Consider the following 144,179-nt stretch of genomic DNA (forward strand, 5'->3'; position numbering starts at 1 on the left):
GGAGGAATTGCAGCGGCACCAGAAAATAGACTACTTTAAAGTTAGTTTTGCCTCCATATTATGGATGATGGAACCGCCAGGCTTCTTCTGCATCACTTAAGCAGTTTCTCATTTTCTAGACTTTTTTCATTTTGCAAATGCAAGAAACTTTGGCTGGGCACAACTTTTTGAGAATGAACACAAAAGGCTGAGTCATCAAATTAAACCTGACTCATCAATTTATTGAACAGGCGGCATGCCTCAGACAAAAGCTGGACTGTATACTAATAAACATTCGGCTACGGCAGGAACATAAAGCTTAGCTGTTCACAGGGTGGAGAACAAAGAGCCAGGTATATACATATATATAATGGGTGAGTCAGGCTCAGTTTGACGACTCCTCCATTTGTGGTTGTTCACAGAAAGTTGCGCCCACCCAAGTTTCTTGCATTTGCCTCCCATAGTCTGGCATACTTCTGAGACGGCGGCACTTTCTGACACAGTTCTTTGGCATAATAACCATCCTGTTTCCGCCACATCGCTCCGGGTCACCACAATTTTAGAATCGGGGAGCTCTGCTGTCTCATCTATCTTCTACACTTTTCTCATTTAGGGTGTAACCCAACACCCGGGGATAGTACAGCCCACTGCGCTTGTAACAGTCAGCGGAACAGGCTGGGGTCTCTCATCCTCCACCGGGGAGGGTCGGTTCACATCGGAGATCGGTATCATAGTGGCCTTGTCTACCAGTGGGAGCACCAAATTCTGATGGCCGGGATAGGGCCATACCAAATCTTGTTTGGACAGACAACACACTTTGTGGAAGTGGGATTGTGGCACTGCTGTGTACCTTGGGCTTCTTGGGTATGTAATAAATGGGTGTAGCTTGCTCATTATGAAGAAACATTACAACTGGACAACCCCTTCCAACTATTGATGGTCTATAATCAGGATAGGTCATCAATAGTAGATCAACAGGGCTTCAATGCCAGGGACCCCCACCAATCAGCTGTTTGCTGAAACTTGGCCCACTTAAGGTTATTGACAGGAATTCAGCCTTGATTTAGGTAACGTCCGAATGTAGGTCAGACTCTGCATCAAAAGTCCTGGCTGGTGACCGAGAGCCCCTCTAGATACCAAACCACAGGACTTCTGGACACACAGTCTGACCTAGATTCGGACATTACCTAAATCCAGGCTGAATTCCTATCAGTAGCCTTAAGTGGTCCAAGATTCAGCATATGCAGACCTTATGAGCATTTAGAAAAGCCTTAGTGTGTTCTGTCCAACTGTTTACTTCTAATACCCATAGTCTGGGATGGAGGGACTTGGACATTGCACCACATCCGATTTGCATGAGGCAGTGCTACCAAATGCAGTTCTATCAATCAGCTGTTCGCTGGGCCTGTGTGCACTGAACTAATTACTGCAGGAAGTAGACAACTCCATTCCCACTGCAGTGGCCAGGCTTAGTATTGCAGGCCCAGGTCGCATTGTAGTGAATGGGAACTTGGCCTGCAATACCAAGCCTGGCCAATGGAGTGAAAATGGAGCCATCTGCTTCCTGCAGAAATTAACTCATTGCATGAATGCACCAACCCAGCAAACAGCTAATTGGTGAGTGTTCCCAGGTGGCAGATCCCCACTGATGGTCTGTCCTGCTGATAGGCCATCAGTAGTTTAAAACTGGACAACCCCTTTAATGCAGAAACCAGAACAAGTTAATCAGTGTAAGGCCAAGTTTGGGCCAAAATAGTCTAGAAATCAGTCCAGGGTAGCGTGTGCACTCAGATAGCCACACGCCAAGACACCCTCGGCCACCCACTCTTAAAGACACAAGAAATATATAGAGCATGAGACAAGACAAAGTAAAATACAATAACATTAACCACATGGCATCACCGTGTACCTCCCTTACACACTAATACTAGTTTGGGAAGTGGATAGTATGGCCACTGTGGAGTGGGACATCAGCCACCCGAAATATCATCCCCAGTCCTAGTCGTCACAATAGAGTTTAAAAAGATGCTGTATTTGCCATTTTCTTACTAATGTATATAGCTTAGGGCTCCTGCCCACGGCCAGATATTTGCTGCAGAATCCACGGCGGGCGTCTGCACGGCGGATCTGCAGCAAATAGCATGCTATGGGAAATCGATTCTTCCTGCACACTTGCAGAAACCAATTGCAATTTCCACAAGTGGAGGAAAATAATAAAGATAGAAAAATGCAGCTTGTTACATTTTTCCGCAGATTCCACGCAGACGGCTTCCATTGAAGTCAATGGTAGCAGTCTGACCAACGGCCTGTCTAAAATGAACATTGCGGACGGGCCGCGGATTCCACGTCATCAGCTAGCGACGGCACGGGCAAAAATAAATTGAAAAAAAAAATCTGTCCTGCGTATGTGCGACGGCGAGCCACCGTGACCATCCGCAGTACAGAAAATAAGCTGACAGAGCAGGTATGTGTGGACAGAGTCAGATTCCTCTGTCCTACAGTCCAAAATTGAGCTTCAAATTTAACCCCTTAGTGACTAAGCCTGTTTGTGCCCTAATGACCAGGCCAAATTTTGGAAATCTGACATGTGTCACTTAACATGGAATAACCCCGTAAAGGTTTTGCATATCCAAGTGATTCTGACATTGTTTTGTCACATATTGTTTGTCATTTAGGTGGTACAAATAGACCAATAGAATGTGTGTATATTTATTAAATGCACCAAAATTGGGAAAATTTTGAAGACATTATTATTTTTTCACATTTTCAGCTGTACAAATTTGTGATGAGGTATATATTTCCATATGTGTATTTTGTTCTGGAAGCACATTTGACAAACTTTAGGTTTTTATTAGAGATGCGAGCGTGCTTGTTTAAGGTTGCTGCTCGAGCGAGTAGCAGCGGGGGCCAACGGGGGGTGGGGAAGAGAGTTACTCGATAAGACTGATACTCCCTTGAGCTGCAGCCCTAAACAAGCACGCTTGCTCATCTCTAGTTTTTAACCATTTAGGAGAAAAACCATATTAAAATTTGGAGGAACACTTTGTTTTCCTGCACCAAGCCAAGATTGGAAAGGCTCATAGGTGTCAGAATGATAGATACCCCCACAATGACCCTATTTTAAAAATATAAACTCCTTGATGTGTATTTTGACCCCACCGTTTTTTTCAGGAGTTTATGCAATTTAGAAGAGAAAAAGTAAGAAACAATCATATTTTTGCAAATATGTAATTTTAAAAGACAATTTCTTTCTATAGTGCAGATGAAAATGAGGATTTGCACCCCTAAATGGATCCCCCTGTTTGTCCTGTGTTCAGAAACATATCCATTGTGGCCCTAATCTTATGTCTGTATGAACAACGGGCCCAAAATGAAAGCAGCAGCCGATAGCTTTCAGAAGAGAAATTTAGCTTGAAGGTGTGTAGTGTATAGGAGTGTACAATCTTTAATGACAATGTGTATGCTTCATTGATATGTCACTTCAAGAATGTTAAAGGGGTTGTCTCGCGCCGAAACGGGTTTTTTTTTTTATTAAACCCCCCCCCCCCCCCCCCCGTTCGGCGCGAGACAACCCCGATGCAGGGGTTAAAAAAACAACCCGCACAGCGCTTACCTGAATCCCGGCGGTCCGGCGTCTTCATACTTACCTGCTGAAGATGGCCGCCGGGATCCTCTGTCTCCGTGGACCGCAGGGCTTCTGTGCGGTCCATTGCCGATTCCAGCCTCCTGATTGGCTGGAATCGGCACGTGACGGGGCGGAGCTACACGGAGCCGGCATTCTACACGAGCGGCCTCATAGAAGACTGCAGAAGACCCGGACTGCGCAAGCGCGGCTAATTTGGCCATCGGAGGCCGAAAATTAGTCGGCACCATGGAGACAAGGACGCCAGCAACGGAGCAGGTAAGTATAAAACTTTTTATAACTTCTGTATGGCTCATAATTAATGCACAATGTACATTACAAAGTGCATTATTATGGCCATACAGAAGTGTATAGACCCACTTGCTGCCGCGGGACAACCCCTTTAAATTTTACTATTGGTCTACCACACTTTGCCTGAGAAAACACAACCGAAGTTAGGGGTATGGGTCAGATAGTCAGGAGATAGGCAGCCGGTAATTGGTAGGTAGGTTCTCCCCACGAGTCTGCTGAGAGTAATTGGTATAAAAGAGAAGGGTGTGGTAATCTAGAACAGTCTACAGGAGAGTTCAGAGTTCTACAGTTCCGAGAGTCTACAGAGGAGTGAGGATGGGAGAAGCCTGTGCGGTGGGAAGGAGAAAAAGTGCGAGTACCCAAGTTATAAAATGTCTGAAGGGAAATAAATGATAGAAAGCAGGATTTTCAGTAAGAAAGCAGGATTTTCAGTAAGAGAAGGAAGATAGATATAGGAAACACATCAAGAAAAGCATGGGACGGCCTAAAAGTGTCGGTGACTAACAAAAAGTAAAGCTTCCTAACTAAAGAAATAAAGGCAAAGAGAGAGAGAGAGAGAAAAGCAGGAAGGCATAGAGGACAGAAAGGATTCCTGTGTTTATTTACTGTTAAAAAGCCCACCAGTGTTCAGATAGGAGGTCTGCACTTCATGCCTGCACTTGTTCAAATTGATGTAACTGAATTGCCTGAAGTAAAGTCTACCATAAGATAAAGTAATGCGAATGAAGTAAGGAAAATCTTTCTAACCAGAATAAAATGTCTCTGGATTTCACCATTCATCCTGCCTCCTGGAGTCCCTTCCCACCACCGCAACATCTGCACTGAGGTGCCGCACTACATTTCAGGGGAAAGGGAAATTGTCATTTTATTTTTCCCATTTTTATTATTATTTTGTCAGGCACAGGTTTCAGCGTCTATATGGACTGGCGTCACAGCTTAACATCTTGCTCAATTCCGCGGATAGCACCAAAAGCACAAACATAAATTATTATTTTTCCGACTCTATACCGCCTTCTGCTAATTGGAAAAAGCAGCGGAGCCACAGTGACCACCATCACAACTGCCCACCTCACAGGGGTCTGACTGGTTGCAGGCGTTTCAGGCCCCATTGCACACTTGCTGCAAACCCAACACTTTTTGGGGGGTATTTCTTGACATCAGTGCCAGGGACGGGGTGTAAAAATGGCGCTCTGTGAACCTTTGCACCTCCTCAGACTCTTTAGCTTGCTGAGGTGTGGTGGTCTCAAACAGAAGGTGCTCAACAAGGTGTTTCTGGAACTACAGGTAAGTGAGCGTTCCCGGGGACTTCTTGTAGAGGATGTAGGTATTACAGGTAGCAATCTGAATAAGGTAGATTTCTACCTTTTTATTCCATTGAATAACAGTGATCATGTGACCAGCGACTGCTCACCGGGCCCTCTGGTCACTGCTCCAGGCTCTCTGCTACCTTTGGTTTCAAGGAGATTTTAATTTTCCCAGGCCCTCCATGGCTTCTGTGCTTGCGTCCACCATTTTGCCAGCAAGCACATGCGCAGAAGCCGGGGAAGGTCCCTGGTGGAGGATTGCATTGGGGGCCTTCAGTAAGAAGTTCCATCTCCTCCCACGGATTGTATTGGTGGGGGAAGATGAAACTAACTTTTCATTTTTTTTACTTTTATGTGGATAATGGTGATCATGTGACTGGAGACCACTCGCCACAGCTGGCGGTGACATCTCAAAGCTCTCGGCTACCTTCGGTACCCAGGAGCAAGGAAGATTTTAAATTTGCCGGGCAATTTCCAGCTTCAGCACATCCATCTGCCATTTTGCCGACGGGTGCATATGTTGAATTCGGGAAAAGGTCCGTGGATAAAGATCCCTTTGGGTGACATTGTCGAAGGCCTTAGGTAAGTACTTTCATCTCCCCTCACAAATCCAATCTGTGAGGGGAGATGAAAAACTTTTAAAATTTTCTTTTTACTTTTATGTGATCACATTTACCCATTGGATAACAGCGATCATGTGATGGGCACCGCACACCGCAGTCCCCAGTGATAGCTCCAAGCTGTTGGCTACCTCCAGTAGCCTATAGAAGGGAGCGGTTGCACTTCCAGACCTCGGGGCTTTATTCGACAGGGTCGGCGTGCTCTCACGGCCCTGTAGAATAGAGCCCAGACACCCAGAATGTGAAAACACATATGGGTGGTCACTTAGGGGTTAAATTGCATTTGTATTGTAATTGAGTCTCCGGTTTTTAGGGGGGGAAAAAAAAAAAAAAAGTATCTTCGAGGACTGGTCATCACTTTTCTTCCGAATCTTCTGGCTCTGGAACACACTCTAAATATTTTACAGACCTTACAGTAATCCTCATGTCTAATACCGCCACCCCACCCCCATACTCTCCAATCTCGCAAACCCTGGACATCAAAGAAATGAGCGATCATTTTTGACAAAAACAAAGCCTTAAGGCTCATCACTCTCTCCATCTGGGTAAATATATAAAAAGGTCAAGCCTAATGAGAGATTAAATCTCCCCTCCACACATTATGAGCATCAACCCTGGCCGGTTGAGCAGAAGAGCTGAGTGACCTTTTAACAATATCAAGTTGTAGTTTACCATCTCAGGATATTATATTAACTTTTTCTTTTTAGATCCCATTTCTACCTTCCCATAATTCCGATAGCTAGGAAATCTCAGCACTAACAAAGGAAGGAATAAATCGGTTCCTCATGGGTGGGGCTAAGTGCTCCTTCAATCAAGATCAGCCTGTCATTGCAGCTCACAACCAGAAGAGGTCCTCACTATTTTTGCCGCCAAGTGAGCAGTACAAGTCAGATGAGTCTCAGGATAGAGATTATACGGGAAAATGAGTCAATTAAGGACATGAAGTTAGAAATCCTTGAGGCCATAATCAGCGATTAGTAATTACAAAGGCTGGAAGGGTGTAATAAAGCAATCACTGAAAAGGTCGACCAAAGATTTAGGACCTAACGACCTCAATAAATTTCATCATATCAATAGATTCTTTGCATTTAGTCAATATGAACATTACTAAATCGCTCACATTGTCCCATTTGTCTGATCTGCCCCATCTCTGATCTTCAGAAGACTATACAAAGGCCGACTGCTCCTGGGCTGGTTAGTCCTAACAGACGGGTTATCTGACCCGTCACCCACAGATGTTGGACAGTTAAAGTGACCCTTTATGTGTTAGTAGCTGCACCGAGTTTGTATGTTCCCCCCATGTTTCTGGTGGTTTCCTCCCACACTCCGAAAACCTGCAGACAGGTGAACATAGATTGTGAACCTCAATGGGGACAAAACCCAAAGTATCAAGTGGTGTAAAGTTCTGCGTAATAAGTATCCTCTGTATAAGTATGGGGGCGCGTGGCGGTCTGAAAAGAGTCCGGTTTTCAGACTGTGCGCATCGACAGATATACAAGGATAGGAGGGCTTGTTTTACCCATGACAACTTTTATTTTTTAATGGCAACACACTCGGGCCCGCACAATGTGTCAGATAACGTATTAATCTTTTTAGGGGGGGGGGGGGGGGGGGGGACTTTTTTTTTTTTTTTTAAATTTCATTTTAACAGCATTCAGTGTGCAAAATAAGTCCCGTGACGCCATCCTCCGGCGCAGCGTGATTCCGGCAATAACGCGTTTATAACGCTTTTTTTATGCTCTGCCATTTTGTACACACAAAAACCCCACTTCTCTCTTCCAAAGATTCGCTTCTGTGTCGCCGCCGTCCAAGAGACAGAACATTTTTATTTTTCCATCGCCGGAGTTGTTTCTTGCGGGATGAACGCCGGTCTTCATTTATGCCATTTTTGGGACATAAGATTGTGATTGCTTTTTATTCCAATTTTTCTAGAGGAAAAATTAGTAAAATCCTCAATTCGGGTGTGAAAAGTTTATAAATGTATACAGGTGTGCTTCGGTTTTCAACTTTTCACACTCAAAAAAAAAAAAAAAATTATATATATATATTTTTGTCAACAGTGCTGTGTAAGCGGTTTTTGTTAGGGGGGAGGAGTTATACTTTTAACGGCACCATTTTTTGTTCAATTTGACATTTTGATCACATTCTCTTTTGCTTTGTAAAATTCGCTATTTTTGTTGCGCTTTTAATTTATTTTTTCATGATGTGATCTGTGCGAGTAAAACAATACACTAACCTCCCGTGTCGTTACCAATGAGCAATAGGTGTGATTTTATTTTTTGTTACTTAGTAAAGGGGAAGTGCAGTTTAGATGTAGGAATAAATGTTTGGATTTATTTTTTTATACGTTGTCTTTATTTTTATCCCACGAGGGGCCCCGATTATCACCAGATGTTACAATTCTTCTAATAAACCGTTATACTTCAGTATTGTGGTGTATTAGAAAGGCTGAGCCTCATAGGCCACCATAGCTGGCAGACCCGGAGGGCAAAGTCAAGCCCCCGGGTGCCACACCAATCCATTGGGACCCCAAGATCACAATGTGGGGGTACAATAGGTGAGAGAGGTAGCCCCCCTCTGTCATTGCTTTATATGCCTCGGTCGCACTGACCACAGCATGTAAAGGCCTAAACAGCAGGGATCAGAGGTTTCTTTGGTCTCTGCTGTTAGAGCAGGTGTCAGGCTGTCATCATGCTGGCACCAACTGTTAATGCAACGCCGTCTTTTGACGGCGCATCAGAATACAGCCCCTTAATGGCCCCCGTCAAAAGATGCATGGGTGGTCGTTAAGGGGTTAAATAGTACCATTAAAAAATACAACTCACCCTGCAAAAACAAGTCCTCAGAGGGTTACATTGACAGAAAAATAAAAGTTATTAATTTTTTGAAAGTGGGAGCAACCCTTTTCTGACCCCCCCCCCCCCCCCAAAAAAAAAGGGGTCTGCATCATTAAGGAGTTAAAAAGAGCTGTACTAGCTGTTTAGCTACAGGAAGCAGACAGCTCTGGACATTGTGCAGTGGCCGGGGTTGGTACTGCAGGCTGAGTCCCTTTTACTGGCTGCAGCAAAACAGCTAGAATTGGGCCAACCCCTTTAAGGGAATGTGTCATTAGAAAATGACCAGTTATATAAATTACATTTTTGTGTTAACCATATTTTTGAAGAATATTCGGCGATTGTATTTTTAAATTTTCGTCACTATATATTAAAAAGATCCTAAAATCCTGCATTTTCATACTGAGCGCAGGGCCTAAGAAAAGTCTGACACTTCCTGTTTTGTATATCCAAAACGTCTCAGCCGTCATCTCAGTATCATTACAGGCTGGAATACACCGAGAGGCGACACCTGTATGTAGAGGATACAGGATCCGCCATTCACAGTAGATGCCACAGCTCACCTCCTCCCTGCATAATCACAGGTCATGGAGCATGCCTAGAACAGTCCCCCCCGGACTCTGCGGGTCGCCTACCATCAGTCCATAAGCTCATAGGGCCAATAGTAGGCGACAGAGCTCCTCTAAGGTGTTGGGAAGCTTCTGCTCACAGACTTCCAAGAGCCGCGGCCGCCTCAATAACGCATCAGAAGATATTTTTCATGGATGCATTCCCCTTTAAGAATGTCTTCCGTTTCTCGCTCCCGCCTAATCATTTTTTTTCTTCGGCTCTAAAAGTAACGAAGCGTCCTAGATGAGTTTTAGAAAGTTCTCCTGGAGTTATCTGAGGCACATTAATACCCAATAATGAGTTTACTGACCCTCTAAATACATAACGGTAATGACTCCAGATTCATCTCCCTAATCCTCTTCATCTCATTTTGCACTAAATGCATTAAAAAAAAGAAGCCAGAAAAGGTGACGGCGGCGTCTCCGGGTGGCCTGAAATACATTCTATTTCAGGAGTGGAATAATGGGGATTAATGAGCGGACCTGCCGCGTTACCTCCCGCCATTATAATTGAGTAAACCAGATTTAATTACACAGGATCCCCGGTGGAGCCACCAAGTAGAAGTTCATTAAGGAAGCAGATAGGGAAGGTCGCGACCCGCTCCGTTAAATTAAATTTACTTGGAAAATAGAGAATCTCCTGATAAAACAATCAGAATGAACATTCATAATTGTATTAAAGCGGCTGCACAGAAATGAGCGATACGAGAGTCACCTGCGTACAATGGACCAACATAGAAACCTTCAGGTGGTCCATGGTAGACCAGCAGACTCTTCTCAGACTGCAGGAGTGTCTTGATCGAAAGGGGAAAGGACACCCAAGAGAGGGCATCTAGAAGATATATGGACCATATAGACTACGGCTATGTGGCCCAGTGAAGGGGAAACCAGTGATAATAGGTGAGAACCCCATGAGCAGTGTAGTTCCAAAAAGTTTGCAAATAGTTGAAGGGACATTTGGCCCATGGCTCATACATACTTGAAAGAGAAGGAAGTAGTGCCTACAAATGTACAGTAGGGTATAATCATGCAGGAAGCTGCTACGGGCCCTAAGAATAAAGCTCCAATGACATAGTCTCCATTATCAAAAGGGGTCAGAGGTGGATGTCAAAAGCAGCTGAATACAATGTAGGAGCTCCATATTCGAATCCCTAATTCGACGTTCCTTAGCACGGATGGTGTAACAGTGGATGACCAATTCCAGCGCCATTGTGTCTAAGAGAAACAGAAAGACAAGACTCCAGCGGGCAAAAGAGTGCAAAAAACTTGTATCACTGAGCAGCGGGAAAACCTCTCCTGGTCAGATGGGTCCAGATTTCTATTGCTGATGGGAGGTCAGAATTTGGCGCAAGCAGCATGAATCGCTGACCCCTTCCTGTCAGCCGGTCAGAACATGTCAGCACCGCCATCTAATCTGCAACAACTACAAGAAGCTTCCTGTCCGCAGGGGCCGATATTCCTGCAGAACCATTAGGAGTCCGGCGCTATTAGATGGGGGGGGGGGGTCTAAAAAAATGGGAATCCTAAAAAGCCACAAACACTCACAATTAGTAGAAAGGGTCAGGGAGGCCGATATGTAGAAGCACATAATATCTGTAGATGTGAATCCCTCCTAGCGCAGCTCCATGTGATGCCGCAGCGTGCCTGCGCCTCTCGCTCACGTGCGCGCCTCCTCCATATTCACACCGTTACACTAATCAATGGAAATAAATGATGTGAATTACGCGGTTTGCGCTTTATTTAGATGTCCCGGTTGCAGGACCCGCGGACGGACATTGATGGATGAAGTACTTTGTAAAGTCCAAATAAGTCACAGCTAATGAGCCGTACGGCTTCATTAACTCCCCCTGTGGAGGAGAGCGCTGCGGCGGGCGGTAGGAATATACGGGGCCGGCATTAGTGCTGCAGCATTAGGGAAATATAGGGCAATTATTATAGTGCAATTATATCCCGCTGATGTCTTACAGGAGACGCCATCTGAGCAACACGGAGAGATTCACCGGCCGCTTACTCATCCCATCTAATAATTAGGCAGAGTCTTAAACTGCGCCAAATTTATCACAATGGATAATAAATCGGTCAAATCTTTGGATCGTCCGCCTCGCCGCTTTCTGCGCCGGTTAGTCGGATTAGTTTACTCCAAAAATTGCGCTGTAATATTCATGAATTTTTATTTTTTGTACACAATGTCTCACTTAGACCACGCCCACTTTCATGTAAAGCCACACCCCTTTGTGAAGTGTGGGGAAGGGGGAGTGTCCAAAAGTTTACTAAAAGCATTATAAAATGTGTAAAGTATATCAGGCGGGTTTTTTTGGAGCAATTTGCGTCAATAAACTATGAAATTCTCAAAAGTAAATCTGCCCCTCTGTGTCCCAAAATACTGAACTGAGCGGGGGCAATGACACGGGCGAGAAAACCGTGAGGGTTTTGCGAGTGGCAAGACGCACGAAAATACAACCCATTATGTGTAATGGATGTATTTAGGTGGGGGGATCCCAAGCGGCGCCCCCCCACTGATCTCAAGGACAGCTGGCCGATATCTCAGCCCTAGAAAACCCCTTTAAACAGACATCCCACACTACACGGCACACGGGCCTCATTTATCAGACCGGTCTAACGGTATGACTGTCCTTGTTGCCCATAGCAACCAGCCTTAGTGTTAGTCGGATTTCACACGGGCGAGTACTGTACCGGGCCGTGGATCATGACTCAATATCAAGGCGTTTTTGTATCACTTCGGGGGAGTAGGGATCCTCTGGTGCGGTTGACATCCCCGACAGAGGATCACGGAGTGTCTCCCTTTGTTTTCCACAGGGGCACCTTGCATCGCACTCATGTGGACCTAACACACCGTGTGATCCTGGCGCGGGCTCCACTGAAAACAATGCCCAAAAGATAGGACGTGCCACGATGTGGGTAAAAGGAGAAAAGCCGCGCTGATGTGTATGACTCCATTCACAGGATAGGGTTCATATTCATTGGAAATTCGTGAGGCTCGCAATGCACAAATCTTGCGTGGGAATCTCAGCCTTGTGAAACCAGCCTTAGCTGGATGTCGCACGCGGTACTGTCCCCACTAACAGCACAGGAGAGGACGTGCCGCCGGGGAATCTGCGTCTCATACTCACCCCAACCCCAGCGGTGTCCCCTGGCAGAGTCAGCGCACACAGCAAGTGCGACTCTTCATCTCTATGGGACTGCCTACGCAGCCTCCTGAGTCATGGCTGTGCCCGCACCAACTACACCAGGAGAGAAGGAGGGTATTGTTGTATCTTGTCTCCACCACAGTTATAGGCGGAGACATGGGCAGTGCAGTGGGAGCTAGAGGGAATGCCCCCAGCTCCGGATTGGCTGCTGGAGACACAGACCTCTCCGGCCCCCTGCTCCCGCTGTGGCCAACTGTCTCCAGCTGCTAGGTGCTGGCCGGCTGGGAGATGTACAGGTTCCGCTCCTGAGGTGCCCCCCCCTCCCTCCCCGATGCAGTACGGGTGCTGTCAGCGATCCCTGCATACTTCTCCTATCAGTAATCCCCACCCCCCGCTGCTCCCCCTTCTCCCCTCCTGGCTCCAGTGCTGTGTCTCTCTAGCGGCCTACACTGTCTGTCATCCAGTGCTCATCCTCAAAAGCCGGCCCTGCTCTTAGCATGACGGCAGGGGCGCTACTCGGGTTGCCCGCTTTCACTCTCGACCGCCCGCTGTCACAAGCAGTCTTCTGCCAGCGTGCAGCTAGCCAATCAGCAGCTGTGGGTGGAACCTAAGACTCCATCTGCACATACCCATGTCTCCACCCATTATTTCCGGTGGAGACAAGATACAAAAATACCGAGTAGGAGAAGAGGCTCCCCAGACGCCACGTCACCTAAGCTATAAGCACCAGAACCTCAATTCCCTTTAATTCTTTATTACATGTGGGTCGGTGGGGAACTGTTTATCCTTGTGGAGAGCATCGGTGTAAGGAGACATATAGGCTGTGCAATGCTGCCTGGGAAATTTGGTATGCAAATACGAGATGGTACAATGCCTCTGCAGTGCCACCTATTGGAAAGCAACTTCCCTACAGGTGAATGTCAGACCTAACAGACTTTGTAGTATAATCTAAGGCCCCTCTCACACAAGCGTACGATCACAGTGTATTATGTATTACGCAGTACCAATCGCCCATAGACTAACACACAGGGCACAAGAAATGCGCAAGCAAAAAAAAAAAAAAAGAGCGTGGCATGCATTATCTTCACGCGTATTTCATGCACGTAGACGCCAAGATAGAGTATGGGGATTGTCAGCGTGCAGCACACATCATTGTGTACTTGCTGTGGACTCATGAGCGAGAGATATGCATGCGGCGCGCAGCAACTTAGGCCCGCGTGAGAGAGCCCTAGGGATATAGGCCAGAACAGAGTCTCCAACCAGAAACTTATTACACGTTGTAATACGAGTCCCGGTAAGAGTCCCCTGAAGTCCCTTACAGGAATCAATATGCAAACAGATCAGAAATGTAACGGACGCCATTTTGGCGATTATATCCCTTTAAGAGGCAGAAAAATGCTTCAATAAGACAAAAGGAGAAAGAAATCCGGTCCGATGGTTTCCATATCGTTAATGAGCGCCGGGTCACGTTATTGGGAGAGCGAACAGTTCCGCTACACTGTATCCCAAAACTCTCTTCACCATCAGCGCGCTCATATGTGTACCACAGAGAAGACGCGATACTGTCCTGGGAAATGTCTCTATAGCTACCGCTCTGATCTCTTCACTGTGCGGCGCACGCACACGGGCGGATGTCGCCTGCGCAATACACAGTGCTAAAAGCCCATTGATTTCTATTGGCCGTCCGTGAAAAATCCCAACATGGCCTATTTATGTGGGAAATACAGACTGTGGGGATTTAGCAGACGCAGCAAATACGCCCGTCACCTGCAGGACACATACAGCTGTGTGAGCGAGCCCTTATTTAACCCTTTCCAGTCCAATTTATATTCTGGTTTTCCTAGGGGGCTTATTCTTTTTCTGCCGTTATATAACAGCGCTATCTGCTGGCTAAAGCCAGTACTGCATGAGGTGACACGTTGGATAGGCCCCAACAGCAGAGAGGCTGGCAGTATACAGTAAGAGAACCCCGACAGACGTCTTCCAACATCGGAGCTGTACAACCTTAAATCATAATGTCTTCAGGGGTCAGACAGTGGATTGGAAAGGGTTAATGCAGAATGAAACAGATACAGCGTATTCGATGTACGGAGCGATCAACGGAAATTACGGGAGCTTCTATTCCAGGTGTCACATACCTGCGTCTATCACCGCGCACATTGTACATGAGGCACGTGTCATATTCCAGGGGACGGGGAGGCCGCGCACGCGCCTGCACGTTGGGCGCTGCATACTATACCCCTGAGTAAAGTGCTGCAGAATAGATTTGCGTGGTACGAATACGAAAATAAACACTAACATAATTTTTTGGGGGTTTTAAAGTGCACTTTAACCCTTTCCAATCCACTGTCTGATGTGTGAAGACATTCTGATTGAAGGCTGTACAGCTCCAATGTTGGAAGACGTCCGGCAGGGTATTCTTACTGTATATTACTGGCCGCTCTGTTGTCGGGGGCCTTTTCTGCATGTCCCATACCGCAGTACTGGCTCTAGCCAGCAGATGGCGCCATTGTATAATGGCAGAAAGAGAAGGCCTCCTAGGAATTGCTGAATCCAAAATTGGATTGCAAAGGGTTAACCTCTTAGAGCCAAAATACGCTGCATTACGATCACGTCTACTTATCAAAAGCCACTTCTTTTTCCATCAACACGGCCGTATGAGGGGTGTTTGTGTGCGACGAGCTGCAGTTGTTATTGGTACCATTTTGGGGTAATTACGGCTAATGTGATCACATTTATTGCATTGTTTGAGGACGTTAAATGAACAAAAATAAAGCATTCTGACTCCACGTTTTTATTAATAGCGTTTGCCGTGCAGAATAAAAAGTGTGTTAAAGTTATTGTACAAGTCGTTACGGATGCGACGATACTAAAAAAAAAAAAATCCCGATATTATGTTATTTTTTTAAGGTGTAAGTGCACAAAATGAGGTTTTGTGTTTGTTTTTTTACCATTTTATTTTTTATGCCCCTGGAGGGTCTTGAACCAGTGATGCAATGATTGCACTGATAATATACTGCAGTGATCTTTCACTGCATTGCATTACTGGTTTTCATAGTGATCATAGACCACAGCATGGCGGGAGGCCGACGACATCACAGAGCAAGAACCCTCCCTCTATGAGCCCTTCACATGCTGCAATCAACATTGATCGCGGCATATAAGGGGTTACCAGCGGGGGGCTGCTCTCAGTCGGAGCCAACTGCACCTACGGATGCCTTGAGCTCAGCTTGTGATCCTGCACCATCTGTAGGACATACATGTATGTCCATGTGTGGGAAGTACCTCCCAGCCAGGGAGCTCATTTACATCTGAGGCAGGAAGGGGTTAAATGTACGGTCACACATGAACTTAAAACAGTTGCTAATATTGGTGAAACTTTATTTTGTGTAACCTATAGGGGATCATGATAAATATTCCTTCTAGGTGAGTTTCATTTGCATATTTTTCCCACTGTGCACTGCTTCTGTGTCTCCCTGAGAATAAACAGTATTGCAGATGAAGAAGGAGAAACAATAATCAGCCGCGCCGTATAATAGAATAATATTCCGCTACATGGCTGGAAACCAGTAAATGAAGAGCCGGCAGGAGCGGACGGCTCCCTGATCACAGGGGGCAGCTGGCCCACCCTGGCAGGCAGCGCAGGGAGCTGCTCCTCGTTCTGTTAGGTCTACATCATCCAACCCTTTTGATGTGTGACCTCTGCTGGGTCAATGGGATGCATTTACTCTCCCAGCAGAAGTCAAGTCACCGCTTCCCCCAGGTAGCCGCATCCTCCGATCGTCTCATAACCTTCAAATGGATAGTCTGCTCCGACCTTGGACGCAGTCGGAAGCCCCATCTTTATCCCATCCAAGAAACAGCATTGCAGCCCGGCAGTCAGCATGAGATGCTGGAGTTCTATCCCCGTCACGTGCGACAACGCTTGTGAGGACCGTAATTTACTCTCCTAGAATATGGTCTTTACAGGGAGCGCCGCGGCACGCCGGGGGCGCGGCGGGATAACAGAGGTTTACTGCTGCTCAGATTGGTGTAATAATCCATAATCTGCCAGCTGCCAAAAGTCACAGAGCTGCAGACCGGAAACTGGAAACATGAAGATTTACTATATATCAGAGAAGGGAAGCTGATCTACCCAGAGCAGCATCCAAATACACCGGGGAACGGGGAGCTAGAGGCGGCTGAATACTCACACATGGGAGGGGAGAAGCACAATGCTTCTATATTCAGTGATATAGTAGTTGTATTCTTGTACATAGGAGGCAGTATTATAGTAGTTATATTCTTGTACATAGGAGGCAGTATTATAGCAGTTATATTCTTGTACATAGGAGGCAGTATTATAGTAGTTATATTCTTGTACATAGGGGGCAGTATTATAGTAGTTATATTCTTGTACATAGGGGGCAGTATTATAGTAGTTATATTCTTGTACATAGGGGGCAGTATTATAGTAGGTATATTCTTGTACATAGGGGCAGTATTATAGTAGGTATATTCTTGTACATAGGGGGCAGTATTATAGTGGTTATATTCCTGTACATAGGAGGCAGTATTATAGTAGTTATATTCTTGTACATAGGGGGCAGTATTACAGTAGTTATATTCTTGTACATAGGGGGCAGTATTATAGTAGTTATATTCTTGTACATAGGGGGCAGTATTATAGTAGTTATATTCTTGTACACGGGGCAGTATTATAGTAGTTATATTCTTGTACATAGGGGGCAGTATTATAGTAGTTGTATTCTTGTACATAGGAGGCAGTATTATAGTAGTTATATTCTTGTACATAGGGGGCAGTATTATAGTAGTTGTATTCTTGTACATAGGGGCAGTATTATAGTAGTTATATTCTTGTACACGGGGGGCAGTATTATAGTAGTTATATTCTTGTACATAGGAGGCAGTATTATAGTAGTTATATTCTTGTATATAGGAGGCAGTATTATAGTAGTTATATTCTTGTATATAGGGGCAGTATTATAGTAGTTATATTCTTGTACATAGGAGCCGTATTATAGTAGTTATATTCTTGTACATAGGGGGCAGTATTATAGTAGTTATATTCTTGTACATAGGAGGCAGTATTATAGTAGTTATATTCTTGTACATAGGAGCAGTATTATAGTAGTTATATTCTTGTACATAGGGGGCAGTATTATAGTAGTTATATTCTTGTACATAGGGGGCAGTATTATAGTAGTTATATTCTTGTACATAGGGGGCAGTATTATAGTAGTTATATTCTTGTACATAGGGGGCAGTATTATAGTAGTTATATTCTTGTACATAGGGGGCAGTATTATAGTAGTTATATTCTTGTACATAGGGGGCAGTATTATAGTAGTTATATTCTTGTACATAGGGGGCAGTATTATAGTAGTTATATTCTTGTACATAGGGGGCAGTATTATAGTAGTTATATTCTTGTACATAGGGGGCAGTATTATAGTAGTTATATTCTTGTACATAGGGGGCAGTATTATAGTAGTTATATTCTTGTACATAGGAGGCAGTATTATAGTAGTTATATTCTTGTACATAGGAGCAGCATTATAGTAGTTATATTCTTGTACATAGGGGGCAGTATTATAGTAGTTATATTCTGGTACATAGGGAGCAGTATTATACTAGTTATATTCTTGTACATAGGAGCAGCATTATAGTAGTTATATTCTTGTACATAGGGGGCAGTATTATAGTAGTTATATTCTGGTACATAGGGAGCAGTATTATAGTAGTTATATTCTTGTACATAGGGGGCAGTATTATAGTAGTTATATTCTTGTACCTACAGGGCAGTATTATAGTAGTTATATTCTTGTACATAGGGGCAGTATTATAGTAGTTATATTCTTGTACATAGGGGCAGTATTATAGTAGTTATATTCTTGTACATACAGGGCAGTATTATAGTAGTTATATTCTTGTACATAGGGGACAGTATTATAGTAGTTCTATTCTTGTACATAGGAGGCAGTATTATAGTAGTTATATTCTTGTACATAGGGGGCAGTATTATAGTAGTTATATTCTTGTACATAGGAGGCAGTATTATAGTAGTTATATTCTTGTACATAGGGGGCAGTATTATAGTAGTTATATTCTTGTACATAGGGGCAGTATTATAGTAGTTATATTCTTGTACATAGGGGACAGTATTATAGTAGTTATATTCTTGTACATAGGGAGCAGTATTATAGTAGTTATATTCTTGTACATAGGGGCAGTATTATAGTAGTTATATTCTTGTACATAGGGGCAGTATTATAGTAGTTATATTCTTGTACATAGGGGCAGTATTATAGTAGTTATATTCTTGTACATAGGGGGCAGTATTATAGTAGTTATATTCTTGTACATAGGGGGCAGTATTATAGTAGTTATATTCTTGTACATAGGGGGCAGTATTATAGTAGCTTTCTATGAGTTGACAAAATCTTGAAGGATTTTCACTCAAATTTTCTTTAGCTGCTGAATGTTATAACTAACTCGTAAGGTCACTTTCACGCAAGCAATATGTTTGCTCAAGTTTCATGTGATGCGCACAAAAGTTGCAGAAATATGAAATTCATTCTCGTGAATAGATTTATTTACATAAGCAACTTTTTTCTCTCAACATTGCTATGAGGAGAGAGAATAAAAAAATCTCAGCGTGTCCCGTCTGCTCCTAGTTTTCCATGGGACCTTGATAGACATCGCATGGTGCTTACACTGCGTGCGATGAAATGAGATGCTTCCCATTAATGTCAATGGGAAACATTTGCAATGCTTTCAGATGTGCGAAGATTACAATTTTTAATAATTAACAATTCTCAATCGGTGTGTGTGTGTGTGTGTGGGGGGGGGGGGAATAAAAAATAAAAATCACACGTTGGCAAATGCAACTTCGTTTCTCGGCCGTATGAATGTAGGGTGACCGTGTCCGAGTGACATCAGGCTTGCGCCCCAGTAAACTTCCAGCTGTGTCTTTTATAAAAGTACTGCTAACTCATATGGGAAAGGACACTTCCGGTTTGGGGCAGCAGTACCCTCTTCACCCCCGTTGCGGCTCCCTTGGTCATTACTCCTTTTACTGTATACACCTGCATGATATATGCATATTGGCGATCGCTCTGATTTTGCGCTCCGGTAGAGAACATTTCAGTCCTCGTTTGCTGGATTTCAGCTTTATGCCTCGGATACGAATGTAGGAAGATATTTGTGTGCGCTCAGACCGACTTCCATCACCGTCCCAGAGAGACTTCATTATCACTAACAAAGCTGCGTCTCCGTGTTTACCATCCAAGTCAATATTTCACGCGTGCGCTATGAATCTGGAAGGTGCGCTCGCGGATAACACAGCTCTGCATATGAGATAACAATGGTTGAGTGATACTATTGTGACAGCAAAAGGAGCACAAATAAGTCACCATTTAAATCCTATTATTCCAGGCGACAGTGTATTAACCTCCAGCCAACTGCGAGAAATTTATAGCAGCGCTGCCAGAATACGATCTGCAATGTCATTTCGCTTCCAGTAGATTGAGTAGAACCGCAGCGCCCAACTTCTGAGGAATGCAAAGAGGGACAATGCCTGCGGTTCGCGTAACGGAGGGTTTTTTCCATGCTAAGCCACGCCCCTTACCCACGCGATTCAACGCAGGCAGTTTAGTCACTCAGACACTTTTAGACCTTACAGCGCACAAGTGTATTTGTGGCCGAGTGCTGTAAGGGTTAATTCACGGGTAGCACATGGCCTCATTATAGCCTATGGGGCTATAACGCAGATTGATGCTCTTTCACACAAACCGCAGGGCTGGGCAAATAAAAAAAAACTTTAAAAAAACTTATCCTGTCCGGTTTATGGATAAGAAATAGGCCATGCTTATGCGCTGTTCCCCCCAACAGTAGGATGTCCCCCATAGAAAGATGCCTTCTTAGTGCCCCTAATGATGCCCCCACCTGAATACAGATGCCCTCTTAGAGCTCGCACAGCAGTGTGATGTCTACACAGCAAGATGCCCTTTAGTGCTCCCTCACAAACCAACTGCCCCTAGTACTGTAGTACCCCAGAGGTAGGTACTCCAGCACTTTTGGGGTTAACTGTATTCTTTCAATCAGATCCTAATGTGATGAATAACAGGTGGAAGAAGTCATATTTATTGTGTGTATCTGCATACGTTTCCACTTGTCATGTGTGTTCTGGCAAGTTTCTCCGGTCCCCGATTAGTAAAAAGTGGGGTTCCAATGGTCATTTCTGAGGGGGCTGTTTTGTGCAATCCAGCCTTGTAACACTTACTGGGGGGGGGGGGGGGGTGATTTATGGGTGTAGAACACTGTATTACACCACTGTTTATTTAGCCACACTCAGCTGGTACGGAGAGCGCCGAGGTTGGCTTGCTTTAAGTAGGGGGGAGAACTGCAGTACCCCAGAGTTGGGCACTCCAGCACTTTTGGTGGTCCCTGTATTCTTTCAATCAGGTCCTAATATGATGTATAACAGATGTCAAAAGTCATAAGTTTATTGTGTGTATCTGCATACATTGCCACTGTTAATGTGTGTTCTGGCAGGTTTCTCTGGTCCTTGGTTAATACAGTTTACCTAGCAACAGTCAGGGGGGTGGTTAAGCAGGTACAGTTGGCCTGTTATTGGTGGTTATCACATGAGGGCTCAGCCAGAGTAACAGTACAAAAGGAGCGAGTGGGTGAAGTTTAATCAGTGTAGACCAGGCGTGGAGGGAGTCTGGTCCAGAGAGAGAGCCTGAGATCAATGGCAGCCAGTGCAGTGGGAAGCTAAATGTCCTAAGTATGAGTACTAATAGGCAGAGTTTATTCTGGAGGGTTAGCAGAGGAGAGATATAGAGAGAGAAAGGAGAAGAAAAGGAAAGCAAAGAAATCAAGTCAGTAAGTCAAAGAGAGGCAGAAAAGCTGGAAATTCAGAATTGCTATGTCTTGTGTCATTCCCCTGAGAAAAGTACGGAGTTTATTAATGTTTGCAACTGTAATGCAAGTTCATCATCTGCTCAAGTAAATGTGATCTAATATGTGTCACTGCTGCAAGTCCAGCAGTGCTCTCTCTACATGCAATAAAGAGTTAAAAGTTGTTTCACCATCTAAAGTCTGTTGCCTGGAGTCTCTTCCCATCATCAACATACTGCACTGAGGTACCACACTAAAGCTCTAGGAGCAAGGACTACTGCCCCCTTTTTATAGTTTATTATTTTTGTCTGGAATGGGTCCCTACTAGAGATGAGCGAACGTACTCGTTTCGAGTACTTACGCACCCGAGTACCGCCATTTTCGAGTACTTCAGTACTCGGGTGAAAAGATTCGGGGGGCGCCGGGGGGGCGGCGTGGCGGTGCGGGGGGTAGCAGCGGGGAACAGGGGGGAGCCCTCTCTCTCTCCCTCTCCCCCCCACTCCCCACTGCTGCACCCCGTGCCGCCACGGCGCCCCCCGAATTTTTTCGCCCGAGTACGGAAGTACTCGGAAATCGCGGTAGTCGGGCGAAAAAGGGGCGTGGCCGAGCACATTCGCTCATCTCTAGTCCCTACCCATATCTGGGCTGGCATCATGACAAACTAACATCTTCCTCTACCCGACTCCGCGAGCAGCAGGCCATAAACGCTGCCTATTTTGCTTATTTATTTTTACCACTGGTGTAGTCCAGCCCAATAGACTACCCTTTTTACCATCTGCCAGGATGAGTAGTAGAGCCACATTAACCACCATCTCATTTTCTGCCCCGCTGCTTAAACGTCTCCTAGGTCTGGGTCACTGCAATACTCCCTGAACGACTGTAATGCCCCCGACATAGACATGCCCTATTAATGCCCCTTAAACCAAAATGCACACACACCTAGCCCTGTTCCTATTGTGGAGATCACTGCAGGTCTTGGCTGGTGCAATGGCGTCACGATGCTGTAGCTGCCGGTGGCAGGTCACTAGGTGCTCCACCACTGTATCCTATTCCGTCCCACCAGAATCCATGCAGCTCAAATAGGGACACTACACAAACGTCCTGGGACAGCGCCGAAAATTGGGATTGCAATTAAGGCCGGTGAGAGTTAAGTAATGAACCTTCCCCAGATCCTGTGTTATCGACATTCAGGGGTCTGGGAAAGATGGGTGAAACCCCCTGTAAGGGCCATAATGGCAGTCAATTCTTCTCACCCAATGTCCTGAGAGGCTGGTTTGGCCTTCATGGTTTAAAAAAGCTCAGCATTACAATATACACTGAATGCACCTTTATTAGAGCCCTCAGCCCTCTCATGATTGGTGGCCCCTGTATGGAAATGATCCCCCCGTGAGGAAAAAATGTCAGCATGTTCTAACTTCTTGCGTTTCTTGGATTTCGATGGGAGCTTTATTGCCTCTAATCGCTCTCGGATGCCGTGTGATGTGCATGCGAGTGTGAGGCAAGGATTCACATTGATAGAGGGAAACACTTCCGATCCTCAAGAGGATTACACCGATGCCTGAAAGACGCCTCGCATCTGCGGGTACCTGCACATTCACAAGTGCGGTATCAGCCCAAGTTTCAAGGCCCGATATTGCGCTCACCTGTGTGTAAGGAGCCCAATGGTGTGGAGAGTATGCAGAGAGAGGCAAGCAAAAGAATATTGTGGATAGAAAGGGGTCGGAGGAGGATGTCAGGAATCGTTCTGACCAACAGGCTGCATAGTCAGCTGAATACAACGCTGGAGCTCCAACTAACGTGTCCGAACGCACAACCCGCCGTTCCTCCGCACGGATGGTATAACAGCAGGCGACCAGTTCCAGCGCCATTGTGTCCAAGAGAAACAGAAAGACTCCAGCGAGCAAAAGAGCGCAAAACTTGTATCACTGAGCAGCGGAAAAATATCTCCTGGTCAGATGGGTCCAGATTTATGTTGCTGATGGGAGGTCAGAATTTGGCACAAGCAGCATGGATCACTGACCCCTTCCTGTCAGAACATGTCAGCACCTCCATCTAATCTGCAGCGACTACAAGAAGCTTCCTGTCCACAGGGGCCGATATACCTGCAGGGCGATTTCATCATTGAGTGGGATCTACAACATGACGAATTACTGCGGGTCCGAAGGCCAAAGGAGTCCGACGCTACTAGACGGGGGGGGGGGGGGGGGGGGTAATAAAGGGGCGGCCGGCGCATCTCTTTGCATATTTTCATTGCTACAGATGAGTAAATGTGAACAGGAAAAAAAAAACAAAAAAAACCTAAAAAGCACAATATTCCCCAGAGACGCCTGCAGGGCGATCAGAAGGCCACACGATCCATATAATAGAAGGCTCCTTAATGAGTTCTCAATAGCAATCACCAAAGACAAGAAGTAGATTTGGCGCGGAATCACACGGACATGACGCTCATCATCCACTGCTGCCGCTCTGCGCTGGGTGATGCCCGCGCCGCGCCGTGTTAGTTCTATAAAGTGATGGGAATAACACGGACATGACACTCATCATCCACTACTGCCGGTCTGCGCTGGGTGATGCCCGCGCCGTGTTAGTTCTATAAAGTGATGGGAATAACACGGACATGGCGCTCATCATCCACAGCTCTGCCGCTCTGCGCTGGGTGATGCCCGCGCCGTGTTAGTTCTATAAAGTGATGGGAATCACACGGACATGGCGCTCATCATCCACTACTGCCGGTCTGCGCTGGGTGATGCCCGCGCCGCGCCGTGTTAGTTCTATAAAGTGATGGGAATAACACGGACATGGCGCTCATCATCCACAGCTCTGCCGCTCTGCGCTGGGTGATGCCTGCGCCGCGCCGTGTTAGTTCTATAAAGTGATGGGAATCACACGGACATGGCGCTCATCATCCACTACTGCCGGTCTGCGCTGGGTGATGCCCGCGCCGCGCCGTGTTAGTTCTATAAAGTGATGGGAATCACACGGACATGGCGCTCATCATCCACAGCTCTGCCGCTCTGCGCTGGGTGATGCCCGCGCCGTGTTAGTTCTATAAAGTGATGGGAATCACACGGACATGGCGCTCATCATCCACTACTGCCGGTCTGCGCTGGGTGATGCCCGCGCCGCGCCGTGTTAGTTCTATAAAGTGATGGGAATCACACGGACATGGCGCTCATCATCCACAGCTCTGCCGCTCTGCGCTGGGTGATGCCTGCGCCGCGCCGTGTTAGTTCTATAAAGTGATGGGAATCACACGGACATGGCGCTCATCATCCACTACTGCCGGTCTGCGCTGGGTGATGCCCGCGCCGCGCCGTGTTAGTTCTATAAAGTGATGGGAATCACACGGACATGGCGCTCATCATCCACTGCTGCCGCTCTGCGCTGGGTGATGCCCGCGCCGTGTTAGTTCTATAAAGTGATGGGAATTAGCCGGTAATGATAAACTTAATACACATCCATCGGGTATCACAGAGGAGGGGCGCCGCCTCCGTACGCCGAGATTAAGAGGCATTAAACCCATTACTGACAAGATGAGGCGATCGGCAGAGACTCTCGACGTGCCGAGTCCATTAGGGTTGGATGAACAATTCACATAATGCTTGGACCAGCCACTTGGATAATTGTTTGGATAATGACGGCCATCTTGAAGCACTTTATTAGGAGCCGAATGAATAAAACATCAAAATGAATTCTCCTTGAATGAAGGTTTTTCAAGGCTAAAATTTCAGACCAGAATAAAATATGCAGATGAGGCGCCAAAACCAGCCGGACTGAGGAGGGTAGGAGATGGCGCCTGATGCAGTCTGTAATATACTTGACCAGGTCATACCAGCATGCTCCATCACTATATACAGGAGATCCCCAGGTTATACCAGCTGTACATATATAATAATATACAGGAGATCCCCAGGTTATACCAGCATGCTCCATATCCCTATATACAGGAGATCCCCAGGTTATACCAGCATGCTCCATATCCCTATATACAGGAGATACCCAGGTTATACCAGCATGCTCCATATCCCTATATACAGGAGATACCCAAGTTATACCAGCATGCTCCATATCCCTATATACAGGAGATACCCAGGTTATACCAGCATGCTCCATATCCCTATATACAGGAGATACCCAGGTTATACCAGCATGCTCCATATCCCTATATACAGGAGATACCCAGGTTATACCAGCATGCTCCATATCCCTATATACAGGAGATACCCAAGTTATACCAGCATGCTCCATATCCCTATATACAGGAGATACCCAGGTTATACCAGCATGCTCCATATCCCTATATACAGGAGATACCCAGGTTATACCAGCATGCTCCATATCCCTATATACAGGAGATACCCAGGTTATACCAGCATGCTCCATATCCCTATATACAGGAGATACCCAGGTTATACCAGCATGCTCCATATCCCTATATACAGGAGATACCCAGGTTATACCAGCATGCTCCATATCCCTATATACAGGAGATACCCAGGTTATACCAGCATGCTCCATATCCCTATATACAGGAGATACCCAGGTTATACCAGCATGCTCCATATCCCTATATACAGGAGATACCCAGGTTATACCAGCATGCTCCATATCCCTATATACAGGAGATACCCAGGTTATACCAGCATGCTCCATATCCCTATATACAGGAGATACCCAGGTTATACAAGCATGCTCCATATCCCTATATACAGGAGATACCCAGGTTATACCAGCATGCTCCATATCCCTATATACAGGAGATACCCAGGTTATACCAGCATGCTCCATATCCCTATATACAGGAGATACCCAGGTAATACCAGCATGCTCCATATCCCTATATACAGGAGATACCCAGGTTATACAAGCATGCTCCATATCCCTATATACAGGAGATACCCAGGTTATACCAGCATGCTCCATATCCCTATATACAGGAGATACCCAGGTTATACCAGCATGCTCCATATCCCTATATACAGGAGATACCCAGGTAATACCAGCATGCTCCATATCCCTATATACAGGAGATGTATAACTTATACCAGCTGTACATATATAATTATATACAGGAGATACCCAGGTTATACCAGCATGCTCCATATCCCTATATACAGGAGATCTCCAGGTTATACCAGCATGCTCCATATCCCTATATACAGGAGATGTATAACTTATACCAGCTATACATATATAATTATATACAGGATATCCCCAGGTTATACCAGCATGCTCCATATCACTATATACAGGAGATGTATAACGTATACCAGATGTGTGATATATATATATATATTACATGGAACAGGTGAGGTTCAGGATTTGCACACTCCGGATTATCCACATGACAATCTACAGTTAGTCTGTTCTGCTGTTAATAAGACCAAATAGAAACAGGTTTTCCGTAAGGCGGCGGACACGCGGCGCGGTCAGGATGCGGTTGACCACATACAGTTCGTGTCTTCAGGTTGTTGGCGCGGTCGTGATGCAGTTTTTTAACCGGTACGGCGTACATTACCCGGATCCTGACAGTTACAGTGGGATTGCATCGGCTTCCTGCTGAAAACAACAGATCACGCCACGAACATGTATGAGCACACGGCAGCAACATATGCAGCGCATGTTACAGCAACATGCCGTCCGGCCGCGAGAAACCTCCGGCCAAACACCTCGGCCGCCCTCACAGAGGCAGGAAACGCTGCGGCACCCTCGCCGTCTGCAGTGCAAGGCAAGGGGAGGGATTTTTCTGCTGTGGAAAGGCATGAAGTTTGATGACGCTGCGGACGTCTGCAGCAGAAACGGCGCCGACCTGCTGCGAACCGTTCTGCATAGCAGTCAATGGGAAGCAAAAGCCACAAATACGGAAATGTAACAATTTTTGCTGCTTTCCCGCTGCAGTAACGCACCGAAACTAACGTTTGTGGAGGTTGTAAAATAAAGCTTGGCAGTGCGCCCTCATGGCGGGCACTACCAGATCACAAAACTGCCACACGTTCCGCCGCTGAAAACCCAAGTATGACGCCCACAACCAAAAACTCAGCAAATTCCACGAAGCAACGGGGATACAATCTGCAGCTCAGACGCCGTGTGGCCAGCGCCGCGTATACTCAGATGGCGCGGTCCGTGTAAACTGCGAACATTTTTGCTGTGGCTTTTACTGCAGCGGCATCAGAAGCTAACAAATCATGGTAAGACCACATGAGCGGACCACCTGCAGACCCCTCAGCGGAGATCTGTCTGCGCTGCAAATCAGAATTACTATAGAAAACCAAATAGATAAAAAATGGCCGTGATGCGACCGCCGCCACATTACGTCTGCATCCTGACCGCTCCGTGTGTCCTTACCCTGATGGCAGCATTTGTAAACCAAAACCAGGAGCGACTTACCAGTGCCGGATGGGGCCGCAGAGAGGAACTGACCCTGAAGTGTCCCAAGGCGACTGACCGGTGCCAGATGGGGGTCACAGAGAGGAACAGACCCTGAACGTGTCCCGAGGCGACTGACCGGTGCCAGATGGGGGTCACAGAGAGGAACAGACCCTGAACATGTCCCGTTGGTTTTGCTACAATTATCCACATGCAAGGTTCAGGTGCAAAACCTCCACACACTACTAAACCTGAGGAGCAAAGTGCACAAGAGACCCTCCAGCAGGGGGCAGCAGCGACCTGAGCAGCAATTAACTAAATCCCCTAAGGCTGCGTTCACACAGGGCGGATTTGCCGTGGAAATTCCGCGTGGAATTTCACCGCGGCAAATCCGCCTGCGGCCGCTAATCTCGGGATTAGCCAGCCATGTGGACGAAATTTCTCAGAAATCTCGTCCACACGGGACGGCCAATCCGCTGCGGTAAGTCAGGCTGGAACCGCAGCCGCGGCTTCAGAAGATGCAGCATGTCTATTTATCTTTTCTTTTCGCCGCGGCCGCGCTCTCCTCTATAGGAGCGCTGGCCGCAGCGGAAGAGCGAGCGGCCGGGCTGCTTCAAAGCCGCCGCAGGTTTTTCCGCGGCGGTTCTCCCGGCGAAAATCTCACGGTTTTTGCTGCGGCCAAACTGCGGGATTTCCGCCAGGAATACGCCCAGTGTGAACCCAAATAATGGGGAATAACTCAAGAGCTCGCAGCGGCCATTAGTGTTTGCAGATTCCCGATCATTGCCAGGCTGTGGGTTTTTTAACACACCCATATACTTTAATACGCAAATTTGGTCTGTGCGTCTCGCAATGCACAAAACGTGCCCATGTGGACGCACGCTTATTCTGCAAACACAGGGGGCTCTTTGGTGCTGCTGTAGCAATCAGATGAGAGCTGGTAGGGCAGCAGGCTAATTGACGTGAGTGGATGTTTGGTCTATGCCATTCAATGCGATGGGTGTGATTGGTTCATTGAGCACTCCTGTGATTGGCTCAGCCGCAACACTTGAGAACCAATTAGAGCCAGCGCTTGTTGGAGGCGGGAATATTTGAATCCGCTGACTTGGCAGCGGTGCCTGAAGACCACAAACCAGTGCAGCGGAGCAGAGGCCCGTCTGGTAATGCATTTTTAAAATTATTTTAGGGACAAACAGAAGGACTTCCTACTGTAAAAGTTGCATCTCACCGCACGAAAAACGCGATTTTGTGCGATGCAATACAAAGGAAAGCCCCATAGAGGAAACGTGGGCTGCATAACATCACAAATGGCTGCTGGATAGAGCGTGCCGCCATTGTTTTTCTCTTGCAATGTAGCAGCGTACAAAACATCGCTAATGAGGAGGAAAGCATAGGCGTCACATACATACGATCTATAGCGCTGTCACATTGCAAGAAAATCAGCCGAAGGTTTCTTTCACACGAGCGCATATCGGCCGAACGTTTTCACAGCTGGCCAATATACGCTACGTTGGGAGTGTTAAATCTGCGGAACGGGCGCAAAAATCAAACATTTGTGTGCCTGTTCATATGGCCTGGTGGCACAAATGCTCCGAGCTCACCGGGCCATCGCCCATTTCCCCTCTCTTCCCATCGCAGGCTCACCTCTCGTTTCACTCCGCTCTTTCTGTGTAATGAGAGGGAGCGGGGGGGAGCTAAGCATCGGTCCGCCCTGCCTCCCCCCATTGATAGCTATAGACAAGGTGAGAGGGCGGACACTTAGCTCCACCCCCGCCTCGCCCCTTGTCCATAGCCATCAATGGGAGGAGATGGGGCGGACCAGTGCTTAGCCCCGCCTTACCCCCTCTCATTGCAGAGTATTCCGGCCCAAAAGATAGTTCCAGGACTATCTTTTGGGCCCGATGTAAAAAAACGTCCAGCGCTATATTGATCTGGCCGCGGCTTTTATATCTCAGAAATACAGCCATGTGATCTGATGCATTGGAATCAAATGAATCAGATCACAGCGCATATCAGCCAGCTGTGGAAACGGCCGGCTGATATGCGCTCGTGTGAAGGAAGCCTTCAGAAGAGGATCACACAGGAGATTGCAGGACAGAAACCAACAGGTGCCACCAGGTGTAAAGCTGACAACAGGGTCTGGTGGAGGGATGTCACCAGGTGTAAAGCTGACAACAGGGTCTGGTGGTGGGATGTCACCAGGTGTAAAGCTGACAACAGGGTCTGGTGGTGGGATGTCACCAGGTGTAAAGCTGACAACAGGGTCTGGTGGAGGGATGTCACCAGGTGTTGAGCTGACAACGGGGTCTGGTGGGGGGATGTCACCAAGTGTAGAGCTGACAATGAGGTCTGGTGGGGGGATGTCACCAGGTGTAGAGCTGACAACGGGGTCTGGTGGCAGGATGTCCCCAGGTGTAGAGCTGACAACGGGGTCTAGTGGTGGGATGTCACCAGGTGTAGAGCTGACAACGGGGTCTAGTGGTGGGATGTCACCAGGTGTTGAGATGACAACGGGGTCTGGTGGGTAGATGTCAACAGGTGTAGAGTGGACAACCGGGTCTGGTGGGGGAATGTCACTACGTGTAAAGCTGAGAAAGGGGTATGGTGGGGGGATGTCACCAGGTGTAGAGCTGACAACGAGGTCTGGTGGGCGGATGTCACCAGGTGTAGAGCAGACAATGGGCTCTTGCGGGGGGGATGTCACCAGGTGTAGAGCTGACAACGAGGTCTGGTGGGGGGATGCCACCAGGTGTAGAGCAGACAATGGGCGCTTGAGGGGGGGATGTCACCAGGTGTAGAGCTGACAACGAGGTCTGGTGAGGGGATGTCACCAGGTGTAGAGCTGACAAGGAGGTCTGGTGGTGGGATGTTACCAGGTGTAGAGCTAACAATGAGGTCTGGTGGGGGTGAATGTCACCAGGTGTAGAGCTGACAATGGGGTCTGGTAGGGGGATGTCACCAGGTGTAGAGATGACAACGGGGTCTGGCGGGGGGATGTCACCAGGTGTAGAGCTGACAACGAGGTCTGGTGGGGGGATGTCATGAGATGTAGAGCTGACAACGGGGTCTGGTGGGGGGATGTCACCAGGTGTAGAGCCGACAACAGGGTCTGGTGGTGGGATGTCACCAGGTGTTGAGCTGACAATGGGATCTGGTGGTGGGATGTCACCAGGTGTAGAGCTGACAAGGAGGTCTAGTGGGGGGATGTCACCAGGTGTAGAGCTTACAACGGGGTTTCTACGTGACGGCATCGACTCAACAGTGAAGGTTGGAGGAGATTCTGTTATGGTGTGTATTTGTGTGTGTGTGTGTGGGGGGGGGCGGTTTCTGCTGAAAGGACTAGCGCCATTGGTTATGGTGAAGTCTACCCTCAACGCCAATGGGTACAGAGACATCACGTACAATGTGGCATCACCTGTCCTGTGGTAATACTCTGGTACAGCTCTGTGCCTCGACCAACATGACCGAGCGCTACGTCATATGGCATGCAGTGTGGAGGAGCATAACGTCTACAAACTTCATTGTCCAGCCCAAAGTCCGGATCTCAATCCCATCGAGCATCTTTGGGTTGAACTAAACGCTGTATCCATGTACGCCCATCATCCCCACATGACTATCTGAGGATCCTTGAGGAATAGAGGCAAATCCCTCCACACATCCATAGTATTTGTTAGAAAGCGACCGCGGAGGGTTACTGCAATCATTGAGGCCAAAGGCGGCCAACACCGGACTGGGAATACCATTAAATTTCATCACTTTCTTTGTGCATCCCAATACTTGTTTCAACATAGTGTAAGTGTTGTAAACTAGTAGCAACCGGTCATTTTTCCTTTCTCTAGTACCCAAGGACTAAGAAATTCTCTTCTCTTGTACAGCCCATTTTCTGCTTTGCGGACATTTCCTTTAAATCCATCAGACTTCTATCAAGGTTCCCATAGCCACGCCCATTTGATCTTAAATTTCCAAAGAAGTTACTGTTTTCATTAAGATTCCATATCTGATGAGCAAAGATGAATGAATTACTCACCAGTTGGGTCAAGAACCCATCGGTGAAAAGGCAAATCGGATTAGTTTGACTTTCGCCGTTGCCTACACAGAGCAATCATCACTTAATTAATCCTCTTCTCCTTGATTCACCTTTCCCACTGCCGTTACATTCCATTTCTACACTTCATATAAGGTGGATTCAGAGCGTGACCGTGAAATTTCCTTCTCCTCAGCCACTACCTCGGTGTTAACGCAATTAGATTACTGGCAGCCATCATCATAACGGAGAGTGATTGTCATTGGCGGCTAGTTAAAAAGCGTTTGGTAACCCTCCCATGCGAGAGGATCTACCCTGTTTAACAAGAATGGCACCATACATCTTGCAGCCTATTAATAGTCATTGAGTTCTTACCTGACAGGAACTACAGCCAGGAAGTTAATCAACTTGTTAATAATCGTAAATTCGCAGCCAAGTATTCCAATCTAGACCTGAATTTGGTCTTTGTCTCTCCTTTTTATTCCTGCCCATAGACTTAAGTAGACTATATTAAATGTGGTCGAGGAACGATATCTCATTCTTTTTGAGGACACCATTACCCCAAAGTATTCATGGTACATCGCCCACGTCAGCACATGGCAATCAACATAACTGCTCCTGTTGAGCCTCATTGCCTCTAAGTAATCTTCTGACTTAATTTGGTCTTTTCTTGCCGTATTACTCCCCAGGGAGGCGCTTACACTGACTGAGACTTTTAAAGCAGAACTTTTAACTCTTCGTCTCAGGAGCTTATTAGGACGAATTTATGAAGGAAAGGGAGAAGAAGGGTCATGTGATAATTGGTAGAGGACTACAACCATGCAAGGTATATGGGGGGAATTTGGGCTTTAGTGAATATGCAAGAAGAGAAAATCCAGTCTCCAAATTCAACTGTACAAGAGTTAATTTGTCATTAGGATGCAATGGACTGTTCAAAAGGGAGTAGTTGACCCAATGATTTGACCCTAGGATATTATAGAAGGAAATCTGGGCCATCACATTGCAAGTTTAGTGTTTAAGTTCCACAGCTAAATTGCCAACAAGGTCAATATCCTACTTCGTACTTTGCTAATGTTGGGTTGTCTGTGGAGTAGATGGACCCGTTACTTAAAGTACGGGGTCAATTTAAGCTGAATTTCAAAACCTTAGTGTCTCCCTCCAAAATTATAGTGTCCCTCAATGACCCCTTACAGTAATAGTGCCCATCAGCATTCCCCTCACAGTAATAGTACACCTCAGTGACTGGCAATAGTGCCCCTTAGTGCCCGCCTGAAAGTAATAGTTTCCCTCAGTGATCCTCGCACAGTAATAGTACCTATCAGTAACCCCCTGATAGTAAAAATGCCCCTCAGCGACCCCCCCTCAAAATAATAGCACACCTCAATGACTCCCTCACAGTAACAGCATCCCTCAGTGATCTTCTCATATGAATACTACCTCTCGGTGTCCTACTCGCAGTAATAGTGTCCTTTAGTGACACCCTCACAGTAATAGTTCCCCTCCGTGACTTTTCACAATAACAATTGCTTCTCGGTGACCTCCTCACAATAATAGTGCCTCTCAATAACCCTCTATGGTAATAGTGTCCCTCAATGATCACCTTAGCAGTAATAATCCCTCTCAGCACCCCTCTCGCAGTAATATTGCTCCTCCGTGATTTATTCACAGTAATAGTGGCCCTCACTGACCACCTCACGGTAATAGTACAATTCAATGACCCCTCACAGTAGTAGTGCCCCTCAGTCATCCCCTCACAGTAATAGTGCCTCTCAGTAACCCTCACTGACTGCCCCACAGTAATAGTCGCCCTCAGTAATCCCCTACACAGTGATAGTGCTTCTTATTGACCATCTTACAGTAACAGTGCCCCTCAGTGACCTCCTCACATTAATAGTGCCCCTCGGTAACTTCCTCACAGTAATAGTGCCCCTCAGTGACCCCCTCACAGTAATAGTGCCCCTCAGTGACCCCCTCATGGTAATAGTGCCCCTCAGTGACCTCCTCACAGTAATTGTGCCCCTCAGTGACCCCCTCACAGTAATAGTGCCCCTCGGTAACTTCCTCACAGTAATAGTGCCCCTCAGTGACCCCCTCACAGTAATAGTGCCCCTCGGTGACCCCCTCACAGTAATAGTGCCCCTCGGTGACCCCCTCACAGTAATAGTGTCTCTCAATAACCCTCTCATGGTAATAGTGACCCTCAATGATTACCTCAGCAGTAATAGTCCCTCTCAGCACCCCGCTCACAGTAATAGTGCTCCTCCATTATTTATTCACAGTAATAGTGCCCCTCAGTGACCCCCCTCACAGTAATAGTGCCCCTCAGTGACCCCCCTCACAGTAATAGTGCCCCTCAGTGACCCCCTCACAGTAATAGTGCCCCTCAGTGACCCCCCTCACAGTAATAGTGCCCCTCAGTGACCCCCCTCACAGTAATAGTGCCCCTCAGTGACCCCCCTCACAGTAATAGTGTCCCTCAGTGACCCCCCTCACAGTAATAGTGCCGCTCAGTGACTCACCAAAGTAATAGTGCCTCTCACTGATGCCTCACAGTAATATTGCCCCTCAGTGGCACCTCACAGTTATTGTGCTCCTCAGTGTTCTCCTCACAGTAATAGTGTATCTCTGTGACCCTCTCACAGTAATAGTGCTCCTCAGTGACTCCCTCATAGTAACAGTGCTCCTCAGTGACCCCCTCACAGTAGTAGTGCCCCTCAGTGGCCCCCTCACAGTAGTAGTGCCCCTCAGTGGCCCCCTCACAGTAGTAGTGCCCCTCAGTGGCCCCCTCACAGTAGTAGTGCCCCTCAGTGGCCCCCTCACAGTAGTAGTGCCCCTCAGTGGCCCCCTCACAGTAGTAGTGCCCCTCAGTGACCCCCTCACAGTAATAGAGCCCCTTAGTGACCTCCTCTCAGTAATAGTGCCTCTCAGTAACCTTCACTGACTGCCCCACAGTAATAGTGGCCCTTGGTAATCCACTACACAGTGATAGTGCTCCTTAGTGACACCCTCACAATAATAGTGCCCTTCAGTGACCCTCTTACAGTAATAGTGACTCTCTCACAATAAAGGGGCCCTCAGTGACCTCCTCACAGTAATAGTGCCTCTCAGTGACCTCCCCACAGTAATAGTGCCTCTCAGTGACCTCCCCATAGTAACAGTGCCCCTCAGTGACCTCCCCACAGTAACGGTGCCCCTCAGTGACCTCCCCACAGTAACGGTGCCCCTCAGTGACCTCCCCACAGTAACGGTGCCCCTCAGTGTCCTCCCCACAGTAACGGTGCCCCTCAGTGTCCTCCCCACAGTAACGGTGCCCCTCAGTGACCTCCCCATAGTAACGGTGACCCTCAGTGATCTCCCCACAGTAACGGTGACCCTCAGTGACCCTCTTACAGTAATAGTGCCCCTCTCACAGTAATAGTGCCTCTCATCGACCGCTCACAGTAATATTGCCCCTCAGTGAGCCCCCCCAGTTATTGTGCTCCTCAGTGATCCCCTTACAGTAATAGTGCCTCTCACTAACCCCCACTAACTGCCCCACTGTAAAAGTGCTCCTTAGTGACCTATGACAGTTATAGTACCTCACTGTGACATCCTCACAGTAATCATGCCCCTCATTGCCCCTCATTGACCCCCCTCACAGTAACATTGCCCCTCATTGACCTCTGATAGTTATAGTGCCCCTCATTGACCTCTGATAGTTATAGTGCCCCTCAGTGACCCCTCACAGTAATAGTGGCCCTCAGTGACCCCCTCACAGTAATAGTGGCCCTCAGTGATCCCCTTACAGTAATAGTGTCCATCAGTGATCCCCTTACAGTAATAGTGCATCTCACTAACCATTACTAACTGACCCACTGGAATAGTGCTCCTCAGTGACCCATGACAGTTATAGTACCTCACTGTGACACCCTCACAGTAATAGTGCCCCTCATTAATCTCCTCACAGTAATACTGTCCTCAGTGACCCCCCCCCCAAAGTAAGTGTCCCTCTGTGATCCTCTTGCAGTAATAGTACCCATTAGTTACACATGCACAGTAATAATGCCCCTGCATGCCCCTCTCAGTAAAAATGCCCCCTTGTATGCAATTTAAAAAGCAGCCTAGTCTTCTTTTGCTCCTTCCACCACTCAAGTTTGCAAAGCTCCAGCCAGATGATGGAGGAATAATGTGGAACCGTGGGAAAAGTGGAAAGGGTGAGTATAAGCTGTTTTATATTTTATTCCATTCCCAGCCGCCCCTACTGGACATGTTCCTTTCCTTCTGCAATAGTGGGACAGTTGCATAAGGTGGTGAGAACTTCAAAGGGCATTGTCAAGGATTAGAAAACCATGGCGACTTTCTTCCAAATACAGCACCACTCCTGATCACAGGTGTGGTATCGCAGGTCAGCCACATTGATTTCAATGAAACTGACCTGTAATACTAGGAATTGACCTGAAAAGCCAAGCGTGGTGCTGTTTTTAAAATAAAAATTGCCATATTTTTCAGATTCTTCAATGGTGATTGACCGCCCATGGATCTTTAGATTTATTTTCTGCACAAGGAATAGAGAATAAATGTTACAATCGTCATTAGTCCATGACTGCACAAAGCAGAAATCTAGTTAATTAAATTACCTGGCTAATTATAACTAATGATGGCAGCCCTTTAAATAAAGCGTGCGAAGATCAGGTGATGAAGATGCAACACGGAGATAATTAGGGTGCAGGTGCTAATGTCAGGAATTTACAGAGAGCGGAAGAAACAGGCAACTAACTGTGAGCTGAGCAGCGAATGAATAGTGTGACAGTGCGCAGGCGCTATATAGATGATACCCAAGGGAGACAGAGGGATACATAGATATCAGATTGGTAGATAGATAGATAGACAGACAGACAGTGATGAAAAGGTAACATGACTGTATACATTTGTGTATATTTGGTGTCCACAAAGTTAACACAGGTTTCATCCTGTGAACTCTTTGAACTGTAGGAAGGAGCTCTGGGAAGCATTGCCATTCCTTGTAGATGTGTCATATTTGCAATGTAAGCCTGGGTTCTGCAGGAAGGGCAGATGGACACTATCTAAATTAATCACCCTCCATTCCCTTATAGTTAGGGTTCCCAGGACAACGGGCAGTTGAATATTCATACTACTTCCCCCCTTATTACTATCCAGTCCTAATCTGGGGATTTACCTAATGAAGTAATGGGCAATTGTGAACCCGAGACCGAAACAATTGGAGAGGGTAGCCAGTTGCTTGATGTGCAACTTTTCTTCTTTTTGGCCACTGAGAAACAAAGATTTTAATGACTTGCTGTATGTTTTAGGTCCTCTGTGTTTTCTTCCTTTTTATATAACTGTTTCCTTGTATTGGGAATTTTATTTTGTCTTTTAATCTTTTTGTAAGTGCAGCATACTATTGAATTAAAGCTCAAAACTTTAATAAGCTTACTCCTTGTTATAAACCTATAACATCGATAGTGTTAACTTTTTGACTGCTGGAGAGCATTAAGTTAGTTTATTTGGGACTTCTGGCTCTTAAAGAAGTGGTGACAGCAAATATTTGTGGGTGTATAGGCTGTTTGGGGGTGCGATTTATGCTATATTTTCAACCTGAGTGGAAAGTGAGTGCAACACTGAGTGTAGAAAAATTGCCCCTGTTCAATCTCACTCACATCAAATTTTGGAAAGTGCATACATGATAGATAGATAGATAGATAGATAGTCAGCTTTATTGACTAATCACATAAATTTACTCTTGAGATTTCTCACTGCACTAAATTCTATGCACATTAATATCTCTGTCTCTTAAAGGTTCAAAGGAATGTCTATAAAAGCTCAGACTGAGTCTTATCCAGCTGTTGAGGATAAAGGGTGAATAAACAATTCCCAATATCCAATTGTCAAAGAAATAAAAGTTAATATTTAGTCCTCGGAAACCTCATTGACTGCGCAGGGTCTCGTATACCGGGAACACCATCAGTCAAAGCCGGAATCTTATTCAAAACCCATAAACCTAAATATTTATTCCTGTGTTGATTTTATGGCCTCTTTGTGGACCTGTGAAGCATTATATGTACAAGGAACAAGTGATAAACGCGAAGAGATATTAAACCAGTGGGACAAAATGTAGAGATCGTATTGGAAGAATTATATTTCCAATTTCACTTTTTCCATAAATAAATTCTATGGGTTGTCACAACATACATTGTACGAAAGCAACCAAAACCATAGTCAAACCGCCAGGTGAAATAAGGCTGTTTTGTGTATTACAATGTATTTATCTCATGTCTATCTATCTCAAACTTCTTATCTTCTATGGACTAGAAAGCAAAACAATATAACTATTATATTACTACCTCCTATATACAGGAAGATTACTACTACAATACTGCCCCCTATGTACAATAATATAACTACTATAATACTGCCCCCTATGTACAAGAATATAACTACTATAATACTGCCTCCTATGTACAAGAATATAACTACTATAATACTGCCCCCTATGTACAAGAATATAACTACTATAATACTGTCCCCTATGTACAAGAATATAACTACTATAATACTACCCCCTATGTACAAGAATATAACTACTATAATACTGCCCCCTGTGTACAAGAATATAACTACTATAATACTGCCCCCTGTGTACAAGAATATAACTACTATAATACTGCCCCCTATGTACAAGAATATAACTACTATAATACTGCCCCCTATGTACAAGAATATAACTACTATAATACTGCCTCCTATGTACAAGAACATAACTACTATAATACTGCCCCCTATGTACAAGAATATAACTATTATAATACTGCCTCCTATGTACAAGAATATAACTACTATAATACTGCCCCCTATGTACAAGAATATAACTACTATAATACTGCCCCTTATGTACAAGAATATAACTACTATAATACTGCCCCTATATACAAGAATATAACTACTATAATACTGCTCCTATGTACAAGAATATAACTACTACAATACTGCCTCCTATGTACAAGAATATAACTACTATAATACTGCCCCCTATGTACAAGAATATAACTACTATAATACTGCCTCCTATGTACAAGAATATAACTACTATAATACTGCCTCCTATGTACAAGAATATAACTACTATAATACTGCCTCCTATGTACAAGAATATAACTACTATAATACTGCCCCTATATACAAGAATATAACTACTATAATACTGCTCCTATGTACAAGAATATAACTACTACAATACTGCCCCCTATGTACAAGAATATAACTACCATAATACTGCTCCCTATGTACAGGAATATAACTACTATAATACTGCCCCCTATGTACAAGAATATAACTACTATAATACTGCCCCTATATACAAGAATATAACTACTATAATACTACCTCCTATGTACAAGAATATAACTACTATAATACTGCTCCCTATGTGCAAGAATATAACTACTATAATACTGCCCCCTATGTACAAGAATATAACTACTATAATACTGCCCCCTATGTACAAGAATATAACTACTATAATACTGCCCCCTATGTACAAGAATATAACTACTATAATACTGCCCCCTATGTACAAGAATATAACTACTATAATACTGCTCCTATGTACAAGAATATAACTCCTATAATACTGCCTCCTATGTACAAGAATATAACTACTATAATACTGCCCCCTATGTACAAGAATATAACTACTATAATACTGCCTCCTATGTACAAGAATATAACTACTATAATACTCCCCCTATGTACAAGAATATAACTAGTATAATACTGCCCCCTATGTACAAGAATATAACTACAATAATACTGCTCCCCTATGTATAAGAATATAACTACTATAATACTGCTCCTATGTACAAGAATATAACTACTATAATACTGCTTCCTATGTACAAGAATATAACTACTATAATACTGCTCCTATGTACAAGAATATAACTACTATAATACTGCCCTCTATGTACAAGAATATAACTACTATAATACTGCCCCCTATGTACAAGAATATAACTACTATAATACTGCCTCCTATGTACAAGAATATAACTACTATAATACTGCCCCCTATGTACAAGAATATAACTACTATAATACTGCCTCCTATGTACAAGAATATAACTACTATAATACCGCCCCCTATGTACAAGAATATATCTACTATAATACTGCCTCCTATGTACAAGAATATAACTACAATAATACTGCTCCCCTATGTACAAGAATATAACTACTATAATACTGCCTCCTATGTACAAGAATATAACTACTATAATACTGCCCCCGCAGAGAAGACTATGGACCTGAGTTCATCTGGCATTGATGGCTGTTGATAACATGAATGTAACCATTGTACCTTATAACTCCTCGGTTTCGGACCTGTCATATACAACTGCTGTGTGTAGATTTGTGTAGAGCTAACATTTTATTCTCTGGGCGGTCATTCGAAGTAAAGCGAGGTGTGTTTATCGAGTATAGGGGGAGCTGCTCCATCAATATTAATGTTCCCTCAGCTTAATATTTTCTGGCTGGAGATATCTTCCTGATATTTAAGCTGTAATGCGGCCGATAACTCATCTGTTACATGTAATAACATTTTAGGGCCATTGTAAATTAAAGGGAGCTCATTGTCACCACACATTATTACCAAGGACAGATACAGCTCTGCCGGCCCCGACCATCTGTTCTGCAGGTAAATAGGAGAATTCTTCACAGGCTAGTAATGTATATAATAATGTTTACTGTTGAATTTGCCAATGTAACAATGCAGCTGCGCCCTCCATAAAGGCTTGTAATGGTGGAGCGGCGATAGGTGGGCTGCCAAGTCCTGCTCTACTACAGAACAGCGCCAGTCTGCTATAATGCGCTGGGAATTCCTCGGAATTAGCTTCTTTCCACTGTTGCTTTTTACAAAATATCTGACCTGTAACTGACGTGACAATGTAATTTGCTAAAGAGGGGCAATCGCATTATGGACACACTTATTTGCCTATCAGTGATGTGGTCTTTCTACTAGTGAAGTATTTTTGAGCTTATCGCCTCTGGCATCATAAACAAACCTGGGAAACTGGAACTTATAGAACTTACAGAAACAGAATGCACAGAGGGCTATTCAAGGTGTAAGCCCCACCCCTGAGGATCCTGGAAGAGAGCCGTCAAGGAATGCTTCAGGTCTAAGGGTCCAAGTTATAGCGCATGCTTTGCAACCACTAAAGCTACACCTTTAGCAAACTGCTAAAAGCACGTCCAGCAAAAAATCTAATTAAAGGGGTTGTCTCGCGGCAGCAAGTGGGGTTATACACTTCTGTATGGCCATATTAATGCACTTTGTAATGTACATCGTGCATTAAATATGAGCCATACAGAAGTTATTCACTTACCTGCTCCGTTGCTGGCGTCCCCGTCTCCATGGCTCCGTCTAATTCTGATGTCTTCTGGCGTTTTTAGATGCGCTTGCGCTGTGCGGTCTTCTGCCTGGTGAATGGGGCCGCTCGTGCCGGAGAGCTGGTCACCGCATCGTCATCGTAGCTCCGCCCCATCACGTGTGCCGATTTCAGCCAATCAGGAGGCTGGAATCGGCAATGGACTGCACAGAGCCCATGGTGCACCATGGGGAGAAGACCCGCAGTGCATCCCTGGGAAAGGACCGGCGGCCATCTTAGGGAGAAGATTTTTATAACTTCATATTTCGTCAGATCGGTGAGTAGCAAGCGATTTAACCTTTCCTTCTAAGCCACTTTTGGCCGTCCACTTAAAGAGGGGACTACATAAAAGAGAAATACAAAATATCAAAAGTTGCTGTCATCGCTTTCCATCACCCTTGGGTCAATACCCCATTCCTACCACTTCAATTCTTCATGGTGTAGATGCAAGTAGGTGTATATTATTCTGCAGGACTATTGGCCCTGTGGACAGGAAGCTTCATGTAGTTGCCACTGATTAGATAGAAGTGTTGTCATGTTCTGACCAGCTGACAAGAAGAGGATAGCAATTTATGTTGCCTCGGCAAAACTGTAACCCCCCCCCCCCCCGCCCCCCCCCTCCCCCCATCAACATGGTGCAAGAACAATGTGTATCCATCTGACCAGGCAATGTGTAACGATCGGGCACTGGTTCGGAGTCCCGTGTTGTGACCTCAGCAGACAGAAGGCGTGGTCAGTAAAGCCAGGGTTCCATAGTGTTAGGTATCTGTTGCAGTACAAAGGAGCAGGCAAGTTGTATAGTCTGAGGAATGCCAGGGGTCAATAACGATATGTATCAGTTCGGTTGCAGAGGAACAGGCAGGTAGTGGAGCATGACCATGACTGTGAGGCACAATAATCTTGCTATGCTGCAGTGGAAGGGGCCAGGCTTATACAGGAAGTCTAATTAGGAGTAGGGCGTAGCCAAGACAGGGAACTGGATCAGGGATATGGGAACCATTCTAACGTCCACTAAGGAAGCTGTCAAGAAGGCTCGATACCTCAGCTGGAAGAGCCACTGCTTGGGGCACAGGAGTTTCTATGTTTGAGCTCTCTCAGTAGCAACCGTCTTGTAGGATGGCCTCCGGACATCCCAGAGGCTGGTTTTCCCGGATACCACCTGTGGAACTCTCCACCATGAGCCTCGGAGCATGCATATTCTGGTCCGGCTCCCAAGAATTCTCTTCTGGCCCGTACCACTTCCACTGAACAAGATATTGCAGGCAAGATATTTAGCTCTATATTCTCAAAACCAGGATTTATTTCACTATAAGATCTTCTTCCCCTTGGATCCTCATGGGTGGAGGAGATGGTTGGCTTCTTTGTGGTATCAACAAATGGTTTCAGCAGTGTCACGTGAAATACTGGATGTATCTTCAGCCCACTAGCAAGATCCAAGTAGAAGGCAACCTGGTCTATTTTTGCAGAAACCTAAAAAGGCCCGATAAACTTTTGGCCCAGTTTGGGAGAAAGCAAATGCATCTTCAGTTTCTGGTGGATAGCCAAACCCGATCATCGACCTGGAGGGTAGTGGGAGCTTTGCAGTGTCTATCTGCTGCCCCTTTATAATGTTCCTGGGCTTTATGTAGGATCTACTTCAGTTTCTCCTGGGTTTCCCATAACATTGTTAGCCTGAGAGTAACCATAGAAGTGGTAACGTTCAAAGGAAGATCGAGAATGAACACCGAATGTAGACCAGAGTTTGCAAAAAAGGGACTCTGAGATATAGAACTATGATTAGCAAATTCTGCTGTTGACATGTAGTCCACCCAATCATCCTGGAGGTAGGAAATGAAACAGCGGAGGTTTTATTCAGGAATCTGGTTGGTCCTTTCCGTCTGACCATTGGACTGGGGATGGAACGCGAAAGGCAGATTTGATAGTAGTCTCTAAGACAGTACTGAAGCTCTTCCAAAATCCTGAGGTGAACTGCACCCCCCTATCAGAAATTACATCATCAGGAATGCCGTGTCGTCTAAATATCTCCTTGATCATCAATTCCGCTGTTTGTTCAGCAGGGAATCTCTGTGGTGGGAATAAAATGGGCCATTTTTGTGAGTCGGCCCACCACAACAAGGATGGTAGTCATTTCTTTCAAGGGGAAAGACCTAAAATAAAATCCATTGATCTTGATCCCTGAGGCCTGGATGGGACTGGGGTTGAAGTCCTACGGGAGAAGATCGTGGTGTCTTGATTAGTGCGCGTGTTACACAGGAGGCATTATATTTTTTCACATCGTTCTTACAATTAAGCCACCAGAAAAAAAACGAAGTAATAGTTCAAGAGTCTTTGTGACTCCAAGATGGCCTGCAAGTTTAGAATCATGGACAAGTTTAAGGACTTCAAGTTGAGTAGAATCAGGGACATAGTCTGTTTTCCTGCATCCAAAATCCCTCCTTAAAAGAGAAATCCACGTCCTTAGAATGATTGAGAAAAATGTCATTTTGGTATCCATCTTTGAATCTTGTGAAAAAATTCCTTTGACTCAAGTATTCCCAGGAAATTCTTGTGGTACAATCTGTATGAGACCCTTCCTCCGGCTCAGCCAGGATCCCGGATAAGGCGTTGGCCTTGCCGTTTCTTGAACCAGGCCGATAAGAGATGGTAAAATTAAATCTGGAGAAAAATAAGGCCCATCGTGCTTGTCCTGCTGACAGTCTTTTAGCTGCGCTGATAAATTTTTGATTTTTGTGGTCAGTAATGACTACTACAGGATAATTAGTGCCTTCCAAAAGATGTCTCCATTCAGAGAGGGCAACTTTAATGGCTAACAGTTCTTTATTTCCAATGTCCCTTTCAGCGGGTGACATGCTATGAGACAAACCCATATGGATGCAATTGCATCTTATTTCCAATTCGTTGAGACCAGACAGCTCCCACCGCAGCATCGGAGGAGTCCACTTCCACAACAAAGGGTAGTTCCAGATTTGGATGAACCAGGACTGGTGCAGAAGTGAACAGAACTTTTAGTTTTTCAACGTGCCCTGTGCCTCTGCAGACCAGGAATATGTTTTGGCTTTCTTGTTGAGCGAAGTGATTAGTAAGATCATTTCTGAGAAGTCTTTTATGAATCTCTGGTGAGCAAATCCTATGAAACATTAATGTCTTTTAGATTTTTTGGAGTGGGCCAGTCAACTACAGCTTTAATTTTGCTAGGGTCCATACTCAGACCATATCAAGAGCGTATTTAAAGTCCATGAAATTTCCTCCAGCTCCAGAATCTAACATAGTGGAGGAAATTTTTTGTCCTAATTAGGACTTGTATGGGCATGACGAAGTGAAAAGATGGGGAATGTATCTCATCTTTATCTTGAGTTACCGATGAGATGGCTTGTGACTAGAGATAAGCGAGCATACTTGATAAGGCAAACTACTGGAGCGAATAGTGCCTTATTCGAGTACCTGCCCGCTCGTCTCTCAGGATTCGGCGGCCGGCGCAGGTGACAGGTGAGTTGTGGGGATGAGCGGGGGGAAGGGGGGGGGGAGAGGGAGAGAGAGATCTCACCTCCGTTCCTCCCCGCTCTCCCCACCGCTCCCCGCTGGCACCTGAATCTTTAGAGACGAGTACTGAAGGCATTGAGACTGTCGTGGAGATTACTGTTGGTCTCCACATACAGTGAAGCCTTTGGAAGCGCCTCATCTCTGAGGAGGTTGATGATGAATAATACCTTCTTCCTGTCGCTGGTAAACAGAGTGCGTTGCATCTGGAAGTAGATACGGCATTGGTTGAGCAATCCTTGGTATTGGCGATGATCTCCACTCAATTTCGCTGGCAGTAACACCGTTTCTCTATATCAAGTGGCTCCATGCAGCAGGCAGTCTCCATTTTCCCCAGTCCAGAGCCTTCTGCTTCTCCTTCACAACTCTCTGCAGTCTCTGACAGTTTTCCGTCTGCAGGCGCTCGCCTCTCTCATGGCAGCTCCTCTGCAGACTGTTGCACCCTACAGTCCCTGAGCTCTATCTTGTGATGCAGCTCAAGATCTCTTTTTATATGGCGCATAGAGGGCCATATATTGGAGGCCATATAGCAGAGAATGTTTGGGCTCGGGGGACGGGGCTTACTCTAGCGCTTCACTGCCATGTGCATGGTTTCTGGCTTGGTTTAATATTCCCAATCATTAAGGACTTATTATAAGGTCACTTTGAATTGAAAGAATGCTGCCATCCAATAGATGGCGCTGTAGAGGTATTTTTCCATCTTTCTTATTTGCATAAATTTCCCAGAGGAGCATTGCCTTAGAAGTCTCCTTACTTAGCTTTTGGATGTCCCCACACCTTTCTGGGTGCTCTTCTTGGAAACAGACTATACCATCTCCTGATCCATTCACCCCCTAGGTGTCTCCACACGCTTTTTGGGTGCTCTCCTTAAGCAGACAACACTGTTTCTGACCTAAATGTGGTGCATGACAATTTCTCTTCCTCCACTCCTTGTTGCCTTGTCTGTCAGGGAGGCGGAGCCTAGTGTGGCCAAAGTGGACAGTCCTCAGAGAAGCTGAGAGTTGCTACAGTGTAGGAGGGGAGCAAGGTATCACTTTCCCCTCTTGCCCAGCAACGGTAGAGTAGCACACCAATTAACAGTTTAACCCTTTCCAATCCACTGTCTGACGTCTAAAGACATTATGATTTAAGGCTGTACAGCTCGGATGTTGGAAGACGTCCATCAGGGTTCTCTTACTGTATATTGCCAGCCTCTCTGCTGTTGGTGCCTATACAACTTGTCACCTCATGCAGTACTGGTTTTATCCAGCAGATAGCGCCGTTGTGTAACGGCAGAAAAAGAGTAAGCCGCCTAGGAAAATCTGGATACAACTTGGATTGGAAAGGGTTAATGGTACCGGGTCCATACCTTAGCTCACTAATTTTTGTGGGTTAGACAGAAAGGGGTTAAGCCAGGCTCTCCTCATGGATAGAGCGCTAGCGATTTACGGCAGTCACTCGCAGAGCAGGTTGTTCTCTCCCTGGTATTAATATTTTAGATTTATAATATGAAAAACCGCTTCAGCCAATAATCCAAACTCAATTTTCGAGTCACAGAAATGTTTGTGCGTTGTCACCTCCTCTCCCAGCGTCTCCTCCGGCCGCCTTCTCTATTCATTTTCTCCAAAACCTAAATTATCCCCCTTTTATTTGAGAACCGGCATCTCGCAGCACCTTTATGAGCCACAAAAGTACAAAATCTGTATGTAAATTAAATAACTTTTATTTCACTTCTCCGGCTGAGGGCCGCCTGATGAATGGCGCTCTACACAGAGACATTCCAGCCGACAAATCAGAGCTTTTCAGCTCCCGTGAATAAAGCGCTATCCATTCTTCGCACTAATAAATTGCTCTGATTTAGGGACTTCAGCCCAATGTTTTTCCATCTCGCTGTAGGGAATTAGTTTTTTTTTTTGTATTTCGGGAATTGAAAAAACAAAAACATCCAAAACTTTTATTACATTTTAAGAATAATTTCGAGTTAAATTTTTTTTTTTTCAAAGACATTCTTATTAAAGGGGAAGCGTCACGAAGACGACCACAGACCTGGGCAAGGGGTCAGTTTGGGCCTGTGGACATCTCCTGGTCAGATGGATCCAGATTTCTGTTGACCCGTGCTGATGGGAGGTCAGAATTTGGCGCAAGCAGCATGAATCGCTGACCCCTTCCTGTCAGCTGGTCCGAATATGTCAGCACCGCCATCTAATGTGCTGCAGCTACAAGAAGCTTCCCGTCCGCAGGGGCCGATATTCCTGCAGAACGATTTTGTCACCTAGTAGAACCTACGTCCCCATAAATTGCTGCAGTTCTGAGGAGGTCCAGTGTACTATTATGGCTGCTGGTCATGACCAGTGGCGCCCCCTAGCTGCTCCTGCACAGTGTCCCTTATGTTGTCTCTTGCTCAGTTCCTGTAGAGTGCAAGCAAGCACCCAGTCGACCTGTTAGGGCTCAATCACACGGGCATGTACAGCTTTGGTGCTAGAAGATCGCACCGTTTTCACTGCATATTTACACAAATACCATCTGCATTCACTGCATTTTTCACGCTAAAGAAACACAAAAAGGCCAAATTGATATCAGCTTTTTTTCACACTGTCTCCTAGCAACATGCGCAAAATGCAACATTTACACATAATACATCCACATTCACTGCACGTTTTCAGGGCTCCAATAGACTTGAATGCGTGATTTTGGTCCATAAATACGAACCAAAATAGAACATCCCGCAATGTTCTTCACACACGTAAAATATGCATCTCTGAATGCACCAATGCAACGTAATGCAATGTATTCTGTCCATATGACATCTGCAAAAATATGGAAGTAATATGGACAGAAAATACACCCATGTGAATGAGGCCTTTAAAGGCCACCACGTGCAACCAGCTTCCAAGTCCACAAGCAATCCTGACTGGTCCTGGGCTACTTAAGGCTACTCCGTACATCAGCAGGTAACTGAGTAGTCAGTCTCCACATTGTGAGAAGGTGCGAGGTTGTTTCTGTCTGACCTCTTGGTATTTGATCCAATCTTGAACCACACAGCTTTCCTGACTCCTCCAATCCTGACCTTTGCTCGTTATTTGACTACGCTTTCCTTGTATGCTTCCTGCCCTGACCCTTGGCCTGATGTACGGTGTGAAAGTATTCCTTCTGTCCTCATTCCAGCTCTGTCGTTCAACTACGTCTCTTCTGCATCCTTTGGTACCATATTATGGAAAACGTGACCAAGTGCATTAGTGTCTCTGGGGTCCCTGTAGTTAAGACTAGATCCTAATTGATGGCGTGAAAGTTGAAAACAAGGAAATCCCAAGTGCTGACCCTGGATCTAGCCCTGAGTCAAATCAGTTCTGAGGCAGAGCAGATCCAAATCTGCAGCCGTGACATTCGTTACTAGATGGGTGTCTAGATGGTATCTCTGTCCATCCTCCAGCCTTTCTTGTATCCATCCTTTTCTGGTACTGATTTCTTTTAGCAACCATCACATGTTACCACCTTAGAGAGTTTTAGGATCACAACTTGGAGATCACCCTGTTAAAAAGTCCAGAAAAGGTTCATGATGGATACAAGGCTTCAATATTGACGGTTCATGATGGATACAGGCACTACCATAAACGGTATACCCCCAACTTTTGCCAACGATGAGTGTCATAGCCACCTAACAAGCCTGGATGGTTGACTAGCTTCAGGTGAGCAGTGCCATAAGTGGTGGCTCCATTGGATCTCCATTGCTGCTGGTGCGTATTAGAACATGTTTCTGCCCTCGGTATCTCAGTATTTTTCTTTGTACATAGTATTTCACCAATTCTCCGGCTCCCCTCATCCCACCCACCTGTTCAAAACCCAACTCATAAAGTTCACAAAGTTCCTCCCTTAATATGAAGCTTTTGATATTTGTCATGTCTCAGCTCCTGCTTGGTAGCTGACTAAGACGGATAGAGAATATACACCCCGCTTCCCGATGTGACTATTTAACTGCTTTGTGTTTGTACATTCTGACTTTGGACAGTTACACACAGCTGAAGGCAATTCTGGTTGCCGTAATCCCTGCTGTCTCATAATCCATCTCCACATCTGCATCTTGAGGGCACATGAGACAGATATTAGATGGTCCAGGTGTGTGCGAAGATGAGTCCATGATACAAAAACACAGCGGGCGGCAAATGTTCAAAGTCATCACATAACATTTTATTTAGGAGGAAATGATAATTACGGTGCAAAAAAGATCTAGAATACATCTATGCAGAAAAGTTCGGTAACTTTAAACTGCACCTGCCGATGAGCGGAGCCTTCAGGCTGGGGATTGAACTACTTTAGCATAAAAAATGTCAGCTCGGGTTCTAATGGCCTATTTGTAATTCCCTGTTATAGCTGTTTGTTTTTACATGATACACTGTTGCTATTGAGAAACCATCTGCAAGTATGTTGGTTTATGGTGGGAAGCAGGGGGGCCGCAAGCCTTTATGCTGCTTGAGGTGAAGTATGAACTTCCCCTTCCCCAGGCAAAGCCGCCCACTAATTTTAAAGGCATTGAAGGCGCCAATAAACAAGATACCCAACATGTATGTGAAGCTTTGAGTAATAGTGACCCCATTAGTGGCCTCAATAGCGACCTTCTTAGTGGTCCTTAGTGAGAGCAGAAAATATCACCTGGTCAGGTGGACCCAGATTCTGTTGCTCCTTACTGATGAAAGGTCAGAATTTGGCACAAGCAGCATGAATCGCTGACCCCTTCCTGTCGGCTGGTCAGAACATGTCAGCACCGCCATCTAATCTGCTGCAACTACACGAAGCTTCCTGTCCGCAGGGGCCGATATTCCTGCAGAACGTTTTCATCACCAAGTGGAATCTACACCAAAACGAACTGCTGCGGATCTGAAGGCCAAAGGATTTCAATGCTACTAGATGGGGTTAATAAAGGGGCCATTCAATGTCTGTACAGAAGAAAACTTTTTGCCCCCCATCCTCAGGAATAGCTGCTCCAAATGTTCTCCCATCATGCCTTATGTAGATGGATATTTCTATGGTTTGTTTCCTCAATACGTTTTTTTTTTGTCCACAAGGTTAACTTATCCAAGAAGGAGAGAATACAAATCCTAAATCCAATTACTTCTCTACAAAATAAGTCTTAATACATAAAACCGCTCATCAGGATTCCCATTATGCACTTTATCGCAGGTGGTAATAATGAACCTCATTGAGTTGTCGCCAAGATACGGGAAGCTCAGCGCCATTCATACCAGCCTCTGAATACCCATACACAATCTGGAAAGCTTTCAATTTTTCATGGGTTAATTATCCTTTAGATGGAAGACTTACGACTGCGAGGAGGAAAGACATTGATCTGAGGCTGCGCTCCCTTTAATTAGATCAGTCATCGCCCAATAAACACTTCCAATCCGGCATGTTATCAGGCACTTTGTATCCCTCGCCGTGCTCCAGCCTCCTCTCTTGTGACAAATCCTTCCTGCGCAAAATGCATTAAATGCCCAAATAAACATCAGCGGAAGGTTCTCTGCATCAATTATAATTCTTAGTAGTGAAGATTCTTGTAAGACTCTGAATATGAAGGAGAAGAAAATAATCCGCTGCCCTGGCAGGAAGAAGACCTCTCCGGGAGTGCGGCTGATTCTCCTAGTTGTCAGTGGTGAGCATCGACTTCTTTCCTCGTGGTATATGGTAATTTATTGAAATTACCGAGTTGATGAGGACTTTGCATAATCTTGCGGTTGGTACATTGCTGTTTATGGATTTGCACATTTTAAATGGATATCTCCGTTCTTTGACCATTCGGGGACCGCAGGATCCTTTGTAATGCTAAATATGCAGCAACAAAAACAAAAACTTGAAACATTGTCTCATTTTGTTGCATTTTCATTGATTTGCTGTTGCCAAATAGCAGGAATGTATAATGAAGTTCTGTATGCAAAATGTAATTACTCACTTTTCTCTAGGAGCAGGACTGGATTAAACATGGTGCATATGGAGCATCGTCCCCAGGCCCTGTGGTCCCCTATGTGTAGGGGCGCACTTGGCTGCCTGCTCTTCAAACACTGCTGCTCACTCATTTGGCAGATCCGTTGAGAAGCAGCTAGGCCCAATTTTGTGGTGCTTTAAAAAAAACGGAAAAAAAACCCACAGGTGAATACTCCCCTCTCACACAGCGCTCCCCTATGCCATTCCAGACCGGTCGTCTTCTCTGTCTTCCGAGACATATGACCAATGCCAACGCTGATCACATAACTGCACTGACCCTGGAGGGCCTGAAAGAGAGAAAAGAAGACGGGGGTGGCTTGGGGGAGCGCTGTGTGAGAGGGGAGTGTACACCTGTGGGGTTTTTTTGTTTATTTTTTAAACTACCCGAAATAGTGGAAGAAAGGAGAGCATTATTTATTATTGGGGCTGCGGGCACTAAAAGCAGGACTTACTGCATGGGGCCTAATTACTATCAGGGCCTCTATGGATTGTGTACAGGTGTGTGCAGCGTGCCGTAGGGTGACCCCAGACACAAGGCACACGTTGAGGAGCTGGGAGGGTGGAATGGTCACTTGTCATAGTGGCACTTACCAGGCTCCCTCCTAGAGGGACACACGTAGCCTCGGCCAGAGCAGCGCTGGGCCTCTTCCAGACAACCCTAGGAGAGGGATGCCCAATAAACTGGAGGACAGGGATAGCAGATGTCACGGGTGACATCTCCATTCCACTACCCACCAGTATGACCCTCGACGGTAAATAAATGGAACCGCAGACAGAAGAAACGTACCTCAGGTTCCTGGGAACAGACAGGGCCTGGCAAAACTTTACTGGAACAACTTCTTGTATACAAGGCACAAATGACAATAATTTGCAGTGCAGATATTAGACAAACTTGAGAGTACCTCCACCCGGTGATCCCAGACTTCAGGACGGCCGAGTGTTAAAAACAAATTGGTGTACCTCTACATGGTGATCCCATATTCAGGACGACTGTGTAGGAAAAGATGAATAAAGAGTACCTCTGCACTAAGCCTTGAAAGTGTCACCTGCTTCTTGCTCGCGCTATCTCTCTCTCTTCAATTGGGGCTCACTCCTCTCTCATCTCTGGAACATCCAATGAAAATTTGCTGCGTTCAACTATCAGATATCGATAATCTATCCTAAGGAGTCACAGAAAGCTTCTTTAAATTCATAGAATCATAGACTGGTAAAGTTGGAAGGGACCTCCAGGGTCATCGGGTCCAACCCCCTGCTCAATGCAGGAGCACTAAATCATCCCAGAGAGATGTCTGTCCAGCCTTTGTTTGAACACTTCCATTGACGGAGAACTCACCACCTCCCATATTAACCTGTTCCACTCGTTGATCCCCCTCACTGTCTAATATCTAATCTGTGTCACCTCCCTTTCATTTTCATCCCATTGCTTCTAGTCTTTCCTTGTGCAGATGAGAATCGCACCAAGAGCTAGGTGCACATGATGCATTGTGAGGTCTCCCTTTGAAAACGATGGAAGAAAGTCTGCGATCCTCTGAGGCTCTTTGCACATGACAATACCTCAGTGCAGATGAGAATAGGGCTGATCCCTCTGCAGTGTGACAGCCCTTCAGATATTTGTAGATGGCTATTAAGCCTCCTCTCAGCCTTCTCTTCTGCAAGCTAAACATTCCCAGATCCTATAATGTACCTCATAGGACATGATTTGCAGACCGCTCACCATCTTGGTAACTCTTCTCTGAACTTGCTCCAGTCTGTCTACGTCTTTTATAAAGTGGGGAGCCCAGAACTGGACCCAGTATTCCAGATGAGGTCTGACTAAGGAAGAGTAGAGGGGATAATGACCTCACGTGATCTAGACTCTATGCTTCTCTTAAAGGGGTTGTCCGGCCACACAGGGTAAAAATTTTTATAATGCTGCTGCTTCCCTTTCAGTAAGAATAGTAACAGACAGCATACAGGGGCTCAAACCGGCCAGCAGATCAGCTGCAATGTCAGTTTCTTACCTTAGATTCTGATCTTCACTGCAGCTTTCAAAGATGGCGCCTCTGTGCTGCTTTCCCACAGTCTCTCCCCGCCCAGGCCCCGCCCCCTGCTGCATACTATAATCAGAGGGGTTGTGGCCAGGGGAGACTGTCATGGTTCACGATAAAATCCTACCATGAGTGTAAACAGACACCACGTACACACACACACATCACTGCACCCCCCCCCCTGCACACATCCATCCATCCATCCATCTCTCCCTCTCCACCCCCCCCCCTTCCCCCGGGACTTCTGACAGCCGGGTCTCCAGACACCATGAACACACACATCACTGCACCCCCCCCCCCTGCACACATCCATCCATCCATCTCTCCCTCTCCACCCACCCCCCCTTCCCCCGGGACTTCTGACAGCCGGGTCTCCAGACACCACGAACACACACACACATCACTGCACCCCCCCCCCTGCACACATCCATCCATCCATCCATCTCTCCCTCTCCACCCCCCCCCACCCCCACCCCCGCGAGAGCCCGCCCCTCCACTCATTCTTACCTTGGAGATGAAGAGCCAGCAGCCACGCCTCCCCTGAGCTTCCCAGCGGCTGAAGTTCTTCTGCACATGCGCAGAGCTGTGCTGGAGAAGCTTGTCCCCGTCGTTCCGACAAGAAGAGGAGAAGAGACTTGTCGGAACCCATGGCAACTGAGGAGCAACACAGGGGGGGCAGCCAAGAGGTAAGTGAATAACTTCTGTTTGCCTAATTTACAATGCACAATGTATATTACAAAGTGCATTGTATTGGGCAAACAGAAGTAATGAGACCTAATGTTTATGGACGGACAACCCCTTTAATACATCCCAGAATTGTGTTTGCCTTTTTGGCTGCTACATCACATTGTTGGCTCATGTTCAGTCTATGATCTATCAGTATACCCAAGTCTTTTTCACATGTGCTGCTGCTTAGCCCAATTCCTCCCATTCTGTATGCGCTTTCTTCATTTTTCTTGCCCAGATGTAGGACTTTGCATTTCTCCTTGTTAAATACCATTCTGTTGGTTGCTGACCACTGTGCAAGCTTTTCTAGATCTTTTTGAATACTCTCTCTTCCCTAGTGTTAGCTATCCCTCCTAGCTTTGTTTTGTCTGTAAATTTGATCAGTTTCCCATCAATTCCCTCCTCCAGATCATTTATAACAATGTTGAACATCACTGGGCCCAGGATAGAGCCTTGTGGTCCCCACTTGATACATTTTAAAGACACAATAAAGATACAATTAAAGACTGCAGTGCTAAAGAACCAGCCAAGATCGTTCCAAGAAATCTGAAAAACCTGAAACCTTCACTACTGGGCTCCAGCGCCCTTCATATCAGGGATATCTCGAGCTTCTAATGACCAATGAACAATGTCTCAACCTTTCCTGGAAGACCAGTTGTATTCCGAGCCATATCTGATATGTATGACCCTGTGATTGACTCTTCTACTTTGTTTGTAAGTTTGATATTTCCAAATTAACTCTCTCTCTCTTTGTCTAAAAAAAGGCCGTTTCCCCAGCAGACAAATGTGTCTTGTCTGGAGCACAAACAAGTGTTGTGGTGAATGCTCAGCAATTATGTATATTCATGAATAGTCTCAACTACGCCTGAAATCACTATGTGGGTATTTAGCAATCAGCATCTACTTTTCACCTCGATTTCTTTAGTTTTTAGTACTTCATAATCAATGATAATTACACCTTTTTCAGTTAACGAGTGTTTCAGTGGAATCATCAGGAAAATCAGAATTTGTACATGAGGCCGTACTGAACAAAAGTGCGACAGGAGGAAACAATAGATGGCTCAATGCTGAAAAGATTCACAGGTTTCTAATGGAGAACATTATTTTTCCCCATTGTCTCTTGATGTGGAGAATGATCCAAGTGGCACTCCATCACAATGGAGACTTTGACTTGTTAACATCTCTGGATTTCCTGGAGGAGACGAATCCCAATTACAATGCATCTCAATGTAGCAATTTAAGGTGGGAATAGAAGGAGTTTCCTGGCATCAGCTATAGCTGCCAGCCCTTGATGAAGCCTCTTCAGGGGTGTGACAACAGCCTCAAAGGGCATTTCCAGCAATTCTGGGTTGATGTCATTGGGTCTACAATAATATAAATCCCTTAATCCCTTGTTTTAGACATTTTCCATTCTCATGCAGTCATCTCAACATAAACTATACCTGAATTGACTTCTGAGACAGGAGCAGCCCAAGTTCTCTCCGCTGTGTGGGCCTGGATGACATCCACAGCCGAGCGCTAGGGTAAGTCGAGCGAGTGCCTGTGTGTGGGAGGAAGAAGAGCTGTTGGCTGCAGATGTGACAGCAGCTGAGATGACCAGATTGCAGACTGGGCCTATGATGACAGTGATGAACCTCCAGTTAGAGAGATGGGTACAGAGACTCTTCGTCTGGTCGGTGAGACAGGTAGATTCTGCCTAAGCCTCCCTGTAGGCTACACTAAACTTCAATGGTTTGCTGACCGAAAGTAAAAACAACTCCAGTCAGCACAGCATTGGAGCAATTGAAGTGGTCACATGATGAACCAGCAGCCGGGATTGGAGCCGTGTACTCAATAAACTGCCATGTAAGACGGAGCCAGTGCTACTCATCATGGGGAACAAGCCCGACCTCATGAAAAAGAAAATCCAGGGCCTAAAGGGGTTGTCCAGTCACCCAATGCATGGGATCCCTAGCGATCACCTGATCACATGGCCAGCTGTAAGTGCAGCCGCCCTGACGTGCGTCCCAGTAGACAGCAGCAGAAGTGGCCTAGTTGGCTTCCCTCCATTGAAATCAATAAGAGCTAAAGCTTCCTATTACAGTTCCACGGCCGACCCCGGTGTCAGAGGCAGAAGTGTCCGAAGTGTAATAGCTGATTGATTTCAATGTGAGTTAAGCCAGCTATGCCACTTCTGGTGCCGTCTATTATCACGCACATGCGGTGCGCTGCACTGACAGCCAGCTGGGTGAACACATTGATCTCGTGCGGTGGGTTCCCGGCAATTACCTAATGCTGATCTATCCTGAGGATAGGTCATCAATAGTTCTTGCCCAGAAATCTCCTTTAAACTGAATGGTGAATGTATGTTCATTCATCCCACATATCGGCCTGTACAAAAGACCAGCTATACAAGCGTCATTCTCAATGATCAACCAATAATGACTCATGTGAAAGGCCCTAAGGTTCCTGGTCTCTCCTCTGTATCCTAAAAGCTCTAGTCCTTCTAATTCATGAAATCAGTGCTGCGTCATAGACATTGGGAGAAGCCAAGATGAATAACCAATATGTTTCACGTGTTACATAATCCTGATGCATAGAGTTGGCTGAATGTCAAGTATCTCATGGGTCGTCCTAAACAATTATGAATGACCCCCCCCCCCCCCCCCCTCCTGGTGAGGCAGGAGGGCTGCGAACACCCTGGAATAGAGGTATTGCGAGGAATAATCGGAGATGGATTTGCACTACACTCGAGGTCGGGGATAATCCTGCAGGCACACAGGCATGACTACAGGAGATGGCGGTCATATGGCATATTCCATATGTTCACAGCGTTACATGAACGACCTTATCTCTGGGAAGCGGTTGGAAAAAACACGACCCTTTATACAGAGAGGTTTTGATCATTTCTCCCAGCAAGGATGTAGATCACACACTGGATTCAGTATCTGAATTGATTTGCTTCTTAGTATCAACCTCATATCTGAAGGTCGGAGCTTTACTGCTGAGGTCGCCGCTCACTCGTGTTAAATATATGAAAATGTAGTCGTCTTCTGGTATCCAGTTGTTTGCTTTACTGATAGAAGCGGGAATGAGATAATTGTACTGTCTGCGCTCCTTCTGACGGCGACTCCTCAACTTTCTCATAAATGAAGAACTGAATGCTTCCAATCTAAAAAAAGAAGCTAACTCAAAGGTTGGGGGAGTATCTGTAACTGTACCCTTAATGGCCCCTTTATTATCCCCATCTAGTAGCGTTGGACTCCTTTGATCTTTAGAACTGTAGCAATTGGTCGCAGTGTAGATCCCACTCGGTGATGAAATCATTCTGCAGGAATATCGGCCCCCGCGGACAGGAAGCCTCTTGTAGTTGCTGCAGACTAGATGGAGGTGCTGACATGTTCTTTGCCTTTTTGCTCGCTGGATTCTCAGTTTTCAGTTTCTGTTAGACACATTGGCGCTGGAACTGGTCGTCTGCTGTTACAGTCCATCTGTGCGGAGGAACGGCGAGTTGTGCGCTCGGACACGTTATTTGGAGCTCCTACATTGTATTCAGCTGACTGTGCAGCCTGTTGGTCAGAACGATTCCTGACATCCTCCTCCGACCCCTTTCAGCAATGAGTTATTTCCATCCACAGGATCCCTTTTCTTCTTCTGATAGCTACTTAAAGCAAACAACAGAGCGACTGTTGGTGTGTGACGATGTGTGCTTGATTTCAAGTGTGGTTGTTTTAAGTGTGTGTGATATCTACAATCAAGTGGCTTTAAAGTCGGGGGACTTTAGAAGGGAGTCAGTAATATATATTTACTGTTATTTTTTGCTTGTATAAATTACTTGTTTTTTATCTGTATGATCCCCATGTAGAATGAGCGCCATGATTGACAGTGCCATCCTGTGTACATCTTGTGATATGCATGCAGTTATTGAGCAGCCGGGTACATACTGCTGTATGAGATGTGAGCGTGTTGCACATTTGGAAGCCCCTATCCTGGATCTGAATGAGCAGCTTGCAACGCTGAGATCCATTGGCGACATGGAAAGGAGTTTGCTGCTCACTGAGCGCTCGCTGTTGTAAGAGAAAAATGGCACATGTAAATAGACTAATTGAAAATGGGGTCTATTTCAGTTTGAGTTTTGAGCATCTCGTAACACACAAAACCCAAGGAGAAAACTCACTTTTGTGAATTCACCCTTAGAAAGAGGAGTAGAGGGAAAAGATCCAGGGAGGCTAGTCCTGAACGGGCACACCCCAAAAAGTTTGCAAAGTTGGCAGATGAGGGGAATGCCATTAGAGGATTGGAACTGTTGCAGCACGACATGACCACCAGGGGAATGACTGCTCCAGTAAAAATTGGAAGGGGAGCACAGCGCAGGCTAGACAGTTCCTGGTAGTGGAAGACTCACTTATTAGTGGGACAGACAGCCCAATCTGCCACAGAGACCGAGAACTGTGTGTTGTCTTTCTGGTGCTCAAGTGCGACACATCGCGGATCAGGTGGACAGATTGCTTGGAGGGACTGGTAAGGATCCAGCGGTCATGGTACACACTTGCACCAATGAGAAGTTAGAGGTAGATGGAAGATCCTTAAAAATGATTTCATGGACCAAGAATGTAAGCATAAGATAGTGACCTCCAAAGTAGTGTCTTCTGAAATACTACCTGTACGACGAGCCACACCAAAAAGGCAGCTGGAGATTAGGGAGGTAAACAAGTGGCCCCAGAGTTGGTGTAGGAAGGAGAGGTTTGGGTTCCTGGCTACAGGCTCTACCGTAGGAACTGGCTGCATCTCAATGGGGAGAGAGCAGCTGTACTGGGATTGAAGATGGCTAGAAGGTTGGAGTTGTGTTTAAAACTGGAGGGGAGGGCAACGAGAGAGATAAAGCGGAAGCCAGTGTAGACAGTGACCTAGCACTAAGTAATGTGAATGGGGGTGGAGCGCTGGGATGGGTTAATAAAATGAAAACTGGCAGAATAGTTAGTGGGGATTCATTTAATATAAAAAACAAAAGCCTTCTAAATTGTATGTAAACTAATGCTAGAAGTCTGACCAATAAGGAGACTAATGCTGGAAGTCTGACCAATAAGGTGACTAATGCTGGAAGTTTGACCAATAAGGCTGATGAACTAGAAGTAGTAATGTCCAAAGAAAACTACGAAATAGTGGGAATAACTGAGACCTGGGGAGTGGTTTGTCTTTATGTAAAATCCTGTTTAAAGCCTACATTATGGGAAAATATATGGGAGGGAGATGAACATGTGGAATCTCTATGACTAGAGAGATACATGGAGGGAAAAACAATAATAAAATCCTCATTGCGGTTTTCTACAGGCAACCAAATATAACAGAAGCCACTAAAAATCTATTACCAAGGCAAATAGAAGAAGCAGCAAATCACAATGAGGTAATTATTTTGGGGGACTTTAACTAAACTGGGAAGCTGAAACCTGCGGATCTCATAAAGGTAACAAGTTTCTGTCAATAACTAAAAATATTTACCTTACCCAACTTTTACAGGACCCGACTAAAGGGACGGCCCTTTTGGACTTCATATTAACCAACAGACCTGACACAATAAGAGGGGTGCAGGTCGGGGGGCACCTGGAAAATAGTTACTAAGTTTCCATTTGTCTTTCACTAGAAGGTCCTATCAGGGGACCACAAAAATACAAAACTTTAGGAAGGCAGTATTGTGCGATCAGCTTAGAGATGCCCTTAACCTTATCAACTGGCATAATGTCCACAGAAATAACAGTGCAGACAATGAATGGAGAATAAAAGGTTAGGAATAGGAGGAAACCAATGTGGCTTAATAGGAATGTACAGGTGGCAATGAAAAGCAAAAAGAAAGCGTTCAAACCACTGAAACAAGAAGGCAGCACAAAAGCGTAAGGAGAAAAATAAATAGTGTAAAAAGCAAATAAAAGCAGCAAAGGTGGAGACCGAGAGACTTATTACCAAAGAGAGTAAAACTAACCCTTAACTGTTCAACTATATAAATAATAAGGTTAATACTGAAAGTGTTGGCCCTTTAAAAAATAATAAGGGAAAAATTGTAGAGGGCGATGAGAAGAAAGCAAATCTGTTAAATAGTTTTTTTTGTGAATGTATTCAATCAGGAAAATAAAATATCAGATGAAATGCAGAGTGATAAAGTAAACTCTCTATTTAATGTCACCAGTTTAAACCAGGAAAAACTGCATACACCCCCAGATTCTAAGGTAAAAAAGCAATGTGACTGTTGGTTCTTATATTTAAGGAATCTATAGTGATGGGGTCTGCTCCACTGGCTTGGCACATTGCCAATGTGGCTCTGATATTCAAAAATAGATCGAAAAGCGATTCTGGAAACTACCGGCCTGTACGTTTTTCATCTATCATTGGTAAAATGTTTGAGGGGTTTCTAAGAGATGACCTGGAGGACCTCAACTTATTCAAAACGTATTATTTTTACCTCTATCGTTATAAAAAGGACAGGGCTGTGGAGCGCTGGGCAGGCTATTAATATACATTATATTTAAAATTAACATGCTGCGGAATTAAATCCTGCACCACATGTCAATATCTGCATGGGTTTTTCTGCAGATTTTCTCCACAGTGTGTGTATGAGATACATTTTGCTGCTAAAACTAGTGTAAATTCTGTAGCAAATCTGCCCCATGTAGTACTAGTAACCCCCTATATTGGTGTCTCCAGTAGTAATAGTGACCCCCCCTATATTGGCCCCAGTAGTAATAGCATCCCCTATGCTGGCCCCAGTAGTAATAGCATCCCTTATATTGGCCTCAGTAGTAATAGTGCCCCCACAGTAGCCTCAGTAGCAATGCTGACCCCAATAGTAGGTCCAGTAGTAATAGCATCCCCTATATTATCCTCAGTAGTAAAAGTGATACCAATAGGGGCTCCAGTAGTAATAGCGTCCCCTATATTGGACCCAGTAGTAATAGTGACCCCTATTGCAGCCTCATTATTAATAGCATTCCCCACAGTGGCCCCAGTAGTAATAGTGACCCCCCACAGTAGCCTCAGTAGTAATAGTGTTCCCCACAGTGGCCCCAGTAGTAATAGTGACCCCCCACAGTAGCCTCAGTAGTAATAGTGTTCCCCACAGTAGCCTCAGTAGTAATAGTGTTCCCCACAGTAGCTTCAGTAGTAATAGTGTCCCCCACAGTGGCCCCAGTAGTAATAGTGACCGCCCACAGTAGCCTCAGTAGTAATAGTGTTCCCCACAGTGGCCCCAGTAGTAATAGTGACCGCCCACAGTAGCCTCAGTAGTAATAGTGTTCCCCACAGTGGCCTCATTAGTAATAGTGACCCCCCATAGTAGCCTCAGTAGTAATAGTGTTCCCCACAGTGGCCCCAGTAGTAATAGTGACACCCCCCCACAGTAGCCTCAGTAGTAATAGTGTTCCCCACAGTGGCTTCAGTAGTAAATGTCCAGCACATGGATCTGTACAGGTGAAGCAATATCTCTGCATTAGATCATACACTTTCCAGTTGGAGACTTTCTCTCTCTGTATCTCAATTTATGTCTCTGAATCTCTTATGAGAAAGAAATGTGGAAATCAGGTGCTGCTGATATTAATTTACATTATTTAAGCCCCGGATATCTCTACATGATGTGCACCATCGAGACATGTGTAATAACTTACCGCCAGCTAAAGAGCAACATAACGCTGATAAATTTCCCAGAATGCGCTGGTAGGATTGGAAATAAATAGCGGTTATACGCTTCTCCTGGTGTAGAATGGATACCTGAGACGTTGATGGATGGGGCATTATATACGGGATAATGTACTCTTCTCAGTATATTCAGAGAGGATTGAAGGCGTCCGGGATAAATGGGGAGAAGAATCAGATGAAAACTGCAAAAATAACCAAATACAGACAGATATTGTATCTAATGCATCCTGAGGAGAAGGAAACAATGTATCTACATATTAAAGTAATCAAACGATCTGTGATACAGAACACGTTACAGGGGGATCCCACCTGAACCCAATCTCCACCTTTTATCATCACTATGTTTTTAGATATGACATCATGAGCTCATTCATTTCTTATTATATTACAGATCTGCTTTAAAACTGGCTCAAGAAAACGATTTAACCCACATTTTCTGTTGTCACTGATTTCCTCTTAGGAGGAATGAGGGAAAGAACTTGTCCTTGTAAAGTTATACGACACACCTCCATTATGGTGGCCCACATTCATTGACCACTTAGAGGGGTAGTCTGGGCTCTTTTTACTGATGACCTATTCTTTGGATAGGCCATCAGTAGTTGATGGACGAGGGTCCTGCCACTTGGGACCCCTGTTCATCAGCTGATCATTTGGCCCGCTGCCAGTGTTGCAGGCTGGACATTGTCATCGGCGGACAGGGAAGGTATGGGGAGCACCACGCTGCTATTCCACGTCTTGCCCAGGATCGGATGTCAGCAGCAGAAAGTGCAGCAACAGCGTAGTGCTCCCACTGATTTACAAGTGAGTGTAACTGGCTCCCAAAACCACCCGGAGCAGGGCAAGAGGTGAAGTAAACACAAATTTGGCAGGAAAGTTCTCAGCCAAGTAAAGGTCAAAAAGGCAGCTCAGTGCTAATGATTATAATCCGATGTATTTCATATGGAGTTTCCATATTTTTGTCCACCCCCTGTACGTCATGGGAGAGAATTGGTTCCTGCGAAATCCCAAACATATACACATGTAGATGGTACGGGCTCTTGGTTCTTGTAGGCTTCATTTTTTTTTTCCAGTAGGGTAACACTGAGGTTATAGACATGATGCTAAGTAGTTACAATGTAATATATTGGCAGAACCTGACTTCACCTTTAGCACTTTAGCACCAGATGGTCTGATATGAAGCACATATAAATAAAAGACATATGATAATTGAGACTACCATTAGATAACAGTGGCAGAAGATGATAGTAACTGGCTGATGAGAATGATAATGATGATGATGCTGGCAGTGGAGACTGGAACAGATGGCATGGAACTGAAATAACCAGAAAAATCCTATCCCTAATGCTAGTGTCACGTTGTGCTCCTCGACCTGTAGTACCACGGGTTTCCAGGAGCACACTCCTGCAGGTGAAGCTGATTAGACTGGCCGATTGTGTGGAGTTTTCCAACCAGCCAATCGCCATGCATCTGTGTATGTATGTATGTATATATATATATATATATATATATATATATATATATATATATATATATATATATATATATACATACACACACATACATATATATATATATATATATATATATACACACACACACCAGTCCCTCTTGCTGGAAGTTGCTGGTCATTATCCATTCTCATCCTCCCTTTGGAGAACCCTTCTCGTTGAAGTCATGCATGCTGTAAGGCTTGTTTTAGTCCTTCTCCTACTCACTCCCTGAAGATGGTCTGGACACCTGAATACCCTGAGTCTGTAGGTCTGCAGAAACCTGGTATGAACAATGACTCTTCAGCGTCTGTCTGTAGGTGTGTAGATGCCTGTTGTGTGTTATGTCCTTGTTTGGTGTTCCTGTCTAGTTCTATCTACGTCGAGACAGGTGGTCCCTAGGTTCCAGCGTGGGGCCGTCCTTACTGGGGTGATCACCCCACTTGTAGGCAGGGTTCGCTTTCCTGGGTTTAGTTGTCTTGTTAGTGTAGAGACTCACAAGACAACGAGGACCCTTGACATGGGCTTGTGAACTTATGTACTTTGGCCAAAATACTAACTAATACCTTGTACTTATTTATATTTCCATCTGTTTTGCTGTGTAGGTACATTTGGTAAGTACTTGGCTGGCTGCTGTGGTGTAGGGTCCCTGTATTTTCTTTGTTGCTTGCATGTTCAGTTTATGTATGGTGTCAATGGTTTCTGATCGTGTGTATATCCTATATCCTTTGCCTTCAGCCTTAAAGGGGTTTTGTCATTAGAAAAAAAAATCTATACTTACCTATATGCCCTCCTCGACAGCCTTCTTACCGCATCTTCACCTCACAGATCTTCTCCTGGCTCCTCCAGTCCCCTGGGTCACCTAAGCTCCAGCAGGACAGATCCTCTTCTTCCTGTTTTGGAGTGTCCATTAGCTGCAGTTGACTTCCTGCAGGGCAGTGAACGCTACGAGTGACGTAGCGTCCACTGCCTACCATGGAATGCTGAATCCTTGTCAGTCTGCTTTAGCGCACATATGCGATATCTCGACGCTGATGTTTCATATAGTATAGAGTATACAGACATGCTAAAGCAGGCTACCAAGCATTTGGCATTCCCTGCTAGGCAGTGAATGCTACATCAGTAATGACTGGGTACACTGCCTTGCAGGAAGCAGGATGCCGGCAATGTACACTTCGTCACAGGAAGAAGAGGATCCGGCCGGCTGGAGGTGAGGTAACCTGGGGGGGGGGGGGGGGGACTGGAGGAGCCAGGAGAAAATCAGTGAGGTGAAGATCTGGTACAAAAACTGCCTGGGGAGGAATAGGTAAGTATAGAATTTTTTTTCAACGACAGAACCCCTTTAAGTATATTGCATTTGTTTAAGCAAGGTGATTAAGACCTGCACACAAACATAACAGCTAGCTCTCCAAGCCTTTCCATAATCTCTACCTGGTACTGACCCCAACACCAGACACCACTGTCCTTGAAGGGGTTGTCAGGTTGTAAACTAGTGGTGGCCAATCTTCAGGATAAGTTATCAATAGTAGATTGGCGAGGATTCATTGTCGATCATCTGTTTTAAGGCCATGATGCTTGTGCACTGAGCTCATTTCTGCAGGAAGCAAACAACTCCAATCTTACCGTAGAGGTCAGTATAGGTATTGCAGGCAAAGTTCCCTATCATTTCAGTGGGCACTTGGCCTGCAATACCCTACTGGCGAGAGAATCTGAAATAGTGTTCCTGAGACCATCAGAGCACTGGGACCCAGAAATGGGCCTAACAATGAAGCAAGGTTAGACAAATATAAACAAGGAACTAGCAGATAAAGTCAAAGGCTAGAAAAGATAGAGAACCATATGACCAAGACTGCACCAACAAGAACAAACTTGACTAGAACATGGTACTAGAACTTGGACGAGGAATACTGGCTAAAACGCACATTATCAGTGCTATCCCCAGCAACCACACTGCAGAAGCCAGGGATATGTAAATGGAGGCTAGGCAGTGAGAAACTCCTCAGTAAACAAGGTTGGCTTAGCAATGAGGTCAGCTGACCCACTCCAATGGATTTGCTGTGTAAATCTATCTATCTATCTATAAAGGTGAAAGCCCTCACTGACTGACTCTCTCACTCACTGACTCGCCAATAATTCTCTAACTTCCCAATGTCATACAAACGTGAGATTTGGTAGGAGCATTCCTTAGGTCCTAAATAGGAAAAGTAAAAGGGTCACAACCTCATTATTCAACGCTAATTGCAAAAGAATTGGCACCCCTATGTAATGTACCTAATCTAATTTTCTAACTTCCCTGTGTCGAACAAGCGTGACATTTTTTGGCATGAGCATTCTTTACATCCTAAGTAGGAAAAGTAAAGGGGTTGCAACTCCATTATTCAATGCTAATTGCAAAGTTAGTGCACCCCTATGTAATGTAACTTGCCAGTGTCGTACAAGCATGAAATTTGGCGAGAGCATTCTTTAGGTCTTCAGTGAGGAAAGTGGAAAGGGTCGTACGTTCTGCAGAGGGACATCAGTACATGCAGCCTGAGGAGAATCTAACGCTCCTCTATGTGTATATATATCTTATTCCTCGGTTCCTCTAAAGTAACCTTGACTTCATAAAATTTTCCGTGCAAACAACACATAGACACCTGTATCCCATTAGCTCGGCCGAAGCTGGGTATATCCGCTAGTAATTACATAATGATTGCCCCAACAATAGGTTAGAAGGCAGGAGATAGCAATACCACAGGAGAAATCCTACTGGTAGTAACAGGAAGACAGTCTTGGGGTGTAGCTATGCTGACAGACCAGGCCACAGCTGCCATGTATTGTGTGTCTGCTGCCCCCTGGGGTGTGAATTTGGTATTGACCATTGCTATATTCTGTGCTCCTACTTGCCGTATGCCCTGACTGCCCACCTTTATGGTGATAGACTGCATCATTTCTTCAGGATAGTGGCGGCGCTTTACACTCATTTACTCCAAAAGGAAATTCTGTTCTGCATGAATTTGCGGCTATAATGTACAGCTATAATGCGAGTATATATAAGTGCGCCATGCGTTGAGGATTCCAACTGACAAGAAGTGGCAATAAAATGAATGTCAAAGGGTCAATTAAACAGTAATACCGCCGGCCTCCAAATTCGCAGAGAAAATGAATCGTCTTTCACTTGCCGCTAACCTCTCATCCTACCAAAATGCGCCCAGATTATTATTCTTAAATTATCCTGCGAGACATTAAGATGGGAGGAAGATTTATCTTGTATCGGATGCTCCAGAAATGAGAGATCATTTAGAAAACCGACGCACAGAACACAATGAAATGGCCACTCTCCTAAAATGAAGCTGCAAATCAATCCCGTCATACTGAACGCATCACCCAGCGAGAATAGTCTACACGCCGCACACAAACTTATTATATCTCCTAAGTGCGAGGCTCAGCTTCACATGCATATTAAGTTTTGATTAGCTCTTTAAAAGTTTGTCAAAGCTGTAATGACTCTGCTTGGGTTTATCAGAGTGTAACCCAGTCCAACAAGGAAAAAGGGAGAGATCGGGGGAGGGGGTGGCGGGGGGGGGGGGGGGGGGACTTACTGCAATTGACTGAAAGAGTCGGTGTACAAATATATAGAAATACAATTTCTAACTTACAGGGCTGTATTATAGTAGTTATATTCTTGTACATAGGGGGCAGCATTATAGTAGCTATATTCTTGTACATAGGGGGCAGTATTATAGTAGTTATATTCTTGTACATAGGGGGCAGTATTATAGTAGTTATATTCTTGTACATAGGAGGCAGTATTATAGTAGTTATATTCTTGTACATAGGGGGCAGTATTATAGTAGTTATATTCTTGTACATAGGGGGCAGTATTATAGTAGTTATATTCTTGTACATAGGGGGCAGTATTATAGTAGTTATATTCTTGTACATAGGAGTAGTATTATAGTAGTTATATTCTTGTACATAGGGGGCAGTATTATAGTAGTTATATTCTTGTACATAGGGGGCAGTATTATAGTAGTTATATTCTTGTACATAGGAGTAGTATTATAGTAGTTATATTCTTGTACATAGGGGGCAGTATTATAGTAGTTATATTCTTGTACATAGGGGGCAGTATTATAGTAGTTATATTCTTGTACATAGGGGGCAGTATTATAGTAGTTATATTCTTGTACATAGGGGGCAGTATTATAGTAGTTATATTCTTGTACATAGGGGGCAGTATTATAGTAGTTATATTCTTGTACATAGGGGGCAGTATTATAGTAGTTATATTCTTGTACATAGGGGGCAGTATTATAGTAGTTATATTCTTGTACATAGGGGGCAGTATTATAGTAGTTATATTCTTGTACATAGGGAGCAGTATTATAGTAGTTATATTCTTGTACATAGGGAGCAGTATTATAGTAGTTATATTCTTGTACATAGGAGGCAGTATTATAGTAGTTATATTCTTGTACATAGGGGGCAGTATTATAGTAGTTATATTCTTGTACATAGGAGGCAGTATTATAGTAGTTATATTCTTGTACATAGGGAGCAGTATTATAGTAGTTATATTCTTGTACATAGGGGGCAGTATTATAGTAGTTATATTCTTGTACATAGGGGCAGTATTATAGTAGTTATATTCTTGTACTTAGGGGGCAGTATTATAGTAGTTATATTCTTGTACATAGGGGGGCAGTATTATAGTAGTTATATTCTTGTACATAGGGGGCTGTATTATAGTAGTTATATTCTTGTACATAGGGGGCAGTATTATAGTAGTTATATTCTTGTACATAGGAGGCAGTATTATAGTAGTTATATTCTTGTACATAGGAGCAGTATTATAGTAGTTATATTCTTGTACATAGGGGGTAGTATTATAGTAGTTATATTCTTGTACATAGGGAGCAGTATTATAGTAGTTATATTCTTGTACATAGAGGGCAGTATTATAGTAGTTATATTCTTGTACATAGGGAGCAGTATTATAGTAGTTATATTCTTGTACATAGGGGTAGTATTATAGTAGTTATATTCTTGTACATAGGGGGCAGTATTATAGTAGTTATATTCTTGTACATAGGAGGCAGTATTATAGTAGTTATATTCTTGTACATAGGGGGCAGTATTATAGTAGTTATATTCTTGTACATAGGAGCAGTATTATAGTAGTTATATTCTTGTACATAGGGGGCAGTATTATAGTAGTTATATTCTTGTACATAGGGAGCAGTATTATAGTAGTTATATTCTTGTACATAGGGAGCAGTATTATAGTAGTTATATTCTTGTACATAGGAGGCAGTATTATAGTAGTTATATTCTTGTACATAGGGGGCAGTATTATAGTAGTTATATTCTTGTACATAGGAGGCAGTATTATAGTAGTTATATTCTTGTACATAGGGAGCAGTATTATAGTAGCTATATTCTTGTACACAGGGGCAGTATTATAGTAGTTATATTCTTGTACATAGGAGGCAGTATTATAGTAGTTATATTCTTGTACATAGGGAGCAGTATTATAGTAGCTATATTCTTGTACACAGGGGCAGTATTATAGTAGTTATATTCTTGTACATAGGGGGCAGTATTATAGTAGTTATATTCTTGTACATAGGGGGCAGTATTATAGTAGTTATATTCTTGTACATAGGGGGCAGTATTATAGTAGTTATATTCTTGTACATAGGAGGCAATTTTTATTGGTAAAAAAACATACAAGAAATAAACAATACATTTCTTCCAGAAATATTAACACAAAGAATTATGTAACAATATACATGCCTATAAAAAAAGGAAACGAAACGGAACAAACAAAAAAAAAACACTTTAAACAACTTTAACTTAGTTAGAGTCCATTGCTGTTAAGGGGATAGAGAAAGAATAAATTAAATGTAGTTTCCAAACATAACACAAGGTTGCCTACATACAACTATCCCACATTAATAAATATGTATATTTCGCCACAATTCAGAGTTTTTAGTGTTTTTGTAAACTTCTAAGTTTTTCACCCAAGTCAATTCGGACAGAATAAGGTTCACTGCTGACATGTGATCAAATGACTCATTATGGATGGACACTCTTGTTCTGGTGTGCCACTGGTAATATTTGATGATGGTAATAATTATATACATGGTCTCTTGGTTGATGCCATTTACATTTGATGGTACTCCGTAGATAATATCTGGGTATTTTAGAGACTGCAGCCTGGGTAATCTTAGCTTGCTGGATATTTTCTCCCATATTTGTTTCCCTCCCCAGCACTCAGATATAAAGTGTGCCATTGTCTCCTCCTGCAGACAACCCAAAGGACACTTCCTATCTGATACGCTCAAGCATTTTAGGTTCCCTCTGACATAGAGCTTCCCGTGAAATGACAGCCAAGCAATATCAAAAAACTTAGCAGGGAGTCTCACTCCATTGAGAAATCTCAAACTCTTCTGCATGGTTGCAGTCGTACAGTCTTTTAGAATTGGATATAAGCAAAAAAAAGACCTGCATACACTGAAATATAAGTCCTTCCTGCTCTTACTCGTTATAAAGGACTTGGCTATACCCCATTTTTTCAGACACCTAAGTCCATAGCCTAGATACTGGGGAAGGTAGTCACGAGTCCATCTCCCCCTCTTGAGACTGCCGCCTCGCATCCAAGATTCTGCAAAAGGCAATATCCAATCCCTGATACTGTTTACCCACGTGGAACTATCGTTTGAGTCCAGATTTCCAAAATTTACTTTTAAAAACATGGAGTCAAAGAACACTCTTGGATTTAACATATCCAGCCCACCCTCTCTCCGCCGTAGGTAGGTTATCCCTCTTTTTATTGGATTCAACCTGTTCCCCCAAAGGAGCTGAAAAAACAGGCTAAAGAGTCTAGCCGAGAAGGATTCTGGCAAGGGAAAAACAACCGAAATGTACAAGAAGACAGGCACCAGGTAAGTCTTCAACATTTTAACCCTTTCTCTATAGGTCAGCTTCCAGTTTTTCCATCGCTGAACCTTTGCATTTCCGGTTTCCAACTTCTCCTCCCAATTTAGTTTGGCACTATCCTCCCTCCCAAACTTAACCCCTAAGATTTTAATATAGGTGGAGGCTTTCACAAACTGTGGCAGATCAAAATCAGGATCACTATTCAATGTCCAAAGAGCTTGACTCTTTTCAAGGTTGACCAGAGACCCTGAGGCCTCTGAGAAACTTCTGATTGCAACCGATAACATCTGTACCTCTTGAGGCCCAGATATCACCACTGTTACATCATCCGCATAGGCGACAACTCTCAGAGGCAAGCAGCGGGGGACTGGTACCCCCCGAAAATCACACCTCTGCAGTGACCTCAGGAACGGGTCGATGGCAAAAACATACAGCAGTGGACTCAAGGGACAACCTTGCCTCACCCCCGCCTCAACTCCAAAAGTGTCACCCTGCCAACCGTTGATCAGAGGAAAGCTCTCCGCCTCACGATATAAAGTTTTCAGCCAATCAACAAATTGTCCAGGAATACCATACTTTGACAAAGTGGCCCATAGGTACTCATGATCTACTCTGTCGAAGGCTTTAGCCTGGTCAAGACTCACAATGTATCTCCCACACCCAAGAGCTTTACATCTCTCAAACATTTCCCTTATGGAGATAACTGCTCCAGAGATGTTCCGCCCTTTTACTGTGCCGAACTGACAGCCTGCCAACAGTGCCGGGGACAAACAGACTAATCTACAAAACATAATCTTTGCCAGAATCTTCCTGTCAACATTCAAGAGGGCAATCGGCCTCCAATTCTTGATGTCGCTAGGCTCCTTACCTTTGGACAGCAGAATCAATGAGGAGACTCTCATGGATGGAGGCAGCAGGTGATTTTCTAGACAAGTTTTGTATACATCCACAAGGATTGGAGCCAGGAGGTCTCTAAACTTCTTATAAAATTCTGCTGTTATACCATCAGGACCTGGTGCCTTCTTTAGATGTAACTTATTAATAGCCTCCTTAACCTCCTCCACCGTTAATTCTGCTGTCAAAGGAAAAAAGTCCAGATCATCAGTATCAGGGATTGGAGTTGCCTCCAAGAATTGAGTCATCTTCTCTTTATCCAAAACCTTCCTCTGAAACAAGTCAGCATAGTAAGATCTCACCACACCCTGGATTCCCTCCCGAGATTTCTGCAGAATGCCCTGGGAGTCAGTGAGACCTGCAACCACCTTGTTTGCCACTCGCTCCCGGCAGTTCTCAAAGGGATCAGGTGCCCCTAAGGACCCATAATCCCGTTCAAGAACCAAGGATGTATACCGGTTGTACTGATACTGCCTTATCTCAGATTTCAGTTGGTTGATCTTTTGTTGGTCATCCTCACCCGCCGAATAAAGTGACTCTAATTCTTTACGCAGCTTGAGATACTGGCTATACTTACTCTTCCCTTTCTTTACTGACAGTCTCCGTAATAGGGATCTGATCTCCTCCTTGACGTCCTCCCACCAGTCTGCCATGTTGTCATAAAAGTCCACTCTCTCTAGTTGGTTCTGAATAAGAGAGTGTACCATATTCTGAACATGAACATCATCCAATAGACTAGAATTAACTTTCCATAATCCTCGACCAACATCAGGACGCTCAGTGACTCCTAAGCAGAAACACAAGGCTCTATGGTCTGAGTAAGGGACGGTTTTCTCACCTATCCCGCTAACTGTTTCAGTAGGATTCACAAAGGCAAAATCTATCCTACTTCTTCTGTCAGCACAGGAATATGTGAACTGTGGCTTCCGACCACCCTGTGTGAACACATCACTCAAGCCGGCCTGCAAAACTATTTTGTTTAAGACCTTGGAGTCTCTAGTCACTGTTCGCCCTGAGGATCTGTCAGCTGATGTCCTGGCAACATTAAAATCCCCAGCCATTATCACGGGTACCGAGGTAAAGAGATATTGCTTCACTTCTTCAAACAACTGAATTCTGTCTGTCACTGTCTGTGGGCCATAGATATTAATGAGCCGGAGCCTTCTACCATGGATGGTTACTTCCAGAACCAAGCATCTTCCCATAGTCACCTCCGTTAACCTATGGACAGTCACATTATTAGTGTTAAATAGTATCGCTACTCCGGCATAAGGCTCCACAGCCAGTGACCAGAAAGAAGGACCAGACCGCCATTCTCTCTCAGCCTCACGTATGAGCCCTAATGTGGTCAGATGTGTCTCCTGTAAGAAGTAGACATCTGCATCTAGATATCTGAGATGGTCATATACAGCATGTCTCGTTCTCTTTACTTTAATGCTATTCACATTGCTTGATGTAATTTTTAATGTGAAGCCCGCCATCATAATGCAACACCAAAAGAGCAGAAAAATAGATGCCATCATCACATGTCTGTATCTGAGCCATCCTGTGCACCGCCGGTCTCCATATCAGACTCTACATTACAGAGTTTCCTTTTTGGTGGAGGATGGTCCTCCGTGTCCCCATCACACTCTTTGTCTATTCTTTTAAGCTCTTGCTCATAATCACCATCTGATTCTGATAGAACGTCATATCTATTACATAGCACCATAACACCAGTGTCATTACTGCCCGTTTTCTTGGCCTTTTGGTCACTGTTATAGTCTCTCTCTGGCTTACGGGAGGACTTGTTTTTTTTCCTCTTGCTCTGTGTATTTTGACGTTCTTCAGATACAGATGGTGGCATAGAAGTCGCCTGTGGCTGCTGCTGGCCCTGATGGACAACCTCTACATCCTCCTGAACCCTCACTGAGGGCTGCGGTTCTGTTGCTGCATTACTCACTGAGGGCTGCGGTTCTGTTGCTGCATTACCCGACCCCTGCTGGACCTCTTGCCTTGTAAGTATTGCCCCTGACATCAGAGCCTCCTCCTCTTCTTCAGCATCTGCCCCCCCCACAAGCTCCTCCTCAGGAAGCTCCTTGCAGATGTTGTGCCAGGCGTCTGGGCAATCTCTATGAGAATGGCCGACATTTCCACACAGATTGCATCGGATATTGTGGCAGTCTGCACTTACATGGCCGACCTCACCGCATAGATTACACTTTACCACCGTGCAGATACTCGCCACATGACCCACCTTGCCACATTTAAAACACTTACGAGGCTGGCCAGGATAAAAGCAGACACCCCTCTCCCTGCCAATAAAGAAGGAGTTGGGCAAATGCAGTGTAATGTTGTTATGTTGGCGCAGTTTGACGAGAGCCTTCCATCCACCAGTCCAGATGCCATCAGAGTCCCTGTTCTTGATCAGGTCAGACACCAGGTCACAGTGCCTCCGGAGCCACACCACAATGTCTTGGGGGGGAACAGACTCATTCCAGAAGATGACATTAACGGTTACTGTATCTGGCTTGGAAATTGGAATGAATATGAATTTATTCCACCCGTCTGTGTCCCTGAACTTGGGGAAGTGGGCCCAGAACCTATCCAGGTTGGACATGAGCTTAAAGCTTATATCATATCCCTGCCGGTCTGGTAGATTAATCACTGCCAAGATGTCTGCTGGCACAAACCCCATCTGGTGGCACAGGAGTTCCCGGATCACAAACCTCCTATCTGGAAGGTCTTCTTTAGCGCCTCTGTGCTTGAACCTCACCACATTCCTCCTCTTAAATGCCTGACCAGTATAATTAGCACTAGAGGTGAAAGATGGCGCACCGCGGCTCCAGGCATTCCTGGGAGGGTCCCGCCGGGTTTCACTGCCCGGGTTTACAGGGTGAGTGACTGCTGATGGGGGAACCGTCACACCTTGTGTAGGTAGAGGGGGAAAATTCTGGACATTATTCTGCACATTATTCTCAGACCAGTCCACCTGTATGTCATCTCCTGACTGTTCTATGTTCCACACAGACTGGGAGCTCCCAGCAGGTACATCAGGATGACTATCCCCAGTTGGTTCCCCTGCAGTAGAGCTCTGCTGTGTTACCTTATCGTCCAGCTGCTCAGCCGTGCTCTCTGGGACTTGTGGTACTTCCGCTGACTCCTGAGGCCCATGCTCCTGCCCAGGGATAGCTGCAGACATATTGCCCTGCTGCTCGGCCATGCTTTCTGGGACTTGTGGTACCTCTGCTGACTCCTGAGGCCCATGCCCCTGCTCAGGGGTAGCTGCAGACTCTTGAGGCTGTTCCTGTATTTTAGCAGGCTTGTATATCTCTTTTCCTTGGAATGAGAAGCTTGCTGGATTTAGTATGGGTCTTGTCACCTGCTGGTGGTCAATTGTGGAGGTAGGTGAATGATACAGAGATTCTGAGGACTTGGATGGCGGTTCACAAATGCGCTTTTGCGCCATAAATCGTTCTTGGTTCCTGTATGTTTCCGCCAGTGGTCCCATTCTCTGCAGGATACAGTCCATCTCTGTGACCACGGTGGCGAGGTCCAGGCCGAGTGCATGAAGGTTCTGCACATAGCGGGCCTCATCGTCTGGATTCACAGTTTTCATCTTGTAGATACAATCTATCTCCAGCTGCAGTAACTGCTTTTGTTTCAGTAACTTCTCCATCTTCCTCACCAGATCTGGGATCTCCTCTGCCAGCAGCAGCTCAGGTGCCGTCTCTCTTGCTTGCTGTCTTGGCTGAGGGGGCTTCTCAGGCTGTTTGCTGTAAGCAGACCCCGTCTGTTTTCCCATTCCTGTTCTCAGGGATCCTCCACCGGCTGCAGTCTGACTGTCAGGTGCTGCACTTGCATTGTACCCTCCAACCATTTTGGGAATAATGGGGGATTTTACTGCAGACTTTGTTTGCATCACATCCACAGACTTCCCAGCACTTTTACTGCTCCCGCTGCCATACTGCGATCTTGTGCGGCCTGGGCACGCCATGCTGGTGACCACTTCATCCTGCTGCAGGTTTTCCTGCAATGTTTGCCTCTCCAGGGATGTTCTACGCTGTCTGTGGGCTGGAGGGGTCAGCTGCACACCTGCTGCATGTGCTGCACTCTGCCTTCCCGCTGTGGAACCTGCTGCATGTGCTGCACTTTGTTTTCCTGCTGGGCCACCTGCTGCATGTGCTGCACTCTGCCTTCCTGCTGGGACACCTGCTGCATGTGCTGCACTCGGCCTTCCTGCTGGGACACCTTGTTGGCTCTGCTTTACACCTTTCATATTTGCAATAAAGGTAACTTTTTCTGCGTCACTTACTTGTGCAGGAAGCTGTGTGCAGCGGCCGGCAGACTGTATAGCTCCACTCTTCTTAGCTGCTCCTGGTGTTTCTTTTACATTACTCACTTCCAATTCTCCATCTTCCTTCTTTGTACTTGTAGTACATCCATTCTCCCCTTCTCTTTGCTCAAACACCTTTCTTGGGCTTGTATCCATGCTTGAAAGTACTGTGGCATTGTCTCGCACCACCGGCCTGGAAGCCTGGGCCTTGCTTGGGGAGCTTCCCCGCCCAGGGAGGCCCCTCCCTGGGCTAGCTCCAGACATCAGGAGAACCACCAACACACAACCTCTCAGCTAGGAGGCAGGATTATAGTAGTTATATTCTTGTACATAGGAGGCAGTATTATAGTAGTTATATTCTTGTACATAGGAGGCAGTATTATAGTAATTATATTCTTGTACATAGGGGGCAGTATTATAGTAGTTATATTCTTGTACATAGGAGGCAGTATTATAGTAGTTATATTCTTGTACATAGGGGGCAATAATATAGTAGTTATATTCTTGTACATAGGGGGCAGTATTATAGTAGTTATATTCTTGCACATAGGGGGCAATAATATAGTAGTTATATTCTTGTACATAGGGGGCAGTATTATAGTAGTTATATTCTTGTACATAGGGGGCAGTCTTATAGTATTTATATTCTTGTACATAGAGGGCGGTATTATAGTAGTTATATTCTTGTACATAGGGGGCAGTCTTATAGTATTTATATTCTTGTACATAGGGGGCGGTATTATAGTAGTTATATTCTTGTACATAGGGGGCAATAATATAGTAGTTATATTCTTGTACATAGGGGGCAGTATTATGGTAGTTATATTCTTGTACATAGGGGGCAGTCTTATAGTATTTATATTCTTGTACATAGGAGGCAGTATTATAGTAGTTATATTCTTGTACATAGGAGGCAGTATTATAGTAGTTATATTCTTGTACATAGGGGCAGTATTATAGTAGTTATATTCTTGTACATAGGGGGCAGTATTATAGTAGTTATATTCTTGTACATAGGGGGCAGTATTATAGTAGGTACATTCTTGTACATTGGAGGCAGTATTATAGTAGGTATATTCTTGTACAAAGGAGGCAGTATTATAGTAGTTATATTCTTGTACATAGGGGCAGTATTATAGTAGTTATATTCTTGTACATAGGAGGCAGTATTATAGTAATTATATTCTTGTACATAGGGGGCAGTATTATAGTAGTTATATTCTTGTATATAGGAGGCAGTATTATAGTAGTTCTATTCTTGTACATATGGAGCAGTATTATAGTCGTTATATTCTTGTACATAGGGGGCAGTATTATAGTAGTTATATTCTTGTACAAAGGAGGCAGTATTATAGTAGTTATATTCTTGTACATAGGGGCAGTATTATAGTAGTTATATTCTTGTACATAGGAGGCAGTATTATAGTAATTATATTCTTGTACATAGGGGGCAGTATTATAGTAGTTATATTCTTGTACATAGGAGGCAGTATTATAGTAGTTATATTCTTGTACATAGGGGGCAATAATATAGTAGTTATATTCTTGTACATAGGGGGCAGTATTATAGTAGTTATATTCTTGCACATAGGGGGCAATAATATAGTAGTTATATTCTTGTACATAGGGGGCAGTATTATAGTAGTTATATTCTTGTACATAGAGGGCGGTATTATAGTAGTTATATTCTTGTACATAGGGGGCAGTCTTATAGTATTTATATTCTTGTACATAGAGGGCGGTATTATAGTAGTTATATTCTTGTACATAGGGGGCAGTCTTATAGTAGGTACATTCTTGTACATTGGAGGCAGTATTATAGTAGGTATATTCTTGTACATAGGGGGCAGTATTATAGCAAGTATATTCTTGTACATAGGGGGGCAGTAAAATTGTAGTTATATTCTTGTACATAGGGAGCAGTATTGTAGTAGTTATATTCTTGTACATAGGGGGTAGTATTATAGTAGTTATATTCTTGTACATAGGGGGCGGTATTATAGTAGTTATATTCTTGTACATAGGGGGCAGTATTATGGTAGTTATATTCTTGTACATAGGGGGCAGTCTTATAGTATTTATATTCTTGTACATAGGGGGCAGTATTATAGTAGGTACATTCTTGTACATTGGAGGCAGTATTATAGTAGGTACATTCTTGTACATTGGAGGCAGTATTATAGTAGGTATATTCTTGTACATAGGGGGCAGTATTATAGCAAGTATATTCTTGTACATAGGGGGGCAGTAAAATTGTAGTTATATTCTTGTACATAGGGAGCAGTATTGTAGTAGTTATATTCTTGTACATAGGGGGTAGTATTATAGCAGTTATATTCTTGTACAAGGGGGCAGTATTATGGTAGTTATATTCTTGTACGTAGGAGGCAGTATAATAGTAGTTATATTCTTGTACATAGGAGGCAGTATTGTAGTAGTAATATTCTTGTACATAGGAGACACTTTTATAGTAGCTCTATTATTGTACATAGTGGGCAGTATTATATTAGTTTTATTCTTGTACATAGGGGGCAGTATTATAGTAGTTATATTCTTGTATATAGGAGGCAGTATTATAGTAGTTATATTCTTGTACATAGGGGCAGTATTATAGTAGCTATATTCTTGTACATAGGGGGCAGTATTATAGTAGTTCTATTCTTGTACATAGGAGGCAGTATTATAGTAGTTATATTCTTGTACATAGGGGGCAGTATTATAGTAGTTCTATTCTTGTACATATGGAGCAGTATTATAGTCGTTATATTCTTGTACATAGGAGGCAGTATTATAGTAGTTCTATTCTTGTACATATGGAGCAGTATTATAGTCGTTATATTCTTGTACATAGGGGGCAGTATTATAGTAGTTATATTCTTGTACATAGGGGCAGTATTATAGTAGCTATAGTCTTGTACATAGGGGGCAGTATTATGTTAGTTATATTCTTGTACATAGGAGGCAGTATTATAGTAGTTATATTCTTGTACATAGGGGGCAGTATTATAGTAGTTCTATTCTTGTACATATGGAGCAGTATTATAGTCGTTATATTCTTGTACATAGGAGGCAGTATTATAGTAGTTCTATTCTTGTACATATGGAGCAGTATTATAGTCGTTATATTCTTGTACATAGGGGGCAGTATTATAGTAGTTATATTCTTGTACAAAGGAGGCAGTATTATAGTAGTTATATTCTTGTACATAGAAGGCAGTATTATAGTAGTTATATTCTTGTACATAGGAGGCAGTATTATAGTAGTTATATTCTTGTACATAGGGGGCAGTATTATTGTAGTTATATTCTTGTCCATTGGAGCAGTATTATAGTAGTTATATTCTTGTACATAGGAGGCAGTATTATAGTAGTTATATTCTTGTCCATAGGAGGCAGTATTATATTAGTTATATTCTTGTACATAGGGGCAGTATTATAGTAGTTATATTCTGGTATATAGGCGGCAGTATTATAGTAGTTATATTCTTGTACATAGTAGCAGTATTATAGTAGTTATATTCTTGTACATAAGGAGCAGTATTATAGTAGTTATATTCTTGTACATAGGGGGCAGTATTATAGTAGTTATATTCTTGTACGTAGGCGGCAGTTTTATAGTAGTTATATTCTTGTACATAGGGGCAGTATTATAGTAGTTATATTCTTGTACATAGGGCGCAATATTATAGTAGTTATATTCTTGTACATAGGAGGCAGTATTATAGTAGTTATATTCTTGTACATAGGGCGCAATATTATAGTAGTTATATTCTTGTACATAGGGGCAGTATTATAGTAGTTATATTCTTGTACATAGGCGGCAGTTTTATAGTAGTTATATTCTTGTACGTAGGCGGCAGTTTTATAGTAATTATATTCTTGTACATAGGGGCAGTATTATAGTAGTTATATTCTTGTACATAGGAGGCAGTATTATAGTAGTTATTATCTTGTACATAGAGGGCAGTATTATAGTAGTTATATTCTTGTACATAGGGGACAGTATTATAATAGTTATATTCTTGTACATAGGGGACAGTATTATAATAGTTATATTCTTGTACATAGGGGGTAGTATTATAGTAGTTATATTTTTGTACATAGGGGGCAGTATTTTTGTAGTTATATTCTTGTACATAGGAGGCAGTATTATAGTAGTTATATTCTTGTACATAGGGGGCAGTATTATAGTAGTTATATTCTTGTACATAGGGGGCAGTATTATAGTAGTTATATTCTTGTACGTAGTAGGCAGTATTATAGTAGTTATATTCTTGTACATAGGAGACAGTATTATAGTAGTTATATTCTTGTACATAGGAGGCAGTATTATAGTAGTTATATTCTTGTACATAGGAGACAGTATTATAGTAGTTATATTCTTGTACATAGGGGGCAGTATTATAGTAGTTATATTCTTGTACATAGGGGGCAGTATTATAGTAGTTATACTCTTGTACATAGGAGGCAGTATTATAGTAGTTCTATTCTTGTACATAGAGGGCAGTATTATAGTAGTTATATTCTTGTACATAGGAGGCAGTATTATAGTAGTTATATTCTTGTACATAGGGGGCAGTATTATAGTAGTTATATTCTTGTACATAGGGGGCAGTATTATAGTATTTATATTCTTGTACATAGGAGGCAGAATTATAGTAGTTATATTCTTGCACATAGGGAGCAGTATTATAGTAGTTATATTCTTGTACATAGGAGGCAGTATTATAGTAGTTATATTCTTGTACATAGGGGGCAGTATTATAGTAGTTATATTCTTGTACATAGGGGGCAGTATTATAGTAGTTATATTCTTGTACATAGGGGGCAGTATTATAGTAGTTGTATTCTTGTACATAGGAGGCAGTATTATAGTAGTTATATTCTTGTACATAGGGGGCAGTATTATAGTAGTTATATTCTTGTACATAGGGGGCAGTATTATAGTAGTTATATTCTTGCACATAGGGGGCAGTATTATAGTAGTTATATTCTTATATATTCATTACATACATGTTAATTATAATAGTGTCATCTCCTTCAAGAAGTGACATCTGTTGTTGTTTGCATTTTATGACAAAGAAAGGAATAGAGGCATATGAAGAGCCTTCGCTCTGATGTGAGCTCATGAATAGTTCCCCGGGGACCGCTAAGAACAAAGCCGCTGATATTAAGGCTATTTCTAGAATAAATGCTTCCCATTCCATCATAACAGCCCAGTGTGACACAGTGCAACAGAGAGACAACAGGACACTCAATTATGGCGGAGATTAGCCGGAGACGTATACAGTCACTTTCAGAGTATATATCATACTGCTTGAGAAGATGAAAGCGCAGATACATCTTCATTTACTGGTTTCCCTGTCAATCAAAAATGTTGTAATTACAGACAGTGATAAGCGCCCCCTCACGCAGAGAAACGACTCCATTACATTTCTTCACAATGCCAAAAGCGCTTTTTGAATAGTTGTTCCGGCGGCGCCAGATGTAGCGCCACATTTGTGTAATCCTGTTTAATAAACACAGAACAGCTGTGGGGGAAAATTACCATTAGTTTTCAGTGTCAGTTAAGGAAGAGAATCCGACCAGGATTTACTCGTCAAACAATGTGGCTGTATGCGGAGCGAGGGGATGGAGCGTGGAGACGGCGAGGATCTTACTGCCAGCAGAAGACAAAACCACGGGCACTCAAAAGGAAAAACAAAACAAAGCTGTAAAATCAATGCATTGAACCCGCGGAAAGACCTGCAGATAAACTGCTGATAGATTGCATGCCCACCCTGCTTTCAGATTTAAAGGGATATGAACATCCAAAACGCTTTGCAGCGGGTTGTTAAAGGGGTATTCCCAAATTTGGGGTTTTATCACTTACAGTATCCATATGATAGGGGATAAAAGTCTGATCGGTGGAGTACTCACTGCTCAGACCCCAACAATCCCAAGAAGAGGGGTCCCCTTGTCCTCCTACCATAACTAAGGGCTCACAGCACCTCCGCAGTGAAAAGGAGTTTGAATGAGGCAGCAGTTGAGAATCCATGGCGCTCTTCCATTCATCTTTACTAGGACTGCCGATGACAACTGAGCACTTGTACTCGGCTATTTCCGTCAACCCCATTGAAATAAATTGAGCATCACTGCAGATGCGCGACCGCAGCTCCATTCAATCTCTTCCTCACTACGGCAGTGGGTGTTGTGAGCCTGCAGTGAGGAGGGGAGAAGGTTATGGGACCCCTGTACTCAGGATCAGTGGGGGTCTCAGGGGTGAGAATGACACAGATCAAATTTCTGTTACCTATCCTATGGATAGGTGAAAAAAAGTCAATTTTGGAAATAACCCCTTTAACAGATATTCCCCTTTAAGAGATGTTAAAGGGGTTGTCCCGCGAAAGCAAGTGGGGGTATACACTTCTGTATGGCCATATTAATGCACTTTGTAATATACATCGTGCATTAAATATCAGCCATACAGAAGTTATTCACTTACCTGTTCCGTTGCTGGCGTCCCCGTCTCCATGGTGCCGTCTAATTTCAGTGTCTAATCGCCCGATTAGACGCGCTTGCGCAGTCCGGTCTTCTCCCTTCTGAATGGGGCCGCTCGTGCCGGAGAGCGGCTCCTCGTAGCTCCGCCCCGTCACGTGTGCCGATTCCAGCCAATCAGGAGGCCACGGTGCACCATGGGAGAAGACCTGCGGTCTACCGTGGGTGAAGATCCCGGCGGCCATCTTCGCAAGGTAAGTAAGAAGTCACCGGAGCGCGGGGATTCGGGTAAGTACTATCCTTTTTTTTTTTTAACCCCTGCATCGGGTTTGTCTCGCGCCGAACGAGGGGGCTATTAAAAAAAAACAAACCCGTTTCGGCGCGGGACAACCCCTTTAACAGATAAATGGTTACAAATTACTTACAAGTCAAGGTGTAAACAAGGGAGGCGTCTGCTCTCTTGGTGTTCAAGGTAAGTTGGGGATGCAATGTTTCTCCTTGGGGAGAGCATCACAAGGGTGCAGGGCGTCTTACAGACCATGAGGGTGCTGGTTGTGGGGGATTCCCTATTGAGAGGAGCAGTTTGCTGTCTTCCAGGGGCACAAATCACAGATGTGTCTGACAGGCTGTCAAGACTCCTCAGTCCTCCAGAACACCACCCATTCCTACTAATACATGTAGGGACAAATGACACTGCAAAAAGAACCTTGCAACTATCTGCAGAGACTTTGAAGACCTCGGAAAGAAGGTGAAGGAACTAGGAGCTCAGGTGGTCTTCTCATCCATCCTCCCAGTGGATGGCCATGGAATAAGATGGAACAGGATTCTAGAGGTGAACAACTGGCTACATTGATGGTGCTGCCAGCAAAGATTTGGATTCCTAGACCATGGAGTGAATTACCTCAATGATGGACTCCTTGCTAGAGATGGGCTGCACCTTACAAAAACAGGTAAGCATATATTTGATGGGCACCTTGCTTCACTCATCAGGAGAGCTTTAAACTAGAACAATATGGGAAGGGAAGTGAAATGTAAAAATATGCAGCTAATTAATACATTTGAAAACCTCGCTATCAGCAGTGGAAAGAAAGAACAAAGACAAAAAATTCAGATGGAAAGTAGAGGAGTAAGAGACCCCGATCACAAACTAACATGTTCTTACAGAAATGCACAGAGCATGGGAAACAAACAAGGAGAATTGGAGCTCCTAACACAGGAAGAGAAATATGAGGTCATCTGCATCACGGAAACTTGGTGGGATGATACACATGATTGGAATACAAGGCTTGAAGGATACAACTTATAAGACACAGACCGCTCTGCTGCATATGCATGTCACACACAATACATACAACTCTGCTACATGTGTGTCACACAGCACACACAGCTCTGCTGCATATGTGCGTCAAACACGCAGCTCGGTTACATATCCGCGTCACACACACCACACATATAGCTCTGCTACATACAGGCTTCATCGGCCGGTTTAGCATCTGTAATGATGTCACCATCATGTGTCAGGGGCGGAGCTTAGAGCCAGTGATGGATCACAGGACAGTGACATCACCACAGGTCCTGTGAGCACACGGCTGCTGTCCGGCTCTGCAAGTTTTTAATAAAGTGAAGCACCTGTGATGACGTCAACGTGATCAGGGAGGTCAGAGCCCAGGTGACTGATCACCTGATGGTATCATCATCACAGGTCCTGTGAGTCAGAAACTCTCCTTAGGGAGAGCACCTAGACAGTGAGTGAGGAGACTCAAAAGGCCATTCATGCTCCTCTGGGTAATATGCAAATAAGGGAGATGGAATAATACCTCCACAATGCCACCTATTGCAAGGCAGCATTCCTTCAAGCCAAAGTCAGACTCTTTATACAAGCCTTGTAACAATGACTGGGAATTAAAAAGCAAAGCCAGACTTCATGCACGTACAGCTGTTTCAGGGTATTTGCCCTTAATCAGTGTACAGTAGGGGTTTGGCTTTGCTAGTGAGAGGCCTGGGACGGGGGTCAGAAACGCTATCTTTTCTCCTGTGAGCACATGGTTGCTGTCAGGCTCTGCATGCTTTATGCTGTAGGACCTGCAATGATGTCACCGTCATGTGATCAGGGGCGGAGCATGAGAAGCACTCACACACACACGGACTCATGGACAAGTGGTCGTTATCACTTTGATAAATGCTGTTTGCTGTACTGTGGTGACAAAGCAGGAAGGGGCCGATGAGCTGGATCAAATAGAGAGTGAAAGTCAAATAGCAATAAGCCGGACCACACACGTAAGCCTAGGAAATTATCCTAATAACTAGCACTGAGCCAAGTGCACTGCCATATTGAACACACCCATCCTATCCTCTGTGTAGCCAAGCGGACGTGTGTTGTGCTGCATTGTATCCGTGTCACCCCTGCCACAAGGCTCGTTTATTGATACACATGGTCTAATTTGTTCGATCGAGGTCTTTGATCCGCCTGTAGCACAATTCAGTCACTATTATTGCAATGATAGAGTTAAGTCCGACATCCCAAGGAATCGTGCGCCCAGTGCCAAGCCCTAATTGTGTTCTAGGGATATGATAACAATTAATAATAACTAATGATTGTGTTCACTTCATAGCAATTATATCTATAGTGACAAGTGCGTCTCATTAGTGAGCGGACAGACAATACGTGTAATTACAGCCCCGGCTCCGACGACTGATGGGGAAAAGTATGGAGCCAGCAGAAAAGCATGAAATGCGCTGTTGATTTGCATTGTTGGCATCTTATCAAGTTCTCGGCGCCAGTTGTAGGGGCTGGAAATTGAACTGATACAAGTCATATTTAAACTATTATTGAATGTGAGATTTATTGTATTGCAGGATCCCGCACACTGTGTGATTACCCAGAGAGACATCGCCATTGCCAAATAACAATTGATTCGCTCGCTGCAGAGGGCATTACGGGAAAATACAGATTTATTTCTGCCTAAGAAACCCAGATAAGGCGCCGTGTCTGTCAACGGAAGGGAACTAGACTTATTTCTGACAGCTTTAACGTGGGCACATTTCAGGGTCTGAACTTACCACAAAACCAGATGCATACCACCCAGCTTCTGAACAAGGAAAAGAGGGGCAACTGTAGCGGAGCATGTAGCAAATTGTTATGACAGACCGCACCCTTTTATGCCAAGCCATGCCCTCTGTATCTCATAATTGTGCTGTTCAGTGCCCCTTCAATAGTAATAGTGCCCCTCAGCACCCCTTGAATAGTAAAAGTGCCTCTCATTAACCCTTCAATACTAATAGTGCCCCTTCAAGAGTAAAAGTGTTCCTCATTGCCCATTAAATAGTAATAGTGCTCCTTGGTGCCCCTTTAATGCTAGTAGTTACCCTTCAATAGTAAAAGTGCCCCTCATTGCCCGTTCAATACTAATAGTGCTCCTTCAATAGTAGTAGTACCCAGGGGTGTAACTTGAAGCTTTTGGGCCCCAATGCAAAACCAATAACAGGGCCCCCAACTATAATACTTTATTCATAGTATTAGGCTTCCTATATGGAGAAGAGAGGCCTTATGGGCCCCCTAAGGCTCCTGGGCCTGGGTGCAACCGCATCCTCTGCATCCCCGATAGATAAGCCAGTGGTAGTGCCCCTCAATGCCAATAATGCCCCTTCTATAGTAATAGTGCCCCTCAGTACCCCTTTAATAGTAATAGTGGCCCTTTAACAGTAATATGGCTCCTCAGTGCCTCTTTCCCATTAATGGCACCTCATTAATGTGTGCTCTGCTACATAGCCAGAAAACTGCTTGGCACGGACATACCACTGCCTGTGCCTAGTTCTGCTACACCATTGCTAATTCTTGTCCGCTCATCTGTGCTGCCCTGCTACTCTGTGATTACCAGTCAGATTGTGTCTTTTACGATCCGCCTATAGTAGGTGTCAATACAATAAGTTATACTCACAGGTTAGATGTTCCCATTAATCTTACTCTGGTGTCCCCGTCCCTGCCGCTGTGGTCTGGGAAGAAGCTGCAGAGGTCACACGCCATGCATTGTACATGCGAATGACTGTCTTCACTGGTGATGCCACCATGATTGGCGTGTGACCACTGCAGCTTCTTCTGGGACTGGACTAGAGGAGGGCATTGGGGGTGTGCGGCACCTAACCAGTGGGTATGGCTTATGTATTATTCCTGCCCATTCCCTGCCCTTGCAATTGGTTTACACTCTGAAAACTGCATTAACATTATTGCCATATGAAGCGGAACAGAGGATTTGGAGTCGTGTAACAGCAACTATCAGGGTACTCTAGGAAATTAACCAATAGGAAAAAAGAAAATCGAGCTTCATAGATAAAGAAAAAAATCCATCTACTGGAAGCCCCAATGCAGAAGCAGTTTTGCACAGAATGTGACCATCCCAACCAATGTTCCACTCATTGATCCCCCTCACTGTCTAATATCTAATCTGTGTCTCCTCCCTTTCAGTTTCATCCCATTGCTTCTAGTCTTTCCTTGTGCAGATGAGAATAGGGCTGATCCCTCTGCACTGTGACAGCCCTTCAGATATTTGTAGATGGCTATTAAGTCTCCTCTCAGCCTTCTCTTCTGCTAAACATTCCCAGATCCTTTAACCGTTCCTCATAGGACATGATTTGCAGACCGCTCACCATCTTGGTAACTCTTCTCTGAACTTGCTCCAGTTTGTCTGTCTTTTTTAAAGTGGGGTGCCCAGAACTGGACCCAGTATTCCAGATGAGGTCTGACTGATGAAGAGTAGAGGGGATAATGACCTCACGTGATCTAGACTCTATGCTTCTCTTAATACATCCCAGAATTGTGTTTGCCTTTTTGGCTGCTGCATCACATTGTTGACTCATGTTTTGAAGCAGACCGCTTAAAGGGGTTGTCTGGTTACTTTTTGAAAACTTAATGGAAGGTGCACATGTGTGAAATTAAAGGGTTTGTCTAGTTGTAAACTATTGATGGCCTGTCCTGAGGATATGTCATGAATAGTACATTAGTGGGGTTCGCTGCCTGGGCCCCCTGATGATTGGCTGTTCCCAGTGCACTCAGGTACTGAACTGAATTCTACAGGAAGCAGACAGCTCCGTCCTTAGGGCTTTCATGGGTATATGTGTCCTGCTAATAAACGTGTAAAATATGCAGTACACAGCAAATACGCAGGTACAGTACATATGTATTTGCTGTGTTTGTTAAATCACCATAGTCCATATCGGACAGCCCCTTTAACAAATCAAGCAGTACTTACCCACCTTCAGCCCTGGCAATCCAGCGTTGCAACCCCTCTGCTGACAGCAATGGAGACAAAGTAACCACTGCTGGCCAATCAGAGGCCGCAGCGTCACGATTTAAAACCCCCTGGCATCTTGGCACCCAGGATGTAGGCACTGATGCCAAGAGTTCTGAATGCAAACGCTGCGGCCTCTGATTGGCCGGCAGAAGTCACTTACTGATAAGGCCAAGGAATCAACAGGTGAAAAAGCAGAACAGGCTCACCTAGTGTAGGCAGCCAAGCCTTAGAAAAAGGCAAGCTGCTCCACCTGTAGTCCTTGCATGCTGTAAAGAGTACCACTTCTTATGTCCAAGAAGGACATCCCCAGATAGGGGAGAGCGTCTGCGAGGAGCTGGCCAATTCATGGCTGGCCAATATATGCTACCATCCAATGCATTGGTTTCTAATGCCTCAGTTCAGATGGCCGTTTTTGCAGGGCGTAAAAACGGTCAGCCGGAAAAGATAGCGCATACAGTGCGCATTCTGGTTGGCCATTTTACACCGGCCCGAAAAGATAGTTCTAGAACTATCTTCTAGCCGGAGTACGGAAGCCAGTCTCATAGACTACTATGGGAGCTGCCAAAAAAAGGGAAGTGGGAGGGAGTTTAGCAGTGTATCTGCTAAACTCCCTCCCCCTCTCCGCCCCTCGCCGGCTGTTGGCAAAGAGAGGGGGCAGGACATGGTGGGAGATTAGCTCATTAGCTCCTGCCCAGTTCTGCCCCCTCTCATTGCAGTTAGCTGGCAAGGGGAGGAGAGGGGGAGAGGGGGAGGGGGGAGAGGGGGAGGGAGGAGAGGGGGAGAGGGGGAGGGAGGAGAGGAGGAGAGGGGGAGGGAGGAGAGGGGGAGAGGGGGAGGGAGGAGAGGGGGAGAGGGGGAGGGAGTTTAGCAGAGCTGAACTCTCTCCCTCCGCCTGACGGTATTCCAGGTGCAGCGATGGGAAACGCCATCATCAGATCAAGACATCAAGCCGTCTGCATGGCCTCATATTAATTAGAACTTCTACATATACTGAACAGTTTGGGTTTCTACTCTCTGAATTAGTATTTTACCCTCATACAACTTTGTTGCTAATGAAATAGCAAATTCTCAAAGAACCAACTAAAAACTTCCAAACAAATAACTTAGAAGTAGAGAATAGTAATAGAATCCCCCCAGAGGAGTGCGGTGGCAAGAAGCTTCTCCTCGGGAACTCTCCATACTCAAGGTCTCTCCATCAGACCCTTGTGTACAAGCATGGCGCATAATTGTCCGCATGGACGTGATTCCAATCTTCAAGTAACACGTATTATTCAGATATCTTTGGCCTGAGTGACTAACATGCCTGGAAATGGGATTATGTTTGCATCTAATTACGTATTTCTATCTGGAGGATAAACGGCATCATGTTTCCCTGTGAAATAGACAATACTGAAGCTTCTCCTTTGCTCGAGGCTTGTGTTGCTCTGGATTGCCGTTGCCAAGGCTCTCAGCCAACCTCCTTATTAAAGGATTGCAAATGTGCTTATTAAATTAGGTGTTATCAGAGCATGTTGGAATACATTAGTGGTAAACTAGACCTGCCTGTAATATAGAGGGGCGCTGAGAAATAAGAGGGCTAGGACAGTAAACAAGGAGGGTTCAGCAGGAAGACAGCAAGTCTGGGAAATAGCAATAGAATGAAGTATGTGAACCCATCGCAAAGGGGGGATTCCAGATTTTACTAACCTTGGACCTCTTCATCAATCCTGGAGGTATAAGGGGGTCAACATGTGTCATGGAGATAAAAAACTGAGTGTCTACACTGTAACGAACATGTAACAGTCATAGAAGGAAGACAGAATGTTACAATGTTAGAATATTAGGTCATTCTTAGTGCATTCAGTTTATATACACTGACCGGACCCGTTATTAGACCCCGGCTCTGTCATGATGGCGCTTCCCTGGATGGTAATTCTCCCTGTGACCCAGGAGCATAAAATCACATGACTAGTTCTCCGTGGATCCGTTTCAGCGTAAATCCACATTAGATGGGAAAACCCAGCGATCAGAGCGACTTCCAACGAGGCCGGGTCATCAGTGCTAGACTAGCCGGGGGCTCACTGCCAACCGCGGGGGCAGGGTTCTCGTGTAACAGTGTGGAGAGTATACAGAGAATGGCGCGATCGAGGGAAACATCCAGTGAAAGGGGATCCTGTGGATGGAAATAACTCATCACTGAAAGGGGTCGGAGGAGGATGTCAGGAATCGTTCTGACCAACAGGCTGCACAGTCAGCTGAATACAACGCTGGAGCTCCAACTAACGTGTCCGAGTGTACAGCTCACCGTTCCTCCGCACGGATGGTATAACAGCAGGCGACCAGCTCCAGCGCCATTGTGTCTAAGAGAGACAGAAAGACTCCAGCGGGCAAAAGAGCGCAAAACTTGTATCACTGAGCAGCGGGAAAACATCTCCTGGTCAGATGGGTCCAGATTTCTATTGCTGATGGGAGGTTAGAATTTGACGCAAGCAGCATGAATCGCTGACCCCTTCCTGTCAGAACATGTCAGCACCGCCATCTAATCTGCAGCAACTACAAGAAGCTTCCTGTCCACCGGGGCCGATATTCCTGCAGAATATGTCAGCACCGCCATCTAATCTGTGGCAACTACAAGAAGCTTCCTGCAGAATGAGTTCATCATCGAGTGGGATCTATGCCGGGATGAACTGCTGCCATTCTGAAGGCCAAAGGAGTCCAATGCTATGAGATTGCAGGAATACAGGGGCGGTCAGCGTACAGCACTCACCCACAGACAGACATGGAGTATCAGGCATTCTTCTACAAAGGGCATCTGGATGTTATGGTGCAGCAATCACTCACGGGATTTGTCAGTAATCGATACGGATTTATGACAACTGGTAACCTGTTGATGGAGAACGGCTTTCCCGGGCGTCTGACCTTGTTATTGACTCTTCTTCCTCCCGCTCGGATTTTAGGAAATAAATGGCGTGTCAACGTTCTCTGTACAAAAGAAAAGCAATTGTCAGATCCGCAGCCGCTAACACAAGCTTGTTTATGCTAATACATTTTGCCTCGACACATTGTAAATTCTTCCTAATGCATTAATTATGACTCCACGCAGACCAATAATTATTTCAGATATGCTAATTAGAAGCCATTTTCTCCTGTCTGACACACATATCAGTAAACAAGTGGAATTAATTCCCTCAGGATATGATAAAAAAGATAATGATTTCCTCTTGACTGCAGCTTAGAGAATTTGGCCCCCAATCAAGGAGTAATTATAGATGAGAATGGAGAGTAAGCCGTTGGCGCAGGTGTGAGGGGCGAGCTGCGCACCTTGTTGTTGCATCGTTTAAGAAAATGTTAGATTGGGAAGGAATATGTTCGGAGCTAATGGAATTCATCAGGCTGATTACGGGTTGCGGTGGTTTTCCATTACCGGATCACATGGGGCGTTTTAGGAGGGTTTTTTTTTTTAATGTTTTTTGCAGTTCATAAGCAAACTGTGAAGTCCACCAGGGGCGAGCGGAGTACAGGCTGCAGGAGTAAACACACGGGAGACAGTAGGCGTAAACAATGCACTTCTTTACTGATCACCACGGCCTGCTGACCGCACTCATACAACCAGTTGTGAAACTGCACAAATTCTTGCCGGTCACTCAATGCATCAATACGGAGCACAGTGGTTATGTGATGGCCACCGGCTGCGACCAATAGCGCCTCCTCTCAACGCCCTCTTGTTGCTGTTGCCGGTGTCCTCTGCCTTCGTGTCTGCTGTACGGCCAGCGCCACATTATTTCTCCTGCTGCTGGGTAGACTCATATGGCCTGTGTGCATGCTCAGTTTGTCTTTCAAAGGGCCAGGACCTGCACTGTGTTTTTTGTCCCCAGCCTATCCTAATCCTTCCCAGGCTATTTAAGACACCTTCCCTCCCCTCAATGGACAGTGTCTGAGCAATAAAGTTCTTAGTGTTCCAAGCAAATGGTTTCTGTGTCCTGTCTGCCTGCTGGTTTTGACACTGTCTGTATGCCCAGCTTTCCCAAACTCTGCATCTCCTGGCCTTCACTTGTTTTCTGACTATGTCTTGCCAACCTTCTGCCTGATTACTGCATTGCACGAACTGCACCTGTCCTGACCTCCGCCTGTTATCTGAGTTTTCTTGTTACCATGCTTTGGCGCCTTTTCATTAGGACCCTGAGAGCTTGGAAAGCTCGCTATAACAATGCATTTTTGTTGGCCATTAAAAGGTATCATATCTACAAAATGACTTGGTTTCTCTTGCTGGGAACAATCACATTTTGGTGCCCCTTGACTCATCTGGTTCAGCTCTCACTGTACTGAGACGTCTCCTAAAATAATTTCCAGGAGGATCCCTGCAGTGAAGACCAGATCCCCAAAAAAGAGCCTTAAGGGGAAAAAACTAGCATACCCTATTGAACAGCCCTCAGGAGTGGGCTAAAGTCAGATTAGTTAGGGGGTCCACAACCTCAATGTTTTATATTAGACTGCACACAAAACTGGTTGTTGTAATAGATCATGTCAGGCCATCTAAAATGTGGTTGTTCTCAGCAAGAGAAACCAAGTAATCCTGTAGATATGATACCTTTTAATGGCTAACAAAAATACATGATGTTACAGCGAGCTTTCCAACCTCTTGGGTTCTTCGTCAGGCTAAAATAGAATAGATCCGAAGAGGCGTGAATATTTATACACACTTATGACAAGGCACAAACATGGATGGGATTGGTTTGCACTTAAAAGGAATACTGCAACAGAAACAAACTTTGTTGACTAGGCACTGATAAGGGAGTGAAAGTTTTATGGTCCCTGAGTTACTGTTGGGGGGGTCACCAGGCCAGTAATTCTGCAACAGGTACACAAACATTTTTAACTAGCCACTAATGAGAGTAAAACTTTATGGTCCTTGAATTACTGTTGGTGGGGCCCACCAGGCCAGCAGCCTTATCTGTGCTATAGATGTCTCACACCTCCCATTTACCCATAATTCTCGTGAATAATTTAACCCACTGGTCAGCGTGTCAAAGGTTGTTATAAATTTATATTCCCAAATTGTGCCTTGAAACCACCCTTCAATATCATAACTCTCATATCTTCTATGTTATGTCCATGGTTAGAAAAGTGCTCGGCCGCAGGTAATTGTGCCTTTCTCTGATTAATTGTGTGGCGATGAGATCTCATCCCCGCTTTCAGTCTTGGCGCTGTTTCCCCAACATAAAGGCCCTCAACAGGACATTTACTGCACAACATCAGACGTGGAACATGTGAATGTCCCGGGACCTTATAGTCCTGCTGTGTGTTGGGGTTATGTATCCTGTCTGCGGTCCGTACATGTCAGTGGGTCTTACAGCTCCTTACATTACAGGGATCTTATAGTCCTGCTGTGTGTTGGGGATCTGTATCCTGTCTGCGGTCCGTACATGTCAGCTGGTCTTACAGCTCCTTATATTACAGGGATCTTATAGTCCTGCTGTGTGTTGGGGTTATGTATCCTGTCTGCGGTCCGTACATGTCAGCAGGTCTTACAGCTCCTTACATTACAGGGATCTTATAGTCCTGCTGTGTGTTGGGGTTATGTATCCTGTCTGCGGTCCGTACATGTCAGCAGGTCTTACAGCTCCTTACATTACAGGGATCTTATAGTCCTGCTGTGTGTTGGGGTTATGTATCCTGTCCGCAGTCAGTATATGTGAGCAGGTCTTACAGCTCCTTACATTACAGCGATCTTATAGTCCTGCTGTGTGTTGGAGTTACGTATCCTGTCGGCAGTCCGTACATGTCAGCAGGTCTTACAGCTCCTTACATTACAGGGATCTTATAGCCCTGCTGTATGTTGGGGTTATGTATCCTGTCTGCGGTCCGTACATGTCAGCAGGTCTTACAGCTCCTTACATTACAACGATCTTATAGTCCTGCTGTGTGTTGGGGATTTGTATCCTGTCCGCGGTCCGTACATGTCAGCAGGTCTTACAGCTCCTTACATTACAGGGATCTTATAGTCCTGCTGTGTGTTGGGGTTATGTATCCTGTCTGCGGTCCGTACATGTCAGCAGGTCTTACAGCTCCTTACATTACAACGATCTTATAGTCCTGCTGTGTGTTGGGGTTATGTATCCTGTCGGCGGTCCGTACATGTCAGCAGGTCTTACAGCTCCTTACATTACAGGTATCTTATAGTCCTGCTGTGTGTTGGGGTTATGTATCCTGTTTGCGGTCCGTACATGTCAGCAGGTCTTACAGCTCCTTACATTACAGGGATGTTATAGTCCTGCTGTGTGTTGGGGTTATGTATCCTGTCTGCGGTCCGTACATGTCAGCAGGTCTTACAGCTCCTTACATTACAGGGATCTTATAGTCCTGCTGTGTGTTGGGGTTATGTATCCTGTCCGCGGTCCATACATGTCAGCAGGTCTTACAGCTCCTTACATTACAGGGATCTTATAGTCCTGCTGTGTGTTGGGGTTATGTATCCTGTCCGCGGTCCGTACATGTCAGCAGGTCTTACAGCTCCTTACATTACAGGGAAAAGTTCCTTTTTGTGTGTCAGAGAGCAATGCACTCCTGATTATAAGGTTCCACAAATTTGGAGGTTGCCTGTATCACACAAGGGTAGGGTCCGGGAATATGGTGGTCAGACGGTTGTCCTTGTGTAGGTATGATGGAGTTTCTTTGCGGTTTTCCTTAGTACCTCTAGCTGTGAATTGTAGGTCACTACTAGAAGCACACGATTGTTCCTTTCCTTTTCCTTGTATTGGAGCAGTTGATTTCTGGGTATCCTGGTGGCTCTGGTGATTCCTGGCTATCCTAGTGGCTCTGGTGATTTCTGGGTATCCTGGTGGCTCTGGTGATTTGGTCATCATTTGAGATGGGACGGTAGCCCAGATTTATAAATGTCCTTTTCAGATGGTATAGATGTTCCTCTCTGTCTGCTGGGTTGGAGCAGATCCGGTTATATCTGATGGCCTGGCTGTAGACAATGGACTTTTTGATGTGCTTAGGGTGGAAGCTGTCCCATCTCAGGTATGTGGGCCGATCAATCGGTTTACGCAATAGGGATGTCTGTATCGAGTTGTTTGAAATTTTTATGGTATCCAAAAAGTTGATTTCTGTATTTGAGTAGCTTAATGTCAGGTTTATGGTGGGGTGGAATGCATTGAGTCTGTCATGGAATTTTATCAATTCTTGTTCGGTGTTGGTCCAGATGATTATGATGTCATCAATGCAATGGAAGTAGGCCAATGGTTTGCTGGTGCAGGAGAACAAAAAGTCACTTTCCAGTTTTGCCATGAAAAGGTTGGCATATTGCGGTTCCATTTTACTACCCATAGCGGTTCTGGTGAGTTGCATCAATATCTCTTTGCCAAAGAAGTAATAATTATGTGTGCGGATGAATCTAGTGAGTTGTAACACGGATTTAGAGGCAACCCCATTGGCCTCAAGCTGTGCCTGGCAGGCGGTCAGTCCATCTTTGTGTGGATTCCACATCCGTGGTAGCAAGGATAGTGCCATTGGGGAGGGGACCTATGGTTGGCAGTTTTTTCAGTAGGTGCGTGGTGTCCTGCAAGTAGCTGGTTGTGTTTCTCACCAGTGGTTTGAGGGATGCCTTCCACCCATCCTGAGATTCCTTCAGTAAGGGTTCCCACACCTGAGATAATCGGCCTCCCTGGGTTGCCAGTTTTGTGTAGTTTTGGAAGCATATAGAATGTTCTAACCCTGGGGTTCTCCGGTATGAAGTCCAGAAGTTTTGTGGAGCCCACAAACAGGCTTCTGATGACCCTCTCAATTCCCTCATATATTTTTTGAGTCGGGTCTTGATCCAGTTTGGTGTAGTATCTGGTGTCTGTCAGCTGTCTGTCTGCTTCTTTCTTGCAGTCCGATGTATTTGTGAGGACTATAGCACCACCCTTATCTGTATGTCTATTCGTGATCTCCTTGTTGCTATTAAGTTTATAGATGGACCTTCTTTCCTGCATATTGATATTAAATGTTTCCCTTCCATGCTTGTCCAATATAGTAGATTACACCATATTTCTAAAGGAGTCTATATATTTATCCAAAGTTGGGTTGCGGTCAACAGACAGAGAAGAACATCTACACCATCTTAAAAGGACATTTTTAAATCAGGGCTACCATCCCACCTCAATTGATGACCAAATCACCAGAGCCACCAGGATACCCAGGAGTCACCAGAGCCACCAGGATACCCAGAAATCACCAGAGCCACCAGGATACCCAGAAGTCACCAGAGCCACCAGGATACCGAGGAATCACCAGAGCCACCAGGATACCGAGGAATCACCAGAGCCACCAGGATACCCAGGAATCACCAGAGCCACCAGGATACCCAGGAATCACCAGAGCCACCAGGATACCCAGGAATCACCAGAGCCACCAGGATACCCAGCAGTCACCAGAGCCACCAGGATACCCAGGAGTCACCAGAGCCACCAGGATACCCAGGAGTCACCAGAGCCACCAGGATACCCAAGAGTCACCAGAGCCACCAGGATACCCAGGAGTCACCAGAGCCACCAGGATACCCAGGAGTCACCAGAGCCACCAGGATACCCAGGAATCACCAGAGCCACCAGGATACCCAGGAATCACCAGAGCCACCAGGATATCCAGGAATCATCAGAGCCGCCAGGATACCCAGGAATCATCAGAGCCGCCAGGATACCCAGGAATCATCGGAGCCACCAGGATACCCAGGAATCACCAGAGCCACCAGGATACCCAAGAATCACCAGAGTCACCAGGATACCCAGAAATCTCCAGACCCACCAGGATACATAGGAATCACCAGAACCACCAGGATACCCAGGAATCACCAGAGCCACCAGGATACCCAGGAATCACCAGAGCCACCAGGATACCCAGGAATCACCAGAGCCACCAGGATACCCAGGAATCACCAGAGCCACCAGGATACATAGGAATCAATTACTCCAATACAAGGAGAAGGAAAGAAACAATCGTGTGCCTCTAGTAGTGACCTACAATTCCCAGCTAGAGGAAAACCGCAAAGAAACTCCATCATACCTACACAAGGATAACCGTCTAACCAACATATTCCTGGTCCCTCCCCTTCTGTGTTACAGGCAACTTCTAAATTTGAAGAACCTTATAATCAGGAGTGCATTGTCCTCAGACACACAAAAAGGATCCTTGATCCCCTGACCATGTGATCAAGGTTCTGACGAGAACTGAAACGCGTCCTTGTTTTAGCTGGATATGTAAAGGCACATCTTGAATAAAGCAAGACTTTGTTTCTTACTGTGATGTGAGGACTGGGCTGATGAATCCCATGGCTCACCATTACTGGTGGATGGTTATGAGATATACCGGGGGGCCTATATAAGGACACCATACGGCACGCTCTGCTCTGCTTCCACTAAGTGGGATTTTGGAGGGGAGATAAATAGTAGGTGAATGAGGTTGACTGCTAGCAGAGACCCCCGGCCTCCAGCCGGTTCATTATTACTGTATCATTGGGGGCTGCAGCGGCTGAACCGAGCTTCACCAATGTGCATGGCCTCATCGCTGCGCGCAGTTGGGTTTTCACGTCAACCATTTTTGTAATTCCTTGTCTTTTTGGTGATTGCCGGGATGGTCTAATTGGCATGAATTACTTTTGCAGAGCGGCGAATGGAAGAGGAAAAGGGAGAAGTTTTAGGTCCGACGTACAAATGACGGCTTCGTTTTTTATTTGAGAATTTACCCTGATATTAACATCAATCATGTTTATAAAAAGTCACCTTGAAGCGAGCGGCTGTCAGCGCCAGAACTTCGGCAAATATAGAGTACAAAGTAGAAAGGATTTTTTTCACTCTTTTTGTATTTTAGCTCTCAGAAGATCTGCAGGATAAACTCCGAGCCCGGCGGAACATTAACCCTAATGCTACCAATCATCCTAAAGTCAGGACTGGTAGGACTATGGGCAGCTTTAGGGCAGAGTTGGGCCTTATTCACATGACCATACGTGTTTATACGTTCGCCCGTTTGAGCCTTATAATCGCATGAATGAAGATTTGCCGCGATCGAGTCTCGATCTTAATTAGCGTATTTCATGCCATTCACACGGGGAGCTAAAATACGCTGCAGCGTGGAACACCAGAGATCGGCAGGAATCCTGAAAAGGACTAATAATGCCAAGAGGCAGCGCTGTACGCAGGAAGACGCCCTCCCCCTCCCTTTCTTCTGCTTCCATTGAAGTCTATGGAAGTTTGCTGCATAGACCTATCTTTTGACGCAGCGTATAAAATCAGCGACCAATGTGCTATTTTTCTTGGGGCAATTTTCTTATGCAGCCAAAAATCGTTCATCTGAATGAATACATTGAAACCCAATATTTTGCGCGGTCGCAATTTTTTTAACGCAGCTAAATCCCTGCATAAATACAATTGTGTAAATAAGGCCATAGAGTTAATAAAAATTTTTAAAAAATTGCTTATTTGCAGATTAGCATACAAACAGATCTCCTTTGTAGACGCCAAATCCTCCTTTAAATCAATGGAGGCTAACACGCAATCCATATTTTAATCTCTATTGTATTAATAGGCCATCAATATTTGATCAACGGGCTTCGACTCCCAGCCTCCCTACTAGTCAGCTGCTTGGATAAGCCGCAGAGTTTGGGTGAAGGCTGCAGCCTCTTCACTCTATACCAGGTACAGCGCTGTACCTTTTTTCAGTGGTGGTGCCCGGTATAGCAGCTCAATACCACTCATTTGAATGAGTCTGAGCTGCACATAGCCCACAAGACTGATTAACATGATGACACAAGCCAAGGAAAGAGGCCGCAGCATTGCCTGAGCCCCATCAAACCGCTGACTGGCATTGATTGATCCAATATTGAGACCTGTCCTAAGGGCAGAACATAAATATTTCAGTTTCTGAAAACCCCGTCAACCAATCGAGACTTCACTTTGCCTATTTAAATTTGGAGTTTGCTAACTCATGACTTAACAGAACAATGAAAGAAAGAGGAAAAACTAACAGCAAATGGATCAGTAACGACAAGCGTAACACTGATGCCATCTACTTCTTATACTCACAGTGAGCAGGGCCGCTTCCCGATGGAGAACGTTCTCCTTTGACAATAAGTACAAAGCTGAATTGTGTGCTCATTGCTGAAGAGTCCCCATCAACAGTGCCTCCTCCTGGTGTCCGTCGCTCTCAGAGGTGACCTATGATGGAGCCTTTGGAGATTGAGGCTGGCCCAGCCGGTTGCTGAACCATGAAGTTCCCCCTGATTGATAGTGGCTGTATGGAATTCATCTCAAGTGGGCCAGAGATGTCAGGGCTGTATATAAACTATAAACATCAAAACTAAAGTAGTCAAAGTACGAGTCCTCCTTAATAGGTAACCGGTCTTGAGGCTCATCTGGTCGGTGCACGGTGGTCACCCATTCACCTCTTGGACCCCTTACCCGCATGCAAAAAATGGTTTCACCCACCTCCAAGCCATGGAATGGTCCAGCAAATCCTTCCAAACAAAGAGATCGTCTCCCCAATAAAAGTCTTTGACCAACTTACCTCTGTAGAGGATCAAAATTTACCATGTTCTCATAGCAAAGCGGTGCTCCTCCACAGTCTAACTTTTAATTTAGTTGTTTCCTCCATTTCTACCACTATACACCAGGCCTTTGAATCCAACATGGAGCAGAGCTGCTATTCTACTTCCAATAAAGACAATACTAGACTCACATACCGAAACACTGGAGGTTTTTCTATCCCAGATAACTCGGTAAGTTCTTTCAGCACCACAGCTGCCCTTGTTTCCATTTCTGCCTTGACTGATTCAACTTTTTAGTAAAGTGGATGTAATTCTCCCCTCCTCGGCGTCCATCCTGCGGCCTACACCAAGATGCAAGGTCTCTATAGCAGGGCAGGCCTTTGGCAGGTACTTCCCTGGACTCATCGAGGTAGACCATGGAGGTGACCAGCTTTCCCATCCACAGCACCATTGGGAATTGAGAGAATGCCCGGTCACAAGCCTGCCTTGGCAAAATGAGGTAGATTGGCACATAGCTCCAGACCTACCTCATCATCTCTTGCTGAATCTATTGTCATAATTTTGACATCACACTCGTAAATCCGTTGTTTAATTTGCCCGGTGTTGGGCAGTGTTTGCAGATCATGTAGGGTTACTGTCTCCATTATTGCAGCTCGGTAAAATATTTCTTTCAGTAAAATTGCTGTATTCAGCAGTACTTGGCCACAGCTACATATGGCAGCATGCGGGACTCTGTCTGTCCCTTCTGCCCAACAAAATTATTACATCATATGTTTCCATTTCTCTGCAGAGCTTATATAAACTGGGGGTTGCCATAGTTTATGGCGGTATCACCCCTAAGTTATGTCCTTGCATGATCACACCGCTCCCGCCAAGCTTGTAGCCAGCTTAAAGAAATAGATACATAACATTACTGTCAGCACTCAAACCCACAACCGTGGCTCTCCCTGTTGAGCCATCCAGGCCTTTGGACAAATTCCCCTGCATACCCTAGTTTCATGATCCTGTTTACCTACTTCCTGCCTCCCTGTCCTAGATCTACCCTGCTCCTGATTAAGCCCTCTATAAAAACCTGACCCTATCCTTTCATGCATTGTGTGATTATTGGGCTTCAAGCCGTGATCAAGCTCTACTTCTGCCTGCTCCTCTGCGATCAAACTGATACCTTTTGTTGCTGACCCCTGGCTTCCCTTCTGTCTACTCTACCTGCCTCATCCATTGGAACTGCAAACTGGGGCCTCCCACTGCTGACTCCTGGCTTTCCTTCTGACCACGCTACCCACCTCATCATTCTGCACTGCAAACTCAGACCACCCATTGCTCAGTCCTAGCTCTTCCCTGACTACTCTCCAGACCTGCGGCTATTACACCTGAGGCTCCACCCTAGTGCCGGAAACTGCTACAATTACGGTTCATAAAAGGAAATATAAACATTATCACAACTCAAGTTGTAAACCCCACTATACACACATGTATATATTTTTTATTCTTAAATTAAAGTTATTATCTTAAATAACCGCCCAGTACACAGCACCCCCCCCCCTCCACTGTCCTCCGGAGCTATAGCTGAGGCACCACTAGTTCTATTGATTACCTGTCTGCTGTGACTGACACAAATTGTAATATTTGTTGTTCTTTATTCATGGACGACCTTTATTACTGGGAAGGAAAACAATCCTCCGTATGAGTGAAAACAGCAACGTAAATAAGTGTTTAGAATTCCAAACCGAGTTATCAGGTGTTTAAATTGGGTTAAACAGCGACGGAGAGAATGACTGTCTAAGGAGAGAAATAAAACCGTATCTGGTAATAATGCACGGAAATTACGTGATATTCAGGATTCAGTGGCTGAGATTGTAGAGGTTCAGTATAGTGGATGTTTGTATTTTACGTCGGAGTCATGATTATCCGGAGACTCCCTGCAGTCACTGTGTGACCTCTAGATGGAGGGAAATGCTTCAATATAAAAAGCCAAAAAACTGAGGATGAAAGTACCGTATATACTCGAGTATTAGCCGACCCAGTATAAGCCGAGGCACCCAATTTTACCACAATAAACTGAGAAAATTAGGTGCCTCGATTAGAAGCCTAGCTAGACTAGGTAAATAAAAACAAAATGCAATACTCAACTCGCAGTCGGCGTCTGTGTCCCCCGCGCGATGGTCTCCCCGGTGGTGCGGCAAGCTTCTCTGTAATTCTCCCCACTGTCAGCTCTCTTTGCTAAACCTGGCTTTGAATGTCCCCACCGTCAGTAAGTAGGGATTGCTGGTGCTCGATCATTCACAGCCATTCAGTGAATGAGACCATTGAATGGCTGTGATTGGCTGGCACTCGATCCAATCACAGCACTTACTTGCTGACGGCAGGAAAATTCAAAGCCCCGTTTATCAGAGTCAGTTGACAGTTAGGAAAATTACAGACCAGCTTGCCGCATCACCGGGAAGACCATGCCGGCTGCGAGGTGAGTATTGGTTTTCTTTTTCTTTATCTAGATCACTCGAGTATGAGCCGAGGGGTGCTTTTTCAGCATAACAAATGTATTGAAAAATTCCGCTTCTACTCAAGTATATATGGTAATACAGGAAATACAATAGTTCTATTCTTGTACATAGGGGCAGTATTATAGTAGTTATATTTTTGTACATAGGAGGCAGTATTATAGTAGTTATATTCTTGTACATAGGGGGCAGTATTATAGTAGTTATATTCTTGTACATAGGAGGCAGTATTATAGTAGTTATATTCTTGTACATAGGGGGCAGTATTATAGTAGTTATATTCTTGTACATAGGGGCAGTATTATAGTAGTTATATTCTTGTACATAGGGGACAGTATTATAGTGGTTATAGTCTTATACATAGGGGGCAGTATTATAGTAGTTGTAGTCTTTTACATAGGGGGTAGTATTATAGTAGGTATGTTCTTGTACATAGGAGCAGTATTATAGTAGTTATATTCTTGTACATGCGGGGCAGTATTATAGTAGTTATATTCTTGTACATAGGGGGCAGTATTATAGTAGTTACATTCTTGTACATAGGGGCAGTATTATAGTGGTTATATGCTTGTACATAGGGGGCAGTATTATAGTAGTTATATTCTTGTACATAGGGGGCAGTATTATAGTAGGTATATTCTTGTACATAGGAGCAGTATTATAGTAGTTATATTCTTGTACATAGGGGGCAGTATTATAGTAGTTATATTCTTGTACATAGGGGGCAGTATTATAGTAGTTATATTCTTGTACATAGGGAGCACTATTATAGTAGTTATATTCTTATACATAGGGGGCAGTGTTATAGTAGTTATATTCTTGTACATAGGAGGCAGTATTATAGTAGTTATATTCTTGTACATATGAGCAGTATTATAGTAGGTATATTCTTGTACATAGGAGCAGTATTATAGTAGTCATATTCTTGTACATAGGAGACAGTATTATAGTAGTTATATTCTTGTACATAGGGAGCAGTATTATAGTGGTTATATTCTTGTACATAGGAGCAGTATTATAGTGGTTATATTCTTGTACATAGGGGGCAGTGTTATAGTAGGTATATTCTTGTACATATGAGCAGTATTATAGTAGTCATATTCTTGTACATAGGAGGCAGTATTATAGTAGTTATATTCTTGTACATAGGGAGCAGTATTATAGTAGTTATATTCTTGTACATAGGAGCAGTATTATAGTAGTTATATTCTTGTACATAGGGGGCAGTATTATAGTAGTTATATTCTTGTACATAGGGAGCAGTATTATAGTAGTTATATTCTTGTACATAGGAGCAGTATTATAGTAGTTATATTCTTGTACATAGGGGGCAGTATTATAGTAGTTATATTCTTGTACATAGGGAGCAGTATTATAGTGGTTATATTCTTGTACATAGGAGCAGTATTATAGTAGTTATATTCTTGTACATAGGGGGCAGTATTATAGTAGTTATATTCTTGCACATAGAAGGCAGTATTATAGTGGTTATATTCTTGTACATAGGGGGCAGTGTTATAGTAGTTATATTCTTATACATAGGAGGCAAAATTGCATATTATAAAAATTACCTCAGAACACACTCTTAGTTAAAGAAGGTCAAACAATTCCCATTTGGGCGCATTTATTGTATGTGTTTTTTTGGCATATCTTGCCTAAATTGTGGCACATCTCTTTTGGGTTGTCGTTAGGGTTGTCGTCCCTGTCAACCTCAGGGCCTTTGCTGGTCCTTACTGGAGCCCAGCTTGTAGCCTGTCCTGCACTGCCAAGCTGTAACTTCCCCAGTATACAGGTATATTATACATGGACAGTCTTTAGAGCTTTAGGGTTCACAACCCACAGGGCCCTGTCACTAACCCCTCCTGGGCGTCTGTAGGGCTTCTTCCTCCATCAGACAGGGTGAAAGACCAAGCTAGTCCCCATCAGACCTCAGGCTCCAAGTCCCTGACGCGGCTCCCTTCACCTCCTCTCTGGCTCTCTCAGCCAACATCTCTCTGTTTCTGGCAGTAAGTGGCTCTTTTGTAGCCACCTCCTACCACACCCATCAGGTGTTAGCCTTTACTTTTTCTTCTGTCATAATAATGCCTATCTAGCACCCTCTGCAGGCTAGTCTGATACTGCCCTGCTACGATATGTAACATTTAGCGGTTTGGGGTGAAATGTCACTTTGCCTCTTGAGCCTTCATGGCTAAATATCATTTGTCTGCCTATAAGAAAACCTGCAGAAGATCTTTTAAAAATGTGCCTGGCAGATTGCAGGATTGGTTTGTCTCTATTATCCAAAGTTTTATGTGACAGAATATAATAAATCCTGAACATGGTGCTGCGGGGACTCCTATTAGGCAGACAACTCCATTCTGATTTCAACAAGGTTAAGATAAGCCGAGGTTGTGTTAGCTCATGGGGAACATATTGCGGAGGGTGAAAAAAAAAGTTTCTGTAATGACATATTCTGCATTAGCGCACGGAATGGCAAAGTTTACTTTCCCGGTAAAAAAAAAAAAAAAATGCAGAATCCAAATACATGTGACAAAAATCCATTAGGTGAATTCATCTGTAAAGTTGGTGTCTACGTCCCAATTTCACTGCCTCCAAGGGCATGAAATGAAAGTTCCTTCTGGAGAATGAGAACCCAGCATGTTTAATAAAAGTGACATTCACATCGATGGGATTTCCATTCCGGTTGCCGGAGTAATATCTCTCTGCTACTTACATTTTTATTATTCACATACTTAATGTTTGGCGGGCCCTTCCCGGGTAAATTCAGGGACTGAGTAACCTCAGATATGAAAACAGATTACCTCTGTATAACGTGGGTCCTCCAGAGGAGCCTGTCATAAGGGGTGCCATAAGGCAAAGTGGCCGAAATCTAATGTGGTGACTAGTGATGAGCGATGAGTCATCATGAATTGGGACAGTCATTTCCAACTCCCATGTAAGTCAATGGGAGAAAAAATTGGGTTCACTGATTTGCCTTACAGAAGGTTCCCAATGCAGCCCAAGCTCCCCCCAAATTGCATGGGAATACAGACACATATCTGTGGAACACTGTGCTCCTCCCAAAAACTGGTCAAAATAGTGTGCAGGGGGTCAATCATAGCACATGGGTGTCACTGAAAGCACAAAAAGGTCCACATAGGTCACCCCTAGATCAAAAATTGTGCCAAGGAAGACACGTGAGCTGCCAGGTGAAAAGAACAGCCAAGAACGGACCTCCTCCAAGGAACGTCTGAAGAGCTACCAAAAATCTTGTTATGCAAGACAGCAGGTGGGCTGCTTGTTTTAAAAGTAACATCATAAGTTTTGCAAAGGACAAATTCTATCAGGTGAACAGAACAGCCGAGCACGGACCTCCTCCAAGGAACAGCTGTAGAGCTGCAAAAGGTTTCTTATGCTTTAGAAAATTTTCATTTTCGGAAAAGGGGGAGGAGGAGAAGGAAATATGTCGGAAACAGGAGGAGAGCAGCAGCAGTTCCACCTCCACCAACAGCAGCAACAGCACCTTTATAACACAAACTCTGCTAACGAGGGGAAATCTCTTTAATGGCGTGGTAGAGGCGTCTAGTGGTGGATAATCTCTACACAAGAAGAAAAAGAGGTCACTACACATTAGTAGCGTCTGAGAGCCTTTTTTAAAGGCCAAGAGTGGAACCACTTTTATGGTCTCAGGTGACAAGACTGTTCATCTAATCACCACAACTCTCATCATTTACAGATCTGCCTGAGATGGAACTGCATGTCGAATACTGCAGCAAAACGACAACTTCTTCTAAGGGGCAGATTTTTTTGTTTTTTATAGCAGCAGAAATATCCCCTGTCCTGATATACAGACCGCGCTTCGTATAGGCATATAAACGTAATGCAGCTTCTCTGTCTTGTGCTCAACTGTAAAATGGCTACTAGTTACACTGTGCCTATGTTATATATGGCTGGGTCATGTGATGCAGGCGTCTAATGAAAATTAAGAATCGGTTTGGACTAACACGATTCGATTTTGCAAAAACCTGGCAATCAATATGAGCAGCACTAGTGGTGAGCCGAGCTGTATAAGGATGGGATGTCCACAGTCCTTATTATTAACCCTTGTGTGGGGATTTACTATTGCCCTCTCAAAATGCGACCTGAATAGCAGGGGCTTAAACCCAATTTTTTTTAAGGGGGGTTCAGACTCCAAACTGCCCTAACCTACTAGGGGCACAAACCCCAAGACATATGTAGCCCATCTCTATCACTACTGCAATTTTTAAGATGGCAGGCTTAGATACAACAGCTCAGCTCCTGTATACCTCTAAATAATGCAGTCATCATATCACAGATACCAGTCCAAACAGTAATATTGATTAGAGTGCAGTTACCTCCAGTGATAGTGACTACAGTGCACTTACCTCCAGTGATCAAGGGTGACGTTCTTTCTGATTGGCAATTTACAGTACTGTGTCAAAGTTTTTAGGCAAGTGTGGAAGAAATGCAGCAAAGATTTAAGATTTAATAAAAGAAAAAAATGGTATTTGATTGACTTCAATTTTATTCTGCAGCAGGACAACAACCCCCAACATCCAATCATTAACAACTGTCTTCAGTGTGAAGAAGAACAAGAAGTCCTGGAAGTGATGATTTGGCCCCACAGAGCCCGGATCTCACATCATCCAGTCTGTCTGAGATTACATGAAGAGACAGAAGGATTGGAGCGAGCCGACATCCATAGAAGATCTGGGCTTAGTTCTCCAAGGCACACAAAGCCTGGTTACTGACAGATCTGTTCTTCTCAAGAAGAGCATAGAAAGTTATAGAGATAGATGAAGCTGGAGAAAGGCTACAAAAGCTAAAAATGTGGGTGTACATCGATGCAAGACCATTCTGCTCTCCGCAGGAGCATCCTGTTATATCACTCCAAGAACACAACAGGTGATCCTGAAAGAAAGCAGAAAGAACCCAAGAAGAACTGCAAAAGACCTACAGAAAGCTCTACAGACCGCAGAAACCTCTGTTTATCCAATAATTTCAAAGGGTTCCATTTCTTTTTCTTGAAGCATTCATAGTGTTGAGCGAACAATCAAAGCTTCAGCTCGGCCGGTTTGCCTAATTTTGGAAAAAAGTTTAATTCTGTCCGAATCACTTCAAATTGAAACGAAACGTCAGCAATAACTCCAAAACTGGTCTATAATATTGTCTAAGAGCCATAAAAGCTCTGTATCAGAAAAGGAAGATGAAGAAGAGCAAGTGTAGTGACCTGGACTGGCACTACAGGATAAAAGTACTTTATGTGCAAGTTAAGAGCAACTGTTCTAACTACCAGTTCATTTAACAAAGTGTAGTTAGGCTGGACTTCATTTAATAAGAAGAGGGAGTCAGGAAACTAAAGAGTTAAGGTTTTAGGCACCATCATAAATCAGTTACTGACAGGCCCCCTGAGGCAGGAAAAAAGGAGGGGGCTTCTTCCTGCTCATTTTCTATTGTGCAGTTATTTATGATAAAACAGTGTTAGAAGACGGGAAGTGAAGGCAGTATGGAGGAAGTATGGAGTGGGCAGTGAGCCATTCAGTCAGAGGGGCGACAGAGGACCCAAAATGGAACCAGTGGAAACTAACAGCCATGTAAAGACCCAGTTTCTTTTCCTTCTCTGTCCTGCAGTAATTAGACACCTGTTATGTAAACTTTAAAGCAATCCTGTGTGCAGCTGCCCATAAATCAGCTGGATGGACGCTGAGAAACTGGTTGTTTGCCCAAACCTGATGTCCGCTCAAGCCAGCCCTGCTTTCTACCGGACAGCAATGCAGCCGCAAATCTATAGACAGCTAAGGAATCTTCATAGACGTTTGTGAGTACTAAAGAACACTTGAGCACAGTGTTTCATGAATGGCAAAACTGTTAGTGGGGTTTATAAAGTGTATTTTCTTGTCAGTTCCTTCCATATAGCTCATCCTTAGCTCAGATGCTGCCTCCTCAAAGTTAGTTTATCTGTGTATAAAGTGTTAAACACTATATATGGAAGTTGTATACGCAACTTCTAGAGCGTAAGAATAATGCAGACAGCACAAGCCTGAAAGTAAATGGTGTGCCTGTCATTTACCTAGATACATGGGTTAGTCTTATTTCACTACCAAGTGCTCTTAATCCAGGCACTGGCGTCACGTTCACCTAAGTCCATTAGTCGTACAGATCCTATTGTATACCTTTAGCGGTGCACTTCTCTTATTTCTCTACTTCCTCTTCTAGAAGGTTTGGCCAAACTGAACTCTTAGCAAAGTTTGATCGGTAACAGGGTTCTACTGCTTTAATTTGCTCAACACTAAGCCGTAGCATCTAGATAGATAATTCAATCTCATATCTATCATTAATTTGGTTTTGCTCCTTTGTTCCTGCACTGTACGCAAATTTTGAAGGTTTCACATTTCATTCACTTTCTAACATGTAATTTTATTTTTCCCACTAAATATTCAGCATTTGACAATTTTACGATTCGCTTTAATGGCCGCCTCCCCGCACGTATATTTTCATGCTTTCAGTTGTGACATGAATTGTAAGTCATTTACGTAAATTAGCTTCTCTTTTCATAAACACGGGAAAAAAAAGAAGCAAAAATGAAAACATTAGGAGAGAGTTGATCCGTAATTCCCTTGTCCACAAGAATAGCCTCTGATTGAAGGTGGTGAGGCTGGAGGACGGGTGAATCAGAAGATTGATGGGCTTGATTTATGCATTGTTGTCCAACACAGACACACAGAAAGGGAAATCAGCCTGACAAGTGTATGATATGTGGTGGCAAAGATGTGTCCTATTAGCCTTGTATAAACCCTCCCTGCTTTACACTGAAGGTGGCGTGGAGAGTTGTTGAGCCGGTGATACATGATAGGGAACAGCTGGACTGGTTATTTCCATCAGATCAACTCAAAAACAAATTCACAATAAAGTAACAAATGAGAATATCCACATTGTAGAAGGGAAGTGCAATCAAAATGATCAATACGCTATAATCAAAGGGAATGAGACTGGGAGAAGGCAAAACCAATTATAGAGACTGTAATCCCAGCGGTGCTTCCTCCCTCCATTGGTGGTCACTGCCGCCAGCATCCTCTACCTTTCCGCCTGCTTTGCCGCCAGGAGAACATCATTCCTCCTGCAACTGCCTGGAGCTGTAGGAAGCACAAGCGCTCAGCCTATCTCTTACCCAGCTTTCCTGTCCCCAGCCTCGATTAGTTAAGGCACTTTCCCCCGCTTGCAGGTGCCTTAACTGTTTCTCGGTTTGACCCTGTACTTGTATACCCAGCCTTCCCAAACTCTGCCTGTCCCAACCTTGGCCTATTTTCTGACTACATTTTCCCTGAACGCCTCCTGACCTCCTGTCTGATTACCGTATTGCATGGACTTTGACCTGTCATCTGACTTTGTCCTAGTCTAAATCCGCAGTACCATGCTCTGATGCCTCTTGACCTACCCATATTAGCTATCACTGCACTGCTCCTACTCCTGAGGTAACACCCAAGAGGTTCCCGGGGGTGAAGACCAGATCAAGAGGTTAAAGGTGTCCCCAAGTCATGCCCCAACACGCCCCTTTTTTTTATCATGGCCGGTATTTTTTCGTGACAAAGGTGGCAACCCTAGAGACAGCGCTGCTTGTCACAGGATTGTCATTGTGAGCAGGATGGACCCCCACTAGCAGAGATACACTGAGAGAAACAGAAAGTAGCGCTCCCAACCTGGAACAACACGATCATTTAGTTCAGAAGAGTCAACTCTCATGCATCAAACTGTAAGTGAGGCTAGCCTCAAATGGGACTTTAGGTGTGCACACTATAGAATTAGAAATAGTCATCAAGCTTGTGGCAGGAGACAGAGCCTACTGTACGGTGAAGAAATCGGACTGTTGCCAAGGTTCCATCGCTTGAACCCCTGTTTACGGGCTGAGATAGTTTCACAAGGGGGAAAGATATATTTAAAGATAAAGAGATATTGTGAGCGTAGTCCATAATCTGTATTACAACATGGCTGTATTGCTAGCAGTAAAGAGTTAATAATATTGCTTAGGCGGAATTCCTACATTATAGCTGGTAGTACATAATGCCTCCAGAACGAAGGGAGAGTTCAACTGCTTCATTACCGCTCCATCTGCTGCATCTGAAATCAACTGGAACTGTCTGGATACGTTGTTACCATTTCTGTCTTCAATGGAAACATTTCAGCGAGAGACAAAGTAACAGAAAGACTCCAGCGGGCAAAAGAGCGCAAAACTTGTATCACTGAGCAGCGGAGAAACATCTCCTGGTCAGATGGGTGCAGATTTCTGTTGCTGATGGGAGGTCAGAATTTGGCACAAGCAGCATGAATCGCTGACCCCTTCCTGTCAGCCAGTGAGAACATGTCAGCACAGCCATCTAATCTGCACCAACTACAAGAAGCTTCCTGTCCGCAGGGGCCGGTATTCCTGCAGAATCATTTCATCACCTAGAGGAATTTACACCACAAGGAGTTCCTACAGTTCTGAAGACCAAAGGAGACACAATATGCTACTAGATGGGGGCTCCAATAAAGTGGCCATTCAGTGCATACATAAAGTCTGCCCCCTAGTGGTGGCAATGGACAACCAAGAGATTTTTTACAAGTCTGTGAAAGCTACAACTTAAAAAGTCAGCTGGAAAGCAGGACAAACATAGAGAAGTTGGTTGGAACACCCGTAGGGACCATATCGGCCGCCATATTGATTGTCACTAAGAAGGGATATTACTAAAATGATGAAGGAAAATTCTAAGTCTTGAGGCTTCAGCGCCGAGGAGAAGCAGAAGGCTTAAGGAATTACAGCAAATGTGACATTTATAAAAATTCCTCATTAACACCCCTTCCAGCTAACGACGACGTCTTCAAGTGCCGGCGCTCTAAAACCTATTAGCATCATAGAGAAATTATGTAAAGTGCGGCGAGATTTCCTGTAGTCAAACATTTGCACTTTGTCACCCCACTTCTTCCCTGACAGCCGTGCAGGATTGTTCTCCATCCAGAGTCTGAGTGCGACAATCCAGATTAATTTCAGCCACTTATGAGAACGGGAGGAATGTTCCGCTCGCTCTGGTCGCCGCCGCCGCTGCCGATCGTTCTTCATGCTACTTTCAGCTGCCAGTCATTGTTCTGTATTTTATAGGCCAATCAGCAGCCGTTTGTGTGCGACGCGAACAACAATGTGCTTATATTCAGGGGCCGTTTATTACCGCTCTAGAGGCGATTTAGTAAGAAATTGCTCGAGTAGCACTCTCCTCATATCAGAGTATGTGGCCGATGGAACGAGAGTAAAAACCCATTGACACCCGTATGAGGGATTGTTTTTTTGGGGGGATGAGCTGTATATATTTATGTCTGCACTCGGGGTCCATATAATGTGTTGTAGAACTTATATGACATTTTTGGGGAGAGAGAGGGTGGGGCAGATGGAAAAAAAATGTTTTTGTTTTCTGTTTTTATGACATTCACCATTCGGTAAAATTAATCGGATACCCTGTTCCCCCCCAAAATAAGACCTACCCTGAAAATAAACCCTACCCTGGATTTTGGGGGGAGGCTTGAAATATAAGCTGCATTGCTTCTTATTATAATTATCCCTTTTAAAGCTAGGGAAGATATGAACATTCATGTGGATGGTGATTTAAAGGGGTTTTCCAAGGTTGAAAAAAAATCCATGGGCAGGGAATGGGTTAAAAAATAAATTAAAAATCCATACTTCTCTCCTTTAATGCACAGGAGTCACCACCACTTCCACCCCTGAAGAAGCTGTCACATGTCCTTCATAGTATTATCACCACTGCAGCCTGTGATTGGCTGAGCAGTCATGTGCACAATGCATGTAACGGCTGCAGCTTCTTCTGAGACCAGAGGGTGGCAGAGCCACTCAGGGAGGTGAGTAGGACAGATTTTTTATATTAAAGGGGTTGTCCCGCGCCGAAACGTTTTTTTTTTTTTTTCAACCCCCCCCCCCCCCCCCCCCGTTCGGCGCGAGACAACCCCGATGCAGGGACCTAAAGAAAGCTTACCGGAGCGCTTACCTTAACCCCCGCGCTCCGGTGACTTCTATACTTACCGGTGAAGATGGCCGCCGGGATCCTCTTCCTCCGTGGACCGCAGCTCTTCTGTGCGGTCCATTGCCGATTCCAGCCTCCTGATTGGCTGGAATCGGCACGTGACGGGGCGGAGCTACACGGAGCTACACGGAGCCCCATAGAGAACAGGAGAAGACCCGGACTGCGCAAGCGCGGCTAATTTGGCCATCGGAGGGCGAAAATTAGTCGGCACCATGGAGACGAGGACGCCAGCAACGGAGCAGGTAAGTATAAAACTTTTTATAACTTCTGTATGGCTCATAATTAATGCACAATGTACATTACAAAGTGCATTAATATGGCCATACAGAAGTGTATAGACCCACTTGCTGCCGCGGGACAACCCCTTTAACCTATTTTCCCTGGTCATATATATGTTTTTGTGAATCTTGTAAAAATCCCTTTAACCCATTCCCAACTGCATCCCATTAATATGTGGTCATGAAGGCCACGTAGAGCAGGTTCAGGAGACGAGTCATCTCCATACCTTGTGGTTATTGGCTGCTTTTGACAGCTGACAGCTGCTGGCATCATCAACTGCCGCAATCGGAGTTCAATCCAATAGTGACAGTTAACTATTTAGATACCATGATGCAAACTGACCACGCATCGAAGCAGCCAGCTGGGGAGGGCCCTTCTGGCCCCCCATTGACTCCCCTGGGATGCAATCACTTGGTGTTAAAGGGTTAGCATGGCAGCCTGGAGCCTAATGAACACTCCCAGAACTGCCATGCGTGAATGTCTATTAAGCCCTGTCTGTGGCGTGTGGCAGGGTTTACTAGGCGGCACTAGAAATCACTGGATACTGCAATACTGAAGTATATACTACAAACACGTAATCGCAGGTATAAATTCCTGACGGGAACTAAAAGAAGTGTGGAAAAAGGTTTATTAAAATAGTAAAAAAAAATAATCTAACCTATTTCGAGTCGCCGTGTTTGCAAAAGTCTGAATTATTAAAATATTGCGCCATTTATCCTCACATTGAACTGTAAGAACAAGCAGTAAACAAGCCCTCATGGAACCCAACTGACAAAAAAAAGTTTTGGGGCTCAGATTACGGCGACAAAGAGCAACTTTGGTTTAAAAGCACAAAACAGGAAGTGTTGTCATGTGGCCTCTGGACTAGGTCAATGAAACGTGTCGGTTATTCTTCAAGCAATGGTACAGATGCCTTGAGGATTTCGTGACCCGCAGTCCATTGGCCCCTAACCCCCTCCCCCGAGCCTCAGCCCTGGGTATAGTGGTCATATATGTCTATTCCCCCATCCAGATCTGCCCCCCCCCCATCCTCTGACTTAAAATACTAAAAAAGTTGTCTAATCGAGGTGAATCCAAAGTAGCCTCCATCTTAAAATGCCTTGCCCTGCCGCAAGTCGGGCGCGGCGCACCGCCGCCATCATCGGCCGTATTCATAAGCCCCGTTCCGATAATCAATCTTTCTGCTGTTTGTGATTGGTGCTCAACACTTTCGGAGTCTCAATGTGTTCCAAGTGAAAATCATCCAAGTAGAAAATGGATTTCGCAGTCAGTGGCTTTATTTATATTCGGCGGCGGCGCTGCGCATCTTTCACTTGATCATGCAGATCTTTATTCCCTGACGCTTTCTCTCTCTCCGCACAGAAGATTCTATCTGGTTTTCTCCGATTGATTGTGACGCGCACGTTAAAAATGTGTCTCATTCGGCGAGGTCCGGACCCTGAGTGTTAAATGACTGCATTCTAAACCGCATTCATTTACCATAAAGTCTGCAGGAAAGTCATTTAGAATCACGGGAAGTGCGGAATTTACATTTTCTTCTTAAGGGGAAGAATTGGACGCAGGACGGGGGAGGGGGCCTTTGTTCAGAGTAATAGTCCAATCTTCATGGCTATTTATGACGGAGAGAAAGAAATTTAATACCGATGGGGAATAAGAAAACTTTTCTATTGATTTAAAGGCGAGCTGTGCCGGAGTCGCTGCATGAGTGCGGTGGAATTACTGCTACGGGGTTATTTTATGTCTTCACTCCCCGGGGGTATTCTGCAGTGCGGGGTTCTTCTTCAGGCTCATTAGAGAGTGATCTGTACTGGTACATGTGTCACCTTCTGTCTGCTGTACAGGTCTGTTTTCTGACTGTCTGTAGCAACCACTAGGGGGAGCTTTGGCTGAGGTCACATCGGTGCTCAAGTTTCCATTTTTCTGTTCCATCAGAAAAAGAACAGAAAAAAGTGAAACAAACATTTGTGTTTAGCTTCCAATTGGAGTTTTTGTGACTCTCAATTCGGGTTTTCACAAGCACCGTAGTATAGTCTGATCCACTGTTTGTAACATACAAAGATGACGAAAAGTAGTTCCTGTTTTGTCTTTTATTGCTGTCAATGGAGAATGGCTATAAATGTATTTACATCGCTGCATTAGAGCGATCGTGGCTTTTAGATATTGGGGGATCAGATTCCACAAGGTGGACAACATCCTCCATTCGCAACTCGCCCCGCGCCCGCCGCAGCAGCTCCATCAGTTCGTGTACATTTTGCGGATAAGTGGGAGCAGATGTCACAGTTCTTTCCAGTATATCCCAAACATGTTCCATGGGGTTACAGTTCGGTGGGTTCTGGGGTCAGTGCAATGTAAAGAACTCATTGTCGTGTTCCTCCGACCACTCTCTAGTGATCCAAGCTTGATAACATGGAGCGTTGTCCTGTTGGGAGATGGCACTGCGGTCGGGGAAGACTTCCTGAAGATATGGGTGCAGATGGTCAGCTAACAAATAACTGTAGCCTTCACAATTCAAGGATTGTGGAATGATGATCAACGGTCCTAGACCATGCCAGGAAATTGCTCCCCAGACCGTGGCACTGCCACCACCAGCCTGTTGAACCCCAACAGTACTCCCATGGGATACGGCTTCATGCTGTTTACACAAGATATAGTCCTGGCCATCCGTATGGTTCAGCCGTAAACCGGACTCGTCACTCCAGATGACCTGTCAGGAGTCCAAGGTCCACTGATGTCTTTCCTGTAAGGTGTTGGCGGTGACATTTGGTTATCAGGGGCTTCCTTGCCGGTGTTTAGCTATTGAACCCCAGCTAATGCAAGATCTGCCATATGGTCACTATAGATAATTCTCCAACTCCCCTGCTGTTGTACTGCTGGCCCATTGTGGCACATTGTTGCTGATATACCAGACATGCCACCCAGCGATCGCCTCTAGGATGAATCACCCGTGGCCTGCTGCTGTGTGATCTTCTGTCAGATGTCTGTCCATGGTACAACCGGTCTTGGTACATTCTTGATATCGCAGTTTGGGAATACCCAACAAGTGTGAGTGTTCTAGAAATACGGGCACCACACCTCCGGGCACCAACAATCGTCCTGCATTCAAAGTCACTCAAGTCACCATGTTTACCTGTGATGGCCAAATGTCTTCTGCTACAGAGAGGTCAGCACAGATCAGACACAGACAACATGTCCAGTTGGTCAGTGTAGTTGGGTCCATCCATCATTTTCTCGAACTACATGATGCAGCACCTCATCACACCCTCTAATGCAGATATGAATGTGGCCTTCTTTGCTCTGTTAAACAGATTTGTTTTTTCTTCTGCGCCTGATCAGAAGGAAACGAGGGGAAGGAATCCAGCTGTCTTGTCCTAAGAAAAAACACTATAAACATGTCTGTAGCATCTTCATTCTGAGGATCCCAACAAGTAAAAGTGATGGCATATCCCAGGAATGTGGCACTGCGTTACATAATTACTCTATTACCTCTTAGCCACTGTGATACTATATGGCGTTGCTTCCATTTCCTGTACGGCCTGATTTACGTGGCTCTGAAATATTAGCGTTATCAGCAATTTGGAGAGAATGAGCAATGAGCGCGGCTGCCAGAGTTATTCCTAGGAGCAATGGGCACACAGAAAGGAAGATATGCTCAAGGTCAACGCTTTATGCTCTCCTGTCACTTAATTCTCATTTATAACTCTGGCATTGATCACAAATCACCATAGGTATAATTGCCGGTGACACGCATCACCTTCTCATCTCCAGAATACATATTCAGAACATTGATACTTTTCCAGCTAAATTATGAATTTTTAAAATTGTATCTGGAAGTGCGAAATGCAAATAGGAGGCGGACAAACTGTGGATGAGAGAAAGGTTTAATCTCCATTGCAGTGATACCGGGATATTTGACCTACAGATGAAGGGCTTCTAAGAAAATCTCTTGCATTAACCCTATATGATAATGTACATACAGACTTCCAATTATATATACAAGAACATAACTAATGTAATACTGCCCCCTATGTACAAGAATATAACTACTATAATACTGCCCCCTATGTACAAGAATATAACTACTATAATACTGCCCCCTATGTACAAGAATATAACTACTATAATATTGCCCCCTATGTACAAGAATATAACTACTATAATACTGCCCCCTATGTACAAGAATATAACTACTATAATACTGCCCCCTATGTACAAGAATATAACTACTATAATACTGCCCCCTATATACAAGAATATAACTACTATAATACTGCCCCCTATGTACAAGAATATAACTACTATAATACTGCCCCCTATGTACAAGAATATAACTACTATAATACTGCCCCCTATGTACAAGAATATAACTACTATAATACTTCTCCCTATATACAAGAATATAACTACTATAATACTGCTCCTATGTACAAGAATATAACTACTATAATACTGCTCCTATGTACAAGAATATAACTACTATAATACTTCTCCCTATGTACAAGAATATAACTACTGTAATACTGCTCCTATATACAAGAATATAACTACTATAACACTGCCCTCTATGTACAAGAATATAACTACTATAAAACTACTCCTATGTACAAGAATATAACTACTATAATACTGCCCCCTATGTACAAGAATATAACTAGTATAATACTGCCCCCTATGTACAAGAATATAACTACTATAATACTGCCCCCTATGTACAAGAATATAACTACTATAATACTGCCCCCTATGTACAAGAATATAACTACTATAATACTGCCCCTATGTACAAGAATATAACTACTATAATACTGCCCCCTATGTACAAGAATATAACTACTATAATACTGCCCCCTATGTACAAGAGTATAACTACTATAATACTGCCCCCTATGTACAAGAATATAACTACTATAATACTGCTCCTATGTACAAGAATATAACTACTATAATACTGCCCCCTATGTACAAGAATATAACTACTATAATACTGCCCTCTATGTACAAGAATATAACTACTATAATACTGTCCTCTATGTACAAGAATATAACTACTATAATACTGCCTCCTATGTACAAGAATATAACTACTATAATACTGCCCTCTATGTACAAGAATATAACTACTATAATACTGCCGCTATGTACAAGAATATAACTACTATAATACTGCCCCCTATGTACAAGAATGTAACTACTATAATACTGCTCCCTATGTACAAGAATATAACTACTGTAATACTGCCCCCTATGTACAAGTATATAACTACTATAATACTGCCCCCTATGTACAAGTATATAACTACTATAATACTGCCTCCTATGTACAAGAATATAACTACTATAATACTGCCCCCTATGTACAAGAATATAACTGCTATAATACTGCTCCCTATGTACAAGAATATAACTGCTATAATACTGCCCCCTATGTACAAGAATATAACTACTATAATACTGCCGCTATGTACAAGAATATAACTACTATAATACTGCCCCCTATGTACAAGAATATAACTACTATAATACTGCCGCTATGTACAAGAATATAACTACTATAATACTGCCCCCTATGTACAAGAATATAACTACTATAATACTGCCCCCTATGTACAAGAATATAACTACTATAATACTGCCGCTATGTACAAGAATATAACTACTATAATACTGCCCCCTATGTACAAGAATATAACTATTATAATACTGCCCCCTGTGTACAAGAATATAACTACTATAATACTGCCTCCTATGTACAAGAATATAACTACTATAATACTGCCCCCTATGTACAAGAATATAACTACTATAATACTGCCCCCTATGTACAAGAATATAACTACTATAATACTGCTCCCTGTGTACAAGAATATAACTACTATAATACTGCCCCCTATGTACAAGAATATAACTACTATAATACTGCCCCCTATGTACAAGAATATAACTACTATAATACTGCCCCCTATGTGCAAGAATATAACTACTATAATACTGCCCCCTATGTACAAGAATATAACTACTATAATACTGCCCCCTATGTACAAGAATATAACTACTATAATACTGCCCCCTATGTACAAGAATATAACTACTATAATACTGCTCCCTGTGTACAAGAATATAACTACTATAATACTGCCTCCTATGTACAAGAATATAACTACTATAATACTGCCTCCTATGTACAAGAATATAACTGCTATAATACTGCCCCCTATGTGCAAGAATATAACTACTATAATACTGCTCCTATGTACAAGAATATAACTACTATAATACTGCCCCCTATGTACAAGAATATAACTACTATAATACTGCCCCTATGTACAAGAATATAACTACTATAATACTGCCCCCTATGTACAAGAATATAACTAGTATAATACTGCCCCTATGTACAAGAATATAACTACTATAATACTGCCTTCTATGAACAAGAATATAACTACTATAGTACTGCCCCCTATGTACAAAAATATAACTACTATAATACTGCCCCTATGTACATATAACTACTATAATACTGCCCCCTATGTACAAGAATATAACTAGTATAATACTGCCCCCTATGTACAAGAATATAACTACTATAATACTGCCCCTATGTACATATAACTACTATAATACTGCCCCCTATGTACAAGAATATAACTAGTATAATACTGCCCCCTATGTACAAGAATATAACTACTATAACACTGCCCCCTATGTACAAGAATATAACTACTATAATACTGCCCCCTATGTACAAGAATATAACTACTATAATACTGCCCCTATGTACAAGAATATAACTACTATAATACTGCCCCCTATGTACAAGAATATAACTACTATAATACTGCCCCCTATGTACAAGAATATAACTACTAGAATACTGCTCCCTATGTACAAGAATATAACTACTATAATACTGCTCCCTATGTACAAGAATATAACTACTATAATACTGCCTTCTATGTACAAGAATATAACTACTATAATACTGCCCCTATGTACAAGAATATAACTACTATAATACTGCCCCCTATGTACAAGAATATAACTACTATAATACTGCCCCTATGTACAAGAATATAACTACTATAATACTGCCCCCTATGTACAAGAATATAACTACTATAATACTGCCCCCTATGTACAAGAATATAACTACTATAATACTGCCCCCTATGTACAAGAATATAACTACTAGAATACTGCTCCCTATGTACAAGAATATAACTACTATAATACTGCTCCCTATGTACAAGAATATAACTACTATAATACTGCCTTCTATGTACAAGAATATAACTACTATAATACTGCCCCTATGTACAAGAATATAACTACTATAATACTGCCCCCTATGTACAAGAATATAACTACTATAATACTGCCCCTATGTACAAGAATATAACTACTATAATACTGCCCCCTATGTACAAGAATATAACTACTATAATACTGCTCCTATGTACAAGAATATAACTACTATAATACTGCCCCCTATGTACAAGAATATAACTACTATAATACTGCCCCCTATGTACAAGAATATAACTACTATAATACTGCCCCCTATGTACAAGAATATAACTACTATAATACTGCCCCCTATGTACAAGAATATAACTACTATAATACTGCCCCCTATGTACAAGAATATAACTACTATAATACTGCCCCCTATGTATAAGAATATAACTACTATAATACTGCCCCCTATGTACAAGAATATAACTACTATAATACTGCCCCCTATGTACAAGAATATAGCTACTATAATACTGCCCCCTATGTACAAGAATATAACTACTATAATACTGCCCCCATGTACAAGAATATAACTACTATAATACTGCCCCCTATGTACAAGAATATAACTACTATAATACTGCCCCCTATGTATAAGAATATAACTACTATAATACTGCCCCCTATGTACAAGAATATAACTACTATAATACTGCCCCCTATGTACAAGAATATAGCTACTATAATACTGCCCCCTATGTACAAGAATATAACTACTATAATACTGCCCCCTATGTACAAGACTATAACTACTATAATGCTGCCCCCTATGTACAAGAATATAACTACTATAATACTGCCCCTATGTACATATAACTACTATAATACTGCCCCCTATGTACAAGAATATAACTACTATAATACTGCCCCTATGTACAAGAATATAACTGCTATAATACTGCCCCCTATGTACAAGAATATAACTACTATAATACTGCCGCTATGTACAAGAATATAACTACTATAATACTGCCCCCTATGTACAAGAATATAACTACTATAATACTGCCGCTATGTACAAGAATATAACTACTATAATACTGCCCCCTATGTACAAGAATATAACTACTATAATACTGCCCCCTATGTACAAGAATATAACTACTATAATACTGCCGCTATGTACAAGAATATAACTACTATAATACTGCCCCCTATGTACAAGAATATAACTACTATAATACTGCCCCCTGTGTACAAGAATATAACTACTATAATACTGCCTCCTATGTACAAGAATATAACTACTATAATACTGCCCCCTATGTACAAGAATATAACTACTATAATACTGCCCCCTATGTACAAGAATATAACTACTATAATACTGCTCCCTGTGTATAAGAATATAACTACTATAATACTGCCCCCTATGTACAAGAATATAACTACTATAATACTGCCCCCTATGTACAAGAATATAACTACTATAATACTGCCCCCTATGTGCAAGAATATAACTACTATAATACTGCCCCCTATGTACAAGAATATAACTACTATAATACTGCCCCCTATGTACAAGAATATAACTACTATAATACTGCCCCCTATGTACAAGAATATAACTACTATAATACTGCTCCCTGTGTACAAGAATATAACTACTATAATACTGCCTCCTATGTACAAGAATATAACTACTATAATACTGCCTCCTATGTACAAGAATATAACTACTATAATACTGCCCTCTATATACAAGAATATAACGACTATAATACTGCCCCTATGTACAAGAATATAACTACTATAATACTGCCCCCTATGTACAAGAATATAACTACTATAATACTACCCCTATGTACAAGAATGTAACCACTATAATACTGCCCCCTATGTACAAGAATATAACTACTATAATACTGCCTCCTATGTACAAGAATATAACTACTATAATACTGCCCCCTATGTACAAGAATATAACTACTATAATACTGCCCCCTATGTACAAGAATATAACTACTATAATACTGCTCCCTGTGTATAAGAATATAACTACTATAATACTGCCCCCTATGTACAAGAATATAACTACTATAATACTGCCCCCTATGTACAAGAATATAACTACTATAATACTGCCCCCTATGTGCAAGAATATAACTACTATAATACTGCCCCCTATGTACAAGAATATAACTACTATAATACTGCCCCCTATGTACAAGAATATAACTACTATAATACTGCCCCCTATGTACAAGAATATAACTACTATAATACTGCTCCCTGTGTACAAGAATATAACTACTATAATACTGCCTCCTATGTACAAGAATATAACTACTATAATACTGCCTCCTATGTACAAGAATATAACTACTATAATACTGCCCTCTATATACAAGAATATAACGACTATAATACTGCCCCTATGTACAAGAATATAACTACTATAATACTGCCCCCTATGTACAAGAATATAACTACTATAATACTACCCCTATGTACAAGAATGTAACCACTATAATACTGCCCCCTATGTACAAGAATATAACTACTATAATACTGCCTCCTATGTACAAGAATATAACCACTATAATACTGCCCCCCTATGTACAAGAATATAACTACTATAATACTGCCCCCTATGTACAAGAATATAACTACTATAATACTGCCCCTATGTACAAGAATATAACTACTATAATACTGCCTCCTATGTACAAGAATATAACTACTATAATACTGCCCCCCTATGTACAGGAATATAACTACTATAATACTGCCTCCTATGTACAAGAATATAACTACTATAATACTGCCTCCTATGTACAAGAATATAACTACTATAATACTGCCCCCTATGTACAAGAATATAACTACTATAATACTGCCTCCTATGTACAAGAATATAACTACTATAATACTGCCTCCTATGTACAAGAATATAACTGCTATAATACTGCCCCCTATGTGCAAGAATATAACTACTATAATACTGCTCCTATGTACAAGAATATAACTACTATAATACTGCCCCCCTATGTACAAGAATATAACTACTATAATACTGCCCCTATGTACAAGAATATAACTACTATAATACTGCCCCCTATGTACAAGAATATAACTAGTATAATACTGCCCCTATGTACAAGAATATAACTACTATAATACTGCCTTCTATGAACAAGAATATAACTACTATAATACTGCCCCCTATGTACAAAAATATAACTACTATAATACTGCCCCTATGTACATATAACTACTATAATACTGCCCCCTATGTACAAGAATATAACTAGTATAATACTGCCCCCTATGTACAAGAATATAACTACTATAATACTGCCCCTATGTACATATAACTACTATAATACTGCCCCCTATGTACAAGAATATAACTAGTATAATACTGCCCCCTATGTACAAGAATATAACTACTATAACACTGCCCCCTATGTACAAGAATATAACTACTATAATACTGCCCCCTATGTACAAGAATATAACTACTATAATACTGCCCCTATGTACAAGAATATAACTACTATAATACTGCCCCCTATGTACAAGAATATAACCACTATAATACTGCCCCCTATGTACAAGAATATAACTACTAGAATACTGCTCCCTATGTACAAGAATATAACTACTATAATACTGCTCCCTATGTACAAGAATATAACTACTATAATACTGCCTTCTATGTACAAGAATATAACTACTATAATACTGCCCCTATGTACAAGAATATAACTACTATAATACTGCCCCCTATGTACAAGAATATAACTACTATAATACTGCCCCTATGTACAAGAATATAACTACTATAATACTGCCCCCTATGTACAAGAATATAACTACTATAATACTGCCCCCTATGTACAAGAATATAACTACTATAATACTGCCCCCTATGTACAAGAATATAACTACTAGAATACTGCTCCCTATGTACAAGAATATAACTACTATAATACTGCTCCCTATGTACAAGAATATAACTACTATAATACTGCCTTCTATGTACAAGAATATAACTACTATAATACTGCCCCTATGTACAAGAATATAACTACTATAATACTGCCCCCTATGTACAAGAATATAACTACTATAATACTGCCCCTATGTACAAGAATATAACTACTATAATACTGCCCCCTATGTACAAGAATATAACTACTATAATACTGCTCCTATGTACAAGAATATAACTACTATAATACTGCCCCCTATGTACAAGAATATAACTACTATAATACTGCCCCCTATGTACAAGAATATAACTACTATAATACTGCCCCCTATGTACAAGAATATAACTACTATAATACTGCCCCCTATGTACAAGAATATAACTACTATAATACTGCCCCCTATGTACAAGAATATAACTACTATAATACTGCCCCCTATGTATAAGAATATAACTACTATAATACTGCCCCCTATGTACAAGAATATAACTACTATAATACTGCCCCCTATGTACAAGAATATAGCTACTATAATACTGCCCCCTATGTACAAGAATATAACTACTATAATACTGCCCCCATGTACAAGAATATAACTACTATAATACTGCCCCCTATGTACAAGAATATAACTACTATAATACTGCCCCCTATGTATAAGAATATAACTACTATAATACTGCCCCCTATGTACAAGAATATAACTACTATAATACTGCCCCCTATGTACAAGAATATAACTACTATAATACTGCCCCCTATGTACAAGAATATAGCTACTATAATACTGCCCCCTATGTACAAGAATATAACTACTATAATACTGCCCCCTATGTACAAGAATATAACTACTATAATACTGCCCTCTATGTACAAGAATATAACTACTATAATACTGCTCCTATGTACAAGAATATAGCTACTATAATACTGCCTCCTATGTACAAGACTATAACTACTATAATGCTGCCCCCTATGTACAAGAATATAACTACTATAATACTGCCCCTATGTACAAGAATATAACTACTATAATACTGCCCCCTATGTACAAGAATGTAACTACTATAATACTGCCCCCTATGTACAAGAATATAACTACTATAATACTGCCCCTATGTACAAGAATGTAACTACTATAATACTGCCCCCTATGTACAAGAATATAACTACTATAATACTGCACCCTATGTACAAGAATATAACTACTATAATACTGCCCCCTATGTACAAGAATATAACTACTATAATACTGCCCCCTATGTACAAGAATATAACTACTATAATACTGCCTCCTATGTACAAGAATATAACTACTATAATACTGCCCCCTATGTACAAGAATATAACTACTATAATACTGCCCCCTATGTACAAGAATATAACTACTATAATACTGCCCCCTATGTACAAGACTATAACTACTATAATGCTGCCCCCTATGTACAAGAATATAACTACTATAATACTGCCCCTATGTACATATAACTACTATAATACTGCCCCCTATGTACAAGAATATAACTACTATAATACTGCCCTCTATGTACAAGAATATAACTACTATAATACTGCCCCCTATGTACAAGAATGTAACTACTATAATACTGCCCCCTATGTACAAGAATATAACTACTATAATACTGCCCCCTATGTACAAGAATGTAACTACTATAATACTGCCCCCTATGTACAAGAATATAACTACTATAATACTGCACCCTATGTACAAGAATATAACTACTATAATACTGCCCCCTATGTACAAGAATATAACTACTATAATACTGCCCCTATGTACATATAACTACTATAATACTGCCCCCTATGTACAAGAATATAACTACTATAATACTGCCCTCTATGTACAAGAATATAACTACTATAATACTGCCCCCTATGTACAAGAATGTAACTACTATAATACTGCCCCCTATGTACAAGAATATAACTACTATAATACTGCCCCCTATGTACAAGAATGTAACTACTATAATACTGCCCCCTATGTACAAGAATATAACTACTATAATACTGCACCCTATGTACAAGAATATAACTACTATAATACTGCCCCCTATGTACAAGAATATAACTACTATAATACTGCCCCCTATGTACAAGAATATAACTACTATAATACTGCCCCCTATGTACAAGAATATAACTACTATAATACTGCCCCCTATGTACAAGACTATAACTACTATAATACTGCCCCCTATGTACAAGAATATAACTACTATAATACTGCCCCCTATGTACAAGAATATAACTACTATAATACTGCTCCCTGTGTACAAGAATATAACTACTATAATACTGCCCCCTATGTACAAGAATATAACTACTATAATACTGCCCCCTATTGTTTGTAATAACTTGCAAAGCTTTTTATTCTGATTACTGGAGCAGACTTGATGCGCCTCTGGTTTCCTACTGTAGATCTCGGTTTCCCTCTTAGGTCATAGAACAACTTTTCTCCCCCCACATTTCTCTTTTTCTTTTTGACCTTTAAAGGTTGAAAATGTAAACAAAATTGTGAACTGCTGAATCGTGAGAACGGCGGAGAGCGAAGCTGCGATAAAGTAACGCTTTCCGAAATAATTTGAAAAATAACCTTGCTTTTGATCTTTAATTAAAATGAGCGCTAATGTCCAAGAGAGGAACAAAAGGCATTGATCAGGCTGGCGATTACGATGCTCCATAATCAGCCCGTATTTGTGTCCCACAATAGGCGCCCAGAACACTGCCTGCTAATGAATAGAAGGTTCCACATGATGTGATTACAAAGGCAGCATAAATCACCAGTCATATCTCATCGAAGCGCAGATAACCATTGAGTCTGCTGCTCCGTAGCCCATTATGGAGTGTAACACAAGACGCCTGCTTTTGTGTATCCGTTATGTATTCCGGGTCCAGAAGATCCTATTAAAACTGATATGATGCCTTAAACAAGTAACCAAAGCAATGAGTCACTTCCCTTAACAGAGAACCCTACGCGACGCCCCGTACCTGTCATTATTAATGCCTCGCGTTCCGTTTCCGCGATGGTTTCTTCGTTGTAGCAGTCAGTGATTATCACCTCGACACATATTTTCCCGCATCAGTAAATACACTATTTGTAAATAAAAAACAATCCGCCCCCAGAAGAAGTTGTCGTTTTGCTGTAAAACCCGGCATGCAGTTCCATCTCAGGCAGATCTGTAAATGATGAGAGTTGTGGTCATTAGATGGACGGTCTTGTCACCAGAGGCGCTAGAAGTGGTTCCCCCCTTGGCCTATAAGAGGCTCTCGGAGGCTCCTTGTGTGTAGTGTCCTCTTCTTCCGCTTGTAGAGCTTGTTGACCACTAGACGCCTCTATGACACAGAGAAGAGATTTCACTCCGTTACCAGAGGGGGCGCATAATTGGGATGTGAGAATGCAGCATCCGAGGAGTGGGCTCCAGCCTAGGAGACAGCAGGGTAGAGTTTAGGCTCTGTCACAGTGGCTCTACCGTCTCCCACCTGGAGGGTAACCAGTGACACGTCCAAGGGGCCAAGGGCCGGCTATGAAAACAGGGGAACCCAATGATGGATTACCTTAGTCTTTTGTGTCACGCGTGACGCCACCGTTCCATTCCAGTGAATCCAGTTGTTGGTGAAGAGTCCACAGTCTGAGCCAAACCGGGAACGGTCGGTGAAGCTCGTTTACTTGAAGCAACTTGATTACAATCCTAGAATACACACCAGCAGTCAAACAGTGCAAAACTCAAGACGGTGTGACAGGGAGGATTCACGGGTGGACAGGAGAAACCACAGTCCTGTTATGTGTGGGTCCCGATCCCGGCAACACTCGTCCTTCTCTTCAACTCTCTACCGATCAACACTCTCATTTAGGGAAAGGTGCGCTGCATGGCGGCTCTTAATTCTCTCTCTCTCCGTGTCAGTGACATCTCCTGGGTGAAGTTGTCCCAGGGTAGACTTTGGTTATCTTTCAGCCTCTTCCATTCGGGGGCCGCAGAGGGCTGAATGTGTCTGTGTGGCCCCCTTGCAGAACTCCCAACACTCCTCTCTCTTGCGAGCCCATAACAGAACTGTCTTGCACGCACCTTGCAATCACATACATCAGGCATGGTCAGGTGACCACCAAATCACAACATAAAACAATACATTTCCAGACAGACATCTCACATACCAGGCAGTTAACTCTCTCAGTGCTGCAGCTATGCAATATACATCAATCATGCAACACACAAGACACTGACATTACATAAACAAATGCATGCATACGTTTATGGAGGGGCCCCATTGTTCTGGGCACTACAAGAAGGAACAATGACAGCTCAGCGATATGTTCAGGACATCCTGCAGCCACATGTGTTCCTCTCATGGCGGCTTCCAGCAGGATAATGCTCGGCCGCACACACAAGGGGGTCACAGGAAGACCCCACAACATTGTCACAGTTCTATGGCTGCCTGTTTGCCAGATTTGTCACCTAAAGAAAATGTATGGCACCATCTGGGACACCAACTTCCACAGCCTATGAGTTTGCACAATCTTAAGGCTTATTTATAGCAAATGTGGAGCGATATGTCGCAGGATACCATATGGAACCTGTAAGCCTCCATGCCTCCAGTATCACATCGTGTATCCAAGCTAGAGGCCTTACAACATGGTACTAGAGCCTCCATGCCCGCCTGTATCACATCATGTATCCAAGCTAGAGGCAGTACAACAGGGTACTAGAGCCTCCATGCCCGCCTGTATCACATCATGTATCCAAGCTAGAGGCAGTACAACAGGGTACTAGAGCCTCCATGCCCGCCTGTATCACATCATCTATCCAAGCTAGAGGCGGTACAACAGGATACTAGAGCCTGCATGCCTGCCCATATTACATCTTGTATCCAAGCTAGAGGCGGTACAACAGGGTACTAGAGCCTCCATGCTCGCCCGTATCACATCATGTATCCAAGCTAGAGGCGGTACAACAGGGTACTAGAGCCTCCATGCCCGCCTGTATCACATCATGTATCCAAGCTAGAGGCGGTAAAACAGGGTACTAGAGCCTCCATGCCCGCCTGTATCACATCTTGTATCCAAGCTAGAGGCGGTAAAACAGGTTACTAGAGCCTCCATGCCTGCCTGTATCACATCTTGTATCCAAGCTAGAGGCGGTACAACAGGGTACTAGAGCCTCCATGTGTGCCTGTATCACATCTTGTATCCAAGCTAGAGGCGGTACAACAGGGTACTAGAGCCTCCATGTGTGCCTGTATCACATCTTGTATCCAAGCTAGAGGCAGTACAACAGGGTACTAGAGCCTCCATGTGTGCCTGTATCACATCTTGTATCCAAGCTAGAGGCGGTACAACAGGGTACTAGAGCCTCCATGCCCGCCCATATCACATCTTGTATCCAAGCTAGAGGCGGTACAACAGGGTACTAGAGCCTCCATGTGTGCCTGTATCACATCTTGTATCCAAGCTAGAGGCAGTACAACAGGGTACTAGAGCCTCCATGTGTGCCTGTATCACATCTTGTATCCAAGCTAGAGGCGGTACAACAGGGTACTAGAGCCTCCATGCCCGCCCATATCACATCTTGTATCCAAGCTAGAGGCGGTACAACAGGGTACTAGAGCCTCCATGTGTGCCTGTATCACATCTTGTATCCAAGCTAGAGGCGGTACAACAGGGTACTAGAGCCTCCATGTGTGCCTGTATCACATCTTGTATCCAAGCTAGAGGCAGTACAACAGGGTACTAGAGCCTCCATGTGTGCCTGTATCACATCTTGTATCCAAGCTAGAGGCGGTACAACAGGGTACTAGAGCCTCCATGCCCGCCCATATCACATCTTGTATCCAAGGTAGAGGCGGTACAACAGGGTCCTAGAGCCTCCCTACAAGGGGGTCGGTTCTCCACAATAAATGGTCCTTTTGCTCTGATATTGTAATCACTTCTATCAATGTTACGATCACAGAGAAGGTTTCATCTGGCATCTAGGGGGTTGAGGTTACTGACAATGCGTTGATATCAGACTCCATTCCAGCCTATGGTACGACCTGTTCTGTACTCAGTGCTAGTTGCCAAGTGCACACAGTCATGTAACTACCAAAGTGCACCGTGAAGAGGGTTTTCCAAGAAGCTGGCGGTTATTTAAAATAAAATCAGAGGGAAAGCTGTGAATCTGCGACAGAATGGTTCAAAAGGAAGCCTTCAGATATGGCTGCTATACATCCACCAGCATATATTGTGTTTTCATGCTGAATTCGAGGGTCGCTTTAAGAATAATAGTAATTAGTGATGAGCGAACCTCTAGCGATGTTTGTTTGGCCTGCTGATCAAATTTGGCAAAACGGTCATTTTGGTAGGAATTAGTTTGAAACGAACCGATCTAACGCCGTCTATGAGTCATAAAGCCCCGTACAACATTCCCAGGTCACCTAGATGTGCAGCGAAGCACTTTTAGCTGTTTTTAGGCAAATTTAATGAAGAAAAAAAGAAAATGAAGAAAATGGAGAAGAGCAAAAAGAAAGAAAATGAAGGAATAGGACAAACTATTTTTTCCTTCCTGTTTATCCTTCTACATATTTTTCCTCCTTCCTTTTCCTTCTTTTTGCATTTCTCCTATTTTCCTTCCTCTTTTTCGTTTTTCATTTTTCCTTCCTCCTTTCCAATTTAAAAGAAAGAAAAAGAAGGAAAAGGAAGAAAGAATAAGAATTTCAGTGGTTTCAGTCGAGACGAGCCTCCCAAGGCCTGAATTTGCACCAAACAGAACTTTAGCAAAGTTTGATCTGAAACAGGGTTTTAATGTTTCAAATCGGCTGCCTGCACACGGGCGGGTCGGCCCCCACATGTGGGATTCCCGCAGCGGAGTTCGATCTGGTATCTGGCTCTTGGCCCCTGCTTACCTGTCTGGCGTCTTCTCCTCTACTGCTGATGTGCCCGCCGATGCATCAGCACACATCTGCAGTACAGAGGACACCTTGCCATCGCGATGCTGCAACCATTCTGCAATGATGATTACAGAATGGCCACGGGATGGATGGCTCTCATTGACTTCAATGGAAGCCGGCCGTGCATAGCCTGCACAAAATCGCAGCATGCTGTGATTTCTCCCCCGCAGGTGGAAAATCGCAATCGATTGGAAGGAAATTGCGTATTCTCATAGCATGCTATGGGCTGGATTTGCTGCATAATCCGGTGGTGGAATCCCGCTCCGGATTTCGCAGTGCAAATTCGCTCATGTGCAGGAGGCCTAACCGAATATTCCTTGGAAGACTACTACTTTCTTCTATGTCCCATCTAGAGAGATCCCCACATAGAATCTTAAAGTGGAGTTCCATCTTTTGCATGCCAAACAAAGATATCCTTGGAGCTCGGTGTTCCTGGTCCTAGACTAAAAGCAGCACTTGGAGGAGCTACCAAATCCATCTAGTTGTTCTTTAAAAGCTTCTTCTGTACAACAGAGCACCAAAGCAATGTCCAGCTCTGATGAAGCCTTGTACTGGGAATTAGTGGTGGTCCCATCTCACGACCTTCACTATCCTCCGCCCTGGATCTGTGACCCCTCAGAGGATAACGAGATTGCCTTGATCAGCAGACAACTTGTTGAACTCCCTCCTCATTGTAATGAATCTTCTGTGTTTCAAACTTTGGAGAAGCGAATATTCACGGGACGGCAGGAGGTGCATAATGAATTCCTTCTGTTATTTAATCAAAGTCACCATCGGAAAGGATTAGTCGGAGGTTGAAGAATGAGACAAAATTACATTTCTGAGTCTTTCAGACAAAATGAAAAAAGACCATCAGGTAGAAGAGTGGAATCAATCCCATCCCGGCCTCGGCTTAGAAAATCAATGTTATGAAAAGACTGAGAGAGACGTGATGACCCTCCGCCCGGAGCGGCCTGGGCCAGGATCTAAATGAGGCGATCTACATCAGCCTGACATTAATGAGTAATTGACATGGGTCAACAATAGACATCTTGTTCTGATGGTCATCAGCCATGACGGGGCAGTACAGGATCGTCTCTGTTAGAGGTTGTTCTCCACTTTCTGGTAGCAACTTTTATTTTTGCTTTTAGGTTTTTTATTTTCTTATTATTTCTATATTTTATTTATTTGGGACCATGACTGTTATTATTACAAATTGTTTATTGTCTTCCTTGTATATTGTGTGCGGTCATTCAGACAAGTCATCTTGTTCTGGATCATCAATGCAGGATCTGTCGGTAATCTAGAGGGCGGCTGGGAAAAGCTCTGAAAATATTTTTATTTTTCTCTAACATGTTTAACCCATTGGAACACCTTGATTGATGTATATTGTGCCAACCCAATCGGCCATTGGAGGGCAGCTGCAGGACTGAGAAAGAGAGAGCGAGCATGAGAGAAAGGAAGAGAGGAAGAGATTGGGAAAAGAGAGAGAATGTGAAAGAACGAGAGCACACTCAAAAGAGGGAGAGAGAGCAAAAGAAAAGGAGAGCGAGAAATGGAGACGGAGAGAAAAAAAGGATCAAGAGTGGAAGAAATAGAAAGAGAGAGAAAGAAGAAGGAAGAGAGTGGGAGAAGGAGTGGACGAAAGAGAAGGAAGGAGGAAAAAGAAAGAAAGGAAGTGAGAGAGCATGAAAGAGAGAGTCACGAGTCTTGGGTGGGACTGAAGTCTTGTGCTGCAGGTAGCGCGGTCCTGGAGCAGCCGGGGGTCTGGTGCCTGGAGCAGGTATGAGGGGGAGCTGCTTGATTAGAGGCACAGGGCACAATAACACGCAAAGAAGGAGGGAACAGAACCAGGTATAAATAGGGGACTTACTGGGGAAGGTACAAGACAAGGAAAACATAGAATCAGGAACAAGGAACACAGGACTGAGACTCAGAGGAGCTATGCAGCATGCTGGTACACCTCAGTATGGAGGTCTGCAAGAGATCGCAGGTTCAAATCCTGAAAGAGAGAGAAATGATGGTGTGTTGTGGGGAAAAAGGAGTGGAGCTACTCAAGAGAAGGTCTGGTGCAACTGTGAAGGAAGGGTCCGCGTCCTTTGGATATCTGCTGTTGAAGTGGTTGGAGAGCTGTAAACATCAGGCTATGGGTGCAGTTAGACCAGTAGCCATAGATAAACCACTGACCAGTAACTATAGATCAACCGCTGACCAGTAGCCATAGATAAACCGCTGCCCAGTAACCATAGATCAACCGCTGACCAGTTACCATAGATCAACCGCTGACCAGTAACTATAGATCAACCACTGACCAGTAGCCATAGATAAACCGCTGACCAGTAACCATAGATCAACCGCTGACCAGTAACCATAGATCAACCGCTGACCAGTAGCCATAGATCAAGCGTTGCCCAGTAACTATAGATCAACCGCTGACCAGTGACCATAGATCAACCGCTGACCAGTACCCATAGATCAACCGCTGCCCAGTAACTATAGATCAACCGCTGCCCAGTAACTATAGATCAACCGCTGACCAGTAACCATAGATCAACCGCTGACCAGTAACCATAGATCAACTGCTGACCAGTAACCATAGATCACCCGCTGACCAGTAACCATAGATCAACTGCTGACCAGTAACCATAGATCAACCGCTGACCAGTAACCATAGATCAACTGCTGACCAGTAACCATAGATCAACCGCTGACCAGTAACCATAGATCAACCGCTGACCAGTAACCATAGATCAACCGCTGACCAGTAACTATAGATCAACCGCTGACCAGTAACCATAGATCAAGCGCTGACCAGTGACCATAGATCAACTGCTGACCAGTAGCCATAGATCAACCGCTGCCCAGTAACTATAGATCAACTGCTGACCAGTAACCATAGATCAACCACTGACCAGTAACTATAGATCAACCGCTGACCAGTAACTATAGATCAACTGCTGACCAGTAGCCATAGATCAACCGCTGCCCAGTAACTATAGATCAATCGCTGACCAGTAAACATAGATCAACCGCTGACCAGTAACCATAGATCAACTGCTGACCAGTAACCATAGATCAACTGCTGACCAGTAACCATAGATCACCCGCTGACCAGTAACCATAGATCACCCGCTGACCAGTAACCATAGATCACCCGCTGACCAGTAACCATAGATCAACCGCTGACCAGTAACCATAGATCACCCGCTGACCAGTAACCATAGATCAACCGCTGACCAGTAACCATAGATCACCCGCTGACCAGTAACCATAGATCAACCGCTGACCAGTAACCATAGATCAACTGCTGACCAGTAACCATAGATTACCCGCTGACCAGTAACCATAGATCAACCGCTGACCAGTAACCATAGATCAACTGCTGACCAATAACTATAGATCAACCGCTGACCAGTAACCATAGATCAACTGCTGACCAGTAACCATAGATCACCCGCTGACCAGTAACCATAGATCAACCGCTGACCAGTAACCATAGATCAACTGCTGACCAGTACATATAGATCAACTGCTGACCAGTAACCATAGATCACCCGCTGACCAGTAACCATAGATCAACCGCTGACCAGTAACCATAGATCAACTGCTGACCAGTACATATAGATCAACTGCTGACCAGTAACCATAGATCAACCGCTGACCAGTAACCATAGATCAACCGCTGACCAGTAACTATAGATCAACCACTGACCAGTAACTATAGATCAACTGCTGACCAGTAACCATAGATCAACCGCTGACCAGTAACGATAGATCAACCGCTGACCAGTAACCATAGATCAACCGCTGACCAGTACATATAGATCAACTGCTGACCAGTAACCATAGATCAACTGCTGACCAGTAACTATAGATCAACCGCTGACCAGTAACCATAGATCAACCGCTGACCAGTAACCATAGATCAACCGCTGACCAGTAACCATAGATCACCCGCTGACCAGTAACCATAGATCACCCGCTGACCAGTAACCATAGATCAACTGCTGACCAGTAACTATAGATCAACTACTGACCAGTAACTATAGATCAACCGCTGACCAGTAATGATAGATCAACCACTGACCAGTAACTATAGATCAACCGCTGACCAGTAACTATAGATCAACCGCTGTCCAGTAACTATAGATCAACCACTGACCAGTAACCATAGATCAACCGCTGACCAGTAACCATAGATCAACTGCTGACCAGTAACCATAGATCACCCGCTGACCAGTAACCATAGATCAACCGCTGACCAGTAACCATAGATCACCCGCTGACCAGTAACCATAGATCAACTGCTGACCAGTAACTATAGATCAACTACTGACCAGTAACTATAGATCAACCGCTGACCAGTACATATAGATCAACTGCTGACCAGTAACCATAGATCAACCGCTGACCAGTACATATAGATCAACTGCTGACCAGTAACCATAGATCAACCGCTGACCAGTAACTATAGATCAACTGCTGACCAGTAACTATAAATCAACTGCTGACCAGTAACGATAGATCAACCGCTGACCAGTAACGATAGATCAACCGCTGACCAGTAACGATAGATCAACCGCTGACCAGTAACTATAGACAAACCGCTGACCAGTAACTATAGATCAACCGCTGACCAGTAACTATAAATCAACTGCTGACCAGTAACGATAGATCAACCGCTGACCAGTAACGATAGATCAACCGCTGACCAGTAACTATAGACAAACCGCTGACCAGTAACTATAGATCAACCGCTGACCAGTAACTATAGATCAACCACTGACCAGTAACCATAGATCAACCGCTGACCAGTAACTATAGATCAACCGCTGACCGGGAACTATAGATCAACCACTGACCAGTAACCATAGATCAACCGCTGACCAGTAACTATAGATCAACTGCTGACCAGTAACCATAGATCAACTGCTGACCAGTAACGATAGATCAACTGCTGACCAGTAACTATAGATCAACCACTGACCAGTAACCATAGATCAACTGCTGACCAGTAACCATAGATCAACTGCTGACCAGTAACCATAGATCACCCGCTGACCAGTAACTATAGATCAACTGCTGACCAGTAACTATAGATCAACCGCTGACCAGTAACTATAGATCAACTGCTGACCAGTAACTATAGATCAACCGCTGACCAGTAACTATAGATCAACCACTGACCAGTAACTATAGATCAACTGCTGACCAGTAACCATAGATCAACCGCTGACCAGTAACGATAGATCAACCGCTGACCAGTAACTATAGATCAACCGCTGACCAGTAACCATAGATCAACCGCTGACCAGTAACTATAGATCAACCGCTGACCAGTAACTATAGATCAACCGCTGACCAGTAACCACAGATCAACCGCTGACCAGTAACCATAGATCAACCGCTGACCAGTAACCATAGATCAACCGCTGACCAGTAACTATAGATCAACCACTGACCAGTAACTATAGATCAACCACTGACCAGTAACCATAGATCAACCGCTGACCAGTAACCATAGATCTACCGCTGACCAGTAACCATAGATCAACCGCTGACCAGTAACTATAGATCAACCACTGACCAGTAACCACAGATCAACCGCTGACCAGTAACTATAGATCAACCGCTGACCAGTAACTATAGATCAACCGCTGACCAGTAACTATAGATCAACTACTGACCAGTAACTATAGATCAACCGCTGACCAGTACATATAGATCAACTGCTGACCAGTAACCATAGATCAACCGCTGACCAGTAACCATAGATCAACCGCTGACCAGTAACCATAGATCAACCGCTGACAAGTAACCATAGATCAACCGCTGACCAGTAACTATAGATCAACCGCTGACCAGTACATATAGATCAACTGCTGACCAGTAACCATAGATCAACCGCTGACCAGTAACCATAGATCAACCGCTGACCAGTAACCATAGATCAACTGCTGACCAGTAACCATAGATCAACCGCTGACCAGTAACTATAGATCAACTGCTGACCAGTAACTATAAATCAACTGCTGACCAGTAACGATAGATCAACCGCTGACCAGTAACGATAGATCAACCGCTGACCAGTAACGATAGATCAACCGCTGACCAGTAACTATAGACAAACCGCTGACCAGTAACTATAGATCAACCGCTGACCAGTAACCATAGATCAACCGCTGACCAGTAACTATAGATCAACTGCTGACCAGTAACTATAGATCAACTGCTGACCAGTAACTATAGATCAACCACTGACCAGTAACTATAGATCAACCGCTGACCAGTAACTATAGATCAACTGCTGACCAGTAACTATAAATCAACTGCTGACCAGTAACGATAGATCAACCGCTGACCAGTAACGATAGATCAACCGCTGACCAGTAACGATAGATCAACCGCTGACCAGTAACTATAGACAAACCGCTGACCAGTAACTATAGATCAACCGCTGACCAGTAACTATAGATCAACCACTGACCAGTAACTATAGATCACCCGCTGACCAGTAACCATAGATCAACCACTGACCAGTAGCCATAGATAAACCGCTGACCAGTAACCATAGATCAACCGCTGACCAGTAACTATAGATCAACCACTGACCAGTAACCACAGATCAACCGCTGACCAGTAACTATAGATCAACCGCTGACCAGTAACTATAGATCAACCGCTGACCAGTAACTATAGATCAACTACTGACCAGTAACTATAGATCAACCGCTGACCAGTACATATAGATCAACCGCTGACCAGTACATATAGATCAACTGCTGACCAGTAACCATAGATCAACCGCTGACCAGTAACCATAGATCAACCGCTGACCAGTAACCATAGATCAACCGCTGACAAGTAACCATAGATCAACCGCTGACCAGTAACTATAGATCAACCGCTGACCAGTACATATAGATCAACTGCTGACCAGTAACCATAGATCAACCGCTGACCAGTAACCATAGATCAACCGCTGACCAGTAACCATAGATCAACTGCTGACCAGTAACCATAGATCAACCGCTGACCAGTAACCATAGATCAACCGCTGACAAGTAACCATAGATCAACCGCTGACCAGTAACTATAGATCAACCGCTGACCAGTACATATAGATCAACTGCTGACCAGTAACCATAGATCAACCGCTGACCAGTAACCATAGATCAACCGCTGACCAGTAACTATAGATCAACCGCTGACCAGTAACCATAGATCAACCGCTGACCAGTAACTATAGATCAACTGCTGACCAGTAACTATAGATCAACCGCTGACCAGTAACTATAGATCAACCACTGACCAGTAACTATAGATCAACTGCTGACCAGTAACCATAGATCAACCGCTGACCAGTAACGATAGATCAACCGCTGACCAGTAACTATAGATCAACCGCTGACCAGTAACCATAGATCAACCGCTGACCAGTAACTATAGATCAACCGCTGACCAGTAACTATAGATCAACCGCTGACCAGTAACCACAGATCAACCGCTGACCAGTAACCATAGATCAACCGCTGACCAGTAACTATAGATCAACCGCTGACCAGTAACTATAGATCAACTGCTGACCAGTAACTATAGATCAACTGCTGACCAGTAACTATAGATCAACCGCTGACCAGTAACCATAGATCAACCGCTGACCAGTAACCATAGATCAACCGCTGACCAGTAACTATAGATCAACCACTGACCAGTAACTATAGATCAACCACTGACCAGTAACCATAGATCAACCGCTGACCAGTAACTATAGATCAACCGCTGACCAGTAACCATAGATCAACCGCTGACCAGTAACTATAGATCAACCACTGACCAGTAACTATAGATCAACCACTGACCAGTAACTATAGATCACCCGCTGACCAGTAACTATAGATCAACCGCTGACCAGTAACTATAGATCAACCGCTGACCAGTAACTATAGATCAACCGCTGACCAGTAACCATAGATCAACCGCTGACCAGTAACCATAGATCAACCGCTGACCAGTAACCATAGATCAACCGCTGACCAGTAACTATAGATCAACCACTGACCAGTAACCACAGATCAACCGCTGACCAGTAACTATAGATCAACCGCTGACCAGTAACCATAGATCAACCACTGACCAGTAACTATAGATCAACCGCTGACCAGTAACTATAGATCAACCGCTGACCAGTAACTATAGATCAACCGCTGACCAGTAACTATAGATCAACCGCTGACCAGTAACTATAGATCAACCGCTGACCAGTAACCATAGATCAACCGCTGACCAGTACCTATAGATCAACCGCTGACCAGTACCTATAGATCAACCGCTGACCAGTAACTATAGATCAACCGCTGACCAGTAACTATAGATCAACCGCTGACCAGTAACCATAGATCAACCGCTGACCAGTAACTATAGATCAACCACTGACCAGTAACCACAGATCAACCGCTGACCAGTAACTATAGATCAACCGCTGACCAGTAACTATAGATCAACCGCTGACCAGTAACTATAGATCAACTACTGACCAGTAACTATAGATCAACCGCTGACCAGTACATATAGATCAACCGCTGACCAGTACATATAGATCAACTGCTGACCAGTAACCATAGATCAACCGCTGACCAGTAACCATAGATCAACCGCTGACCAGTAACCATAGATCAACCGCTGACAAGTAACCATAGATCAACCGCTGACCAGTAACTATAGATCAACCACTGACCAGTACATATAGATCAACTGCTGACCAGTAACTATAGATCAACCGCTGACCAGTAACTATAGATCAACCGCTGACCAGTACATATAGATCAACTGCTGACCAGTAACCATAGATCAACCGCTGACCAGTAACCATAGATCAACCGCTGACCAGTAACCATAGATCAACTGCTGACCAGTAACCATAGATCAACCGCTGACCAGTAACCATAGATCAACCGCTGACAAGTAACCATAGATCAACCGCTGACCAGTAACTATAGATCAACCGCTGACCAGTACATATAGATCAACTGCTGACCAGTAACCATAGATCAACCGCTGACCAGTAACCATAGATCAACCGCTGACCAGTAACTATAGATCAACCGCTGACCAGTAACCATAGATCAACCGCTGACCAGTAACTATAGATCAACTGCTGACCAGTAACTATAGATCAACCGCTGACCAGTAACTATAGATCAACCACTGACCAGTAACTATAGATCAACTGCTGACCAGTAACCATAGATCAACCGCTGACCAGTAACGATAGATCAACCGCTGACCAGTAACTATAGATCAACCGCTGACCAGTAACCATAGATCAACCGCTGACCAGTAACTATAGATCAACCGCTGACCAGTAACTATAGATCAACCGCTGACCAGTAACCACAGATCAACCGCTGACCAGTAACCATAGATCAACCGCTGACCAGTAACTATAGATCAACCGCTGACCAGTAACTATAGATCAACTGCTGACCAGTAACTATAGATCAACTGCTGACCAGTAACTATAGATCAACCGCTGACCAGTAACCATAGATCAACCGCTGACCAGTAACCATAGATCAACCGCTGACCAGTAACTATAGATCAACCACTGACCAGTAACTATAGATCAACCACTGACCAGTAACCATAGATCAACCGCTGACCAGTAACTATAGATCAACCGCTGACCAGTAACCATAGATCAACCGCTGACCAGTAACTATAGATCAACCACTGACCAGTAACTATAGATCAACCACTGACCAGTAACTATAGATCACCCGCTGACCAGTAACTATAGATCAACCGCTGACCAGTAACTATAGATCAACCGCTGACCAGTAACTATAGATCAACCGCTGACCAGTAACCATAGATCAACCGCTGACCAGTAACCATAGATCAACCGCTGACCAGTAACCATAGATCAACCGCTGACCAGTAACTATAGATCAACCACTGACCAGTAACCACAGATCAACCGCTGACCAGTAACTATAGATCAACCGCTGACCAGTAACCATAGATCAACCACTGACCAGTAACTATAGATCAACCGCTGACCAGTAACTATAGATCAACCGCTGACCAGTAACTATAGATCAACCGCTGACCAGTAACTATAGATCAACCGCTGACCAGTAACCATAGATCAACCGCTGACCAGTACCTATAGATCAACCGCTGACCAGTACCTATAGATCAACCGCTGACCAGTAACTATAGATCAACCGCTGACCAGTAACCATAGATCACCTGCTGACCAGTAACCATAGATCAACCGCTGACCAGTGGTGAATGGAATAAAATAGTGAAAACCAACTGGTAGTTCGGCCCAACCCCTAAATGGATGCACACAAACTCAAGATGTAGTTATGAAATCCTGGAGTTTTATTTCATTAGCTGGTTTTATAAAATAAAACTTCCTGATTTCATAACTATGTCTTGAGTTTGTGCGCCGAACTACCCGTTGTTTTGACTATTTTATTCCAGCAAAAGAGAAAGAAAGAGCGAGAGAAATAGAAAGGGAGAAAGAGAGAGGAAGGCAGACAAGGGGAAAGGAAATGAGCCCTGCAGGGTCTATGAGGCAATGTGCAAAATGGGGATTACTGTATGTACTATTAATGCTCTTGGTGGCAGGAGTGATACACCAAGATACTAATAGAAGAGAGAGAACAAGCCAAGTCCAAGGAAAACCTCCAAATACTGTTCACCCGCAGGGACTCCACCCCAACAGCGGAAAAAAGTCCAACAATATAGCAATCTCCAGCGTACATATGGAGAATAAAACTTCAAGCTTTATTGACACAATTAAAACTAAACCATTGTGTGTGAACGCTGACGTTATGTCATAGCTGAACTACCACCAAGGACTCAAAAGACATCAGGGACATGGCGCAGTCCATCGTTGATTGCAGAAGATGGTAAGAGCCACCACCGGCCATGACTAGTGGCCATAGTACTATCATCCAGAGATAGGACTTGAAGCTTCTCCGCCATGGTGCAAAATCTGCAACAGCACACCCCCTATCCAAAGCATTATGGGACCCCATTACGTATTATGGCCAGGTGTGGCTGTAACGTTTGCACCCCCTACAGTTATGCCTCCTGCACCACCATGAATAATACAATAACCACTGGGCTACCAAGAATATTATCAGAGCCACCATGGAAAGCCCCTGGATAACCACAGATATCTGCAGGGATGGACTGATGAATTACACAAGATGGTCATGGAGGACATAAAGCATTAGATCACTAGGTAGCAGCACAAAACACCAGGACACCAGGGACAAGACTCTTAGTCAGTGGCCAAGCTTCTGTACCAACCAGTAAGAACAACATATCTCTGTATGTTTAGCTGTATGGTTTGTAAGCCCCTGTTCCTATGTGTTTGGCCTCTTTATTAATGTCCTGGTATATGATAATCCAGCGGACCCCCAGATAATTCCATGGAAATAATAATGAGATTTCCGGTGTGAGACAACCGTCCGGCTCCACTATAAAGGAACACAAAGTATCCAGCAAGATCCGAGTCTAATCTCCATAATCAGTAAGAAGGTGGCGCTCCTTGTCATTGCATCTTATGCTAATTGCCAGGTTCTCAGATCAGACCCGGGATTAGACACGGGAAGTTGTGCCGATTCTCCACCTATTCTTCACTGGAGTGTTGTTATACGTGTTCAGCACTGATATAAGGAGGGGGGAAAAGTCCCACATGAGGATGTGTCTTCCATAGTGATATAGAGCCATGGCACAGGAAGAATGGGAGTATGGGTAACGTAAGGAATAACCCATAAGAAGTAGGGTATCATCAAGGGGAAGCACTCAAGAGCGCCCTCTACTACCCACCGCAGACAGCTGCCAGCTGCAGAGTAGACGGCCATTCAGTAGTTGATGGATGAGTGAGCAGCCACAGCGGATCCCTAATTGAAAGATCATCTTTTAGTTTGTTTTAATGCATTTTGTGAAACTATTAATTGTTGTCAGAAAATCATCTGCAATTACTGTTAAGAGAACTTCCCAAGATGTTTGTATTTAGTACTCTGAGTGCACAGAGGTGTACATTCTAATCTAATCTAGGCAAGGCACACTAGTGACAACTCGCTTCTTAAAGCATATCTGTCCCCTTCAAAAAGTATGTCGCTCCACACAAAGTATGTGCCTCCTCGCCTGAAAAGTTTGTACCTACTCAAAAAGTAACTACGGTACACCTCCCAAAAAGTATATGTCCCCATCAAAGAGTATGAGTGACTTCAGAAATTATGTAAACCCCTAAATAATCTACAATCTCTAAAAAATTATGCCTCTCCCCAAAAGGAATGCATCCCTCCCAATGAGTATGTGCCCCTTCCCCAGAAAAGTATGTGCATTCCCATTAAAAACCATGTCCCTCCCCCCTGAAAGTATGTGAACCCTAAAAAAGTAGGTGCTTCTCATGAAAAGTGTGCACCCCCCCATAAGTATATGCTCCCACCAAGCAGTATGTGTGACTCTGAAAAGTATGTGACCCCCTAAAATGTGTGTGTACCCCCAAAATCTATGGCTTCCCCCCCCCAAAAAAAAGTATGTGCCAACGGAAAGCATTCTTCTCAAAAAGTATGCGCCCCTTCCCCAGAAATGTATGTGCCCCCCTATTAAAAACCATGTGCCTCCTGCCCCAGAAAGTATGTGACTCCTAAAATGTGCATCCTAAAAAAGTATGTACTTCCCCTGAAAGTGTGCATCCCCCAATAAGTATATGTGACTCTGAGAAGTGACCCCCTAAAAATATGTGTCTCCCCCCAAAAAAGTATGTGCAACCCTCCAAAAAGCATGCATCCCTCCCAAAAAGTATACAGCCCTTACCTAAAAAAGTAGGTGCGCTCCAACTGAAAAGCATGTTCCATCGCCCAGAAAGTACGTGGCCTCCATACATAGTATGTGCACCCCTATTAAAAACCAAGTACGTGGCCTCCATACATAGGATGTGCACCCTCAAAAAATGTAGATATCTCCCACAAAAGTGTGCTCTCCACAAAAAAAGGAATGCATCACTCCCAAAAATTATGTGCCACTTCCCCAGAAAAGTATACGCTCCCATTAAGAATCATATGAACATCTAAAAAGTAAGTGACCCTCTAAAAAGTATTTAGAGCCTTGAAAAATGTGTCTCTGACCTAAACATTTCTCCAAAAGTATGTGCCACCCCCCAAAAGCAATGCACCTCCCCAAAAAGTATGTGCCCCTTCCCCAGAAAAGAAACCCCCCACAGAAAACAATGTGCCTTCCCCATAAAGTATATGACCGCTGAAAATGTATCTGCATTCACAAAAAAGTATATGCCCCCTATAAAGTATGTGCCACTCCCTAAAATGAATGCATCGATCCCAAAAAGTATATGCCCCTTCCCCAGAAAAGTATGTGTATCCTCCCATTGAAACAATGTGCACCACTAAAAAGGTTGTGCCTCTCCCCAAAAAGTATGTGACTCCTAAAAATGTATTGTAGTGGCCCAGAACACCTATTCTTGGCCCCTCCATAAATGTCATACATGTCATGTCTTTTGTGTGGTTGCAAAATGTCTTGTCTCCTGTTATATGTATTGCACAGCTGCAGCAGATGAAGGGCTAATGTCTGCATGTGGTTTGGACATGTCTGCAAATGTATCAATTTATGTCCTGTCATGTGGTATGTTAGAGACTATAAGTATGTTTGAGAGCGGGAAAAATTTCCATGCTTCTGGGTTCCTGAGAGAAAGTGCGAGCCACATGGGAATACCTTCAACCCTCATGTGGTGAAGAATGGAAGAGGAAGAAAGGTTTCCTGAAGTTCCTGATGCCAGGAGTCATTAGAGAGTAAAAAGAAAGAGAGACAGAGCGAGCGTGCAGAGGTACTTCAAGACTACTGTGCAGAGGTACTTCAAAAAGTGAGTGTCTGTAGAGAATTTCCCCTTCCATGAGTGGTACCATACAGATAACGAGGACTGTAGGACCGCCATCATCCTGAGTGTCCTCTCTGACCTCCCTTCTTCTGTCTTGCCTGCATTGGTGTGTTCTTAAGCCGTAAAGTGTTGAAGTTTGACAAGTAAAGTTTTGCCAGGCCCTGATGGTTCCAAGGGACTGAGGTATTTAACCACTAAATCGTGTGTGGACTCTCTGTATTATCACCGAGGTTCATTCCGGTGATTAAAGGAACGGTGGCGTCACGTGACAACCTAAAGTTCTACAGCATGTATATTGGCCATCTCTCCCCTAGGGGTGTCCGGAAGAGGCCCAGCGCTGCTCTAGCCGAGGCTACGTGTGTCCCTCTGGGGAGGAGTCTGCTAAGTGCCACCGTGAGAAGTGACCACTCTACCCTCCCAGCTCCTCAGCGTTCTGAGTTACCCTTCGGGACGCTGAAATATTTAGCCCCCAATATGTATGTGCTGCCCCCTGAAAAGTGTATGCAACCTCCTGAATAGAATGCATGCCTCGCAAAAAATATGTGCACCACCCACCAGAAACTATGTGCAGTCCCTAAAAAGTATGTGCCCCCTCACCCCCCTCCCAAGATGGTTTGATGATGCAAAAGCTCAAAAGTGTCCAAGGCAAATCTTATCACAATTCTGACAAAATCTGGGAAAAAAGCATTGGTGGCGTTCTGTACTCAGGTCTGTACATTATGTGTAGGCATAAGTGCGACAAATGTATCACGAAGTGCAAGCCTCCTGATAGAGGTCACATCTGGTGGCGCCTCCGTGTGCCGGACGGAAATCTGCACCAGTTATGTGCTGGTCCTAATTAACACCAGTTTCTGGCATGAATTATAGTAAATCCGATGGGCCAGTGTGGCCACGCCCTTTATTAGTAAGCGGCGTCCGCTAAAAGTATGCGCCCCCCATTGTATACAAAGAAGCAGATGCAAGCAGAGCTGTATATAAATGGTGTGAAGGCTTATTAATACATTCGCTTCCATTGTCTATTGATTCTCTTCAGAGCAGCGAGGGCCGCCGCCCACCACCTTCCAACCGCTATTTATCGGAGTGTCCTTCCCGCATCCGACAGGTCGCACCGCCAGGATGCAAGATAAATTATTGTTCGGAAATGTTTACAAATCCGAAGATTCTATTCCCGGTGGATAAACTGCATCTTTTTCCATTTTTCTTCCTCCAAGACGTCTTGACGGAGATTTATGCCGCGTCGCGCGAGAATCATCATCTTCTCATTATTTTGTATACTTCAGTTTTTCTCTTCGTCCATCTTGATTTCTGCAATTTCCTAATGAATCGTTGTGT

Source organism: Eleutherodactylus coqui, chromosome 11, assembly GCF_035609145.1.
Source record: "Eleutherodactylus coqui strain aEleCoq1 chromosome 11, aEleCoq1.hap1, whole genome shotgun sequence".
In the NCBI taxonomy this organism is placed as follows: domain Eukaryota; kingdom Metazoa; phylum Chordata; class Amphibia; order Anura; family Eleutherodactylidae; genus Eleutherodactylus; species Eleutherodactylus coqui.